At 47.2% G+C, this 121,896-nt stretch overlaps 6 protein-coding genes and 1 non-coding gene across 14 annotated transcripts in view; 4 read left to right on the forward strand and 3 right to left on the reverse strand.

Annotated features, from left to right (window-relative positions):
• Positions 1–5,455, forward strand: part of GHITM (growth hormone inducible transmembrane protein) — an 18,441-nt gene extending 12,986 nt beyond the window's left edge. For both annotated transcript variants that reach the window (XM_058696873.1, XM_058696872.1), the window contains exons 7-9: positions 1,837–2,025; positions 2,659–2,830; positions 4,024–5,455. In XM_058696873.1, coding sequence (XP_058552856.1) covers positions 1,837–2,025; positions 2,659–2,830; positions 4,024–4,108 — 446 coding nt within the window. In that variant the 3' untranslated portion in view covers positions 4,109–5,455. The remainder of the gene's footprint in view (positions 1–1,836; positions 2,026–2,658; positions 2,831–4,023) is intronic.
• Positions 5,456–14,920: 9,465 nt separating this feature from the next.
• On the forward strand, positions 14,921–22,756 carry GPR15LG (G protein-coupled receptor 15 ligand). The gene is made up of 3 exons (XM_058696874.1): positions 14,921–15,238; positions 17,078–17,167; positions 22,445–22,756. Exons 1-3 carry the CDS (start codon positions 15,169–15,171, stop codon positions 22,528–22,530), a joined length of 246 nt encoding a protein of 81 aa, XP_058552857.1. The 5' UTR covers positions 14,921–15,168; the 3' UTR covers positions 22,531–22,756.
• An 8,425-nt stretch (positions 22,757–31,181) lies between these two features.
• Positions 31,182–53,743, forward strand: CDHR1 (cadherin related family member 1). Its single transcript, XM_058696875.1, has 17 exons — positions 31,182–31,343; positions 31,945–32,040; positions 32,993–33,138; positions 34,110–34,160; positions 35,344–35,433; positions 36,643–36,729; positions 37,949–38,065; positions 39,159–39,302; positions 41,138–41,216; positions 42,553–42,653; positions 45,483–45,686; positions 46,184–46,336; positions 47,854–48,018; positions 48,512–48,579; positions 49,044–49,272; positions 50,385–50,642; positions 51,328–53,743. Exons 1-17 carry the CDS (start codon positions 31,289–31,291, stop codon positions 51,862–51,864), a joined length of 2,580 nt encoding a protein of 859 aa, XP_058552858.1. The 5' UTR covers positions 31,182–31,288; the 3' UTR covers positions 51,865–53,743.
• A 4,689-nt stretch (positions 53,744–58,432) lies between these two features.
• On the reverse strand, positions 58,433–66,358 carry LRIT2 (leucine rich repeat, Ig-like and transmembrane domains 2). Of its 4 annotated transcripts, none has more exons than XM_058696880.1 (3): positions 66,254–66,358; positions 61,080–61,861; positions 58,433–59,349 (listed from the first exon to the last, which is right to left on the reverse strand). In XM_058696880.1, exons 1-3 carry the CDS (start codon positions 66,268–66,270, stop codon positions 58,589–58,591), a joined length of 1,560 nt encoding a protein of 519 aa, XP_058552863.1. In that variant the 5' UTR covers positions 66,271–66,358; the 3' UTR covers positions 58,433–58,588. The 4 variants fall into 4 exon arrangements, with proteins under 4 accessions (XP_058552863.1, XP_058552864.1, XP_058552862.1 ...); XM_058696881.1 differs by lacking the exon at positions 66,254–66,358 and adding an exon at positions 66,097–66,210; XM_058696879.1 differs by lacking the exon at positions 66,254–66,358 and adding an exon at positions 62,138–62,538.
• On the reverse strand, positions 65,397–121,505 carry LRIT1 (leucine rich repeat, Ig-like and transmembrane domains 1). Of its 3 annotated transcripts, XM_058696877.1 has the most exons (5): positions 121,402–121,505; positions 87,300–87,440; positions 75,420–75,886; positions 70,318–70,623; positions 65,397–69,091 (listed from the first exon to the last, which is right to left on the reverse strand). In XM_058696877.1, exons 3-5 carry the CDS (start codon positions 75,859–75,861, stop codon positions 68,127–68,129), a joined length of 1,713 nt encoding a protein of 570 aa, XP_058552860.1. In that variant the 5' UTR covers positions 75,862–75,886; positions 87,300–87,440; positions 121,402–121,505; the 3' UTR covers positions 65,397–68,126. The 3 variants fall into 3 exon arrangements, with proteins under 3 accessions (XP_058552860.1, XP_058552859.1, XP_058552861.1); XM_058696876.1 differs by lacking the exons at positions 87,300–87,440; positions 121,402–121,505 and adding an exon at positions 79,597–79,795; XM_058696878.1 differs by lacking the exons at positions 70,318–70,623; positions 87,300–87,440; positions 121,402–121,505 and adding an exon at positions 79,597–79,795.
• Positions 82,593–93,280, forward strand: RGR (retinal G protein coupled receptor). 2 transcript variants are annotated; one of them, XM_058696883.1, is made up of 7 exons: positions 82,593–82,723; positions 84,313–84,469; positions 85,589–85,722; positions 88,394–88,547; positions 89,963–90,080; positions 92,070–92,183; positions 92,633–93,280. In XM_058696883.1, the coding sequence occupies exons 1-7, from the start codon at positions 82,645–82,647 to the stop codon at positions 92,762–92,764; spliced, it is 888 nt and encodes a 295-aa protein (XP_058552866.1). In that variant the 5' UTR covers positions 82,593–82,644; the 3' UTR covers positions 92,765–93,280. The 2 variants fall into 2 exon arrangements, with proteins under 2 accessions (XP_058552866.1, XP_058552867.1); XM_058696884.1 differs by having other exon boundaries at positions 85,601–85,722.
• LOC131494205 (U6 spliceosomal RNA) lies at positions 117,430–117,536 on the reverse strand. Its single transcript, XR_009253252.1, has one exon. It is a non-coding gene; the product is annotated as a U6 spliceosomal RNA (small nuclear RNA).
• Positions 121,506–121,896: the final 391 nt, after the last annotated feature.

A 121,896-nucleotide genomic window follows, 5' to 3' on the forward strand; every position in this document is an offset into this window, starting at 1 on the left:
AGCCTAAACGTCCATCAGCTGACAAATGGGTAAAGAAATTGTGGTTTATATACACAATGGAATACTACGTGGCAATGAGAAAGAACGAAATATGGCCCTTGGTAGCAACGTGGATGGAACTGGAGAGTGTGATGCTAAGTGAAATAAGCCATACAGAGAAAGACAGATACCGTATGTTTTCACTCTTAGGTGGATCCTGAGAAACTTAACAGAAGTCTATTGGGGAGGGGAAGAAAAAAAAAGAAAAGAGGTTGGAGAGGGAGAGAGCCAAACCATAAGAGACTGTTAAAAACTGAGAACAAACTGAGGGTTGATGGGGGGTGGGAGGGAGGGCAGGGTGGGTGATGGGTATTGAGGAGGGCACCTTTTGGGATGAGCACTGGGTGTTGTATGGAAACCAATTTGACAATAAATTTCGTATTAAAAAAAAAAAAAAAGAAAAGAACCTCCAATGAACCTAACCATGCAGAATGACAAAACCAAAGAAGTGTATCATTGCCGTTGAGGCCACTCGAGAAACTGTCTTTGACAGGGTCAGCCCACACAGGAGAGGACCATTTGAGGGGCAGGCCATGGAAAACAGGACCACCAGGCTAGACCCTGGGGAGCCAGGGGAGGATTGGGCTCCACAAGGGGGTGCTGTGAAAGCGTGATGAGGGAGGCAGGGCCTCATTCTTGCTCCCTGGTACCAGCTCTACCTCCTGCTCCTGGCCCCCTCCTATTCCTGGCCATTGGTGGCTAATGGGGTCAAGAGAACCTGGAGCAGAGAGCTGGCACCAGTATAGGGAGGGGGGTGGGGGGAAGGACACTTTTTCATCCTCTGCCTGTGGCTTAATCCAAATTTTGGGACAGGGAGTTAGTTACCTGGGGCAAGTAAAGTGGGGAGCATGATGGAGAATAAAGGTTTTTTTGTGGATTCTGCACAAAATTTGCTAAAAATTTTGCTGTCAGTTGCAAAACTGATGGGAATCCTAATAGAAATGTCATAGAGGAATTTTTATTCAGTATTTTTCTTACAGCAAAAGGTATTTTTAATTGTTCATTATCATGTGATAATATCTTATTACTTGATCTAGAAATGTTACTTTCACAAAAGAGACACACTGTTAAAATTATAGGATGAAGATAGCTCCTCCTATTCTGAGTTAAACTCTGCACATTTAATGTGTAAGAAGAGGGCAGCTTGTTCTACTGAGCACTGAAATAATGCCTTATCTGAGATTTATTTTTTTTAATTAAGGTGTTCTTTTAAACTTTGCTGATTAAATTATTGGTGCCTTTCACTAATTTTCCTGAACTTGTTGATAAATATCTGACAACTAAAATTACTGTTTACAAACTGAGCTGACATTCCCTTCTACCCAAGGAAACAACGGTGTCTGTCCTTGAAGTTCCTGCATCTTAAGATTAGCATCATATATGCGTTCTCTCATTTTACTTTGTTCCCTTTTGGCAGCAGCAGGTTTGACCTTGTGTTAGTCATTTTAAGCCTTTTTGTCTCAATTCTTACATATATATGAATTTTATGAAGAATACCAGTAGGCTCACACACAGATAATGAGCCACGTAGAATTTGATAAAGTTACTAAAACGCCAAATTAATGTTTGTGTTTTTGAGTTGAGACTGTTTAACTAGGTATAGTGTTGTGATTTTGAATTTGGATAGCCACAAGTTTGGGGTGTGGAATTTGGGGGTAGTATCACCTAAATAAGGGAGAGATGTTGTAGTCCTGTTGTTTAACCATAAGGTACGTGATGTTCAGATGGTGTGTTAGTTACAAGTGGTGTTTTCTTTCTGGTTCTTAGTCAATACTTAACTACTTGCTCTTTCTCCAGGTGTAATGGGTGCAGTGGTGGCTCCACTGACAATATTAGGAGGGCCTCTTCTCATCAGAGCTGCATGGTACACAGCAGGCATCGTGGGAGGCCTCTCCACTGTGGCCATGTGCGCACCTAGTGAGAAGTTTCTGAACATGGGAGCGCCCCTGGGAGTGGGCCTGGGTGTCGTCTTTGTGTCATCACTGGGTGAGCTACTGCGCTTTGACATTCACTTCTTGGTATCCGAAAACCTTTGATGTGCTCAGCTATCCTAATGGAGGGAACTTATTAAGAGTTATTAAAAAAAAATTTTTAATGTTTATTTATTTTTGAGAGAGAGAGAGCATGAACAAGGGAGGGGCAGAGAGAGAGAGGGAAACACAGGATCTGAAGCAGGCTCCAGGCTCTGAGCTATCATCACAGAACCTGACATGGGGCTTGAACTTGTCAACTGTGAGATCATGACCTGAGCCAAAGTCAGATGCTCAATTGACTGAGCCACAGAGGTGCCCCAAGAGTTATTTTAAAAAGTTTAAAAAACAAACACTAATTAGACTGCATTTTATTATTTGGCATCCTGGTAAACTATTTTGGGTTTTACACAATACATCTAAAATGGGAAAGTTGGTCTGGAGAACGTGAAAGAGTCTTTCTGTAATGTGGGCAGGTGACCCATAACAGGAATAAGTATCATGGGTTTGGACTGAATGTGCATAAAATTACACGGTGCATATAGTCAGTCTTTTTCCTATCTGTGCAGTACACTAAAAGGTTTTTTTAAAGAAATGTTAATCATAAATCCAGTTAGAGAAGAGTCCTTTTTTCTTTTTTTCCTCCCAGGATCTATGTTTCTTCCACCCACCACTGTGGCTGGTGCCACTCTGTACTCAGTGGCAATTTATGGTGGATTAGTTCTTTTCAGCATGTTTCTTCTGTATGATACACAGAAAGTAATCAAGCGTGCAGAAATAGTGCCACCATATGGAGTCCAAAAATATGATCCCATCAATTCGTAAGTAGTCTTCAGTGTCTTGTCTCTGTTACACAGGACATTTGTGTTATTATGGTCTGTTTTGTTTTATGGTCGTATTAGTTTCCTAGGGCTACCGTAACAAATATTACAAACCGATTGGTTCAAACCATGGAAATTTACAAGAAGCTTCTTGTTTTGGCCAGGAATCCTTGACATTCCTTATCTTATAGGTACATCACTCCAATCTCTCCCTCTGTCTTCACATGGCATTCTTCCCGTATGTCTGTCTCTGTCACCTCTTATAAGGACACCAGTCATTTTGGGTGGAGGCCCACCCCATTCCAGTATTAACCTCATCTTCCCTCCTATCTTGATTATATTGGCAAAGACCCTCTTCCCAAATAAGGCCACATTTACAGGTACAGGGATTAGGATGTCAACATATCTTGAATTCAACCCACAGTAATGGGTTTGTCAAATTTTACGATCTCTGTTGTTGTTTGGTCTATTTTATCTTTTTAGTAAGCTATGTATCCACAGAACATTTGATTATATCGTAACTAAGTTTAATTTAGATATTCAGTTAAGTCCAAATATTTACCTACTTTTGTTAATTAGCTTTGTGGTGCAGTTGTTATATAACAACACTTTTTTTCTCTTTTCTTGGCCTCTCCACCAAAGTAGGTTATTTTATTTAAACAATTTTGTTGGGTTTCATGTTTTCTATCACATTTTTACAAGTAATTTGTTTTTTGTTTCTTTGAAGCTAAAATTTAATGTTTTTTTTTAAAAATGCTGCTGTAACACAGATATATAACAGGTTTTGGTTGGTGGTGGGGGGGTTTCCTTGAGGGGGCATATTATATTTAAAAATGCCAGACTTGTGTCTAACACATTTTTATGAAGGTGCTACTTTAGTTTTGTTTTAATTATTTCTTGGCCTATCTGACAGGGTGTTTCTGCAAGATACTACACTCATAAGAGAGGGTCAGAGGGTAGAATAATGATTTTTAAAACTGCCCTTTAACATTTCAAAGATTAATCTGCCAAGGAAAATCTTGACTGTTTTCAGAGCCTTCCTTAGTTGTCATCTTTTCTTTTTCTGATTTCCATTTCATATGCTCTACCTATGACAAATAGTATTGCTTTTCTTTTCTAGATTAAGAAATAGTTCTTTTAGAGTTATTATTAGAATTACATCATCTATAATAGGCCGTAATTTTCTTTTCCAGGATGCTGGGAATCTACATGGATACGTTAAATATATTTATGCGAGTTGCCAGTATTCTAGCAACTGGAAGCAACAGAAAGAAGTGAAGCAACTCAGCTTCTGACCTCTCCAGTACCTCGGATATCTTGTTTGTTTAATAGGGGCAGGTGTTCACGGAATAGTTTGTATAAGCAGCTTTCACTGATGTGTAGAAGATAAGACTTGTCAGCAGGTTTCAGATGTTTGGTGATTTGATGCTTCAGGTCTGCTTTCTCTTCTAAAGAATAAATTCAGTTGTTCTCTTCCAAATAAGCACACACATTTCCAGTTTCTCAAGTGTGAGTAATTCTAAAACGTTTTAATGAATGTGAAAACTAAGGTTTGTGTTAACTGTTCTGTTTTAAAATTTATTTAAGTGAAAATTAGCAAATTTTGTTTTGCTGCACATTTTTTGAAATGCAGAAATATTAAGTAATGTCATAAGTGACGTAGAAGTTTGGTAAAGGGACCAGAGAAAAGCAAAGGATCACCTTCAGTCTTTCTTTGAATACTTAGCACTTGTGTCAGTGGTGAGCCAGTGAGAGGGGTCTGGCTCTTTGGAGACAAATTAATCATTGCTGTTTTCACATTCATCTGTTGAACTTAATCAAAAGCATTGAGCATAAACAAAGATCTAGGTGATTCATTCTCCCAATGTTCCTTTCTTTCTCAGTGCTATCTTCACAATGTAGAAGTGATCGTGTTTGGGTTTTCATTGTTTGACGTTGTTAGGACAGTTGAGAATGTTAATCATCTGGAGAATTCCTGACATGTAGTTAAATATGTTTAAGTTTTACTTTTAAACCTTATGGAGCAAAATATCCTTAAAACTCTTCTCAGGATGAAACATTCAAAGCATGAAATCTGTTGCATTTTCAAATTACAAACACAGTATTCCTAATTGCTGAATTTTTTTTGCATATTTATTGAAATGTTTAAGAGAATATATGCTTGCCTTTCTTCATCTCTTCAGGCTTTGAAGCTTTTATTAGAAAAGCCTGTTTGTGGCTTACACTTAAGATTATGAAAGCAGTTTTTCTCTCAGGACTTGGTTTCTTGCATTCCTCTCAGACTAAGCACTAAAAACACAGGAGAGCATAGCTAGTCTTTCTTCATGAACTATATCAATCAAAACTATAATGGGCAAAGTGCTTTGTTAGAGTTTCCCCCAGCAGACTTTTCCTTCTCTTCTGCATGGGCGATTACTTGACTGTTGTGATATTGGTAAGTTTTTTTGATACAGAAGAGTTATTTTTGGAAGTTCTTAATGAATGAAATAAGTGTGTATGATTATTGAGATGATTGGTGTTTTTGACAAATATTTATTACAGTAATCCAGAAGTAACTATTCTAACCACCTCAAATTACATAGAATGCTTATTTCTGAATTAATAAATGTTCCAGCCAGGTGGTGATTGGTCTGTAATTTTTCCAGCTGAACCATACACATACTATTTGGATAGAGGATTTGTTTCATGTGCTGTCTTACCCTAGTATGTAGAGTACAGTGTGATTATGACCACAACACGTACAGCCAGACTGCCTTTAATTGAACCCCACTTCTTCCACTCATTTCTTATGTGACCTTGGGCAAATTACTTAATCTCTCTGTGCCCATTTTTGAAGATGGTAACAGAACCTCCCTCCTAGGATTGAGGTTCTGAAATGTGTGGGCATTTAGCTCTATAAATGCTTCAGCTGCGGGTTAGGGGGTCAGGATGAGTGTTGTCTTGAGAAAAATCTTAAGTGCCAAATTCTGTTTTTTCCCTTCTCTACTTTAGTTCCTATACAATGTCAGTGTGGTCTTAAAGGTCTTGTCTTCAGTCACATTTTAGAATCCAAAGTTTATATCCCTGTGTTAGGGTGGTATCACATAAAACAAGATGCTATAATTTCAACAATGGGTATCAGGCAGAAGTTTATTTAGAAAAATAAGGTATGTCTTTTTTTTGTTTTTAGTTTATTTTTCAGTTTAGTTTATCACAGCACTTTTTCTGACTTTGCTAAGACAAGGAAGACTGCAGTATAAAAAGTGAGTTATATAAAATGTGAATACTTACAAAATAAAATACTATAATAGATCTAAAGTGATTTAAAAAAAAAAAAAATCACTAGTTCCTGGACTCCGTTAACATGCCATCAAGGTCTTTACTTCACATTCCTAACAGGGAAGAGTGAAGACCTGCACATGGATAGGCTTTAGGCAAAAAAGAAAAATATCTGTTCTTTATGTTCTAAAACATCCCCTGAAGCGTTACAGGATAACCGAGATATATATTTAAAAATAATCACACAGGTGGCACCTGGGTGTCTCAGTTAAGCATCTGACTCTTGATTTTGACTTAGATGATGATTTCACAGTGCGGGAGATAGCATGGAGCCTGCCTGGGATTCTCTCTGCCCCTCCCTGCTCCAAATAAATAAACATTAAAAATAGTAATCACCGTGGATGGAACTGGAGAGTGTGATGCTAAGTGAAATAAGCCATACAGAGAAAGACAGATACCATATGGTTTCACTCTTATGTGGATCCTGAGAAACTTAACAGAAACCCATGGGGGAGGGGAAGGAAAAAAAAAAAAGGTTAGAGTGGGAGAGAGCCAAAGCATAAGAGACTGTTAAAAACTGAGAACAAACTGAGGGTTGATGGGGGGTGGGAGGGAGGGGAGGGTGGGTGATGGGTATTGTAGTGGGGATCTTGTGGGATGAGCACTGGGTATTGTATGGAAACCAATTTGACAATAAATTTCATATATTAAAAATAAAATAAAAAAATAATAATCACAAGGCACTTGGGTGACTCAAGTATGTTAGGCATCTGACTTCAGCTCTGGTCGTGATCTCACAGTTTGTGAGTTCGAGTCCCGCATCAGGTGGACTTGAGCCCTGCTTCAGATGAGCCCTGCTTCTGTGTCTCTCTGTCTCTCTCTGTCCGTTGTCACTTGTGCCCTCTCTAAAAAATCAAAAAATAAAGGCCATTTTGGTTTTAGAATGGTATCCTAAACATTCAGTCAGAAAACAGGAGTGTGGTGGGGTACCTGGTTAGCTCAGTTGGTTGAGCATCCGACTCTTGATTTCAGTTCAGGTCACGATCTCACGGTTCATGGGCTTTCTACTGACAGCACGGAGCCTGCTTGGAATTCTCTGTCTGCCTCTCTCCCACTTGCGCGTACACTCTCTCTCTTTCAAAATAAATTTTAAGTAAACACTTAAAAAAAAAGAAAAATCATGTGTGTCAGGTACCATGGTGCCTGAACCCAGGGGAAACATGGTCCACTAGTGAACAAAGCTTTTTGTTTCTAAGGTGTGCCAGGAGGAAGTCTTCCAAGAGAAAACAATTGTTTCAGCACATAGTAAAGAGAGGGTGTTTGACACAGCCTGAGTATGATGGAGGAAGAGTAGGAAAGCAGGGAAGGATGCCAAGAAATGGCAGTTCCCTGGAAGCCTGATTTCCTGCTCACAACAGGTGTGTGTGTTCTGTGCCAGGACCTCGAACCCTTGAATGTTTTCTACATACTTGAAAATATTAGAACGTGGGAAGAAAGGCAGGCATGTTTCCTTTAAAATTGTTCATCTGGACAGAGGGTGTGTGTCCATGTTAAAGTTCTTGAAACAGTGATACCCAAGATTTGTATCATTCCAGTATGGCAGGAGGGAACAGCTACGCTGTTAATTGCCAATGATTCAGTTGTATTATTTACTTATTGTATGCTAAGTCCTTTGCATAAATCATAAGATTACTTTGGGCTAGGTACTTGATATCCCCATTTTCCAAGGAGTAAGCTGAAGCCCACAAAAGTTCGATATTTGCACAAGGTCATATGGCTGACAAGAAAGGGTAGAGTCGAACATCTTAGTCAATCAAGCTGGAAAGTTCAATGGATGCCACAGGGCTGAAATCCTGTTTGAGAATCAAAAGCGCTGTACAAATTAAATAGGTTGAGATTTTGCTAAAAATGCTTAGAGTGTTAGAATGTTAGTGTTTATCCAAAAAAAAAAAAAAATTAAAAGAAAAAGGGGGCACCTGGGTGGCTCAGTCGGTTAGGCGTCCGACTTCAGCTCAGGTCATGATCTCACAGTTCGTGGGCTCTGTGCTGACATATTAGAGCCTGGAGCCTGTTTCAGATTCTGTGTCTCCCTCTCTCTCTGACCCTCCCCCGTTCATGCTCTATCTCTGTCTCAAAAATAAACAAACATTTTTAAAAAATGAAAAAAAAGTGTTTATCAAAAGGGATTGATTCCAGTATCTGAAGAATAAATGGTAATCATGTTTTACTTCCCCAGATCCTATTTGTTATATCTAGTACCATAAACTCCTTTACTCAATTGCTTGGTCAAACAATTTTTTTAAGGTCAATGTAATCAGTAAGATGGAGTTCTCCCTAAATACACTCAATTTAGCTAGCAGTCAGAATGGAAGCCATTTTTCAGGAAAAGATGAAAGCTATCACCTTGAAGACTTGGCCTTTTGTAAAGGAGTTCAGGAAACTGGAGAAAGTTCCCCCAGTATAACACTTGAAAATTGCAAAAGGTGCAGCATATTGTGCCAGAAGCAAAGATGAAATCAATTAGGGAAGAGGGATTGTATGGGCCATTCTAGCCAGTTAGCCTGAGGGCAGGTGTGCACAGTCTGTCCCCCTCTGCCTCAGCATTTCATTCTGCCTCACTCCTAGCTTGTATTTGTATTGCTTCCTCACTGGTGGGGTGTTCTCCTAAGGGGCCACCGAGTCTCATAGGTGGTGGGGGTATTGCAGCCTCACTGGATCTAGAAATAGAGAATTGATATTTTCTAGCAGGACCAAATTGACATTCATGCTCACACATGAGCACACAAGTTTAGGAACAATTTTTGAAAATTTAAGACAGATGCGGGGCGCCTGGGTGGCGCAGTCGGTTAAGCGTCCGACTTCAGCCAGGTCACGATCTCGCGCTCCGTGAGTTCGAGCCCCGCGTCAGGCTCTGGGCTGATGGCTCGGAGCCTGGAGCCTGTTTCCGATTCTGTGTCTCCCTCTCTCTCTCTGCCCCTCCCCCGTTCATGCTCTGTCTCTCTCTGTCCCAAAAATAAATTTAAAAACTTTGAAAAAAAAAAAAAAAAAAAAAGACAGATGCTTTCCACTGAGTACTTTGTAAAAGTTCCCTAATCACCTGTATATGTCAGCTAGCCACCATCATACGTCTTTCCTTGTGTGTGAACCACCAGGGCTGCTCACCTGTATGCCCCAGAGTGGTTTTACATAGCATCACTGAGCTTCGTGAAACAAGATTTATGTGATGATTTCATAGGAAGGGTGTTTGTTCTAGGTCTTAATTTTTATTTGCTCATTAGTCATGTTGCCTCAATACCAAGAGCTTTGTTTTTTATACTTCATTTCTGAATTAATATGGATTTTTTGCAAAACTAAACGATCTTAAAATCAGTGGCATTTTAGAATTAAAAAACATTCCAGTAGTTGATTTTCCCATTTCTAATAATTCATTGTCCTATAAGAACGGGGAACTGAAGGATTACCTTTCCATAATTGTAGCGACTTTTACTGATGATTTAGAGGAAATCTTCCACAAGAGGATACAAATTAGCCCCACCCAGTTACGTAAGTCATGCAGGTTGAATGGACTGATTTCCCAGCAATGCAAAAATGCTTCCAAAGCAGGACTAGTGGGAGTTGAGAAAGCGTTAGTGGTTTGATGTGATCTAACTTCATAAAGGAGAGTGAGGGATTTGATAGGTTCAGTTTGCTATTCTGAAGGAATTAACTCTACCAACTGTGGGGGGGAACAAAGATGAATGAGAAACTTTCTGCCCTGGCGTCATAGCTGGGCTTGAAAAATCTGTAAAACAGCATCTGATGGACAGAAGCAGTGGTTAGTAGCCAGGAGAAATCTGCGAGTGAAAGAAGGCCACTGGCCCTGCTGACCTTTGAGCAGTGAATGTTGGAGACAGAAGGTCTCCAGTGGGAAATTTAGGGCCCAAACACAAGTCACTCTTCTAGGAGCTTAAGTCAACAGAGCCCTCTATTAGGTACCATATAGGTCAAAAGTGAGAAATAGCGACAAATGACCCAAGGTAATTGTAAAGTCATCTAGAAACTACAAAAACGTTATCCAGACTAATTGCTACAGGAGTTCAGAGAAAGGGGGCAGTTGAGTGCGTGCCCACAGGAATGTAGGTGTCCACACCCACCAGCACAGAGCTTGGTGCCTGGAGGAGGCTCCTTGCTTGAGGGAAGGGGGATGTTTGGGCAGCCCCGACATGCAGCATCATGGGAGGTATCCTGCCCTACTTGCTGGGAGCCCAGCCTTCTCTGCTTGCAAACCAAACGTGTTTGTGACTCTGCTGGTGTGCTCACAAATTGTCACCCTTACCATACTGGGTGCCTCAGGAAAGATGGGAGTATTGTCACCTACTTCACTGAAGTAGAAGAGTCATGTACAAAGAAGTTGGAGAAATCATGACAAGATTTTCACAGTTGTTAATTCTGAGTAGGAAAAAAATGGCATTTGGTAGGAAAATGGGGTGTTGTGTATCTTTGCCAATATATTATAGCTGCCCCTAAGCAATTTTTTTTCAAAAGGAAAGTACTTCTGGAAAGAAAGTACATTGGAAAACCCTAAAAGAAGCTTCTCAGATTTTAGGAACTTAGTGGAAAGACCCAGAAAGCAGAACATGTCTCCACACTGCGGCCTTTGGCACGTCTCCTTTCAGACAAGCTGGACCCAGAGCCTTCGAGGTCCCTGTAGCCCTGACACGCTGCGTCCACAACAACAGGCTTGAAGCTGACGCCAGGATGACAGCTCCGGCTGCACCTCGAACACCCGCCCTGTCCCGGTGATGCTAGATGGGGGGGTGAGAATACAGAAAGGTGACACCTCTCTTCTGGGAAGCCTGCTGCCAAACCTGCAAGGCGCAGAACAGACGCTGACAAACAGGATTCATCCCAACTCTGTGGTTCTCTCGGCTTTAAGCACTGGCAAAAGTGGACAACCCTGGCATTGCCCTCCCTCCTGCCGCCCAATTCTCTCACAATTGTTTTCCCGGTCCTCACCCTCTTGGTGAAATTTCACGTTTGTAATGGGCCTGCTCTCAGTCATTTAGACCTGAATTTCAGTGTCTTTTTTTTTTTTTTTTTACCCGAATCGAGGCAAGAAAAGACAACCATTGTTCCGCGTTAAAAAAGCGTCATACATCCTTGAACACAAGTGGGAGGCTGGTATTGTTTTGGACACCAGATGCTGTTGACAAAGGGAAGGAAAGCTATGTACCTGTCTTCTGGTAATGGTCCACCTAATCTAACAATTATTTTCATGTAGAACGACACTTTAGCATTACCTTCTCATCCAAAGAATCTGTTTCTCTCCAGCTTCAGCTACTCTTTTACTGAGAAACAGAGAAGTTGAGCAATTTGTCCAGGTTCGCACAGGCTAAGACATGGCAGAGCTCTGGTTAGAGCTTGGACCCCGAGGCTCTAGAGTATAGAGGAGGTAGGAAGACAGAAATTGTGGACAGGGGTTCTGAGTCCCCGGCTCCAGGCTGAAACCATGGGGCAGGTGTGAGGTGATGGGGGCAAAGCGCCCGGAACTCCAGACAAACAGAGACAGAGACAGGAAAGCAGCCAAGGGATTATTCCTATCAGGTAATGGCCTCACAGTTATTTCTGTACCCACATGAGTGGCCACAGGATAAAAAAGACCTTGCCTTCTAGTCTCCCCAAGGTGCCTTTGTGGTGTGGAAAAGGTGACATTCCAGCATGACTCCCACGGAAGAGCCCGAGGCCTGCTGACAGCCACCGTGGTGAGGTAGGGTAGCCCACAGTCCTGGCTACAGGGAGATAGCCCACCCCCACAGAAAGGACGGTGGGAGGATGCACAGCATTGGTGAGAACCCAGGGGACCAGTGAGGGCAGAGGTAGAAGGAACACTGCCTGCATTTACCAGTCTTATTCCAGTAGCAAGAGGCAGTGAGCTGGAGGCTTATGAGGAAGTTCGGGTTAATTGTAAAAAATAGAGGGAGCTATTGGTTTCTTGTACAATTTGGGGGCGGCAGGTAAGCTAAATAGCAACGTGGGTTATTTTCGACTACTTGTGAGCTCTCACGGAACCAACGTTAGGAAAAAAACCTCAGCTTTGGAGTCAGGCCGAGCTGGTTCCAGGTGAGAAGTTGCCATGGGTGTTTTTGTGAGGGGAAAGAAAACCTCACTTTCCCTTGTTGCAAGATGAAAATTCAGTGCCTGCCTCCCTGAGGTTGGTGGGTGGGAGGATTAAATAAGACAGCTGAGGATCACAACAGTGTCTGGCTCCTTCCTCTATTGTAAACTGATCTGCAATTTGCTAAGCAAATAAAGGAGGGAGAGTCATTTCTGATCAATTACAGGATTCATAAAACACGTTTGGAAAAAAAAGTGTGGCAACCAAGAGTAAAGTGTGGGACACAGGCCAAAAATGTTCTACCTGTAAAGGGTGGGAACGCGTCAGGCATTTTCCTAATTGACCTTAGAAATCACAAATTTGACTTGAAAATTTTTTCTTCCTTGTGAATTTCCCTGAGTGTCGGATATGTCTCCGGAGACTTCTCAGGAAGGCTTCCAAGTGTTTCAAAATCATCTTTAGGTAATTTATTCAAAGCCTCAAATATTATTTTTTGTACCCAAACCGCATATGCTTAAAACTAACAGGTGTTCCTGTTAAAATGCTTCTCATTTTCACTTCTCACAACCCAACATGAGATTTCAAATATTCTAAAGAGCCAGAGGTGTTTCTTCCTTTTTTAAAGTAAGAAGTTGACAACTATCCTTGAAATGTTAAAAAAACAAAACAAACAAACAAAAAAAAACCAGCAGCTGAAAATTTGCGTACAGTGATGGTCTCTAGGGAGTGGGGTTTGGGGGGAAACTGATACTTTATACCCGGTGTTATCTAAATTAGTGCGGGCATAGATAGATTGCTTCGGCAATTTTTCATAAGCATTCAAAAATCAGGGTGGAATTCTGACATCTGAATCTATTCTTCCCGTTTAAACATATGTTCCCAGGAATAGCTGCAAATCTCTGAATCCTATGTGTGAGTGGCTAAGGAACAGAGCCCTGGAGACAGCCAGTTTTGCTGGCCCTTAGCTGTGTGGTAGGTACCCTTACAGCTCTGATCTGTGGTGAGAAAAAAGCTGTGTTGAGAACCTAACGTCTTTCTCTGACTCCGCGGCCGAGTGGCAGAGGGTCCTGAGAAATCCAAACAAACCTCCCTCTTCACTAGCCTGAGAGTCTGATTTCTGCACCACTGCTAAGCACTTAGAGTTCAGATTTGGCCTAATCCCTGTCCCCTTTGGCAGATAGGTTGCTCTTTTCTCCTCTGATGACACTTTGCCAAAAGCAAACAGGAACCATGCCAATGCAGAGACTACCTATTACAACAGGTAACGGGTGAGTGGTAGCCAAACGTAAGCTGTTGACCAACTTGGTGGTGACCCCCCAAATGACCTCACATAAAAATAAAACAGTGGCATTAGTCCTTGATGTAGACCATGGACACAATCCTGATTACAGGAAGCATCGTTGGGAAACTGCTGACTTTATGGACCTGTACCATGGCCTTTGAGAACAGTGTGCTGGCTGTCAAATGCAGGCTGAGGACAAGTCCCACCCTCTTCCTGGCCCTTTCCAAAAGTGGCTGCTCCAAAGGCTCTCCTAAGGCACCTGGAGTTGTCCCTGGTAGGCCCCACGGGGTCTCCCTGACCGTACCCTCTGCTATGGCCACTGCATGCTCAGCACAGCCTTCAGGATTCAGAGCACAGCTTGGAAAGGGAATCAGGCAGGGGCTGGGCAGGTGCCTAACATGATATGACATGTGGTTCTTAAGCCCAGCAGCCCAACCAGTTTCTTTGTGTGGATGTGAATGCATAAAAGCTGACTTTAAAAAGATATCCCCAACTACTGATTTGCTCACCAAACTGTCCCAACACATGGTCTAAATTGTATCTCCAATCTCTAGCAAGAGAGGAGGGCCAGTGGAGCGCAACTGTTAGCCAGTCTCAGGCAGCAGGGAATGTCTCGATTGGCTGCCAGGAACCAGCAAGATCCTGGGGGAGCTGAACCAGACACTGGCATCTTCCCATGTGCCCTTCAAAGCTGGAAACCAGACAGCCAGTTGTCTAGAAGGGCACACTCATTAAGGCAAAGGACAGATGGCCATGATACCACAAGGGCAAACACAAATTCTGAGTATCTGCATGGCTTGCCTCCACCAACAGAAGGTGACCTCCCTGAGGTCAGGCCCAGCATCTTCCATGTCTCCCGGGCCAAGTGCATGGCCTAGCCCACAGAATACGTTCAGTGAATAGGTGACAAGCAGCCTTCTGCACCCACTGGCAGACTCTTCCCTATGGCCACCCTTGTAAGATGTTTGCTTCTCCACACATTTCCTCAGGCTGATCTTCTACCTGAAGTGCCCTTTCACTTCATCATAAACATACATCAAGGTCCAGCTGCAGCCCCACCCCCTTAACAGCTATATCTATATCCACCACGTCGCACATGGCCTCTCACACATGTCCTCGCTCATGCTTGTGCCCATTTCATGGATGGGAAGCAGACTCAGAAGCATTCAGTGGCAAGTTCCAGGGTCACACCGCTGATAAATCCTGTGCAAAGCAAGAGCTCAAACCCACGTCATCTGATTCCAGGGTCTCTGCTCCCTACATTTCACCAATTGCTTAGAAGTCCTCCCTGAGGTTTGCAGAGTTTTATGGTCCTCCTGCCCCATCTTAGGAATGAGCAGGAAGATCTGTGTGTGATGGAATTATTACTGACACTAAAAGTTAACGTTCAACACTGGGAAGTGGCCCTTCCCTGGCAGGGGTTTGCCACTCTGACCACTGAAGGCAGCTCTGGGAGCTCCCGTGGCCGGGCATTTATAGCTCTGTGTGTTACAGTTCACTAAATACTCTCAACTTCTCGAAAAGCTGGTTTTTTCCTCTTGGGAGCGGCTGACTCTACCCTTTATGAGAATTGCAAGCCTGCTGGTGCCCTGCCCATTGGGAAACACCTCACTCTGTCACTCTATAAATGTCTGAGGTGGCCCCAAGGGAGGACTTGTGCAGCACCGCTGTCTCCCCAGGACGTGAAGTTCCCACCACCCCACCATGAGGTTTCTAGTCCTCTCCAGATTGCTCTGCATCTTGCTCCTCTGCTTCTCCATCTTCTCCGTGGAAGGTAGGGCTGTCCCCCCAAAATGCTGGTTCCCAAGCAGGGAATGCAGGGCCTGGGAAGGTTGGAATCAGAAAATGTTGGGGGGCAGGCCCCCAGCAGGCAGTCCTGGGCCTGGGAAGACAGGCTCTCACTCCTGAATCTGTAGCACCTCTGTATACAGTGGCAGCACCAAGGGGTGGCCTGGGAACTTTAGACCCCACGATCTCCATCCGTAGCTCCAGTTCCCCCAAACCCACACACCAGCTATGTGAAGGTGATGTTTACCATGCAAACATGCAAACTCCTGGCAAGATTCTTGCACCTAAATCCTACCTAGCTAGAAATTCTAGAGCCACTCTCTTGTACTCGTACCATGCCTGTAGTATGGTGAATTTTGTGGAGACTGTGTGAGTCTGAGCATCCCAGCAAACAGCTGCAACAGATGATATGAGTACAGTGTGGTGGTGGTTGGGGGGGTGGGGGAGGCATGTTTGTATGTGTTTAGAAGTGGGGGAGATGTTCCCTGTACCTCAGTGGATATGAATGTTTAGCACTCCTGCCTTTGTTTCATTCAGGTTAGCTATTTTGAGCTTTTTCTCTTGCCTAACTCTCTAGACACTGCCTACTTTTATTATTTTTTTAAAGCAATTATGGTTAAGAGACTCTTAAGTACTGAGAACAAACTGAGGGTTGATGGGGGGTGGGGGAGAGGGGAAAGTGGGTGATGGGAATTGAGGAGGGCACCCCTTGGGATGAGCACGGGGTGTTGTATGGAAACCAATTTGACAATAAATTATATGTTAAAAAAAATAAAAAAATTAAAAAGTACCATCCCTATCAAAAAAAAAAAAAGCAATTATGGTTATTTTAACATTTATTGGAATTGGGAGCATAGACAAATAAATAGGGTTGAAAAACACCCATATCTTCATGACTCAGGAATATAGCCATGTTTAACATTTTATTTCTTTTCAATATTGCAGACAAGCATTTTTGGTAATTGATATATCTCTATATATTAAACATTATATCTTTTTAAAATCACTATATTATTATACAATCACCAAAAATATTTACTGTTAAAATTATTCTGGAAGCATTTACACCAAAATGTCAACAGTAGTCATCTCTGAGCAGTAGGATGATAGGAAGTATTTGTTTTCTGAACTTTCTGCAGTGAACATTGCTGCATATGTAATACAGAAAACAGTGATTAGAATTCCTCATAAACACAGTCCAAAGCAATGCAGTTTATCAGACCTCTATTTGGGGGCATGCTAGACGTTGCCACTGTTACCTTAATGACAATTCAGTGAATATGAATACCTTTCCCCATAAAGTTTCTAAAACATTTAGGAGTATTTCTGGCATATTCTCCAAGTAGTATTATTTAAGTAATATTTTTAGGTATAACTTGCCATCAAGTGTGCTATGATGAATTTCATGCTTAGACATGTAGATGGTTCATAATTTTGCACTATTTTAAGTATGTGGTAAGAGCATATGTGTATGTAAAACATTCCTTGTATTTAAGATTATTTTCTTAGGCTAGATTGCCAAAGGGAGAATATCAGGTCAAAGGGCATAGATACTTTGAGTGAGGATGCTGTGTTTTGGACAGGGACATGAGGAAGAGAGTATCTGCCCACAATGACTTTGTTATTTCTGAAAAATAAATCACCTCCAGGCCCACCCTTTCCCCAGGCCCTCCCACAGCCTGGCTCTTCCTGAGTTTCCTTCAATAAATATCCCTGACCTTTGTACCTTGGGAGCGGAGGCTGACTCAAGTCATTTGTACACAGATCCAACCTCATGGTGTCCCCAACACACTAAGGAAGGGTCTCTGCCTGTGTCTACCCTCAGGGAGAAGGCATTCTAGGCATCTTGCCAAGCCCCGGAAAGGCAAGCTTTGCTGTTCCCGAGTTCCTAGTCCTGTCCCGACGGCCCAGAAAGGTAAGCACCCTGTCCAGATGGTAAGAGGCTCTGGGGAGGCCATGGGACAGGCCGTATATGTGGATCAGCCCTCACCTGTGCCTGGCACAGAGGGGCCACAGCAGATGCGATCTTGGCCTCATGGAGCTTCCGCTCTAGTGTGGAAAAATGCAAAATTAATCATTTTGAACTGAATACGTTCTGTCAAGAGAAGAACAACATGCAATTAGAAAACGGTACTGGGAACACCCCCGGCCTGGGTGGGAGGCATCAGAGGAGGCCGCATTTGAGACCTGAAGAAAGGCAGGGAGACAGAGGGGAGGGTTCAAGCAGGGGAAGCAGCAGGCATGGAGGCCTGAGATGGGCAGAAGGGAGCCATGGAAGACAGAGAGGCTGGTGAGTTGCAAGGTGTTCATGGAAGCTACTACCCAAGGTAGGGCTGGCCTCGTGAGCTGCCACATGAGGAAAGGTGACCAGTGGGTGGATGGGACTCCCAGGCTCAGAACATCCCAGAGATGAGGGCAGGCAGCATGCGTCCCAGGAACCAGGCTGGAGGTGCAGAGCCAGGGTGAGGCCTGGAGGAACAAGACTGCCCTCTCCCACGAGGCCCCCGGGGGCCCCGGCTGATGAGGGAGACAGCCCCGAAGGAGGCTGCAGGTACCCAGCTCCCAGCACCGGCCCAGGCTGAGGGCCAGCTGGTGCATGGGAGTGGCCTGGGTGTGAAGTTAGTACTAGGAGACTTCTGCTGGCCTTGGGTAGGAGGGCCCCACAGCCTGGTGCAGGCAGCCCCCCAGGGAAAGCTGCAGAGCCTAGAGCCAGCCAGGCCTGACACTAATCCAAGGGTCCTGCCCCCAATTCTCCGCAGCTAAGGTCTGAGAAGGCCCCAGTCCTGCTGGCACCTCTGAGACCATGGCCCAGGGAGCCCATGACCAGAGCCAGGTCCTCCCACCCATCCCCCAATCCCACCAACTACCAAGAGTCCTGTGCACAAAGCGGGAGCTTGGGTATGAAGGACAGGGAGAGAGAGAGAGACAGCACTCCTTAGCCTCTGGCCACCTCTCCAGAGAGGCTGACAGCCCCTCCCTCCAGACTGGCATCACATCCAGCTGCGGTAAAAATAACCCGTTCTCACACCCTGCACCCAAGTGTGAAGCACCCGCCCAGGAAAGGTGAGAGGAAGTGCACTGACAGGCTGACTGCAGCTCTGCTCTCCTCTGAGGCCCCAGCCTGGTGAAGGAGGAGGAGTGTTTCCATGAAAGAAATAAGGCAAAGCCAAGGGAAGGGAGAGGTAAGAGTCCCTCCCTACTGAATAAGTCCATCCCCAAACCCTTCCCCAGGATGGATGCACTCACAGGAAGTAAAACGACGTTAGGGATGTGCGTGCACATACACACACATGCACACACGCATACACAGATCCTAGGAAACACAGCCAGTTAACTCCTTGTGCCCAGTACAGGGCAGCTGTTTTGTTACTCACTCAACACTTTAGAATAATCGAGGTGCACGGATTCCATGTTGACTCTGGATTTCTTTCAGTGTACGTACATATTTTTAATTCCGTTGCAGAAATTTGCAAACAACTTAGAACAAAAAGAGAAAAACAAACATTTTTATCAGGTCCTTATTGTACAATCTCATTTAAATCTTTGGAACCACATCAGGGAAACATTGTCACCATTTTACAGTTTGGGAAACTGAGGCTCAGAAAGAATCTGAGGCAGAGCCAGGAGCCCGGATGTGTCTACCTCTTTCCACTACAACAAACTGCCTCCTCCATAGAGAGCAGGTCCTGCAGCATGCTTGTGAAGACAAGCGCATTCCCAAGACCTTAGACTTCCCCAAAGCAAAGCGCCATCTGGGTTGGAATCCCAGCTCCACCACCTGCTAGCTGTGTGCCCTTGAGCAGGTCGCCCCGCTCTGCTAAGCCTCAATCTCCTCACCTGTGAAAGGGTACGATCCCAGACTCTACCTTGCCAGGCTATGGTAAGAAGACAGTGAAGTCATGACTATAGCCAGGCATTACCCCCATAAACATGCCTGCTGGGGAAGTCAGAGCCCTGCCAGGGCGCCTGAAGCAGGAGGCCAGAAATTTCAACACTGAAAACCAAGGTCCGTGCCTTCTTGCCCAGGCTTGGTGGTTCCACCCACCATTTTCTGGGCCTGATCCTGGGGCCGGGTCATCAACAACAGAGCTGCTGAGCGTGCCAAACTCTGGGAATGTGGCCTCTGTACTCTGGGCCCCCGGTGTATAAGAGTGTCTGCCTACCTGTCCAAAGAGAAAATAACCAACGGTGTCTGGAGGATGTCCCTGGGCTGACAATACCAGTTAGACGTACACATGCCAGTGTGGGACTCTTCAATGTAAAGTGTCTTTCCTGAGCCTTGGTTCGCACATAAGTGCAGTGCCAAGCCTGTGGGGATGACAGGACGTGGCAGGTACAGGATCTTGGGTCGGTTTGACAAAACCATCACCAAAAGTCAGTGGGCTGAATTTACCACATTTACTGATTTGCTAAACAAAGCTTTCTCCAAAGTATTTGGAAAGTTTGTGTCAATCTGTGTAGCAGTGTGTCATAGCAACATTTTTTTCGTGGAGTGTTCAGTTCGTTAACTCTTAGTGCTGGACAGGCATCAAGCTTAGGCGGGGGGCAGAATGACAGACCCCACCTAGGACCTCTGTCAGGCCATCCTCCTTCCAGGTGTCCTGAGGTTGTCGGTGAGGAAGCTCCTAGGCAAGACTGGGGAGGTCTTGTTTGAAGACCCCTGGAGCCTGAGAGTGTGCCCGCCCCTCCCACAGACTACCTGGGACCTGAGAGCTCTGTCCCACCCTCCCTGTTTTGAAGACAAGCAAAATTACTTGACCCACAGTGGGAGGTGGGGGAGAAGGGGCCCAGAGAGATTCCTCCCCCACCATGGGGTTATCCTTGTCTTCAGAAAGGGGCCCAGACTACAGAGACAAAGACTACCCATTGAGGACCACCAGCATGATTACTTGAGGGTTTTGGCAACTTTGCATGACAGCTGGGTTGAGACAAGAGCCAGTACAATGGACCCTGGAAGGGAAGAGGTGAAGAGGGTGCCCCACCCATCCTATCCAGTGGACCAATCAGAGGGTCTCATATCTGTAGCCTTTCTCCTCCAGGGTTATATCCATTAGCCGTAGCTGCGTAACTAAATACTCCCAACTTCAGTGGCCCAAACTACATGTATTCTCATTTTCCATGAATCTGCAGGTCAGCTGAACAGGCTCATTTATTCTTCCAAGGGTTGGATACACCATTCTGCTGACCTTGGCTGGGCTCTCTCACATGTTTGGGGGCCAGTGGTCTGTAAGTCTTGGAGGGTCTCAGTTAGGCAACCGGACCTTCTTCCACACGGTCTGTCATCCTCCAACAGGCCAGCCCAAACTTCTTCACAGAAGCTGCAGGGTTCCACCTATGTGAGTGAAAGCACCTAAGTACCTCAGAACTGACCCACCTTTACCTCCGCTGCATTCAGCTGGCCTAAGGAACTCACCAGGGCAGCTCAGATTGAAGGAAAGGAGAAGCAGACCCCATATTTTGGTGGGAGGAGCTACAAAGTCACATTGCAAAAACAGGGTGGAGAATTGTGACTATGTGTGCAATAAGTCAACCACAGTATTTATTGTAGGAGCCAGAGAAGAGAGTCCTGGGGATCTGAGGAGGGTGGACAGAAGTTGCAAGCAGTGTTCAGGAAACCATGGTCCCCCATCAGAAATTCTAGTGGAAAATTCTCATGACATTATATTACTAGAAAAAAGTACTTTACACTGTACCATGATAGTACCATGACTATCACTGTTGGAAGATGAAAGCACTTTCAAATAGGAAGACAAAATACAAGGACAACTATACCAATGTTAGCACTTATTTATGATTGAGACATGAGGCTATGGATAAATTATAATTGAATTTATTTTTATAGCTGGTGGTTATATAGCAATTATTGTCTAACACTTACATCTGGTAACTCATTTAATCCTCACAATCTTAAGAGTTAGATAACATTACTACCCCCATTTTTACAGATGAGGAGCCAAAGCACAGAGAGGTTAAGTAACTTGTTGAAGGGCACACAGCTAGTAAGTAAGTGGTAGAGCTGGGGCTTTGAATCCGAACACTCTGGCTCCAGATTCTATGTTCTTTTTTTATTTTATTTTATTTTATTTTATTTTATTTTATTTTTTTAATGCTTATTTATTTCTGAGAGAGAAAGACAGAGTACGAGTGGGAGAGGGGCAGAGAGAGAGAGAGAGAGGGATACACAGAATCGGAAGCAGGATCCAGGGGATCCAGTGCTGACAGCACAAAGTGGGACTCGAACCCACGAACCGTGAGATCATGACCTGAGCCAGTTGGACACTTATCCAACTGAGCCAGCCAGGCGCCCCCAGATTCTATGTTCTTAACTATCATACCACCTTGCATATAGTAATAATCTGGAAACAGAAGGGGGAAAAAAAAGAATAGTCTCATCACAACAATTTAGTAATCTTCACATTCATTTGTGTTTCTTTTATTTTTTTTTCAAGCAACCATGTTTATCCAGTTTTATTTTTATTGTACCTCATTTTGTTACTTTTAAAATTAATGTTACATTGTGAGTATTTTCTTTCCTCTTGCTACAGTCTTCATAATCACAGAATTTTCTCATGTTAAACATTTCCATCATGATGAGATACCATAAGATACCATACCTAACTTACCATTTCTCTACCAGAGAATATTCAGATTGTTTCCAGAAATTGTTTTTCTGGTATTAAAAACAAAACTATGAAGAACAGTTTAATGCATGCCGGTTCTTTTTTCTTGTGGATTATTCCTCCCATAAGTGGGACTGGTTTGTCAAGATGCAAACATAGCTTTGAGACACACATTGCCTGCAACTCGCAGTCCAGAAGGAAATAGCCCGAGGAGTCTGAGGGCCTGCAAGTGACGTGGGCAGACCCTCCTACTGTGGCCATCAGAAACCAGACCCTTCAACTTTAGTGGACTCTTGTTGACAAAGCCAGTTTGGCTCATAAGCCTCCTTCTCTCCATCTGATGCCAGTAAATCAGATTTCTCCCTGACAGGACTGAAATAACCTGAGCTGGTCATGTTTGCCATGAAAGGCCTTCCTTCTGGGTCTCCAGGAAGGAGATAAGATCTGATTCTTGCCTTGATTTTTGAAAACACTTTGCGTCTGGAAATGAATGTTAATTGTGTTCTCCCCTTTCTCCTCCCCCACTCTGCTTGGCTCTTGTCTTGTCTTACCTGCCCATTGCTCCTTCCCAGGGCGCCATGTGAGGATCTGCAGACAGTGCAAAGTCAAGCCAGGGTCCCGCACTTGGGTAGTACCTGGGGCTCTCCCGCAAGTGTAATGCTGCCCAAACAAGTCTGCACGCAAGTTGAGACCCTCATGCCCAGTGCCTGAGGCACCCAGAAGTCTCAGGTTCTCTCAGGATGCTCCTCTTGAAGCTGGGGCTGAGGGCAGAGATGCCAAGAGCCTTGGCCCAGGGAAGCTTCTGCCCATGAACCATAAGCCTCTTCTCTTAAAGACACAACATTTATTCCCTGCTATGTTGGAATGTGCTCACGCTGCCTTTTTAGAAAAGCCTGAACCAGAATTTTCTGAAAACCACAACCTGGATACAAGGGTCAAAACGCTGGAATGCCTGTCTTGCTGTGTGGCCTTGGACAAGTAACTTAGCCTCTCTGGGTGCATGTTGGCTTCAGAGATGTAAAGTTCAGAGACCGAAAAACCCTCTAAGGAAGACCATCAGTCACTGGCACCAATGGGTTTCACTATGCTTTTCAACCTTCCCGGCAGTGAGCTGGGATGTTGTGGGGCTTCACCTTGGTCAGCAAGGGCCTTGAGAAAGTTCCGGAATTCTAGATGCTAGTCCCACTCATGCCCCCCACTTTCCGAGTTATTCAGGCTCAGCCCACCTGGTCTCAGTCCCCTCCTGGCCTCTACAGTGTTGACAGTCAAGATTCCACTGTGACTTTTGACAGCTACAAACTCAGACAATTCTGATCCTGCTAGGGAGCAGGTAACAGGTCCCCAAGAGCAGTGACCAAGACTGCATCCTGAGGTACACACAGCCCCTAACCGTCCCACATCCGATGGCCTCTGAAGGAACCCCTTCCTAACTTCCTGATGTGAATCTGCTGGAAAGAACATTGAAACAAAACAAACAAAAAACCCTAAATAAATAAATAAATAAATAAATAAATAAATAAATAAATACACAAAATGCACATGCAACATCCATGTTTAAGAAAGTTAGTAATTGGGAGGCACTGGGTGGCTCAGTCGGTTAAGCGTCCGACTTGGGCTCAGGTCATGATCTCAGTGTTTGTGAGTTGGAGCCCCGCATTGAGCTCTCTGCTATCAGCACCGGGGCCTGCTTCGGATCTTCTGTCTCCCTCTCTTCTGCCCCTCTCCCTCTCTCTCTTTCTCTCTCTCAAAAATAAACAAACATTTAAAGCAACAACAACGACAAAAAGAAAAGTCAGTGATTGGTGTCCCCATGTGGCTCAGTTGGTTAAGCATCCACTCTTGGTTTCAGCTCATATCATGATCTCATGGTTCATGAGATTGAGCCCAGAATCAGGCTCTGCTCTGTCAGTGTGCAGCCTGCTTGGGATTCTCTCTCTCTCTGCCCCTCCCCTGCTCACATGCACTCTCTTTCTCAAAATAAATAAATAAACGTTAAAAAAAAAAAAAAAAAAAAAAGAAGTCAGTGATTGGGCCTGAGCCACAGCTTTCTGCTAGAGGAAACCCGTGCCCCAAAGCCTCTCCTGAAGGCCACTCCTTCATCATGAGAAAATCTAACTAGAAGAAGAGGGGTGAGGACTACTGACAATAACAACGCTCTTGGTCTGAAACACCAGGACTCAAACCCCAGGCCTACCCAGAACTGTCTGTGTGACCTGGGCAAGTTGGTTCCCTTTTCTGTAAAATGGAGACCCCAGCACCCATCCAGAGGACTGAAAGGGCACGGTGGGTGATGGAAAGTACCCACAGAGGGCATGGCACACAGAGGAAAATGGTTCAGGGAAGTCCCTGCCTTCCCTGTCCTCACTGGGGGCTATGCTTCTACCCACAATGAACCGGGTTTGTGACTCAGAAGGAACAGATGGCCAGGTCTAAGAGGCTCATCTCTCCGGTAAAGCTCCCTTCTAATCTGATTCTCCCAGGAAGGTGAGAAGCCCTCCCCATGCCACCCCACAGTCTGTGTCTGAAAGCGCCAGGCCCACAGCTTCTAGGATCGATGGGTAGGAGTTCTCTGGCACAGGGCTCTGGGGACAGTGGTCCCAGGGCAAGCCAGAGTCCTTACCTTGTCCTAGGCCAGACCTTTCAATTCCATACAGAGGCTGCATTCATGGGCTGGTCCCTTCACTCACTCACCCGTTCCCAGGGTAGGCAGTCGTCCCATCACGCCAGCTTCTGAGGCTCAGACATGAACAAATGCAGTCCTTGAGGGCTGAGAAGCAGCAGGGTGTGAGCCCCGGGGCATAAACAGAGGTCCGGGCACAGGAGGGAAAAGATGAGCTGATGCCTGGGCTGAATTATGGGAGCATTCCAGCTGGAGAAGGGATATGTGTGTGAGCGTGCAAGCATATGTGTGCATGCGTGCATGCATGTGTGTGTGTGTCTGGATGAAGAAGAGGAGCAGCGAAGGCCAGGCAGAAGACTTGAGGGTTTCCCCTGCAGGGAATGCAGGGAGGAAGGGCTATTAGGAGGAGGTGGAATGAGCCGGAACTAAGGCAGGGCCGAGGGCAAGGCACAGAAGAGGAATTTGAGGGGTTTCTGAGCAGCAGTGGTGTGGCCTTATAGACTCGGTAGCTGGGGCTATGGAGACAAGTCCACGGTGAACATTCCTGTGCTGTGTCAGACCCTCACTGGGAACGCCCTTGGCGAGGTGAACCACTCAGCTACTAGCACTGTGACAGCTGACCATTCAACATCCTTGTTCCCAATCCTACCCCTCTCCATCACCACCAAACTCCTGCCCCCTAACACACACACACACACACACACACACACACACACACACGGTAAAGAAAACACTGACATATAACTAAACACATGTACTTGAAAGTCAACAGCAAAAACAATTCAGAGGCCATGTGTCTGGCCACTGAACCAAGTCTAGCCTTCTGCTCAGGAAAGCACAAATGCCAGGAGCCTCAGCTTCTTTTTCAGGTAGGAAAGACCAGTCACTTAATGTACACAATTAAAAGGACACAGCAGAATGTTGGGGGAAAGAGGAGGCTGTCTCTGTGGGGCAGGAATGCAGTGCCCATGGCTCTGAGCCACTGGCGTGCAGGAGACCAGCCTTGGGTAGGTAGGGCAGTGACCCCATGGGACCTTCCAGGGATGCCAGCCCCTCAGAGCAGCCCAGACCAAAGGTGGGAGGCACAAAAGGGAGCTGAGGACTCTGTTCCCACCCTCCCTGACTCTGGAAAGTAAGGGGAAGTAAGGGAAAGCCTGAGACTGGTTCCCAGAGATTCCTGTGCAGAGCTAGAGGCTGGCCAAAGGCCAAACTCTTTCCTTCCCACTCACCTGTGGGATGTCACCTCCAGAAGTTGCAACATGAGATTTTAAATTTGGTGGAAGAACTTCACTCTCAAAGGGTAGACTGAGCCTTCAGGGAAAGTCTGACAAATAAGGTGATTCAAGGCTACTGGGGATCCCATGAGGATTCCAAACATCCACAAGGGACTTCAATTTATAAAACTTTAATTCTTATTTTGCCCTTACTTGACTCCTTAAGAACCTAGACTGATTGACAGTTTACACTAGTGTCAGTAGAGAAAGTGTGCAGTCCCCATGGCAACTAAAGGGGCTCACACTCTGACTAGGTGGGACAAGTGGTATCGTTGACAGTGCACAAGCTTCACAGATTTGGGTTCAAATGAGGGTTCTGTCATATGCCTGTTGTGTGACATTAGGGAGGTCAGGTGACCTCTCAGAGCCCCAGATTCCCCACCTGTAAAATGAGGCTGTCACAGAGGGCTATTAGGGAGACTAAATGAGACAATGAGAAGCGCCTGGCTCTGAAATAGAAGCCAAATGGTGGTCACAGGTCTGTTTCCAGCACATTAGACAGATCCAAGTGTCTCCCCGCTCCCCAACCCCACTCAAGATTAGGTCCCCCTGGACCCATTTCATCTCCAGCTATCATCGAACCTCCAGTTGGGCACCACAAGCACTTTACAGCCTTGTGGACTCACCCATTCTGCTGATTCGTCTCTGAGCTTATTTTTGGGTAAACTGTCCAGAGTAGACCACTTTCTGGAGCCTTACAGGGCCATGCCCTAACTGGTTAGTTCACACAGGATCCCACACATGACTCCCCTGACTGGCTCCGCAGCCATTTTCCCTGCCTTGGACGCGTCATAAAACTTCTAGGGTGTGAATGTGTCCAGGGCTCTGACCTGGTCTCCCAAGCAGTGGCTGCACCTTGTCTGTTTACTAGCAGCCGTGTAACAGGCGGACAGGTCCAGAGGCAACCGGCAGACTTGTTATCAACAGCCCCATCTCTGGAAATAGTCTTTGACTCGTCTGCTGTTTAATCTGTCAAACTGCACTGCCCCTCAGGATTTGCAAAGTGTGAACCAAAAGGTGGGAAGTGTCAAATTACAAGATATCGAAACAGAAAAAAAAGTTCTCTTTCACATCAAAATGCAGCCATTTTGTTTGTTCAAGTCAGCCTGCCACCTGGCTCAGCGGGCATTTCAGCTTATACCCCCGGGCTACTCCAGTCTATCAACTTAAGGATGGATGGAGTGGGGAAGCACATGTCAAGGCATGAAGAGGATTAGTTGTTGACCATGACCAGGAACCAAGACTTATGTCATCATCAGGTACCTCTTCATTCATTCATCCATTCAGCTGGTCAACAACTACCCATTGAGGACCTTCTATGTGACTGGTCCTGTGTAAATACTGAAGAAACCTATGCATGAAATGGTCTCTTCCTTAAGTGGTTCACAGCACTCTGGGGGAGACACCAAAGCAGACAGATTATAGTACTAAAGTCTTTTAAGGATCCTGTCAAGGTCTCAAGTAGGGACCAATTCTGCCTGGGGGCAGAAGATGCCAGAAAAAAAAAAAGGAAAACATTCCGGAGGAGAAGATATTATTGCTGTGTCATCTACCTAGACTCAACCATGAGGCAGGCTGGATAGCAAAGGAGAGCACTGCAGGGTGAAAAACAGGCAACATCAGGGTTAGAGCTTCTGCCCACTTGTGTGGGTGCCGCAGTGACCAAGAGCCAGCATTGCAACCCAGGAGGTTGATTCAGTGGGTACTAGTACCAACTAGATGGGTACTGGGGAACAGATGACAGCCCCAGACTCCTGCATAGTACCTCAGTTAGGGGGACAGGCAGGGCCTTAGACAGACAGGGGAGGAATCCCAGCTCCATGTCAGAGGAGACAGAGACAGCCATCTTACACATGGCCTGGACACAGCAAGGGGACAAGTGAAGGGGACACATTTCAGAGTAGGTGGTGTCCCGGGCTCCCCAAGCCTGCTAACCCCAGAGCCCGCTGCTGTGGGAACGGACTCCCGACTTCCAGCCAGGTGGGAACGGACTCCCGACTTCCAGCCAGGTGGGTCCACCCTGGCCCACAACCACAGAGGACAGTCATCAGGACCTCCCCTGGGCTGGGATAAATAGGGCCTCACAGTCATGTCCAGAGAGAGTACATCCAGGCCTACTAGGATCCCTGGGCCCTATGCCTTCATGCTCAGTACCAAATTCTGCCCTGGACAAGGGCTTCCCTATCATGAACAGTCATTGTTCTGGAATTCAGCAATAGGACCGAACAGCTCAGGATGCCCAATAGGTGGGCAGAGGTCAGTCTGCAAGATGGTCTTATCACAGACAGCTAGGGTGGAAGCAGGGTGCTAGGACCAGTCCTTTCCCCCCTCCTAGGTCAGGGTCCTTAGGAAGGTAAACCCGAATAGCAGATAACTGCTCTTCACTGCACCCTCAGCCCTGGGAGGAGCCTGGAGAGCTGCTTGCCCAACCTCTCTCGGTGTAGGTGTGCATGTGCTGGGCATGTGTGTTTATACAAGGAGATGGGAATAGATTCACACATACAGGGTACACATGCATGTGTATGCAAATGGGAACAGAACTTGGTTGGGGGGGCATCTGTGTAAACATGTGTGCATGGAAACAAGGCACCATGGGTTAGCCCATTCAGGTATATCAGATGGGGGCAAAGAGGTTACAAAAGCCTGGGCTGGTGTGCTGGCAGAGAGCTAGAACATACTTGCATGCCCAGGAAGGCAGCTAACACCTGAATCCGCATTTACTGACAGCTGGACCAGCTGCTGTACATCTACCTGAGGAAATGCTGTCAGGACTTAACCTTGAGATGAAATGGATTTGGTATTTCACAGCAGGTGCCATGATGAGGAGGCTCTAGAAGAGAGGGAGCTCGTCACCCTGCAGGGGTGATAGACATGTGGAAGACAAGGTGACGTGTGTCCGGGGCTGCCCAGGGTCTGCAGGTGAGGGTCAACCCCTCTGTCTCACAGCAGGCAAGCCCTTCCCAGCTATGATAAACTGAGCCTTTCACATAGCCTCCCATTCCTCCGTACTAAAGGTCAAGATCAGGGTCCATGGTGAGAACCTCCATGAGGAACTGTTCTTTTCCCAAGTTCTCAAATGCTTTGAGGACAAGGGCAGATCTAATGTGACCAGCTTGTCCCAGTTCATCCCAGACCTTCTTAGTTTTACCACTGAATGTCCCACATCCCTGGAAACCCCCTCAGTCCCAGGCAAACCAGGACAGCTAGTCATTCTAGCAGATCTGAGACTGTATAACTGAAGAGGGGGGGTGGCCTCTTTAAGGAAAAAAATATATATGTAAACTACAAACACAAAATTAAGGCTACAGAAGGGACATGTGAGCAAGGGGCCCGGAGCTGAAGCATCAGTAGCTTCAAGGTCATCTTCCTCTGTTACAGAATGTTTCAGCTTTTTTTGGAGCCAGCCGAAACTGGATGTGACTCTAAGCCCTGTCCTTCCCTGGCTGTGTGAGGTTGGGCAAGTGACTTGCCCTCTCTGTGCTTTACTTCTTCCTTTCTAAAGCAGGGACAATCACACCAGAAGTTGTGTTGGTTACACAAGATAATATGGGTGACCACACACACACACACACACACACACACTACAGCATAGGAGGGGATTCCTTCACTATCCCTCTCCGGTGCAAGTCTGTTGACTGAGTGAACTGAGGAGAAAGAAGTCAAGGCACCAGAACCACGTGATGAGGAGATAGGCAGACAGGACACAGAAAGCTGGTTTTTCTCAGCACACTGGCAAGATGTTTGCCCCAGGAAACCCTGGCTCTGCCTCCAGCACACTAGGTGATCTACAAAAAGCCCCAGTCCCCTCATCTGTATGTAGGATTTGTAGAATGGCCTACCTTGGCCTTGTCCTAGCATTTTGAGACAGAAAGATGCAGAAATACCTGTGAAATTTAACGTGCATTTTCCAGCCAAGGGCCAAGCCTGAGGGAATTCAACAAGAGGAGTTCTGGTTAACTGGGCCTGAAAATAGCCCAATACTCTGGGACTACTGATTTATCTTCTTGTCCTGAATCCCTAACTCTTGCTACCTGTGGATCAAGGAGGTCTGGCCTTGGGGGTGGGGGATGTTCTGCTCCTATGAAGGTCCCTGGGGAGAAATATTGAGACCCCAGCCATGGAGGCCTCTCCAGGAAGCACACAAAGGGGTCTCCTATTTCTGTAGATATACCCCTCCAAGGCCATCCTGGGGAGTGATGAAGCTTGGGCCTAACGTGACCTCCCTGTACCCCCCATGAATAGAAGGGGGACAGGCACCTTCTCTAACTGAAGTCCAATGTCAGAGCAAGAGAATGAGGGTCCAGCCTAGGGAAATCTCCCAACAAGAAAGCTCCTGAGTTTCCCTGCTTTTCCTACTTATCAGCATCCAGGGCCCTCATAGCAGTGCCCCGCTTTGCCTAAATGTCTTTCAGGGATACGGGGCTTGCTACTCCTGGGGCCGTCCATACCTGTGCTGGCCAGCTGTGTTAGCAAGTCTGTCCAGGATGGGGCTTGATTCTGTCTTCAAGCTGTTCACCCTTCCTTACAAGGCTTGAATGGGTCTGCTGTTTCTCCATGGTCACCCATGGGGACAGGGAGTGAGGCCAGCCTGCTATCTGGTAACTTCTGCCTCCCACCTTAGTGGAGACTTGTATGCCTCCGTGCTGCTTACCACATATACGGACCCCCACTAGTGTTCACACTAGTGACCCCACCCGCTGGGACAGCTGGCCTGGCCTGGCCTGGGGGAGAGGGCAGGAAAGATTTGAGATCCCAGAGAGGTGGGGCTGATAACCCCTCCGCATCTGCCTCCCCTCCCTACCACAACCCTCCTCTTTGTTTTTCATCTCACCCCACCCCAAGTCTTCAGGGGCACCATCCTAGGAATACGTTTGCCCCTGGAGGGCAAACCTGCCCCCTAGCCGATACACCACCTTTTCTTCCCTGCTCCTTCCTCCTCTTGGGAGGGAACCCTCTGGTCTCAGGCTGGGCTGTTCCTTGCCCGCCGCTGTTCTACAGCCTGGAACGCTCAGGTTCAGAGAGTGGCAAACCCCCTCAAAGTCACAGTGCAAGTTCAGGAAAAGGGATAACTCCAACAGAGCCCAGGCCCTCCAGAACTTGAGGACCGCGAGAAGCCCCAGCTTCCAGTGCCGTGCTCAGGGCAAAGACCTGGCCCCTTCCCCAGTACTCCTAGCTACAGAGCTGGGGACCCCTTGGCGCCTGCGCTCCAGACCTGGGCGAGGGGGGCGTGGTAGGAAGAGGAGTTGGCAGTAACCCCTCCCGGCCCGCCGGCGGCTGGAAACCGGTACCCTGAGCTTAGCGCGCACTAATTGGTCTCTTCTGGCGGCGGCGGGAGCGCTCCAGATACGCGGGGCCGAGCGGTGTCATCCGCTTAGCGCCCTCGCGCCACCCAGCGCGCCCGCCCCGCGCCCCTCCCGCCGCCGCCCCCACCGTCGTCTCTGCACTCCGCGCGGCCCGGGGAATGCTCCGCGCTCCCGCGCCCGGCCCGGCTGCGGCTCGCGACACTCTCTGCCCGCGGAGACATGAGGCGCGGCCCGCGGGCCGCCCTGGCGCTGGGGCTGCTGCGCCTCTGGCTGGGTGAGTGGGCGCGGGGCCCCGCGCCCGGGGTGGGGGGCGAGGCGTGGGTACTGGCACTGCCCGGGTGGGCGCCGAGACCGAGCTCCGGGCCGCTCACTTCCACAGTGGGACTCGGGCTAGGGGACCCGGTGGGGTGGGATGATCCTTCCAGCTGCCCGGGCTCGGCAGGTCGTCTGGAGAACGCAGACTTGGGGCCAGGACCCCCGCTGCCCTCGGCTTTTTCAGAGCAGGGTAGGAGGCTTGGCGGCTTCTCTGAAGGCTTCTGGGGCAGGGGAAGGTGTCCCAGCTCCCAGTGTGACCTTGGCCAGGGCACCGTTCCTCTCTGGGCGCGGGTTCCCCGTATGTCCCTTGATGGGTTGAGATTGGCCGCTGCCTGGGTTCTAAGTGCCCGCGATGGTGCGCGTCCCTGACAAGCCAGAGCAAACCCTGGGCGTGAGGGAGGTGGCGGTGGCGCTCTCCGGAGCTCCCCAGCCCCAGTCTGTAGGCGTGCTGCCATTGGGGAAAAGACTACCAGCCTGCCCAGACTGGGACCAGACGGGTGACCACACTGGTGCGAACCCTCCCTTCCGTGTGTCTGTTCTCCTGTCTGTTGTCTTCCTAGCCCAGGCCAATTTTGCCCCGCACTTCTTCGACAACGGGGTGGGCAGCACCAACGGAAACATGGCCCTGTTCAGCCTCCCGGAGGACACCCCTGTAGGTGAGGAGCCCTGGCGCCAGCCCCCTGTTGGTCTCCCGGAGGGTGGCCCGCGTTCCCCTGGACACAAGGACTGAACCCATGATTCCTCTGTGCCTGTGGAGACACCCAGTGCCAGGCTGTGGGCCCTCCTGGGGCACCCTGTTTGTGCTCCGAACTCCCCAGGGCAGTTGCGGGAAAGGAGGTCACGGCTGTCATGGAGACCTAAGCCAGTCCAGTCCTAGAGGCCCGGCTGCAGGCCCAGAGACAGGGCTGCCCCAGACAGCAGGCAGTAGTTGGTGGCATGATGATAACCCCTGGGGTTGGCCACAGCACTGCCCCTGACTCACTGCGTGACCTTGAGCAAATATACTTACCTCCCCGAGCCTCAGATCTTTAGGCTTTAAAGAGGCCTAAGAACATCCAACTTGCTGGGATACTCATGGGAAAGGGGGAAAAGCGGAAAGAGGAGATTCTCCCTTCTCTCTCTCTCTCTCTGTCAGGGCCGAGAGCAAAAGGATAGCAGTGTGAAAGAGGCACCTATTCAGAAATCCCCGAAGAGCTAATCCAGGCGTGGGGGCACAGTGCTGCACAGTCCTGCCTTAATGGCTTCTCCCTTTTCTCCCGTTCGCCATACCCAGGGAACCCCAATCTTGGCTACTGGCCCAGTCATCACTACCAGGCAGAGGCCCTGGAGTTAGGTACAGCAGACCTGAAGCTCCTGTGTCATCTGTATTATAGATTACAACCTGCACAGTGGCTGGTACTCACCGACAGTTATAAAGAATTATCATAAAGAGTGGGAAGCAGCCAGCAAGGGTGAGGCCTGCAGCAAATGCTCACTTCAGGGCAGTACCTTTGGCACTGAATTGAATATCCACTTTATAAACAGTTGAATCCTTGGTCCTGAATAGATGCCGCTTTTAGCAAGAATTGGGTCCCAGATTCTAGTCTCCTCTTCTGTGTCTCTTTCCAGGTTCTCATGTATACACCCTAAACGGGACAGACCCTGAGGGAGACCCCATCTCCTACCACATCAGCTTTGACCCCAGTGCTAGAAGCGTCTTTTCTGTTGACCCCAATTTTGGAAATATCACCTTGGTTGAAGAGCTGGACAGAGAGGTATGGGGAGGTGTGAGAAGTGATGCCTGCCAGGTGTGCAGACAAACCTCTGTGGGCTAGAAGGTTCCCTTGAGCTCATTCCTGGAGCGGTCTTGTAAGCCGCAGAAAACTGACAGCACATCAGGACTGGAAAGAGTGTTTTGGTTTGGTTTTTAGTGTAAACTTTATGCCCAACATGGGCATGACTCTGAAATCAAGAGTCGCATGCACTACTGACTGAACCAGCCTGGAAAGAGTGGTTTAGAGAGTGGGTCTGAGTTGGGTAAAACTCTACCCCTCCACCCCTCTGCATCGTTCTGAACCTACAGGTGCCAGGGCATGGGCTCCCTTTCTCTTTTGAGACCCCTCACCTGGCTGGTGGGCCTAGCTGACCACATAACTGGACCTCCACTGTGGGGTTACTGCCAGCTGCGGTCCAATGGCAGACTCCACCAGCCACAGGCCAGGGTAGAGAACAGAAAGGTTGGTCTCAGAGACTTCTGCAGGGACACAGAGATGGAGGTATGACAGTGCACCCCTCCCTTGCATCCCTGGGGACCTAGTGACCTCAACATTCTTCCTCACTCAGGTCCCACCATGGACTCAGGAGTGCTTGAGACACTGCAGACCTGGGCTGTAGAATATGGAGAGGTGTAGAAGATAAGGGGAAGAAAGAAAAGAAAATGGAAACATCAGCTCCCTGGAACTTCCAGCACACTAGCATCTGTTCTCAGTCTAGCAGGGGAGCATTCTCTCTTGGTGCCTCAATAATACTGAGGGTTTAGGAGAACCCCTGATGTGCCAAGACCTGAAACAAGGTCTCAAGCATGGCCAGAGGCAGCTTTTGGCCACCCTGCCTTGCACCAGGACTCCCTTGAAATGCCCAGGTCTGCTCTGGTTGGCTCAGTGGGGGCAGGGAGAGCTCCCCCCAGCCTCAGGGTCCCCAGATACATCAGATTCCCATACACTCACTTAGTCTCTATGCTTTACAGAGAGAGGATGAGATTGAAGCCATCATCAGCATTTCTGACGGTCTGAATCTGGTAGGTGCCCCCGAGCTGCCCCCCCCACCCCCATCAGCACTAGCACCCTGGGCTTGACCACAGTTCCCCCCTCCAGTCTCCTAAGGGCTCTCTGGCACTCCCAAGCCCACAAGACAGGGCTTCACCGAGTGAGGCCAGTGGGGAGGCTTTCCCATCTGCTTCTTCCAACCAGCTCCTGCCCATTCACCCAGGATTAACACCTGGGTACCCAGACTCTAGCTTCTCACTCACCTCCTTCCCCTCAGCCGTCACTTTTGCCCAGCCCTCACCAGTGCCTGCCAAGATGATCACAGGGGTTTCTCAGCTTCCAGGCTCCCTGACCCCAGTCCATGTCTGAATTTCAGCCAGAGCTATCACTGTGAAATGTTAGACCTGGCCACAGCCCCACTTGGGAAGCACTAACAGTAGGCCACTACCCTCAGGATGAAATCCAAGCCCCAGTCTCGCATGCAGGGTCTCTCCATCAGGCACTGTCTGCCTCGCCCACCTTCTCTACCACATCACCCTCCCAACCATCTAGCCATAAATCTGCTTATATTCTCTGAACTCTTTGCCTTTGTATGTGTTGTTCCTTCTTCCTGACATACTTTTCCACCTCTTTCCCTCTCACCTGACAAACTGTTGCAGAGTTTAAATCTCACTCCTGCTGACGTGAAGTGAAGCCTCCCTGCTGTCCCCTACCACAGGCTGAGCTAGATGCCCTCTTTTCAGGGCCTCTGGGGACACCCTCCTATACCATGCACCCACAACCCCACACAAAGGGGGGGGCATTTACCTAGGCCGTGGTGTACATGTTGCCTCCAGAGTCACATAATGCATGGGTCCTGCCTACAGTACCTGGCATGCCACTGTTATCACCCTGAACAAGATCACCACCTTTCTTTTTAATATGAATTTTGCCCTGCCATCGCATCCTGCAAAACACACACCATCAGACTGTGTCTTCTCCCTCTGGGATGGAACACAGTGCTTGGGACCACGTGGTTGCTTAATAATATTTGTTACAAGAATGAATAAAAGCAGGAAGGAAGGAGGGGAGGAAGAAGGGGAGGAAGGGAGAGAGGGGGAGGTGAAGGAGAGACAACGGGCAGAGACATACACCTGGGGCATTAGAGGCCACTGTCCCTTTATTGCCCAGAAAGTCTCAACTGCCCCAGTTCCTGTCCCTTTTGTCTCTTCTCAGGTGGCAGAAAAAGTCACCATCCTGGTGACTGATGCCAATGACGAGGCCCCCAGTTTCATCCAGGAGCCCTATGTTGTCCAGGTTCCTGAGGTAAGCAAGGGGCCCTGAGGCAAGGCCAATGCACTCCCACCCCAGATCCGTGGCCTGCCCTTTGGGCTGCCCTGTGACCTGACCAGGGGGACCTGGCCCCCGAGTGAAGAGCACCCATTGCTCCCTACCTTCTGGAGAATGCTTCCTCTACATGTCCCCCCACCTCTGTTGCCATCCCTCCCACATTTATTTTTATCCCAAGGAATGTCCATTAACCATTTTCCATTATAATCATAACGTACATTTATTGTAGGAATGTGAAATATGTAGAAAAGTAGAAAACAAAGTCTCAGAAATCACCCTCAATCCCTCTAGCTTGAGACAACATTGTTAAATTTTGGTGTAGTTCTTCCTAGTCATTTTGTGCTTATTGGATTTATTTTGTTTGCTTTATTTACATCGCTGTGACTCTATTAAACATACGCTTTCTGTATACTGTTTCTCACTTAATTTACAACATAAGCCTTTCCTCAGTAATTGTAAAGTGTAGGTAACTATCATTTTAATAGTTTCCATCTAGTGCACATTCCATTGTTTACCAAAGTATTCCTTTATGTTTGGATATTTAAGATGCTTTAAAGTTTTGTTGTCATAAGAAACATCAAATTCTGAACATAAAACGTCCATATAGATAATTAGAATGATTTCCTTAAGAAATGGCCCAAGATTTGAAATGCCTAGGTTGAAAGCAGGAGAACCTGGGAAGTTCTGGCTGCCAGATTGCCTTTCCAGAATGGCATGTATTTGCTCTCTCTCCCCTAGGCTGTGGGAGAGGGTTTGTCTCCCCATCCCTCACCAACACTGGGGATTCTCCAATTTTTTTAATGTTTGCTAATTCAGTAGGAGGAAGATATTTCATTTTGACTCTAAATGATATATATGTGATCCCTGGTAATGCTGAATGTCTCTATTAACCATTTCCCCATTTTGTATTTAAGCCCTTTGTCTGTTTGGAGTCTTAGTTTTGGACGATGTTTGTTTGCTTGTCTTCTCCCCTTCCTTCTTTCCTGCGCTCACTTGGACTTTGGCCTGTCTTCTCCATGGGTGCTCTCTGGTTAATCATCACCTTTTCACCTCTTTTTAGCCCTTCATGCCCTAATTGCACCTTTCCATGGCTCCTTTACCCTCAGTCCCCTGAGCATTCTGTAACTGCCTCGGGACTGACCCTCCCCCCCCCCCCCCCCCCCCCCCGTCACTGTGACCCCTCAGGACATACCTACTGGGAGCAGTATCATTAAGGTCCATGCGGTAGACAAGGACACAGGTTCTGGAGGGAGTGTCACCTACTTCTTGCAGGTAAGGAGGGGCATACTGGTCATAACCAGAGGCCTGGACTAGAGGGGGACACCTGGATGGCCACTGCCTCCCTCACCAAAGCACTTAGGTCCGGGTCTCCACTATTCCCCAAAGATTGTCAGAGAAGTCACATCAGACTCACAAGGACATGAGAGGGGCCTGAGTGGGAGCCATCTTCCCCTGACCGGCCCACGCTGGCTCCCTCTGAGTTCCCCTGCCACCCTGTCCCTGAGGGACCTCCGGGACCCTCAGCTCTCCACCCTCAACCTCTTCCCCAGGAGAGGCACTGGGCACACTGCACCCACACGGGGTGGAAGAACCCTGCCTGGGCCTAGAACTGTGGAAATCTGAGCTGTGACCGCCCCCCCATCCCACCTCTATCCATCACCCCTCCACCCCACCAAAGGCAGAGACCCCTTCCTGAACCTCCTCCTTCTCCCTGGGTTCCACAGGAACCAGCTGTCCTCCACACAGCCGCTCCTTCTGTAACTGTTCCTCTTCTTTCCACATTTAGTCACTTGCTCTCACAATTGTCAAGGCAGTACACCTTGGTGGCTAACAACACGGGTACTTGAGAAATCCCCTGGGCTCCACATGTACTGGAGAGATCCCACTGCCTCCTCATGGGCTCTTCAGCCTGTTATCTAACCCTCCAAGCTCACTTTCCTCATGTGTAGAATTCGAAAGACGAAAGCACATCTTTGTGGATTCTTGTGAGGACTAAATACGTGCACAGCTCTGATAAATAGCCTGTGACACACAGTAACCCTTTTCCAGATTGAGGATCATCTCTTGTCCCCACCCACCTTCAACCCCCACCCCACCCCCACCCCAAGCTTCCTGGAACCGGCCCATTGTCACTTATTTGCTGGGGTTGAAAGATCCTGAAGGCCCTCTCCATCACGGTGGCTTCTGAGCCCCACTTCCTCTAGGTTACAGCACTCTGCTGGCCATTTCTACCTGCTGGAACCTCCAGGCCAGAGCCTAGCTGGAAGCTGAGCAGCAAGAAGTGCTAAGGTGCTGCTGGAAGCATGCTGAGGGGCAGGAGGGGGACCCTAGGGGCCAGAAAGGCTGAGTACCCTGGAGGTTAACCTCAGCCCCAAGGCCAGAGTTCCTGTGACGAAGGCCAGTGAAGACACCCTTTCGGTAAAGCAAAACAGGCACTTCTGGGGCGGCCTGGGTCCCTCTCCGAGGACCAGCCTTCCCTTCACTCTTACAGAATATGCACGCCACCAAATTTGCCATGGACCGCCACAGCGGTGTGCTGCGCCTCCGGGCTGGGGCCACCCTGGACTACGAGAAGGCCCAGGCCCATTTTGTCACAGTGGTTGCCAAGGTAACAGGGCAGACTAGGGAGCATCTGGTTTTTCTTCAACCTTTGTCAGAGGAAGCTGCCCTTGGATTGGAAGAGTTGGGTCCTATGAGGGAGTGGGGGAGGTTTGGAGGGCTGAAGGTAGGATGGGGATGGGGTAGGGGTGCGGCTGCTCAAAGCCTCTGTTGAGTGGACCCTGCCCAGACAGGGACATAGTCTCCAGGGAGGCTGGAGTCTTTGGGTTGCAGAGGGCATATTCCCTCCTGGAAGAGGGTGTATGCCCCATCAGGACTGACGAGCCAGGGTCCCCTCTGGAGGACTAGGTGGCCATGGCCTGGACACCCATGCTCCCTCACATCTCCCATGACCTGGCCTCTAGGCACTTCCCTCTCTCTGCCTGGGCTTGCTCACCTCACCTGTTCCTCTTTGTGTGATCAGTGACCCTTCATGAGCCTCAGTTTCCTCATCTGCCCACCCATGAGGCTTAACTGAGTTTCTCATACTTCTAAAGTGCATGGTGTGGGACCTGCAAGTCGGCAGGTGCTCAGCCAAAGTGGCTGCTCTGTCCCCTGAGAGCAGGAAACCCTAGCTGTCCCTCTAGACCCAGCATTTTCTTTTCCAGGAAAGGAAAGGCCCCTGCTGGTCACATATTTATTGGCTACAGGCCATCCCACTGCAGCCTGCACCACCTGCCCAATACTCCACCGAGGGCTGGGCTCACTGGGCACACACCTTCATCATGTAGACTCAGGCACGGGCCCAAATCGTGTCTTAGTAGGTCCTTAGGTGTTGGAGGCTTGGTTCCTGGTGGGAGGGGGAATTTGGCTCTGACCCCCCTCCTCTTCTGCCATTTGTCGGACATGATTTCCCTGGAGAAAGAACTCTCTTTTCCAAAGGAACACTTTTGAGTGCCTAGTGCATACCAGGCACTGACTAAAGACCTCCATGCATCATCTGATTTAAATGATCCCCTTATGAGGGGGAATTGTCTCCAGGTGATACAGGAGCAAACAGAAATCAGAGAGGGCAGCTGGTCCGGAGGCCAGTAAGAGACAGAAACCAGATTGTACCGGGAGTCCAGAGCCCAACCTCTCTTCACTCTCTGCTTCTTTCCCAGGATGGTGGAGGGAGGCTTCGAGGGGCTGATGTGGTGTTCTCAGCCACCACCACAGTCACAGTCAATGTGGAGGACGTGCAGGACATGGCCCCTGTCTTCGTGGGCACACCCTACTACGGCTATGTGTATGAGGACACCCTTCCGGTGGGTGGCTGTCCCCTCATCCCAGTGTCCCCTCCAGATGCCACTACCCGTGGATCCCCTGTGGCTTGGCCCTGGGTCACCCTCTTCACATGGATGGCTCTGGACTGACTCAAGCTCAGCCCATGAACATGTCCTTTTGCCTGTGGGAGTGTAGGGGGGAAGAAGCAGGGGCAGTGTGTAGAGCACCTGCCAGGAGCCAAAACTGTGCCACGCCATTTCCTCACTCATTCAAACTTACTCAAACCTGGCTGCAAGGGTTCAGCCCCTCAAAAAGGCTGAGAAGAGAGGCTGACAGGTGGCCCATGGCTGTGGTTTGGGTGGAGCCTTTTCTACACCTTGTAGGGGCAGTGGGGGGGGGGGGTGGTGAGATTCCTTTGTGCCTCCCCAACTCAAAGCCCATAGCTTCGGGTCCCTCAGACCAGTAGTTCTCCCACAGTTTGATGCCGAGCTCCCACAACCCTTGTCAAATGTCATCCACAGGTGTGGCTTGTCCCGCAAGCCAGGCTCCAAGGCCGGCCTCAGCTTCCTCCCCCTCAGTGCAGTCTTTGTCCCTGGTGTTTGGGCTACTGTGCTTGTCTTTGGGTCTCTTAGGAATGGCACTCCCCCTGGGCCTGGCACCTGATGCCCGGCATCCCCTCCACCCCTGAGCCCTCACCAGCCCCCCAGCACCCAGCCCATCTCCCCACTGTGCCCTTAGCCCTCTGCCTGAAATGTGCCTGCAGACCCAATACACCCCGCCTTTCTCAGGTCAGCCCAGGCGCTGCTTTCCCTGACATCTTTGGTCGAGATGGGAGCTCCCCTTCTCTGGGGGATGCACACCCCTCCTTGGGGTACCTGCATGTATTTACATGCCCCCTCAGCTCAGCCAGACCATGAGCTACCTGTAGGCAGAGACCAGGTTGGGGCCAAACCCCATACAACCGCAGCTCAAGGACTCTGGAACTGAATTGCAGTCTGAATTTTTCCTCCCCAGGCTCTGAGTATTCTAGGATCTATGAGACAATGCAGATGCTCACTGAGGACCCCTCACGCGCTGGGCCCAATCTAGGATACCACTGCTCCCGAAGCTGGCAGCCGAGTAGTAGAGATGAGCACAGAGTGGAGGGAGAAATGCCGGGCTCCTCTAGGGGGGCGCCGAAGACAGGCCAGGGGGAGGCCAGCTGTCCTGCTGGAATCTAAGGGCGGACAGCGTTGCTCAGGGAGAGCAGGCGGCATGTGGCAGTCAGGAAGCAGCCATGAGTGTGGACAGGCCGAGGAGAAGTGCCTGAGGAGGAGGCTTAGAAGGGGGCGGCTGGCTGAGATGGAATAGGCTTGCTGGCTGTGGCATCGCTGCCCAAATCTGTCAAATGGCACCCCAGCCAGGGCCACAGGAGAGCATCCTGGTTTCTGGGGGCTTTGCATTGGACCCCTCTGTGCCCGGCTCCTCTCTCACCTGTCTCTGACCTCTCCCCACCATGTACCTCTGCAGGCAAAAAGTGAAGGAGGCAGGGAGGGTGAGGCTCGAAGGTAGGACAGTAGAAACCAGACTTGAGTGTGGCATGTAGGAAAGAAAGGGTATGAGGAGGAGGCCCACTCAGGAGGCCTGAGTATCCCTGGGCAGCCGTGTGCTACCCTATGTGGAGGGGAGAAACAGGGCTTGGGCTGTCTCTCCCTCCAGCCTGGGGAGGTCAGTGGGTGCTATGATCTCTCTGCAGAGCAGATGTGGGGCCACACAGAGGCCTGGCCCTTTTCTTGGGTGGCAGTGGGGCCTCTTCTCTTATGGGGGCAAGTATCTGGGGAGGGGGGAGCCCTATCATCACCCAGCGACCTCAGGCAGCTGCTTCTGTTCCCTCAAGGGCTCGGAGGTACTGATGGTGGTTGCCATGGATGGAGATCGGGGCAAACCCAACCAAATTCTTTACAGCCTCTTGAATGGTGAGTCTGGGGAAGCTTTGGGGACAGGCCCATCACTGGGCTGTGGCTTCTACTCCCTGGGCGACCAGAGTGAGCTTTCCAGACCTCTCTGGTCCCTGTTTCCTCATCTATAGAACCAGAAGTTCAAGATGCATGAGACGGGCTGGGTCCATCTAGGAGGTGATGAGTCTCCTTGGGCATGTGCTCCAGACCCTGCCTTATCACTCTGTCCAGCAACAAGGAGAAACATGGGGTTGGATTGGGGGACTGAGAGCAACACTGTGAGGTACCAACTCATGTCCCTTCATCCTAAGCACATGCTGATTAACAAGAGGGAGTGGCAACATTTCTTACACTTTTAAGTTACTGTGTTTTTTATTGTCATACTTTAAAACTTCTGGCCTAGAGCATATAGTTGAATTAAAAGAATTAAATGCAACGATGATATGGTATTTCCTACTAACTAGCTCTGTATATGGATGAGCAGATTGAGGCTCAGAGAAGCTAAAGGGCCATCCCACATTCCCACTGGACTTGAACCTAAGTCTTCTGGCTCCAAGTCTGTGCTCTTTGCACAACTGAGCAGCAACGGAACAGGTCAAGCCGGCCCAGGTGGGCTCTATAGCCCCTGGTAGCTGGTCCCTGCAGCACCAGGCCCCTTGGTGGGATCATCATGCCTGGTGCCTGATTGCATACATGCATATGTCTCTCTGTTCTCACTCAGACACCATTGCCTTCCCAACCCTTTCCCTTAGGATATGCCTGGTGCACACACTCCCTCCAGCATGCCTGAACATGCCACCATCATACACAGTCTCCTTTCCCCAGGCACGTGGACCCTTGACTGCCTTCTGTCCCCTCCCCTCCACTTCTGCAGCCTTTACACTATTACCAAGCACCCCCCACCCCCACCCCCATCTCTTCTCTTCTCTCCCTCTTCTGCTCTTTATCCTGTAGCCTCTGGCCTCTTTCTTCCATCCCTCCCTTTCTCTCCTCTCTCTCCCCTTCCTTATTTCCCTTACTCTGTATCCGTTTCTCCCTTTCTCTTTCTATCACATACACACACATGTGCATACACACAGCACAGAAGAGAAGGAAAGTTCTATGGAACCTGAAACCAGACTCAGAAGTGAGTTTAAGTCCCAGATCTACACTCGCTGTGTAATCTTAGACAAGTTACTTAGCCCTTCTGAGATTCAGTTTCCTCATTGGCAAAATACAGATGATAGAATTACGTCCTATAGAGACTTCAGTGAGGTAATGCCCGAGGAGCACAGGGCCGGCTGCCTGGCATGGCTCCCCTGTGCCTTCCCTGGCCATGTGTGGAACTGCAGGACACATCTTTCCTCCTTGACAGGGAGTGACGGAGCCTTTGAAATTAATGAGATGTCTGGAGTGATCTCCGTCATGCAGAGTCCTGCCCAGCTCAGGAGGGAGGTGTATGAGCTGCATGTACAGGTACCCACCCTCTAGCTTGGCCTTTCCTCCTGCCCTCCGGCCATGGTGATGCGAACCAGTATCCCCACCACCAGCCCACCCTCCACCCAGGGAGGGAGCTAGATGTTGCTCCAAAGAGCACCCACGTCACATAGCCTGCGTGAAGGCTGCAGCGGACACACACGAAGTCTCTGGAAAGGGGAGACATTAATTCACAAGGAAGTAGGACTGAAGCAGCAATGCCTTGAGTATGGGTAAGACCCAGCAGGTGGACACTGGAGGAGGGCATCGCTGGTGGGAATGGGGGCAGAGTGCAGGCACTGTGGACTAGGAAGCCCTGTGAGATGAGGCTGAAGGTGATGTGCACATGATGTACTGGGGAAGCAGCAAGGAGTCATGGGATGGCAGCAAAGTGTTTAGACTACATGTAGACAGAGAAAATGGTTGGATCCCAGGCTGGGACTGGAGGAGCAAAGGCCCTAGATACGAAATATAGGTTTCTCCCCAGAACAGAGCCAGCTTTGTGGGCATGTGGCCTGTGCAGTTACACAGGGACCACCGTTAGAAGAGTCCCATGCTGGGTGTAAGGCTCTCCTCTTGCTGTCTTGAAATTCGTAATAATTTTTTTTTTTTTTTTTTTTTTTAACATTTTTTATTTATTTTTGGGACAGAGAGAGACAGAGCATGAACGGGGGAGGGGCAGAGAGAGAGGGAGACACAGAATCGGAAACAGGCTCCAGGCTCCGAGCCATCAGCCCAGAGCCTGACGCGGGGCTCGAACTCACGGACCGCGAGATCGTGACCTGGCTGAAGTCGGACGCTTAACCGACTGCGCCACCCAGGCGCCCCGTAATAATTTTTTAACAAGGGGCCCCATATTTTCATTTTTCACTGCACGTTATGTAGCTGGTCCTGCCCAAGAGCAGTAAAGAGCCATTGAAGGGTTTTGAGCAGGATCGGAGAAAAGCTCACTCTGGCTTCTTTAGACCAGGATGATTCTCAGATTTAGAGAGTTTGGCAAACAAAGATTTCCAGGACCTAGTCCTGGCAATGGGAAATTGGTGTGTCCTGGAGAAATGCAAGACACTGCATGTTGTGAGCCCCCAGGTGATTCTGGTACAGTCCCAGGAGAGGGTTTGAGAACAGTGCTCCCAACTTGAGTTTGGAGGGAACTGGGTGAGAGGCAGGGAGGCAGAGCCATTCGTCAAGGTGATAAATGGGGGGACCTGTGCAGATGAGGGGAGGTGAAGTGGCATAAGGAGACAAACTGCAAAATATGGAGGAGGCAGACTCCACAGAATGTGACTGTAAGGAAAAGGAGTGACTGTAATGACTGTCAGGAAAGGAGAAGGATGAGGGATCTGGGGTGGTACCGTGCTATCAGGGGTGCAGGAAAGGAGGCAAGTTGGGTCGGACAGACATGGGGCATTCTGCTGTCTCTGGGATGCTCAGATTGAAACACACAAACTTGTGTATACAGGTGTGGAACCTGGGGAGACAGTGTCTGCATACAGGTAGCTGTGGAAGAATGGGTTTGGGGAATGGAACCACCTAGGGGGAATTGGGGAATGGATGGCTGTGGGGACAGAGGAATCACTGGCCAAGAACATAGCTGTGGGAGCATCAGAGGCTGAGTGAGGCAGGAGCAGGTGAAAGAAACCTAGGAGAGATCAGAGAGGTGGAGGAGAGCCTGCAGAAAGCAGAGTCCCATTAGCAGAGGGCTAGAACACTCAGGAAGGCAAAAGAAAGTGACAGTGCTACACGCAGCATGGAAATTAGTGTGAAGTGTCTCAGTTAGGGATGGGCTGAGAGCTGAGTGGGAATTAGGAAATGGAGACAGCAGGTGTAGGCTTCTGAGAAGGGAGTCATGGTAGCAGCTGGGGTGTGATGAGTGGTGTCCGGGGAGCATAGTGAGACCAGAGCATGCTTCTAGAACAAGGGAAGGGAGGTTCTTGATTGTCTCTGTCACATGGAGTGGTTCACACAGAGCCTGTGGATTCTCAGCCCTGGCTTTGCAGCCTGTATTAGTTATCTGTTGCTACATCTCCAAACCTCCCCTCTTTGCAGCCTCCACCCCTGGCCAAATGGACACCAGGACAGAATGTGGCAGAACTGGGGTTTGAACCCAGATCTGTCTGGCTATAAAGAAGGGCCACTATGGTGAGATGGAGAGACTGCTGATTAAGAAATCAGACACACCTGAGTTCTTCCTAGTCCAGTTCTGCCACTCACTAGTGTGTGGCCCCAGGTGACTGCTTCACCCCTCTGTGCCTCATCTGCGAAATGGGATTAGTAACAGCACTATATTGTTGCCTATGGCTGTTGTAACATTACCACAAGCTTAGTGTCTTAAAACAACACACATTCATATCTCACAATTGCTGTGGGTCAGGATTCCAGGCTCGGCGTAGTTGGGTCCTCAGATTCAAGGTCTCTCGTTGTAGCTGCCATCAAACTGTCAGCTGGGACTGGATTCTCATCTGAAGGCTTGACTGGGGTAGGATTGTCTTCCAGGCTTACATGGTTATTGGCAGGATGGAGTTCCTAGTGGGCTGTTGGCTAGAGGTGACGATTAGCTCCTTGAAACATGAGCCTCTACAACATAGCTGCTTGTTTAATCAGAGCCAGCAAGGGAGAGAGTCTGCTAGAAAACAGAAGTTACAGTCTTTGTGGTCTAATCACCAAGTATATCTCATCACCTTTGCCATGTGATATCAGAAGCAAGTTGCTAGGGCAGGCCATACTTAATGAGAGGGAATTACACAAAGGCATGAATACCTCAAGCTGCGAATCCATGGGGCCATTTGGAGTTGCCTGCCACACAGCAATAGCCACCTGTCCCTACCCCAGGTGACTGAGGTCAGCTCTGCAGGGATCCCAGCTGCCCAGGCCATGGTCCCAGTCACCATCAGGATCGTGGACCTCAACAACCATCCGCCTACGTTCTATGGAGAGAGTGGACCCCAGAACAGATTTGAGCTGTCTATGTATGAACACCCACCTCAGGGAGAGATCCTGCGGGGCCTTAAGATCACTGTCAACGACTCAGACCAGGTGTGTGGTCCTGCCCTCCACCCTGTCTTCCAAGAAGCCAAAGCTGAGAGAGTGCACCAGTCTTCACCGCTTATGTCCCAGGGGCCTTGCAGGTGTTAAAATGAATGAAATGATGGTGTAACCAAGAAAGAGATGTGGGAGAGTAGCTAACCAAAGACCTTTAGGTTAGCCTAAAGACATTTATAATCAATTAAAAAGTAAAACCAGTCAAATAAAAGCCCCTCTATATCTGATCTTGTAGAAAGGCATTTGTGAATGCATCCTGTCACCTCCTATGCCCAGCAGAGGGCCAGGCTGTCCGTGTTTGGGACCTTACTTAGTTCTCATAGTCTGCTAAATCCTTCTGATCCTTAATGGCCTGACCTATAGAAAGAAATAATAATACTCACCTCCCAGGGCTAAGGGCATATGAAGGTTTCTTGCTTAACATGACTATCTAATGAGTTTCTATTCTCATTCATCTTCCCTGTTTCCTCTCTCCAAACACTATTGCCCAGGGAGCCAATGCCAAATTCAACCTGCGGCTGGTGGGACCTGGGGGCATCTTCCGAGTGGTCCCACTGACAGTCCTGAATGAAGCCCAAGTCACTATCATTGTGGAGAACTCAGCTGCCATTGACTATGAAAAGTTCAAAGTGCTAACCTTCAAGGTAGGTGATACTTTGTACTGTCCTGAATGGGGGGCAGGGGGTGGTCCTAGGAGCTCATAGCAGCTCCTGGATTCATTCCTGAGAGGTCTCTGTCACCCCCTGCCCTTCCTGGCCCTCCAGTTTCCCTCAGCCCCTCTGCCCTTCTTGCTGACTGAGGGAGCAGGAGTGTGGGAGAAGAAGGTGCAAGACACTGCTCCCACTGCTCACACAGACTCACCGCATTCCTGGTTCTAAATTACGACTGTCCAAAGGAATGCAAAGGTGTTCAATGTGTCCTGTTCATAGATTGAGAGAGAAAAACTATTTGATTATCAAAATAAACATATTCCTCATATGCATTTAACATCTGTCACCAACTCTGATAAAAATTTTAGCAGAAGATGAAAAAAAGCCTCCTTTGTATCTGTGATTATTTAAAATTATACACATATATAACTAATGCATATTATATATAACTATATAAATAATATATATTAATAAAAATGAAAAACAGATACCTCTTTGATATCTAAACTGTTATAATTACTTATAATTATACACACATAACTCTATAGCCAACATCATGCTTTATGTTCTAAAACCAGTGTGTGAAGTCAGAAACAAAACATGGATGCCTGCTACCACCACCATTATTTAGTACTATTCCTGGAGTAATATTATTCCTGAATAAAGAAAGGAAATAAAAGGTATGAGTATTAGAAAGGAAGGGACAAAATTATCATTATTTGTAGGTGGTGTTATTGTTTGCTTAAACAAATCTAAGAAATGTTTGAAAAACAGAAAACATCAAAGCTGCTAATGTGATTGATTACAAACTTAATACACAAAATTGAAGAGTGTTCCTACATATGAATAATAGCAAACAGAATAATGGAATAAAAGTTTCTCCTTTATAATAACAACTAAAAGATAAAATTCCTAGGAATTAGGCAAACAAGAAATACACAGCACCTAAATGATAATGAACACAAGAATTAAACAAAGGGATATAAAGAAGGCAAGATATGTAAAGGTGCACCCTGTTTAAAAAATGCAAATTCTCATCAAGTGAATAAAGAATCCAATGTCGTTCCAACTAAGTCTTACCCGGAATTTCCTTTCAGGTGGCGAGAAGGTTTGATATAATTACATGGGTTTTTATCTGGAGGAATAAATTTCTAAGAATAATCAGGAAAACAGAAAGAAAGAATATGAGGCAGGAACTTCCCTAACAAATATTAAATTATATTATAAAACAAAGTAATTTTTGAACTTGAAACTAAAAAGGAATATGCAAATCAATGGGACAAAAGAAATTGGCCCAAATACAACTATAAGAACTTCAAAAAAGCAGGCTTTTCAAGACAGTGGTCCTTAGAGGCGCCCCTACAGGTGATGTCAGGCGTCGCAGGCTGGCGGCTGAGAGTAAGGCAGGGCCAGGCAGGTGGGTGCAGGACCAGTGCTGAGACAGGAAGTGGGAAGGCTTTCTGCCCACTGACTGCCACCCAGACAGGTCCTTGTTTTCCTTCCTTTCCCAGCTCCTGGCCATTGAAGTGAACACTCCGGAGAAATTCAGCTCTACAGCAGATGTTGTGATCCAGCTCCTGGACACCAACGACAATGTCCCCAAGTTTACCTCCCACTACTACATTGCCAGGATCCCTGAGAATGCCCCAGGGGGCTCCAACGTGGTGGCTGTCACAGTGGGTTGGGGACTGGCCCAGGGATTGGGTCTGGGGTGGGGAGTCCCCACTGAAGGGGGCCTGATGAAATCAGACAAACCTGGGTTCCAGTTTGAATCGCAAAGCCCAACCTCATTAACTGTGTCCTTGGACAAGCTACCTGAACTCTCTGAGGCTCAGTTTCCACTCCTGTACAATGGGGACAACAATACCCAGGATTATAAGGAGGACATAGGCATAAACCCCCAGCTCAGGGCACAGGATTCATCTCCTTCTCTATCCTCATTTACAAAGAAGGGATACATGTCTTCCAGATCTAAACCTTTTGTTTCCTTTAATAGTTGATTTCCTGGGCAGATAACTAGGGCTCCAGAGCAGACCTCCAGATCAGTTTCTCCCCAGCTGGATAAACCCCAGTTCCCTTGTGTTGCCATTGAAAGCAACCCTCAGGCATATGAGCTGCCAATATGCCCTGACAAAGAGCAGGTGCCACTTGGAGCTCTCTCTCTTCCAGGCTGTAGATCCAGACACAGGTCCGTGGGGTGAAGTCAAATACTCCATTTATGGGTCCGGGGCAGACCCGTAAGTACATCCAGAATGCTGAACAGGGCCTCGGGCAAGGGATTTGGGAGGCAGGGGGGCAGAGGGGATCTGTGTGGAAGGCAGGAAAGGACAGGACCTGGGTTGGAGAAATGAGCAGGAGGGCCATGGGTGAAGGGAAGCAGTGGAGAGCCTGGGGCAGAAGTTCTGGGATCTGAGAGAAAAAGGTTCATCATGATGGCCTGGAGCTAGGGAGGGCAGGCCCTGGGAGGAGAGGGAAGGGCTGTGAGTCGGGTTAAGTTCAGGGTTAATAGGTGGATGAGTAGATGGGTGGGTCAGCACCCTCAGTCAGAAGGCAAGGTGGAGGAGAGGAACAGGTGGGCCACCTTGGAGAAGCTGCATAGTGCATCGAAGGCAGCTCATTCCTGCAGTCCACTCTGTGTGTGTGTGTGTGTGTGTGTGTGTGTGCTTATGCACACTCACGCCGAGCTCCCTATGCCCTGCAGCTTCCTGATCCACCCATCCACCGGGATCATCTACACCCAGCCCTGGGCCAGCCTGGATGCTGAGGCCACTGCCAGGTACAACTTTTATGTGAAGGCAGAGGACATGGAGGGCAAATACAGTCTGGCCGAGGTGTTTGTCACTCTGCTGGATGTCAATGACCACTACCCTCAGTTTGGAAAGAGTTTCCAGGAGAAGACCATGGTGCTGGGGACCCCAGTGAAAATTGAGGTGAGCTTTGAAGGCAACTAAGCTTCCCTAAAAGCCTTGTTCTAGCTGTTGCAAGAGACACTGTGGTGTAAGAATTTATTTTAATTTATTTAATTTAAATAAACTTTAGGGGCACCTGGGTAGCTCAGTTGGTTAAGTGTCCGACTTTGGCTCAGGTCATGATCTCATGGTTCATGAGTTCAAGCTCTGCATTGGGCTCTGCACTGACAGCTGAGAGTCTGGAACCTGCTTCGGATTCTGTGTCTCCCTCTGTCTCTGCCCCTCCCTTGCTCTCTCTCTCTCTCTCTCTGTCTCAAGAGTAAAGTTTAAAAAGTAAAATAAACTTAATTGGCTTCCCTCTGTGAGCAGGGGATATTAAGGTACCTTATATATCCCCATCCCCACCTCAATCCAGAAATAACCTCTAAGAAAAAAGATATTATTGCCACTTTACAAAAGAAATAATTGAGGCTCAGGCAGGTTTTTTTTTAAGTTTATTTATTTATTTTGAAAGAGAGAGAGCATGTGAGCATGATCAGGGGAGAGGCAGAGAGAGAGAGAGAGAGAGAGAGAGAATCCCAAGCAGGCTCCATACTGTCAGCTCAGAGCCAGACACGGGGCTTGCACTCATATACAGTGAGATCATGACCTGAGCCAAAATCCATAGTCAGGCACTTAACTTACTGAGCCACCCAGGTGCCCCAAGGCTCAGGCAGCTTAACTGTTTGGCTTGCCTTTGTTCACACAGCTGGTCAGCCTGCTTTCAAAGCAGTGCTATGCTGCACTGTCTTCCCAGTATGGAAAAAACTTGAACTCTGAAACCCAACATACTTGACTTTGAGTTTCCCCTCCTTTGATGTATCCATCCTTAGACAGGTCACCTATCATTCAAGCTTTTGTTTTAACAATACCTACTGCCCAGGCTTGATCTGAGAGTGGAATGTACTAATGCATGTAGAGGGCCCGGCACAGACCCTGGGTCATTCAGTACTTCCCCCAACTCCAGTCCACTCACAGTAGGGTTAGGACGATTTCCCGTCAACCTAGCAAGCCAAATAAGACACACTGGGTTAACCATAGCACACAAGTATCATTCTCGAGTCCCAACTCTGTCTGTCTCTCCTCACATGCAGGCCACGGACCAGGATGCAGATGAGCCCAACAACCTGGTGGACTATTCCATCACCCATGCGGAGCCAACCAACGTGTTCGACATTGACACGCACACAGGGGAGATCCGTCTGAAGAACTCCATCCATTCCCTTGATGCCCTGCACAACATTACACCTGGTGGGGACTTCACGTGGTCCCTAGAGGTGCAGGCCAAGGACCGTGGCTCCCCATCCTTCAGCACCACGGCCTTACTCAAGATTGACATCACAGACACAGAGGTGAGTACCAAGTCTGGGTCAGAAGAGGGTCAGAAGACCAGCTCAGGCCTTGCTGAAACATGGTTAGAGGAAGAAGGGACCATCTGCAGCCTTCCTCCAAAACGCACTCAACGCTAGCAAAGGCTGCCTGTGCCATCAGGCACATAAGCTTTGGAATCAAGTTGAAAGCCTAGTTTCAACACTTATTAACAGTGTGACTTTGGGCTTTGCCAAGCCTCCACTTCCTTTCCTACAAAATGGGAAGAGTGATGGTTCCTTCACATAGGGGTTAAAAGGCATAAGTAAAATCATTATGTGTAGTTCTCAGCTCAGTATCTGACAGAAAGTCATCATTAAGGGGTTCCTGATATATTTGGGCAGATGAAGCCCTCCATAACTAAAGGTAAGCCATACCCTAATCTCTCAAGTAGAGAGTCCAGCTAATGTAGGAGTTTTAAATCTGAAAGAGGTTGTTTGCATTATGCTCTCTCTCTCTGCATTTTTCTGGAGAGCTGTATGCATCGCATTTTCTCTGGGTGCATTTTTTCTGGAATGAAACCCATGGTGTTCATCAGATTCTCAAGAGATGCTTGACCCCAGAAAGTTTACACACCATCAGGCTTAAGGGAGCTCATGACCCTTGCTCTGTCCTCCAGGGACCAGGAAGGAACAGCAGAATGCAGTTAGGGGGGCTTCTCTCTTCCAGATGCTGTCCCGGAGCCCCATGGCCGCCTTCCTGATGCAGACCAAAGACAACCCCATGAAGGCTGTGGGTGTCCTGGCTGGCATCATGGCCATCATTGTGGCCATAACTGTTCTCATCTCCACCGCCACCTTCTGGCGCAATAAGAAGTCTAACAAGGTCCTGCCAGTGCGGCGCGTGCTCCGTAAGCGGCCCAGCCCAGCACCCCGTGCCGTCCGCATCGAATGGCTCAAGTTCAGAAGGACCAAGGCTGCTGCCAAGTTTGTGCTCAAAGAGGATCCTCCCAATGAGAACTGCAACAACAACAGCCTAGGAAACACACTGCCCCCCAAAGCCCCAGCTCCCCCTCCACCACCCACAATGGCGCCCAACATGGGCACAGCCCACTGGACTGTGCCTACAGTCTCTGGCTCACTCACCCCTCAGCAACCCCAACGGTCACCAAAACCCAAGGTGGGAAGCCCCATCCAATCAGCTCTGGTCTCTGAGCTCAGGCAAAAGTTTGAGAAGAAGAGTGTGGGTAATAAGGCTTACTTCTAGCATGTGTCTTGTGGGCCCTAATTTCCCAGCCCCAACTATCCCACTACTTGGGCCATGCTCCCCACTATCTGCTCCCTAGGGTCACCTGTGTTTTGTACAATGATGTAAGCCCCATATCCACGGCTCTGGACATGCTTTGGACAAGGGATTTCTCTGTTCATGGGATGCAACTGGCAAATACTTCCTCATCACCCAGATTGTTGGCACAGCTGTGATGCTCCCCGTTCCACAGAGACTGGGAATAGACAAAGAGCCAACTCTAAGGTGTCTACTACTCACCAACCTCAGACCTCACAGTCCCTCAGGTCCTCCTGGGGCATTAGCATCCTCAGTTGAGGAAGAGGGCCCTGGCCACATGTGACAAGGCCAACCAGAATCTGGATCCTGAAGCCTCCAGATAAGAAGAGGAGCAGGAAAAGGAGGTTCAGTTCTGGCTAAGGTTGTGATCAGTTGACCCTTGCAGGCTGTAGGAGAGCAAATGCCTCAGGGCAGAGTGGTGATGCACTGAAAACTGATGCTGACTGTGGGGCTATTCCTCAAAGTCATTGGAAAGATGTAGGAAGGTGTCTGAGTAAAGACCGTGGGCCCCTGCTATACATGTGTGGGACCAGAGACACAAAGGTATGGGATGGCCCCAGCCAGAGCTGTCCCAGGCAGGCCCAGAAATGTCCAAGCTAGCACCACGGTGGTAGTCCTAGAGGCATCTGGAAGAGCCTCAAGACCCCTCCTCAAGGTGCTGCCCCTGCCCCCCACCACCCAGGAGCCCTTGAAGAGACAGTGCAGAGCTGAGATCTGGAGAGACTTTTGTTTTTATCCAGCTCTTTTGCTCATGTGGTATAACCTTGGGAAAGCTGTTTAAATTCCCTGATCACTTCCTTCCTCATTTGTAAAATGAAGAAATTAAGTCCTGGCTGACTCACTCACAAGTCCAAGATGAGGACTGAAATGAATATGTGGTGACAAGGGCTTTAACCAAGTGCAAAGCAGCACAAATGCAGAGTATTTTTCTGCAGGCCAGTTCTCTGGGCTGCAGCTCCTCCAGAAAGTATTAGGAGCCCTTCACGCCATTCTGCCAAGCACCCCCAGGAGGTCCTGTGCAGGGTTTGAGTACAGCCCCTGACCTGTGGCAGCCAGAGCTGGATGATGTCATTGCCCTTGACTCAGGCTCCTCCCGTCCAGTTATGCCCCACCACACCCCATGCAGCCCTGGCCAGCCAGTCAGAAAGGACCAAAGCCGGGCGGTACATCCACTTTGCCAAAATGACAAAAATGAGCTTCCACGACAGGAGCAGTGCTGGAGGCCACACAGCTGGTTAGTAGCAGAGACCTGGTCTGAGGGCTCCTGACTCCTTGACATTTTCCTTTGGCCGGGCACACCTCGTCAACTTGTGACAACCTCCCCCAGGAGAGAAGACATGCAAGCCTCTATGTTTAATGCAGAGAAGTTCCGCCCAACTTTAAGGAAAGCTGCTCTATGAGGAATCTAGACATGTGCAGGGAGAGGGAAGTAGACGATTCTTTGCATCTTGCTCCCCTCACTAACAACCGCTCTAGAGTATCGTCAGTGATTTTATTTAAACAGACTATATGCACATGTGGTTTTCTTGATTTCTGAGTCTGTGTTTTGAGGTGTTACTCAGTTACGCTGGTGTGTAAGCTCCTTGCTGGGCTTTCTGCAGTCCCCAACCCAGAGTGTATTAAGAGGTGATTTCTAACAAGCTGGGAGCCCAGACTGAACCAACAAGCATTTTGCAGCCTATATTTCAGGAGAGGGCTGTGCTGGCTTATGTTTTCTCTCCACAGGGAATACACCATCTTTACATTTTGCATGCAATCAACCTCTTTTGTAAATGGTGAATAAAGTCTGTTAAGCAAGGGCCCAGCTGACCTCCTGTTCCCTGCTTACATGGACATTAGCTGACTCATAGAGACCAGTCTCCCTGGCAGCCAAGCTCGGCCTGCCTCCTGGCTCCTTCAGTGGATGAATCCATCCAGCCTCTAACCCCCAGATCTGACTCTCTGGGGGGCTGCAAAAGTTTGTCCAAATGGCCATGCATATACCTCTAGTGGTAATACATTTACAGGGTTTGTCTATCTAATCATGCCCCATCATGGGCCTGGAATGGGCTTTTCTCCTGAGCAGCAAAAGCCCCAGCAGGGCTGCTTGGAAAGGAATGGGCTCTGGAGCTAGAACTAATTTATCCCTCAATCCAGCCCAGAGAAGGCAGGGATTGGGCCTGGTGTGGATGTGAAGGCCTGGGAAGAAGTATAGTCTCTGGGACAGCAGTCAGGAAAGCCTCTGGGCTAGAAGGTCAGGCCAGCATTCAGGCTCTGGGAGGCCATGGGCTCCTGGACAAATCCAAAGCTTGAACCAAGGTAGAGGCACTCTTGGAAACTGCACCTGTGGGCAACCTCCTGCACTGGGAAGTATGGGGAAAGTACCTAGTTGCTGGCAAGAGCCATACTGAGAATGAATAGGAAGGTGTGGCTAAACCTAAGGTTCCAGCAAATGTGGAGATACTGGAAGTGACCCCCAGCCAGTGGGAGTGAGCTGGGCCAAGTTCTACTGCATTAGGGAGTGATGGGGGCCAAGGGATTGCCTGCCCAGCCACAGGGGACAGACCTGGACTACAAGTAGGCACAATTTTAAGCCTCCAGCTAATGAACTGGGAGGCAAGGGGTGACAGATTAGGCAGGCCTTCCCACTTCTGGGTCCTAAAACACGGAGTGGACGTTCAGCAGATGTGTCTCCAAGGAATCTTCAGAACAGTGTGTGTTTTTCCTATGGTTGAGGTCAGACTTTTTAATTGTACGAAATAACATGGTGCTTTACAATCTGACAGCCCTGAGTCTGAATCCTGGCTCTGCCACTTAAGTGTGACTTTGGGCAAGAGACCAAGCCTCCCTGGGCCTCACTTCCCTCATCAATACATGGTGTGAAAAATGATTGCTATGAAGTTGACAAGGGCTAATCTATGTAAAGCACCTCGCACCAGCTTTGTATGCACTGATACGAGCTCAGAAGATAGACTCTGTCCTAGAGGTACTAGAGGACGTTGGAGGATGTCCACATGCTAGAACACCATATCCTGGAGGCGAGGACTCCTGCGCATGCTTACCCCCAGGTTGCTTCTGCCCACTGCTAGGCGTGGGAGCCTCTCCTCCACACTAGGAGAGGAGAGGAGAGTGGACTGGGAGAGAAGTGGAGGATGGCAGGGCAGACGCAATAGCTCTGTGACCTGTGCAGCTGAGCATCTGCGTTCTGAAGGCGTTAGGAACTGATAAGACTGTCCCTAAGAGAACCCGGGGGACTCTGTACTGAACAGCTGTCCCTCCGAACCCAGCTGGTAAAATGTGGCAAGAGCTGGGGCACAGCCAGAGTCTCCTGCTTCTATAAGGATTTCTGCAATTCTGCTGCCCTGAAGCCTGGAAGCTTTGAAAGAAGCCGGGGTCAGCCCACCTAGCACGGATGTTGGCATCTGTTGGCAATGGTAATGCTTCTCTGATAGTCTTCAAGGGCCCTGGCCATGGGAGGATGGATGGGGAGCATGGGGAAGATGCCATCGAGGAGTAAAGCTGCCAGGCTGCCATGTGGACACAGGGAGGGTCCCTTAGGAGATTCACAGAAATAACTGGGCGGGGGGGGGGGGGGGGTGCTGTGAAGGGCCTAGTTTCCAGAATAAAGTGGTTATGACTTCAACCATAAATTGATTAATAAAGTAAGCGACTTTATTTTGTAGCAACAGGCTGGTGATGTTGGGGTCATCTGTGTGACATTATGAAATTGTGCAAATGCATGTTTTTAGCTGAACGAGGTCCAGCCATTTATTTATTTACCAATAATTTACTCAATCATTCTTTTAATAACACATATTCTGAGCATACTGTCAGTGCCAGGCCGGGTATTAGGTGTACAGGCTCCAACATACCAGAAGAAAGGAAGAAAAAAGAAAAAGGACAAAATCCCTTCCTCAGATTGACAATAGCAGATGCCTGGGGCCAGCAAAGGCTTCATTCTAAAAGTAAGTCACCCTGCTGGGGCGCCTGGGTGGCGCAGTCGGTTAAGCGTCCGACTTCAGCCAGGTCACGATCTCACGGTCCGTGAGTTCGAGCCCCGCGTCAGGCTCTGGGCTGATGGCTCAGAGCCTGGAGCCTGTTTCCGATTCTGTGTCTCCCTCTCTCTCTGTCCCTCCCCCGTTCATGCTCTGTCTCTCTCTGTCCCAAAAATAAATAAACGTTGAAAAAAAAAAATTTAAAAGTAAGTCACCCTGCTTACAAATGACTTCTGATCCAAAAGCACTCACCTTAAAATTACTTGGCCTAAGCTCTAAATAGATAATATTCCCAAGAGCATAACAAATGAATCTGAAACGATAGCATCTTTTAAACATTAAACAGAAAAGAACACTAGTTAAACATTAATTGAACAGAATGTGAAGGATATTAGCATATATATCGTATTATTACATATATATTTATACATATACACACACACATAATCCTAGTAAGATCTGATGTCCCAAATGGCCCAGTCTGTATATTGAGTCACGTTGAAAGAGAACACAGACGGACACGGATGCTTTCAGTGGTGTTCATGTTTATTGTGATGACATTTATTGTGTGCCAGACATTGTTCTGAGAGCTTTCCATGTGAAAAGTCATTAATCATTGGGAAATACTACCCCTATGAGGTAGGTAGTATTATTATTCCCAATTTACAAATGAGGATAGTAACGCACAGAAAAAGAGAGTAACTTGCGTAACATCACAAAGCCGGTAAGAATTTAAGCCCAGGAAACTGAGTTCCATGGTCTGTGCCTTAACGTGTCCCCCTTCCGCTGTCACATAGCCTGATCGATCTGAATAATACGCATCTTTACCCTAGGAATTTTTAAAAGGTCTCTCTAAGGGTGTTAAACTAATCAGATTCCCAGAAATCCTCTCTAGACCTTGTTCCCTCTGCCTAAATTTCCATGTTCATAGGAGTGGCTGAATGAACACTGGCCCTGCTCGCTGAGGTACTCCTGATTCTCACTGCTGTATTATACTTGTCCTCCATGGCCCCTTCCCCCTTCCTGTCCCTTCTGTCCCGTGCCTGCCATGAAGATTTCTTTGCTAGGAGTGGAGGCCAGAACACCTACTGCTGCCTTCATGGTAGCCCCAGGCTCCTTCATAATTGCTGTACCCTCCAAGACCTGTGGACAGCCTCTGATGCTGTTGGAAGAAAACACACAGAGGCCAACAGAAGTACAAGCTCTTGCCTTTTGCTCTGACCACTTTTCTTCAAAATTTGTCACGGGAAATTTCTCAAGAACAAATTCTCTTCTGCATTACATGCATGAATGTGTTGTTTATATACATATGTATATATAACTATATATGCACATATATAATTTTAAAATACATGTTCTTAGGTGTGATAATGTCTTTGTAGTTATGTTTTTTGAAGGCTTGGAGCAAGTGATACTCGAAATGGACCTGGAAGAAAGAGTAAGAATTGGTGGGGAAGGTGGGAAGGAGGGAGGAAATATTTCTAGGGATGTCACAGGGAGGCCAGTTTATACTCAACAGGCTCCAGGGGATTTTCCTGTGGCTAGCGGAAAAGCTGCAAAAGACAGATGTGGGTTCAAACCCTGGGAAAGATTAGCAACAGCAGGGCTGCCCGGAGGGACAATGAGCTATCTCTGGGGTTCACGGGGAACCCTCTACCCCACGTACACCCAGATAAGAGGAGACAATCAGCTCGCAGGGCTTTAACAGGAGAGCTTGAAACAATAGGGGAAGGGAGTGGGGGTTATGTCATCACTCATGTAGCAAACATTTGTTGTGCTCAGCGCTGAGATGCTAGGGACACGGGGCTAAAAAAAACAAGCCTGAAACTCAGGATGTCACAGACTAGGTACAAATCGGGATTCTGTAGCCTCCCTTTGTAAATGATGACAATAATAATAATTATATAGTCATATGATTTTTACATAGGTTCTATTCCTTCTGGGAATACAACTCTACTTTCTAACAATCACTGGAGCATGAGCCCTGGGCTACAGCCAGTTTCCTGTTCCTCAGTGCTGATGGCCCCAGGCTCTCACGAACACCAAAGGACTGGTCACAGGAGCACAGGCACCCACAAATAGAGAGTCACATCACCCACCGGGCTCTCACTGCCCCAAAGGGCAGATCTTTGGAATATCAAACCTATGTGATCTCATTGGGAGTTTTCCAGTAAGAGGAAGAATAATACTTTTTGAACAATGGAAGACACAAGAATATTGCAAAATAGACATTTAGAGGAAACAATGGCATTCGAGCTCCCGTCAGGGGGTGCCTCCACCAGCAGCTAGATGTGTGATGGTACACAAGTAACTTTCTGGGCTTCAGCTTCTTCACTTGTGAAAAAAAAGGGGGGGTAGAATTCTACCTTTCTCCAGTAGGATAACACATGTGAAATGTTATGTGTAAATGTTACGGAGCTATATATATGGAAAGAGTAACATTTATTGATTTCCAGTCACCATGTATAATAAGATAACTATTTGGACAGGACAAAGCTCCATTGCCATCCCTTCTGTGAAGAATTGTGTCAAGTTTGGTGCCTGGAACAGAGTAGGTGCTCAATAAATACTATTGAATGAATGGGTCAAGCCAAGTAGAGTTGCCACAGAGGGTGGGTTTAGGGATTAAAGGACCATGCTTCCCCCCACCCCCTGCCCCCAGCCTGAGCTGTTCAGCCCCTGTCTTCCTCTTCATCTTTCTCTTCATCCCCTTCATCGTCTCTGTGCCCCAGGCGGTCCTCACAGACAGCTATGTGCTCTCTATAGGAGCAGTCCCTGTGCTGTGGCACAGCACGGGGGCACCTGGGAGCCTTCCTGCGGTGAGGACAGCAGTGCAGCCCCCACTCCCTGCAGCTGCAGGGGGCCTGGGCTGCCCAGACGTAGGCGCCCACAGGCACCGCCAGCAACACAGCGCACAGGACCACTGTAATGTGCAGGAGGCGCTCCCGTCCCTCCAGCTCGCCATGGTCTCTGCCCGTCACAAAGACCACACACCGGCCCCTGCGTGGGGGCTGGCCCCCCAGGCTGAGGCATGCCTCATACTTTGTGCTGGGAAGGAGGTCATCCACGGCGTACGTGTTGATCCCGGGGCCGATGTGGACCACCTCCTTCTTGAGTGTTTCATCTGATGCAATGTAGAGGGTGAACCATTTCTCCTCAGGGGTGTCAGCCACCGCAAACCACTCCAGCAGAATCCCATGCACTGTCTGCTTGACGACCCTCAGGTCAACATAGGCATTGCCATCCGAGTGGAAAAAGGCAGAATGGGGCACAGACAGGGTCTGGGCAGGCTGGACTTGGAGGGAGATGACAAGGGTGCTCCTGCCGATGGAGTTGGAGGCCACACAGGTGTAATTACCCCTGTCCACCAGGTGGGCAGCAGGTATGACCAGCTCCGACAGAGCAGTATCTTCTGCAGTAGATGAGGTCAACACTGGGTGGGGAGAGAGCAAAACAGTTCCAATAGATATTTCTCTGATAGAAAGCTGGACAGCGTTCAGCAATGCTAATTATTATTATTTTTCTGAGCTGAAGGTGACGATTTATTAAGCATATGTTTGGTGCCAGGTGTTTGCCTCTCAGCACCCCTGTAAGGTAAGTACCCCATTTTTACACATAAGAAGTTGAGGATTGGAGTGATTAAGCAACTTGCCCCTTGTGAGAAATGATCAGAGGTAGTGACTGATCTGGAACCTTGCTCTTCTGCCTACGGAAACCACATTGTCAACTTCACTAGCTGCTCCCACCAAACTACCAGAAGCCTCACTGAGCCAACAGCATGGTTTCTGGGAGATCTCTTGCCACCGTGTGATACTGTGAGCTTCAAGAAGGGTCTTTTTTGCCTGCCAGGTATAGAGAGGCTCAGAGTCTGGAGCCAAATGCCTGGGTTCTATCCCTTAATAAGTATATGGTCTTGGACAAGTTGCTAAGATTCTCTTGGCTTCAATTTTCTCATCAGTAAAACGGGATGATAATAGTATCCTTTATGTAGGTTTGATACTAAGTGCTTAGTGCTAGCTGTTGTTATTACTGAGAGGATACATATAATATGGTACTAAAGAAACTGACTTCAAAGCATTAAAAACGACATGCATGCATCTCACGGCTCTTAAAAAGGCTACAACAATAAACCCTACATTTCTCCTTCACTGGTATTTAACCTCAAGCCAATAAGATGTGATCAAAATGATGGGAAAAAATCAACCGTTCAGTTAGTTAGGTATTTTTTAATCTTCCAGTGGTTTTTCACTATGCATAACAAATATCTGGATAACTGACTATATTTCTCAAGTTTTACTCAGATATTTCTAGTTGTCTTCTAGACTTCAGGATATCCGTAGGGAAGCCACCTCTGGCCTGTGATATGTCCCAGTGATGCAGGGTAGCATTAAAGGTGATTCCATCTAATGTATGAAAGCAGACCATATAATTTCAGAAAATGAGAGGCAGGTTTGAATCCCAATTGTGAGGCCCATGGAGGTCACTTCCTCATCCAGGGTCCCAGTAGTACAACTCTAAGCCGATAAGTTCTGAACAACACAGTGGTGGGAAGTGTAAAATTCAGTCTATATGTAGGAATTTCCAACCTTGCCCAATGGTAAGAATTAGTTGGGGAAAGAAAGAGGGGAGAAGAGGGAACTCTTGTTAATTTACATTATTCTTAGGTCCTCCCCTGGACACAGTAAATCTGAATCTCCAGGGCAGGAGCCTGGAAATCTTATTTCAAACAAATACCCCAGATAAGTCTGCTCCAGCAAATTTAAGAAATAAGTAATAGTCTCTAGAATGAGTCCTAGTCAGAAATTCTATGATTTAAAAATACATAGTATCATATTTTGCATCTAGAAGACTCTCAGAGAATATATTTGTTCATGTATAATTTTATAATATTTATATAATATGTTAAGCCAGCTCCAATACATATAGTTTCATATATACATGTATATCCTATAGGGATCTGTATGCAATCACTTAAAATCATGCCAATAGTGGAACTATATCTTGGAAACTTTCCTGTTGTGGTGAGTATAATTTAAGGCTATCCCAATCTTCCCCACACCTTTATTTCATGATTGACCCAGTTTAGAACCTCTCTACTGAGGATAGGGTTGCTGTAGACCTCAGTCTTTCCCAAGACACATTGAGAGGGTCCGTGTGGCTTACCATCAAATTCTCTCCACATGCTCAGAGGATAAGTCCATACAATGGTTGGTGAGGGACTGGCCTGTGCCAGGCATCTCAGGGTCACATTCTGTCCCATCTGGATGGTGACACTGGCATTGGAGGTTGAGATCTGTGGCTTCATGCAAACACTGAGCTCAGTTTCATGAAAAAGCTGCCCTGCTTTGGAGAGAGGGTGTTGGCACACCAGGTAGGAATTCACCAGGATGACCGGAATGCTGTTGGACTTTACAAATTGGACAAGTCCCCTCAGGCGACAGTCACATAGCCAGGGGTTGTCGTGCAGTGCCAGCACCAAACCGGAGTGAATCCTGGCTCCGCAGCCAGGCTGATGGGGTTTCTGGTAGGCCAGCCAGTTCAAGAAGACGCCCTTGGATACAACTGTAAGCCTATTGGAGGATAGGTCAAGGTAGGTCAGATTGACCAAAAACTGAAGAGCCAGCTCAGGGAGCACATCAATCCTGTTGTGTTTGAGATCCAAGACCCTCAGAAGAGGGGTGGCTTGGAATGCTGTCCATGGCACTGAACGAAGTTTGTTCCCCTCCAGTCTCAGCTCTTTCAGTTCTGACAGGTGCTCCAGGGCTCCTAGGTGTATCATAGTGATGTTGTTAAAATTAAGCCAAAGGTATTCCAACGTGCTCATGTTGATGAAGGACCCTTGGGGCAGTTCGAATAAGGGTGAATTTTCAATTCTCAACCGCTTTAACTCTTCAGGAAGTTTCCTTGGGATCATTCCCAAAGAGGTAGACATGCACTGCAGAGCCCTGTACAAGAAACCACAAAATCTTTAAGATGAACATCAGGGAAGTGAGATCAGGTTTATTCTGGCATTAGATGTATGAATTAGAAGAAAAAATATATATGCCATTCACTTGAAATAAAAGAGACCCATTTTGGTAAAAGTGCACAATTCTCCAAAGTTCAGCACCAACTAGAGATTTGCTGATTTCCTGCCAAATCTAGGCCTGTTCCCACTCCACAACTTCCCCAAATAAAACCCATCCCCTACAACCTTCTGGCATCTTGTTAGCACAGCGCACCTGCCGAAACTGTCCTCTGAGCAGGTACATCCTGGTAGACAGGATGGCTGAGCTGCATGTGAATCCAGAAAGACCAGAACTAGCAGGCAATAGTGAGAAACTGAAGCCATATTCCTCTGTAAGAAACTACCTTGCAAGTTTTGAGTAAGTATAGTCCAAGCTTCCGAGTGGCAAATCCTATTATCGGTAATCCATGGTGATGTAGGTCAGCACAGCAGTGGCAAAGTCCCTGGATGCTCTGAGGTCTGTTATGGCCCAGATCACAAGCTCAATAAGAACTCATGAAGAGAGAGCTATGTGTCTTAACTAAGGTCACAAAATTTATCCTTTTTCTAGTTCTCAAGTCTAGAAAGCAAACTCTAAGCCAGTTGTCCTATTCAGCACTGATACTGTCTTTCCTCAGTTTCTTACAAAAAGATCCAAGAAACCAGCAAGTAATACTATCCTGAGCACTATGGTTCAAGTTATTTGGCCAGAATCCATCCAATACTTCATCACAATTGGCTCCTGAAAGCTAGAATTTTCAACAACTCTCTAGAAGTGAATTCATGGTGGGTAACAAAGATGTGACCACTCCATCTCTGGCTTTCTCTCCACACCTGGCGTGATGGATTCATTCCTCTACTGTATTAAGGCAGCTGTTCTTGCCACTTGGATGACCAGAGTCAGAGAAGCATCATGATGCAGAGGTTAAACCACAAGATTGTGTTTTCTGATTAAACCAAAGTGTGTTTCTTATCCTGGATCCTGAATGCTGTGTATGTCACATGATAAACGCTTACATTTTAAGGTGAGATATATGTGATTTGGGGTACTTTGTCACTCTGTAATCATTCGACAAATATTGGCCATGTGCTCTAAACCACACAATTTCTAGGTGTCAGGAATTCACTGGTGGACAAAACTTCATAGACCCTGTAGGGTCTTCTCTCTAGCTTATGCTTCCTTGTCTTGAGATCTTTGGAAAGTCACTAAGCTCCATGAATCTCAGTTTCTCCTCTGAAAAATAGGGAAATTAATAAACATGTCATAACATTTCTAGGAAAATTTGAGGTTATATAGAATAAAGTACCTAACATACAGTAGATATATTGATTCCCTTCCCACACCAACAGACTCTTGAAAAGCAGAAAAGTCTACTTCCCTATTACTTGGGGTATTTTCTGGTGAATATTGAAATTCCATGAGTTCCCTTAAGACTCATGATATACATTGTACCCTACAAAAGGCCTCAAGGAAGAAAATCCGCTTAGCAGTTAACCAGTGAGGGGGGAAATGGGTCACCAACTAAGCTGATTACACTCCAGGCTTTCTATCCAAGCCAGATATATTTGCTTGAGTTTTTTGTCTAGCTCTACAATCTGGATAGATCTCTGAAGTTCCTCTCAAGGTAGAAATCAAAACAAAGAGAGTGAAATGGGTGCAAAACTTGTGCTAGACATGGAGATGTGCTGCCTAGAGCCCCTTCAAGGAATAAGTTGATGCTCAGCTGCAAGGATTGCTTGCATGAGGTCATGCCCTTCCCAAAGAAAACCACATATAGCAACTGAGGGTGGGGTGCCCAAGGGCCCGGCCAGTTTGGCCTGATGGCAGACAATTCTGATTCTCACTCCAGAGAACTTGTACCAGGTTGGCCAAGATTTTTTCAAGCTTGTTTTTTGAAAAAAAAATGTGATTCAATTCACTGCATCACAACCCACTAGTGAATTCTTTTCTCACCTCAAAATGTAAGGGCCTAAAGAAATCTTCATCCCCCACAATTTCTTCCCTGTTCATCCCATGCTATCCTCTTCAAATGAATCCAGCTGAACCTAACTTTCCAGTGGTTTGATGAAAGCTTGAGAAGAGTATCCCCTGGCATGTCATTTCTGGACTCATGCAGGCCACTTCTGCACTGCTCCTTCTCCTCTCCTGACCCCTTCATCTCCTGGTTTCCTTATTTGGCATATGGGCACAGGGAACACCTATGTTTTCAGTTAAGGCAAGAGACTGGGGCAATTAAAGCTGGGTTATGTCATTTACCTTAAATTACTAGTGGTTAAGTGGTGTCCCTAAAACTCAAGAGAATTAACCACAAGGGGAAGGAGTTTGAGAATATGACACCCTCATCTCCCTTCCAGTAGGATGTGTTCAGGAACTTGGCTGTTAGAATTATTAGCAGAGATAGTCATGAGAGAAGAGACATTCTGTTTATGAAATAATTAGATATATATAGCCTCTGTGTGGTGGCTCCCTGGCCAGTCTTAATAGAACCTTAATAAGAGAGTTTTCTATCTATTCATTTGGAAAATGGCACCCTGATGTTAGTAGAACTTTGGGATGGCTCAGACAGAGAACTAGGTGACATATCCAGAAGCAGGCATGCTGTTTTCCCTCTTTTCAAGCTAGTGCTCTCAGTCTTCCATCTGCTGCCAACCCCATCTGAGATGTCTTCCTGGCTACCCATGCTAATGGCATGCCTGTGATGGACATACAAATGACTACATTCCCAAGCTCCCTTGAATAGGTGGGCTATCCTACTAAAATTCTGGCTAATGGAATTTTAGAGGAAATAATGTTTTAAAAGCCCCTACATGACTCTCCAGGTTCTCTTCTCCCTTGGTACAGCAAGCGTTAACATTCCAGGTGGTGGAGTCTTAATTAGCCTGGGCCCCTGAGTGAATAAATGGAGCAGAGCCTACCCTCCATCCACATTTACCACAGACTCAAGAGACTCTGTAAAGGCAGGGATAAACCTTTCTATGTTAAGCCACTGAAATTTGGGAATTGTTAGCATAGCATAAGCCTAACCTATCCTGACTACAATACCTTTGCAATCAAATAACATGTTCAAGTACTCTTAAGTTTGTTTTTGTCTCCACTGGATTATATGATAGTTAAAGCAAACATTTCCAGCTCTAGGATCTTTAAAGGCACTGGTCACTGAGTATTGTCAATACCCTACATCAACTTTCTAGGATACAATTTCTGTTACTTGCCTTTTATACCTTGCAACTTACACATGCTACTTGAGATAAGTGACATTGGACATACGCCCTGCTTAGGTTAAAAGAAATAATTATGTTGTAGTTAGAAAAAGACATGATGGAGATGCCACAATCTCATTCAACCTCCAAACAAGGCTTCCAAGGATACCATGCTGTGGGACCACCCTGGTGTAGGTTGGTCTTCATCACTGGGAGACAAGAAATTATTTTCCCTGCCCTCTAAAAGGTTTTCAGGGACCAACTTATACTAATCAGACTCATATACCAAAAGATCAATATATAAACCAGACATCAGTTTATTTTTTAGAGCGGGAATTAATTTTTTTCCAGTTACGTGAATATTTATGAACATAATCCAGGATGGTTCCCCTCTACAAGAACAAACCAGGGAAGACAGAACACACAAAGGAAGACTGACAAGATGGAAATTGGGAGGCTGACTATCTTTGGAGTCATTCCATCCAGACCCACTAAAGCAGGTCTTAATGAATTATTGATAAGTTTGAATTCTCTCTCTCTCTCTCTCTCTCTCTCTCTCTCTCTCTCTCTCTCACACACACACACACACACACACACACACACATTCACATGATGTTGAATAAATACTAACAAATTCTTGCTTTCAAGTTCCTGAATTTTCTTCAAACAAGGTTTAATAAAACTGACTGGATGTTTATTGTCTTTGGGCCAATAATTGTTCAATCTTAATTGGCTCAGCCAATCATTTAGAGAAAACATCTTAATCATTTCAGTAGATGGCTGCTTTCATCCACTTAATTTGTTCTGATTTGGGGAGTGCCTATCAGTCTCATATATCAAACAATCAGAATTGAGTCTTGGGTCTCAATAGCAGAAATGTCTTAATGAATCTACATTGGGGTTTGGAAAGCTACAGCCTGAGAGCCAAATCCAACCTGCCACTTGTTTTTGTAAATAACATTTTATTGGAACACATCCATGCCCATAACTTACATATTGTCTGTGGCTGCTTTCACACTCCATCAGAAGAGCTGAGTAGTAGTGACAGAGCCTAAAATATTTACTATCTGGCTTTCTTTACAGAATATGTTTGTTGACCCATGCTGTAGATGATGGTTTTGTCATCTTCCAACCAAATAATTTCTCTTACCAATGGCTATGGCCCATAAATTATAGTCAGATGTACCCTCCGAGTGATGGGCAGAAAATATCCACATATGGAAATTCCATACTCATGTGTACTGGTGGTCTTATGGTTCCTACAGTTTTCAATGACTTGAAAAAATCCATTCCCATAATGAACTTGCTGTAGATCACGTTGTAGAGATCAACACTGAATAGTGACCTTCAGCTTGGCCAGAAAGTTATCAAAGACTTAGATCCTCCAAGAAAATTGATCACTACCCTCTACAAATCAGTCAACTCTTTGGGCTTCAGTTTTTTTCATCTGTAAAATCAAGCAGCTCATCCTCCATAATGGGTTGTTGTAAAAATCAAATAAGAGAAAGCAAGGAAATATGTTGTAAGGTCAGATGTTGTAAGGTCTTTTGTAAATGTGAGAGGGAGTACAGTAACTTTAGGCGATACCAGCAGGATAGTTCCCTGGGATTGCTTGCTGTACCCAAATTTTCTCCGTTGTTGTCTAAAGGCCTTGGTACCAAACACCCTGAATGCTCCCCTTATGAAAGCCCGGACTTGTAGACAAGACATTGACCCTTCTGCTGGAAACATTCATCTTCACCCGTTCACAGAGGTGTCTCAGAGGCTTCCCAACTTGAGGCAAACTGAACAGGAATCCCACCTTGAAGTGGCTCACTGAGCAACTGGGAAAGCCATGAGACACCCTCAGGAATGCAGGTAATGTCAGTAACCCTAACAAAGACTGCTACGTGGGGACAGAGGTGAGCTGTGTGCCAGACAGCATTGGGTGCACTGTGTCGCCCACCACGGAGGGTCTCTCAGATTCCTCCAGCCTGACATCTGAGAGTAAATGAGCAGTGGTCTCTTGAGCATCATCCAAACCAAATTTATTGCAATTCACTGAATTTATTGAAATTGAACGATTATCTCTAGGCAGAATGGCACCCATAAAAAAAAGGTTAGAATCCCTAAGTGTACACAGTGAGGGCACAGCGTGGGTCTGTGTGTGTGTGTGTGTGTGTGACTGTACAAATTTGGCTAATGCATCAAGGGACTGCATGTGTGAGTGCCTATGAGTTAGCATAAATGTAATCAAGATGCAGAAGAGGGGCATGGTAAGGACTGTCAACCCTGGAACCAACTGCCTGATCCTGACTCCAGAACTGCCACCTTCTAGTTGTGTATACATTGTGGGCAATAGAGTGAATTAGATCACTGCTCAGCAAACTATTTCCTGCCCCCCATCACCTCCCTGGCAGAGCTGTCCTTTGATGCCACGTGAAAGTTGGGTTTGGCCATGGGTTTGGCAGAGAGAATATGGGCAGAAATGGCAATGTGCCAGCTCTAAAGCCAAGCACTTAAGAGACATTGCCTATCTTTGTTCATTCCTCTGATATCATCTGACCTCTCCTAGAAAGACTGCCCCAAGTAGCCACTGACTCTTCATCCTGGGCCCCAAATAGAACTCATGAAGCAGAGACACCCTGGTCAACCCACAGACCTGTAGGTTGGGTGAAAATAGTGCCTGTTGCTGCATACCCCTGAGATTTTGCTTTTATTTGTTACATGGGAAAAACTGACTGATACAAGCAAGTCAGTCAATCCCCGTTTCTTCTCCAGGAAAATGGGAAGGCCTTCTGCAAAGGGTTGTTATAAGAATTAAACAAGTCAGTGTATGTAAAGCACTTAGAACACTTCCTGGCACATAGTAAGTGCTTAATAAGTGTTAGCTGCTGTCACTGTGTGCACACGTATGAGTAAGCAGGAACCCAAGTGGGCAAGAGTGGGTGAGTGTGGGCTCAGGTGTCAGAGTAAGCAGGTGAGAGTGGAAGACAGAAAGTGGACGTGGCAGGTGTGTGGGCACCTGGAGGGGAGCACCCCCCTCAGCAGAAGTACTCATTGATCCGTCTGCCCCCCCTGCCCACCAAGACCTGAGAGTCCAGGCTGGAACGGGCCGAGAGGAGCCTGTCGGCCTCACTGAGGCTGTGCTGGGACAGCTCCTCAGAGCCATCCTCGCTGTGGCCCAGCCTCTCCAGGTTGACGTAGGCCTCGGCGGAGCCCCCAGAACGGCACTTCCGGCAGCGCCTTCGCAGAGCACCGCAGCAGACAAGCAGGGTGAGGGGCAGGGCGATGACAACAGCCACGCTGATCACCACCACATTGATGAGCCGCTGGGTGGCCTCGGCGTCTACCACCTCGTCCGTGGAGAAGATGACACACTGCTCCTTCTGGGGCAGCAGGTCCCGCACACAGACACATGCCACGTACTTGGTCTTGGGCACCAGCCCACGGATGGTGATGCTGGTCTTTCCAGGCGGCACAACCACCCTCCGCATGCTGCGCTGCCCAAAGACAGCATAGAGGACACTGAAGGTAGTTATGCTCCCAGCCTGGGGGGCCTTCCACACCAAGGTCACACTCTGGTAAGTGTCTCCCACCACCTTGAGAGACCTCACCATCTGGGTCTCCTGGCGTCCCGCCTGCCCGTTTGAGCGTTCTCCTGGGATCCCCATCTGGAAGTGCTGGAGGGTCAGCTCCTCCTTCATGTTGGACACAGGGGGCCCAGTGACCAGGACAGCAGGCCCAGGAATGTCAGGGACATGCCTGGCCACCATCTTGTTGTACGCGGCAGCTTCTGCCCCCTCACCTGTCCTTGCCCACAGTGCCCCTGGGCTCCCACCATGTTCTGTGGAAGCCTGGGGCTCAGTGATGGCCAGGGAGATGACAGTCTCAGAGACTCCCAGGAAGTTCTTGGCCTGGCATATGTAGTCTCCTGAGTCAAGGTGGGACACAGCAGGCAGGCCCAGCAGCGTCCAACTCGTGCCATCGCTGGCAACTTCCTGGTGCACTGAGGGGAAAGAGGCATAAAGCAGGAAAATGAGTGGGCCCATCTGCCCCAAACTTCCTCCTAGGGTCAAGTTCACGGCCCCTGGACTGTGTATGCTCTTGTATACATAGGAGACCTTTTCATCCTGAGAAACCACTGGGAGTTACTCAACTTTTCTTAGACTAGCCAAGGGGATCAAGATTACCTGGGTTCAAATTTGGGGAGACCTAGGCTCAGGCTGAGTCTCAGGATGATCTGCCTTCTAAATCTGTTCTAAATCTATTCTTCAGGGTCCTGGAATCCTATAGAATAGACTCCTTAGGGAAGCAGGCTGTGCTCTGTGGGGGAAGGTGGGTCAGGGTGAACACGAGGCAGAGGCCTAGCCGGAAGCACACTGCCACCCTGCCCAGACACACTGCCACCTCCATCAGAGCATCTTCGACTTTGTGTTTTACATAATGAAGCTCCTTATACAATGTTTGTTTGTCAATTGATTTCAAACCCACAATCCCAGAGCAACACTCGCCAGTCTAGTTGAAGGAGACCCCGAAGAGAGCTGCGAGGACATGCAGTTTTCTGGTCATGCACTAAGAAACGATCCCTCCTCAACCCCTTGTCTGCACGCAGGTAGGCTGTGACTCTGGTAAACCCCACCATCCTGTGCCAGAGATAAACCATTTCTGTCTACACAGCAAAAATAACATGGGAGGCTGTGTGCTGTAGACCAAGCTTTTAGCCTCTCAGAGTCGGTTGACTTACAAAACAAAAAGGATAATCAGGTTGTTCTTTAAAGTTCAGTGACATTATGCACATAATGCACTCAACACCTGAGGAGCTCAATAGATGGTAACTCATATTGTTAATCACTCCTAGTGAAACTGGCTTAACATTCACAACTTGGAAACTTATTATAAATATCAATACACTAAGAGTATCTTCCACCAAAATGGCAGCATTTTGTTCCTCCCAGGGTGGGCCCTGATCAGAGTGTCTTCTGGAATATGTAGGGCAAGTTGACAGCTATTGTCATCATGGAAGCCACTGTCCCATGTTCTGTCTGGGCAGAGCCTGTCTACCTCCACTCAGCCACAACAGGAGTAAACAGCCTCGCTCAGCTGACCTCCCTCTCCTTGGCAGACCTGACCTCCCACCAAAGATGCTGACATCCCCACCCTCCCCCACCCCCCACTCCCCGCCCCCGCACCCAGTCTGCAATCTCAGCACCACAGTCCCTGTAGCTCACAAACCTGTGCCGTTGAGCGCATACCCGTTGGCTCTCCTCCAGCTCATCTCCGGCCCAGGGACCCCGGTGGCCCCACAACGTAGCAATACTGCACTGCCCAGAGGGGACCTGAGGCTGGCTACCCCTGGACGGATCTCCGGACTCTGGCACTTCCTCAGTTCCAGCTGGCTGAGGGCCACTCCGGCCAGGCTGCGCGGGCTGGCACACTTCAGCCTGGCCTCTATGAAAGCCAGGTTTGGGGCCCAGCCTTCCAGGAAACGGGCTAGGTCATAGAGGCGGCAGTCACATACCCAGGGGTTGTCCTGCAGCCCTGCAGGGATGAGAGGGCAAGTAAGAGGTGAGCCCTCGATATTCATATCCCCATGCCCAGCCCCCCTGCCCCGTCAGGGAGGACAAGGCATATCCTGAGCTCAGAGTCAGCAGACCTGGCCTCCAGGTCCAGCTCCTTGCCTCTCTAGCTGTGCAATCTTAAGGCTGGTTCTTCAACTTGAATGATAGCAGTACTTTCCTTTCAGCGTTGCTATAGGCATAAATAAAAACAAATCCTGTTAAGCATTTGGGTAAGCCATACAGCATACTGACAAAATTGGCAATTACTGCTGCCATTCCTAGACTGACCCTTTCAGGCTACTGGTCAGGCAGCAAGGATTTCAGCAATACCTGCAATATGCCAAAATAAATTTCTCAAAATTCTTTGTGATCCCTGACTCTTGATCCCTGTCCTCTCAGTTCAGTGTGGAACTCTCAGCATCACCCCAGTAAGGAGGGTGGCTCTGACATTGGTCCCTTTGATACAAGCTCAAAAGGGGAGGAGTGAGGAGGCCAGGAAATCAAATCCTATGTCATATCCCCAGCCCTCTTTACTTTAAAATTGGACTTATTTATAAAGATGACAGTAGGTCACTGCACCCACCCTTCTACATCCAAGAACCTTCTACAGATACAGGCGTATCATGTGTGTTCATTCCTAAAGCACAATTCCTTTTTACATGTTTGCATTTCTGAAATATGGAATGAATTCATTTCATGTGGTGTCTTTTTACCCCCAAAGATTGTTATTAAATTTGATAGTATGTCTAATAATCAATGGCATATTATTTATTTGCATGCATATATTTGATATATTTATTTATTTGCATGCATATATTTGATATATTTGGAAGGGGAAATGTAAGGTTTGAGGAGGTTGCATATACATCTGCTTGTACACACGTGACTCTCAGGTCCTTCTGAACACCAGTTGGGAGGATACCAGTAACTTCTTCCATCCATCCTCACTCCATCCCTCTCATAACCGCTACCCTGTGTCACTGGTTAAATGCATTTAATGATACATCTGCACCCCAAGAATCATGAGCGCCCAGCTCTGGTGGTGAGCTACCTGGCTTTCACTTCTTACAATTGAGTCCCCAAAGAATGAATGCAAATAGCAAAGTTAAATGACAGGGAAACTTTTACCCCTAAGACTGGCAGAAGTTAGGGGCGCCTGGGTGGCGCAGTCGGTTAAGCGTCCGACTTCAGCCAGGTCACGATCTCGCGGTCCGTGGGTTCGAGCCCCGCGTCGGGCTCTGGGCTGATGGCTCGGAGCCTGGAGCCTGTTTCCGATTCTGTGTCTCCCTCTCTCTCTGCCCCTCCCCCGTTCGTGCTCTGTCTCTCTCTGTCCCAAAAATAAAAAAAAAAAAAAAAAAACGTTGAAAAAAAAAAAAAAAAAGAAAGACTGGCAGAAGTTAAATCTTCCAACCATTTAAATTATTAGCCTCATGAGGGAATAGATTTTCATCTATCTTCTTCCCTGCTATATCCCCAACACCTAGAACCAAGCTTCCACACTGATAGGCACTCAAATAAACTTGCAGAGTGAACACCTGCATTTGTGGTCTCACACAGCACAGGTGTGGGGTGAGAATTGGCCCAGCCACTTGGAGACTATTAGACTGATATTAAACTGTCTAATGTGCACACTCCATGACCTATTCCATTTTTCAGTTCCTATCCTAGAGAAACATTTGTCTACATGCACAAGAATGCATTGTCAAGAATGTTCTCTGTATCATCATAGCTGTTAATAAAATAATGGAAATGATCTAAGGGGCCAGTAAAGGGAGAATGGCTAAATTAACTGTAGTATAACGATACTATTAAAAATTATGCAGTAGTTTATAAATAATGAAGCTGATCCATTTGTAGCAACTTACAAAGACTTCCAAGACCTATTGTTGAGTGAAGAAGTTAGTGCTGGTTGATATAAACAATATGATATATACAATATGAAACTTTATGTAAAACACAGATAAAATTTCTATGTGTATGTATGTTTATATATGTATGTGTATGTAAATGCATTTTTTTAATTTTATTTTTTATTTTTTTATTAAAAAAATTTTTTTTAATGTATATTCATTTTTGAAAGACAGAGAGAGACAGAGCACAAGCAGGGGTGGGGTGGTGAGAAAGGGGGACACAGAATCCAAAGCAGGCTCCAGGCTCTGAGCTGTCAGCACCAGGGCCCGACGTGGGGCTTGAACTCACAAACCGCGAGATCATGACCTTGAGCCGAAGTCGGATGCTCAACAGACTGAGCCACCCAGGATCCCCATAAACGTATTATTTTTTTTTCAACGTTTTTTATTTATTTTTGGGACAGAGAGAGACAGAGCATGAACGGGGGAGGGGCAGAGAGAGAGGGAGACACAGAATCGGAAGCAGGCTCCAGGCTGAGCCATCAGCCCAGAGCCTGACGCGGGGCTCGAACTCACAGACCGCGAGATCGTGACCTGGCTGAAGTCGGACGCTTAACCGACTGCGCCACCCAGGCGCCCCTAAACGTATTATTTTTAAGGAGGCTTCACACCCAGTGCAGAGCCCGGCGCAGGGCTTGAACTCACAACCCTGAGATCAAGACCTGAGTTGAGATCAAGAGTTGGACGCGTAACTGACTGAGCCACACAGGCACCCCTGCAAATGCATTCAAAAAGAGAACATGCAAATGAACGTAACAGTGGCTACCTGTTAGAAGGGGGAGAAGGATTCGGGATCAGAAGAGGGAACAAAAGGGTCTTTAGCTTTTTCTATAATATTTTAATTTTTTGTAATGTTTTTATTTATTTTTGAGACAGAAAGAGAGCATGAGCAGAGGAGGGGCAGAGAGAGAGGGAGACACAGAATCCAAAGCAGGCTCCAAGCTCTGAGGCTCCAGGACTGTGAGATCATGACCTGAGCTGAAGTTTGACGCTTAACTGACTGAGCCACCCAGGCACCCCAGCTTTTTCTGTAATATTTTAAATGTTTACATATAATCATGTGTGAGTTATGTAATTAAAATTAATATTAATTTTCTGTAATGAATTATGCCACCTGTCACCCTCACGGCTAGGTATGAGTTTTAGGCAGGAAAAGAGATGGTTCACCTGTTAAGACATTGGTTTATTACAAACAAGAAGGAATCAAAGAGAGGGGGTCAGCTAGTATAACCATTCAACTCTGCTTTGGGAAACTGAGTCACAGGGGGCCTTTTCCTGGCTGCATGAGCTGGAAGATCGCTTGTACTTCATTTTCCTTATTTGTAATACTGGGTGAACACCCCTTGCCCTGGCTGCCTGACATGGTCATTGCAGTAAAGTTATCAGATATTTCATATATATATATGAAATTTATATAGCATACATATATTGAAAAGGGCATTCAGTTAAATGTTATTTTCAAATCAACACTTTTTTTCCCTGTGAGTACTATCCTATATATTATCCTTTATCAGATGAGAAAGTCTGCAGAGAGCTGGAATGGGGCTTGCTGTTCCCTGCCCTGTTTGCAGGCAGTGAGGCTTCTAAATATTCCCTCCTTGAGAGACTCTCCCGGGCCTTAGGGCAGGAGCTGCCCCAAACCATTCTGAGACTGCTCCAGCCCCTGGTGCTGGACCCTATATGAGCCAAGGTATGTTCTAGGCACATGCTGCTAGGAGGGCTCTCTTCTGATACTATCCACCCACTCCCCACTACCCACCCTCTGCCACAACTCCCCATCCCCTCACAGGACAGAGGAAAGAGAATCAGTCTATCTGACATGAGCCTTGGGCCCAAACCACTACTTACTAAACCTCAGGTTGTGTTTGTTCATCTGTAAAACAAAGGACATTATACTTGCACTATCTACCCCCTGGGATATGGTGAGGGTCAAGTTCTGTGAGGGAGCAAGAAATTTAGGGAAGCTTCAGTGCCACACTAATGCAGATGGCCAGTAAGGACTGACCAGTTAGCAAAGAGTTAGGACCACCTTCCATCCATGTATGTGTACCTAGTGCTTAGAGGAGACTGTCAAGGGGGTGGGGGGTGTTCACATGTTTTGAAGATTGTTGGAAGTTGGGTTTCCTGGAAGCAGACTCTGAGATGAACATGTGCAGCATGTTCATTAAGGAGGAAAGGAAGGAAGGAAGGAAGGAAGGAAGGAAGGAAGGAAGGAAGGAAGGAAGGAAGGAAGAGACACAGAGCTGAGAAGTGGGCCTGGTGAATCCCTGGGGGACTCGGGAGCTGAAATAACCCATCAGAGTCATGCCAAGCAGCTGGGTCCTTAGACTCCCACCTGACAGGTCTTTGGATAGGGGCTGTGTCCGGAAAGGATGGGTGGCTTTGGGCAAGGCTGCTCTGCAGCTAAGGCTGTCCCTGACAGGGCTGGCAGCTGAAGGCCACTGCTGACAGTGCCCTCAAAACCTGGGCAGCCAGCTCTACCTTGACAGGGACCCAGGTGGCACACCACTGTGCCTGCCACATGTACCTACTGTGTCCTAAGAACTGTCTTTTACTTGCAACTCCAACCTTTTGAGATAGATGTTATTGCCATTCTCTCTTTACAGAAGGGGAACCAAGGCACAGAGAAGCTAAGCAATTTACCCCGGGGACACACAGCTAGTAAGAAGCAGCGCTGGGATTTGAACTGGCAGCAGCTTGAGCTCCAAACCTGCCAGTGTGTGCCTCTCAGTCTTCACTCAGATCCAGAAGGCAGGCGTGATTTCTATTTTCCGGGTAAAGAATCAAGACTCAGAGAGGCTCAATAACTTGCCTAAGACCCCCAGGCTCCCCAAGCTGGCTCCAAGTGAAGGATACCGCCCCTTACCTAGCACCAGCCTGGTGTGGTGGCCGGGAAGGAAGGGCCCGGTCTGCAGGTGAGCCCAGGTGGCCAGCAGCTCCTGCGGGAGCCTCAGCAGCTGGTTGCTGGAGAGGTCGAGGAAGGTGAGGTTCCCCAGGAAGCGCGCGGCCTCGGGCGGCACGGCCGAAAGGCGGTTGGCCTGCAGGTCCAGCAGCCGCAGCTGGGGGGCGTCCCTGAGCGCCGCCCAGGGGAAGGCGGCCAAGCGGTTCCCGGGCAGGCGCAGCTCGCGCAGGCGGCGCAGGCCCCTCAGCATGAGGCCGCTGAGCTCGCTGAGGGCGTTGTAGGGCAGCCACAGCTGCTCCAGGCGGCCCAGGGGCCTGAAGGCCTCTCCGGGCACCTTGCGAATGGCCGTCCGCTCCAGGCGCAGTCTGGAGGTGTCCGGAGGGATGGACGCGGGGGGCAGGGTCATGTCGGGGTCGCTGCACACCACCGTCCTGGTCACAGAAATGGGGGACATTTGAGCGAGGGTCCTGTCGGGTCCGCGATCCTACCCCGCTCCCTCCCGGACCTTCCTTCAGGAAGCCTCCCGGTCTGCACGGGAACCGGGACCGCCAAACCCAGGCTCCAGGCTGAGGTGGGCCCTGGAGTGGCGCCGCGATCGAGCAGACCCCGGATTTCCCTTTGAGGGGTTCTTGCTTTGAGAGCCTTTCGCAGGGGTCCCAGAGGGCCATTTGGTCCTGTCCCTGGCTGAAGGACCTCTGTGTCCCCTTACAACTCACACTACCTACAGTGCATTAAGAATGATGGGGCGCCTGGGTGGCGCAGTCGGTTAAGCGTCCGACTTCAGCCAGGTCACGATCTCGCGGTCCGTGAGTTTGAGCCCCGCGTCAGGCTCTGGGCTGATGGCTCGGAGCCTGGAGCCTGTTTCCGATTCTGTGTCTCCCTCTCTCTCTGCCCCTCCCCCGTTCATGCTCTGTCTCTCTCTGTCCCAAAAATAAATAAAAAACGTTGAAAAAAAAATTAAAAAAAAAAAAAAGAATGAATGGTACTCATAAATCTTGAGATCATTTTGAGCACTGCAGCACTGCATATATGTGTTAAAAGTGTTCCTTTGTTAAATTATACCTCAGTTTTTGTGATATTACTTATATGACATATAATATATGTAATATCATATCATACAATTATATATATAACTTGGGCATCAGAAACGAAGCCATACACTCACTGGGTGCCTCAAGCCTCCCCTGACCCGGAGGGACCACGAGGTGATTAAGGTATTTAAGAGCTAGGACTTGGCCCCTGCAGTTGGATTCATATCTGGGCTCTCTGCTTGCTGGCTGTGTGTCCTTGAGTATATTATATAACTTCTATTGTCCTCAGTTTCCCACAACAGACTCCACCTCCCCGGGGTGGTTTCAGGGTTTAAGTGAGGTCCTGCTGTGTACCAGTTCTGCAGACCTGTCATCTGGAGGCGTGCAATGCTATTTATCGACCACTATCAAAAATTCCTGCATCCCAGCGCTGCAAAGCTCCTTGCAGTGATCCCTCTGCCCAGACAGTGACCTCCTAAACTTTGTTCTATTAAGTTTGGCACTAAAACAGAGGATAGAGAGATAAAAAGAAGCAGGCCTTGCCGTCCAAGAACCTACAGTTCAAGGCTGTGTTACATGCCATCTCGGAGAGAGCAGCACACTCACATAAGGTAAAAAGGGAAAGATTCTCAAGGAGATAAAACTTGGAGGCTAGACCAGAGGGACCCAGCCCTTGTGCAGCCTATTTCATCTAGAGGGCTTCTCTGCTCACACTGGAGCAGGTGGGGGCAGTGGTCACGTTTTGCTTTGCTATGGGATCTTGTTCTTTTTGTACTGCTCACATCAGGCCTTCCTGATGTAACACACACTCTGACAGCATCCATCAGTTCAGCCTGAATACTCTATTCAGAGTTGACTGGCTGAACTTGACTTGCTTTTCCTTGTCAGTGGCACAGGGGCTCCCACCCACTCACATTCTTCAGGTATACATGGACGCCCCTACTGAGGGATGGGTGCTGTGGAGATTCAGAAGAATATCAGACTCATAGCCCCTGTCCCTATACAATAGCTTACAATCCAGCTAAGGAAGATATCACTGGGGGCAGTGATATTTTCAATGATAATGGAAGTTTGACTGTTGCAAAGAGGAAGGTCTGGATGTAGGAGGGAGGAAGGCAGTTGACCGGAAACATGCCCTGAAATTCACCAAGGGAGGGATCAAAGAAACCACTAAGAAGCCAGCAGGAGCCAACAGCACATCAGGTGGGGCAAACTGGGCATAAAGAACGTGGGAACACTTCTGTCCAGGTGCCCAGACTGGGCCCCCCAAGGAAACCCCAGTATCCACAAGTACCCAAAAGTTCATGATTGTGGGAGCATGGAGCATAGGCAGGTCACCCAGGCTATCCAGATGTAAGGATGGAACCCTCTGACAGTCCCTGGTTGGAGGTGGGCTGAGGAAGGCATCTGGGATGAAGAGGAAGCCTCCGTCTGACTTTGCTATCTGCTTGTGGCCATTGGGGACCTCAGGGCCTCCTATAGCCTTTCCTGGCATCGTTGCCCTCATAGGACGCTCCATGCAGATGGGCTGGTGCCTATCAGTCATGGGACTGTCAGGCAGGTGGAACTGATGGTAAGAGCTCTGGCTTCAGAGGAAAGATGGCTACTGGCTGACATTAGAGCCCTGGAAACTGACCTTGGAATTTTATTTTCTATCTTAAGGCTAACCTGGTATCACAAGCCCTCCCCTGGTCCCTGCCCATGACAGAATTACCAGTTGAGAAGAAATCTGGAAATGGAACTAAAGCCGTGGGTTCTAGGACCAGGTCTGTCACTGATGCTGTGTGACTCTCAGCCCTGTGCTTTCTGTAAGTAGCAGGAGAGGCTCTTCATCACCCTAGTCACACTGTCCTTGGCCAGAGGCTATTTCCTGGCTGGCTCAGGGCTTAGCCCTGGCTTTTCTTGAGGAGAGAATCCTTACCTCTGATGATCCATATGAATTGGACCATCAGAGACTTGGGTCAAAAACGGAGTTCTTGTTTTTCAGACCACACAGGGTATCCTTTCGTGGGGGATGACTCTCCATTCTTTGCATCCCCTCACACCCGATCAACCCAACACCCATTGCCAGGATCATTGTAAGTGTCACACTGATAACACTGCTGCCCTGATCAGAAATCATCAGTGGCTCCCAGCACCCATCTAAGACAAGGGAGAAAGGGAGAATGGAATTCTAAAATGTTAAAAAGATGGTAGGAAAGGCCCTGAGCCAAGGACTGAAATTCCTAAGCAAGTTGGGAAATGCAATGGTCACTAGTGGATAAGTTGAAGATGTCAGAGAAAAGATAGTCTAAAGACTGCCAAAGAGAAAAGGAGAGGGGGCCATGGTGGGAGAGCAAGGGTCCACAAATCACAGTGGCTTTGGAACATCCCATGGAATGGAGGAGGAGAGGATGGAGGTGCTCTCAGAGCTCAGGTAGGGCTTGGGGAAAGTCAAAGAAAAGGCTGAGGATATAGGGGTGCTTGCTTGCAATGGAATGGGCACTCCTGGGCTTTTGGAAAACCCATAGAAATATGTTGAGGCCGAGGCTCCTGGGGGATGGGCCAGAGGTGCCCCAAAGTGGGAAAAACATGAGGAGGCAGGTGGTCACATTCTGGGTGGGGTGGTAAGAAATACCTGGGCTGTACTGGGTAACCCCAGAAGCTGAGGCAAGAGAATGGAAGAGGCCTGGGAGAAAAGGGGCTAGGGAGATATAGAGAGAATGGTGGAATAGAATGGAAGGAAGGAAGGAAGGAAGGAAGGAAGGAAGGAAGGAAGGAAAGGAAAGGAAAGGAAAAGAAAGAGGTAACAGAGAGACTTCTCATGCCCTTTGGAGGGTTTCCCTCCACCAGGATCCTGGAGGAGGACTCAGGATGGATCTCCTGGAGTGGGCACACTGTCCCACCCCTGCCCCCATGTGTAAAGAAAGGGACTTGGTACTTCTCATGCCCTGCTGGCTGGAAGACAATGCAAAGCAGACCAGCCCCCTAGGACACTTGGGCCTCAAGGGCCTGGAAGATAGAGGTCTCACCCAGCCATGTTCTGAGGGCCCTGCATACAGCCCTCCCAACCCAGCCAAGCTGCTAGAGGGAAGCGGCGGGCTACCCATCCCACACACCTGGTGACATACCTGGCCTTGCTGCCATCACCCAGGATGTGGAGGCTGCAGCTGCATTGAGAGGGGCAGGAGCCGTGGGCTGGGGGATGCCCCCAGAGGGCCAGGAGCCAGAGCATGCCCACTGCCACCCTCATGGCTCCTGGCTCCTCTGTAGCCCAGGCAGGGGCCTGTCCCTGGACTGCTCTGTCGTCCCAGCTCAGGAAGCCCAGCAGCTGCCCACTGGCTCATCAGCTCCCCCCCCCACCCCCCGCCCCCACCTGAGGCCATGGGATAAACACAGACAGACTGGGGATTAGGGAGGGGAGCCCTGGCCACAGCACTCAGCCGCTTATTACTCCTGGAATCACCCAGTCCTAAGGGAGAGGGTGGAGGATCCTCTTCCGTGGCAACAGCCCCGGACCCTGAGAGGCCAGGGTGTGGCAAGGTGAGGAAAGTGGGTAGCCACCCAGGGGCAAGTGGCTCCTGCACTGGCCAGCTTGGCTGTCCACCTGCGAAGTCACCTCATGCCAGCTAGGCTGTGGGCTACATGGACCCTGCCAGGGTGCCTGGGCTCAGAAAGGATGAAGACAGACCTGGCCTCTGATGAAGGCCATTGGAAATTGTCTCCTGTGACACTGTTTTATAGGGGAAAAGCAATGAGATGAAGGTGATAAAGACACTAGAAAGAGACCAAGCTCAAGGACCAGGCCAGCCTGGGTTCAAATCCCAGCTCTTCCATTTATAGGCTGTGACCCTGAATAAGTTACATGGTCTCTCTTGGACTATGTATCCTCCTCATTTGAAAAGGGAAGTAATATTACTGTAATCAGGGTGTTTATGAAAATTAAACCACCCAAGTTTCCCAGATGTTGATGGCCTGTGGTAATAGAAGTTCCCTCCTAAGTAGTAAGCCCACAATTTCACTGGCATTTAAAGTCACATGCTCTTAAAGGAATTGGAAAGATTCGGATACTTGATACGTTTGACCCCCAGGCTCTGCTCTCTTGTCCAGCATGCCCTACCTAGCTCCTTCAGCTTTTCTAGAAGGTTCCCTAGTGCCTGGTGCTTATAGACGTAGGCAGACCTAGACCAGTGAGGTGTGACTGTTATGCCCAAAATTCGTGATCCCCAAATACCGCCAGGGAGCCGAGTCCGATGCAAAAGCAAAAGAGCCTTTATTCGAGCTAGCTGGAGTTCAATCCCCTACCTGCACTGACGCAGCAGTGAGATACCAGGGAGAGAGAGTGAGTTTCAAAAGCACAAAGGTTTTATAGGGGTCTAGGGGCAGTTGGTGAGGTAATGGCTGTGGCCTCAGCTGATTGGCTGGGGAAGGGTCGGAGTCCTGTTACGCAGGTCGCTGGGCGTGTTTTGATCAGGAAGTTTGAACGGGTGAGTGGGAGGTTACTCAAGGGGAGGAGGCATGGTCTAGGTGAAGGACACAGAACAAGATGGAGTCGGCCGGCGTAGGCCCGCCCTTTCAGTGACCAAGGCAGATACCTAGGGCCCCAGGGCACACATGAAATGCCTAGCTCTGTGCCAGGCCAGTTTTGACAATCTTGGCTTCTAGGAAATGTTGGTTCCCATCTCTTCCTCTCTTCCAATCCATTGGTTTTCTCAACGCTTGCCACCTGTCCCTCCTCCTCCCCAAGCCAAAAAGGGCGACCATTCCCACATCTCTGCCTTTTCCTCCTTCTGTTGGAGATGCCTTCTCATCTCTGTTTGGCCTAACCGAGCTCTGGTCTTGATTCCTGGCCCTGCTTGATTCCTGCTTTCCCGTCTCCCTTGAAGTCTTCTGCAGTCTTGCAGGCATGAAAAAAACTTGACACATGTATGAACCAGTAATGCAAGGTAGAAATTAGGAAAAGGGGTAACCGTTTATCAAGAAAGTTTTCCAAGAGGATGTGGGCAAGCACTGTGAGGTGGTTAGGCTTGATTAGATGGGGGTGGGGTCCAACGGAGGAAAGGCATGGGAAATTAACATTTACGGAATAGAATGAGCTGCTTGACCGGATCCCAGGGGACAGGAGACCAGGCTTCTCTTTCAGCTGAACTCACAAATTACATGACCTCAGGTCAATTCTAAACTGCTTTGAGCCTGTTCCCTCACACGAAATGCAAAGGATGATGGTATCTAGTTCATGGAATTGCTGTAGGAGTCGTCATAAGGTCAGTTAGCATAGTGCCTGGCTCTTAGTGGGGTCTTAACATTAACTATATTGCTGATAGAGCTCTGGGCCTTGGTTTCTTTATCAGAAAAGGAGTTAAATCACTCTAGACTAGTGTTTCTAAATGTTACACCATTGGCCAGTGTAACTTGATAACAGGACCTCATTGTAGAAGCCAAAGCTCTTAGCGGGGTCCTGGGCCACAAAGACAGCAGTCCCTCTGTCCCAAGCTAATGCCTTTGGGAGATTTTTATGCTCCTATAGCTTAAATGCCCTGTGGGAGTTGGGCAGTGCAGCCTGGAGGCCATATCCATGATGTATTTTTCTGAGACTTAGAAAGGATATTTCCATTGCAAAGAAGGAAACTGAGAAGACCCCAATGGTCCCACCCCAGTCCTGATAGCTGGTTAATGTCAAGTTCTGAAACACGACCTCAGTCTCTAGTCCCAGTTGGGATTCTTTCTGTGACAACAGCTGACCTGCCAAGCATCATCCTTTTCCCAGTCGCTTGTGAGCACACGCATGGAAGGACGTGGCTTCTGACCCAGTCTCAAGCACAGCTGCCACTCAAATCCCTTTTTCTGCTCCCCACCCTTCCCTTGGTTATGCAACTCTTTTCTAATTTGGCTCTCAGCCACACACCATTTGGATTCCAGGACTTTAATCCTGCCTGATTGGGCTGAAATGAATGAGACAGGCTTCCATTCCTGCTTCACAAAGGCTGCACTGTCCAACTGGTGAATGGGTTCCTTCTTTTGGGGCCAAAAGCACAGTTTAGGGCAGGGGGCAGCAAGAAGGAGACCAAGGTCTAGCATAATCACCTGCTTGTGCCAGCACGTGAAATGGCCCTTTAAAAGGTGGAGCTTGGTTTTGGTGGACCAGAGAAGAGCCAGGCTGGCAGGGAGAAGGGCCGAGCATGGCAGAATCTGGGTCCTTGCCCACCGGCTTCGGGGAGCTGGAGGTGCTGGCTGTGGGGATGGTGCTGCTGGTAGAAGGTGAGCCAGGAAGGACCTGGGGTGGAGCGGGCACCCAGTGGGCTCCCAGAACTCAGGTCACAGCCATGGAGCTGACAAGGAGAGGTCCCCAAACCCTGCTCCTCTGTGCCTCCACCCATGGGGCTTCTGATGGGTGCACCTGTAGGATGCAGGCCGCGGTCTGGGAGACGAGAGAGAGCAAGGCCCAGGGAGTGAGGGACATCTGCCCAGAACATGACCAAGAACCAGAATTCAGGCCTTTTCATGTCCCACCGGCCGGGAAAAAATTTAATCCACTCCCCAGAAATCCTGCTAAGAATCTCATATAAGCTCAGGCCTCTGGTAGGCTCTGGAGACAGACAGCTCTGTCACCTCCTCTTTGTGTGACTATAACCTAGTTCAGCTGGGTTCTCTGACCCCAAGTGGGTGGTGGTGAAGGTTAGATGGGGTCATGGGTGTGAAGCGCTGGCCTAGATAGACACTCAGGATTTAAGTTCATTTGCCCCCATCCTCTCCAGCTCCACAGTACTCCCGCCATCTCTGTTCCCAGCCCTACACATTTCCATTCCAGGGGCCACAAGGTGCCTGCCTCAGCCCAGAATCCCTGAGATGCTCCCTGAGGCCAGAGTTAGGACTGGAGACCATGGTACTGGGTCAGTCCACGACTAAGTTATTAGGGAATGCGGCCCTTTTCACAGCAGATCCAGAGAAATAATCAGCCCATTTCCTCACCCAATGAGAGCTGATGATGGAGAGGGAGGGGCAGCCACCAGGCTGGTCCTGGAAGTTTGGGACACCATTGGCTGGGGACCCTGCCCCTTTTCCTCTCTTCTGGGAACCCTACAATCTAGCATGCCTCTCAGTCCTTAAATGGACCTGGAAATTTTACCACATTAAATCTTTGCACATGCTGTTCCCTTTTTCTAGAATGTTCTTCCACACCCTACTCTCCTAGTAAACACTTGCAATTTTGAAGACAGGATTCTCCCAACTCCTCCCTTTCAGTGGGGAGGCAGGGTTCAGAGAGCAGCAAGTGGGTGACCAGGCTAAAACTAGAGATCTGGTCTGCCTGAGGTCACCCTCTCGGACTCACCTCATTGCCTGCTCCCCCAGGAAGCTCCCAGATCTCCCCTCAACCCACCTCTCCCAGGCTCTCCCTGACATTGCTGAACAGCCTCAGAGTGGCATTTTGGAATTAAACAGACCTGAGTCTGAGTCCGGCTCTGCCACTCCAGCTGTGTGCTTAGGGCAGGTTAGTTAGTGTCCCTAAGCTTGCTTCCCAGCTGTACACGGGGAGGACAGCATCCAGGTGAAGACTGAATGGGAGGATCCACAGAAAGTGCTCGGTCTCATGCCCAGCCTACAAGTGTCAGCAGCTGTTGGTAACTGTGACTGTTCCAGCATGAATCATGCTGTACCTTATTGGTTTCTTCCTTATCTTTGAGTTGGGGTGGGGCAGGATGTACATCTTATGGCCTTTAGGGTCCGAGAGCCAGCGATGTCTGAAGAGCTGCACCAGTAAGGTTGCTGAGGCTCCATCTACCCCAGGCCCCCTGTTCTGACCCCAGGCAGCCTCTCCAGCCCTGACGTCAGCCATCCCTTCTTTTCAGCTCTCACCGGCCTCTGCCTCAATAGCCTCACCATCCTCTCTTTCTGCAAGACCCCGGAGCTGCGGACCCCCACCCACCTGCTGGTGCTGAGCCTGGCTCTGGCGGACAGTGGGATCAGCCTGAATGCTCTCGTGGCAGCCACATCCAGCCTCCTCCGGTACCAGCCCCCACCCCCACCCCAGTCTCTGAGCTCAGGGGCCCAGCCTGAGCTGGGTGTCGGACAGCCAGGACAGAGGCATTCTTCCCATCTATAGAACACTGTAGGGGAAAGGGTGGGCAGGCAGCACAAGGCTAAATCCGAGTTCCAGACTATCCCTGAAGAACCAGGGCTGATTTCTAGAGTTGCTCAAACCCCACCAACAGAGCTGGATGACTGTCGGGATTAAGAGCATGGGCCCTATAACCAGGCTGCTCAGATTTGAGTCCTGGCTTCAGTGTTTCTATCTCTTGGCTTCTTCTAGAAGTTGAATATTATTGCCTAACTCGTACAGCAGCTGGAAGTATTAACTTGTTATTATGTGGAAGTAACTTAAATGATGCGTGGCACCTAGGAAGCCCTACCTAAGTGTTCATAAAAGCAAACAGGATTTTGACAAGTGTCTAAAACCTTATGTGCAAACCATGATCTTTCAGTATGGTGTCAGGTGTTTCCAAGATTGTTTTCTTAAGCGAACTGAACATTCCTGCTCTGGTTTCAGGCATTCAAATAGAGGCTGGAGCACACCTGAGTGTGACACTCAGGGCTGACCAGTCTGTGGGGTCTGAATCAGTGACAATTCCTTATCCTGATCTCTGCCTGCCCCTTCCCAGGCTTAGGGAGGAGAGCAACAGAAGCTGTTTTGGTTGCTTGGCCCATGGAGCTAAGAGCTGGAGCCCTCGGGTCTACCCTCTGGCTTAGTCTTCATCTGCTGTCTGACCTTGGTTCAGTACCTTTTCCTCTCTCAGCCTCAGTTTTCCTATCTATAGAATAAAGGCATGGGCTTTCCTCCTGACTACGATGTTCCATTTCCCATGCTGGAGGCTTCTGGCCACACAGAGAGACCCTTGGGTCCTACTGAGGTGCAGCAAAAGACACCGAGCCCAGGGTATTTGCACTGGGCTCCACCCATTCACCTTGGGGACTTGACCTCTGAGGCTGCTGTTTCCTCTAGGAAAAACAGATCATGAAGCCCTCTTCTGGGGAGCTGAGCCAACATTCAGGAAGGTGCCCTCCAAGCTTCTGAGGGGCAGGTGTGGGAGAAGGGCAGGGACAGAGGGAAGGGGTCACTGGTCCCAGTGTCTCCCACAGGCGCTGGCCCTATGGCTCCAACGGCTGCCAGGCTCATGGCTTCCAGGGCTTCATGACGGCGTTGGCCAGCATCTGCAGCAGCGCAGCCATCGCCTGGGGGCGCTATCACCACTACTGCTCGCGTACGTCTTTGGGTTCCTGGACTGAAGGGACATCTACACAGAGAGGGTGGTCAGGACAAAGGTCTACACTGTGTTACCCAGTCCAGGGGAGTGTGGGTGGGTGTCTGTCTGTGAGTGTGTGGCGTGAGCATTCAGGAAAGGAGGGAGGCTGGGAGAGTGGACTTGAAAGGAGCTGAGGCACCTGCCGGAAAAGCTGCCTGTGCCCTCAATGCAGCCTCAGGCAAGTCAGGAGTCCTCTCTGAACCTTAGTCTCCTCTAAGAGCAGATTTTTGTAACCAACCTCCCAGTTTTTGGACATCAGATGAGATCATGGATACAGAAAATGCTCTTGCAGAGAGGCAGTGTGTGTGTGTGTGTGTGTGTGTGTGTGTGTGTGTAGCTGGGCATGTGTCCCTGCACCTCACACTTCCCTAGGGCCTCTGCCATGCCAGGGCATCATGAAGCCTAGTCTGGCTCTGGATTTCCCAAGCTGTATTGTCAAATATCACCTTCATAATTGGCCACATCCATGTACTACCTGCTCTGTTATTAACTCAATTTTTTTTTCTTAAAAGTGATTCACTTTGAAAAATTTAAACACCTGCTTTAGTTTCATCCTCAACAATATCTGTGAAATGACAACTTTGATGTTCTTATAATTTTAGCACACAAAAAACATGTTCACCCACAGACCATCTAGAATCCCACTCACCTCCAGGGATATGTGAACATACTTTGGGGAGCTGTGACTCAGCTAACCCTCATTGTAAACCCCCAACTTGCAGACTGGGAAGCGGAGGCTCAGGGAAGTTAAGTAGCTTTCCCAAAGTCACACAGCTAGTAGAGGCCGAGCTGGGATTGGGTATGGCCTGGATGCCTCCCAGGGGGGGTCACACCCTTTGTCTCCTGGGCCCCAAGTTCTGAGCTGTAGCTCTGCCTGGCATGGGTGCTACTGTGGTGTCCATGGCCAGCATGGCCCGAAGCATGGGGCATGGCCCCTTTGGAATCTGCAGATCTGCTCTCGCCACACACACATAGCCCCCTGCCCTTGGCAAAGTCACACACCTCTCTCCAGGCCAAAAAACTGCCTTTGTTCTTATCATTTCTAGTGGCAGGTTAGCCCCACCTGCCCCAGCTGACCATGGAGCTCCTCCAGGGCCACTCCTATCCCAGCCCAGCCCCCAAAGCTCCCTCGGGCCATCGTGTGTGCACATGCATACACATACATGCACTCACACATGTGCACATACACAATGCGTACCTTCTCAGACAGCAACAGGCTTCTCCACCCCAACATAGAGCAGTTAGTCCCTATCCAGGGGTCCCTAGAGAAAAGCCTTTCCTGTGGTGGAGGGCACCCTGGAGCACTATGGAAACAGGGAAGGGGAAAGGAGGGTGTTGGAACTTACCTACTCCATACTGGGTGACCCTGGGCATGTCACCTTGGTCATCTGTTTCCAAAGCCAAAAAAGTGACACATGGGTCATGGTAGATATTAATTATTATGTCCACAGTTAGGGGGAGTGGCGTTTTAGCTCAGGCTGCCATGACAAAATACCATATACTGGATGCTTAAACAACAGAAGTATATTTCTCACCATTTCTGGATGCTGGGAATCAGAGATCAGGGCGCCAGCACAGTTGGGTTCCAGTGAGAGCCATCTTCCCGGCTTGCAGACAGTTGCCTTCTTGGTGAGTCATCACATGGAGAAGAGAGATCATCTCTCTTTGTCTTCTCTCTTAAGGGAAATAATCCCATCATGGGGGCTCCACCCTCATGACCTAATTACCTTCCAAAGGCTCCACCTCCAAATACCATCTCCCGGGGATGAGGGCTTCCCCATATGAATTTGGTGGGAACATTCAGTCCACAGCAGGGGATGACACTCAAGCAAATTGCATCTGGGGCTGTATCAATGGAAGTGAAGTGTCAAGATGAGGGTGGTTATAGATCTGTTCTCTGCTGATCAAACCCCACCTGGAGTCCTGCCTTCTGCCCTGGGGTCTTGTCTACAAAAGAACATGACAAATAAGCCATTTAAGGAGGCACCTGGGGAAGGCATTCTGAAGCTAGGTCCAGGAGGAAGCACTGGATGGGAAGGGCTGGATCAGGCTGCCACAGAGAAGGGACATGGAGGAGGTCAGGTCAGTGGGACTGGTCATGGCAAAATATGCTGCCAGGACCAAGTGCAGTTATTGGCACTGAGATAGGACCCTAAGGCCCAGGTCAAGAGCCCTCTTAGTGTATCTTGGAAGCAGAGACAGTAGCCTGCTTCTGAGTAACAGCTAAGCACGGTGATACATCCAGCCTTCTGCCTCCCTCCCTCATAACCCTCATCTGAACCACTACCTATGCTTCTTTACTAAGTTGGTTTTGGAAAACACACCTACTTCTTTGCTACTCCCTCCTTTTCTGTCCCCAGAAAAGATGGAAAAGAGAGTCTGCCAGGAGATCTTCACCACCCATTATCTCTTTTATTCTCCATAACAATCCTCTGAGGTAGGGGATTATCATTCCCATTTTGTGGAGGAGCAAATGGAGGCTCAGAGAAACTTTTAACTTGCCCGAGGCACTAAGCTATCGACCTTCAGAGCCAGGATTTAGGAATATTCTGTGTGATCATGAAGTCCATTGTTTTTCATTTTGCCTAGCTATTACCTCCTCTCAACCCTCCTCCTCTCTCCCATTCAGGCAGCCAACTGGCCTGGAATACGGCCATCTCCTTGGTGACCTGTGTGTGGCTGTCTTCTGCCTTCTGGGCAGCACTGCCCCTCCTGGGCTGGGGCCACTATGACTATGAGCCGCTGGGGACGTGCTGCACCCTGGACTACTCCAGGGGGGACAGGTGAGGTGGGAGGAGCAGCTACAAATCTCCCTTCCTTGGGAAACTTTCTGTGAATCCTTTCAACAACAGTGTCACAGCTGAAAATCCAAGTGGGGAAATGTCAACATTTGCCAGTCAATCTCAACTCCTTAGTTATGACATCCACTTGCAAGTGGACAATGGGACTGGGGAAAGTGCATTCTGAAGACTGACCAAGTGATGGGCATGTTATACAAGCTGGGGTGTAGAGTTGTCCCAAGAAGGGGCATTACCCAGTGAGCTGTTGACCTGTGTCAGTTACAACAGCAACTGAGCCCGTGACCCCTTTGCCATCTTCTTCATGGTTAGTTGTCCCAGCTCTGACCTGATCAGTTTCTAGGGTGAGCCATGTCCTTTGTTCAATAGATTCAAAAATGTCTTTGCATTGGGAGGGACCTCCTTGGCATAGAGTTCAGTTCTTGGAATTTCCTGAGCATCTACTGTGAACCAACCCTTGGACCTAGTCCTAGGAGACAAAATTGATGCACGATGGCCTCCACCATCGTACTAGCACGATGGGGCTAGTACTGCCCCATCCACAAGGCTCTGGGGACACCAGGGCTTACACCCTTTAGGGGACACCTTGGGGAAGGGTCCAGTGGGCGCTAGCCCCCCTCTTGCTTCTACTAGGGTCATGTCGCATTCATCTGCTTTCCACGTTTACTATGTTTACTCATGAAGCATCTGCCCCTGATGACAGTCTTTCCAGGTGAAATGTACTTGAGGACCCTAGGTCTGGCCCAAGTGTCTCTCCAGGGTGCTCCCTACAGATATCTCCCCAGCCAGTGTCCAGTCCTCTGGCAGCCTTTCCTCCTACCCCTCCTTAGTGGGCAGCACCCAGAATGGGTAACATTTCTCCCCTTCACAGAATGGGAATCTACCTCCTTGTGACTCCCACCTGTTCCTGGTCAGCCCTCCCACCTCCCCATGACCCTACCTAGGACACCAGGCTCTCCTGGCAATCCTTCAATGTTTTCTTCAATGACACAGCATCCAGTCTCTTTCTTATTTGTAGACCCCTTTCAAATCCCTCTGCCAGGAACACTCTTTGAATGATCCTTCCTCTTGGTCCATTGACGTATCTTCCATTTGGTAAACACATTTTCCATTTTCCATGCTTGGGGCACATAATGTGAACAAGACTGAGCACTTGAACTGCCCAACAGCAAGTTGAAGGAGGACTCTCCCTCATTTCAGCTCTCTGGCTCCTAGAGGCAAGTTCAAGGAGGGCCCAGTGGCTCCCTGTCTCTAAGAGGAGTCAACCTGGGACCCGGGAACAACCATACTCTGAGCACTTGTCTGATGAGAGCAGTTCCCTACCTGTGACTGTCTAGCACAAACACTGATGAGCCTTCCCTGAGAGATGGTCCTGACTCCTCTACCTACTCTGCCTGCAGAAACTTCACCAGCTTCCTCTTTACCATGGCCTTTTTCAACTTCTTCGTGCCTCTCTTCATCACATTCATATCCTATCGGCTCATGGAACAGAAACTCAGGAAGACTGGCCACCTCCAGGTAAGGACCAATTCCCAGAGCAAAAGAAATCTCTTTGTCTCTCTCAGGGAACATGAGTGATGTGAGAGACAGTAGTGAGGGGTTTTCTGTGTTTTCAGTGATCAGGAGAAAATTCAGCTTTCTCAGAGCTTTGCGGGGGTTAGAGCAGGAATGTACCCTCCCCATTGCTGGGCATCGTCAAAACCTGGGAGGAAGGGTCAGGACTGCTTGGACTCACCAGACCCCATAACCTTGAACCGGGTCACCCTGTTGGACACCATCCATGCTGTCACCTTTCGTTCTTTCCAAGGATTTGAGGGTTGGCACAAAGTTACATGTTTTTCAAAAGCTTCTTTTAAATTGCTCCCAAGATGTCTAATTTACCCACAACATAAAATCACACCCGCAAGCACATTTTTCCAAGAAAAATAATTCTTCAAAATAAGCTCTCCTGGCCATTTCTGAATCTCTGCATTAATATTCCCTTTCCACAATTTTCTTTTGTCACCTGGACAACCTCTAGCAGATGAGCCTTAACAAGCACTGAAATTTCAGAAAAAAAATCAGATACTAATACTATTTTTCTGTGCATTCTGCCATTCCATCTTTGCAACCACTCTCAAAGGAAGGTTTTGTTATCACTATGTCACAGGGTGGAAAATTGAGGCTGTGAGAGTCTGTTAAGTAAGTAGCCACAAGCTCCATAACTAGTAATAACAGAGTTGGATCAAACCCGGGTCTGGGACTCCATGACCCAAGTGGTCATAGAGTGCACAAGAAACACTCAATCTTTGTTGAGACACTCAATCTGCCCTGATTTTTTTTTCCCCTGTGAATTGGAAAAGGACCGTACAAATCGATTTTAGCCAGAGATCTAAGTTGCCCCCAGTCAGCAGGAGGAGGAGGAGGACTGAGGGGGGACCAGGATTCTGGCTCTGGGCTGTTGCTCCCCTGCCCTCACCTCCTCCAGGCTATCCTTCACACTGCCCGCCCAAGCCTTGCCTGGGTGCTCAAAGTTGCCACGTTTATCCGAGGTTCAATGGGCCAAGAGACAGGGCTGCCACACCGATTTTCTTTTTTCTGGCTTGACTTGAAACCATCAGTTCAGGAAGCATCAGCAGAGGTCTCTGTGCATGGGCCCAGGGACTTCAGCCAAGAGCAGAGCGGTTTCCAAGTGACACTGTCTCCGCCTCGGCCCCGCCCCAGGAGGACTGTTTCTCTTTTCTTTTTTCCTTTCCTTTCGTTCCTTTCCTTTCGTTTCCTTTCCTTCCCTTCCCCCCCCCCCTTTTTTTAATGGGGGGCAATTCAAGAGAAAAAATGTCTCCCAACTAACATATTTTTATTCCATGAAAAAAAGTGTCCTCTTTCAACTTAAGTCACCTCCTTTCTTAAAGGGAGACACGGTCAAAGAGAAAATAGGCACTGATTTTGAGCTTCAGCTTTTTAACACCTGAGTGTATGTGGGAAGTAGGCAACTTTCCTCCTGAAGTTCGATCGCAAGTCGTGCGCCTCCCTGTGGCCAGAGGTGGCAACACAGGCCCTGCTCCCTGGTTGTGTCTCACACCTTGGAAAGCCGCTTTGAACCCAGGACAGGTTGGCACACCAGGTGGCTGCAGCTGCTGATGGCTGATGGGAGCTGGTTCTGGGACTGAGGTATGGGGGCAGCTCATATGGGGAGCCTCCTTCACACATCCACACTCCCAGAGCCCGGGGTTCCTCAGAAGGAGTGCAGACCAGAAAGGAAACTCATTATCTGTACCCTAGTCCCCTGCCTCCAGGTAAGTCAAGCATGATCAAGCCATTTTACAGAAAAGGCAAATGAGGTCAAAGCTTACTTGCTTAGATGACAGGCTTAGGGTCCCACAGCTTGCACGCCAGAGAGGTCCATGTGGCCCCACAGCCTGATCACACGGCCCCGCCCTGCTGAGTGCCCGCCTGGTCCCTAGGCGTGTGGGGCTGCAGTCGCCTGAAGCAAGTCAATGCCTCCCTCCCATGACACTCTCTCCCCAGGTGAACACCACTCTGCCAGCCAGGACACTGCTGTTTGGTTGGGGCCCCTATGCCCTCCTGTACCTATATGCCACCACCGCGGATGTGAGCTCCATCTCCCCCAAGCTGCAAATGGTACAGACACCTCCCACACCCCAAGTTAGAACTCTCTCCATGTCTGTGTCTCTGTCATGCCCCATCTCTCCCTCCTGCTTTATGGCCTCCCGCTAGTCTCTTTCTCTCTTCCTTTGAACACTCATAATGCATCAGGAATTTGCTTGTCTCCTGGGTCACACGGGGCTGCTGCTTGACATTGCTTAGGCCTCATGTGAGATGACGGGGGCAGCCAGACTCTGGGACCAAGGCTGAGACCGGTGCTCGGGAAGGAGGGCGTTTGCATGCACCACCCGCCCTCTGGTCAAGGAAGCCTTAGGAGTTGCAGAATCAAGCCATGGACAGAGGACCGGTGGCTGCAGTGGAGTGGGGGTGGGGGGAAGGGCGGGGCAGGGCCAGGGTCGCCACGTGGGACCAGGGAGAGGAGCCGAGGCTGTGAAGCTTCTTCCCTGAACTTTTCTGTCACGCAGGTGCCGGCCCTTGTTGCCAAAACGGTGCCCACGATCAATGCTATCAACTATGCCCTGGGCGGTGAGATGGTCCACAGGGGGATTTGGCAGTGCCTCTCACCTCAGGGAAGTGGGCTGGACCGAGCCCGGTGAGGTTCTCCGTGGAGCTGCTCAGACCCAGGCCCACCCCTGACACCCCGGACTGAGCCCGGTGTGACAAGGCTGCCCTGGGATCCTGCCCGGTAGCCTCAGAAGCTAAGCTCCACACACTTGCCCGCTGACTGCCCCGACGGCTCTGTTGGGCCTGGCCCTAGGTCGGACACGAGGGATTCAGAGAGCAACCAGGCTGCGTGGGAGGAGCTGGGACTTCGGAGCCAGCCAGACCCGAGTTTCCGCCACAGCCCTTGAGACAGAGGCCGAGAGACCTTGGGAAAGTCACTCCCTCTGAACCGAGCTTCCTGACCTAGAACATAAGGCCTCCATGGGGCTGCTGTGAGGCTTAAGCAAGATAATGTGTACTCACCATGCACACAGAAGCTCATCGAAACAGCTGTCGGGGCTCAGAGTCTTACATAGAAAGGGGTGAGAGCGCCAAGTCGCTTGTGGGAGGGCAACCCAGGCTGTCTGCGTTCAAACGCCGCTTATTAAATTGAGATCTGGTGCCAGTGACTGAGTCTGTCTGTGCATCTGCTTCCCAACTTGTAAGATGTGATGACAGAAATGGTGACTTCACCATGCAGAAAGCACCGGAACGTTACCTGGCACATTCAGGGCTTGCTGAGAGTTAGCCACCAGCACCTGCCAGTCAGAGACAGCTAGCTGCAGGTTACTTAGTTGCCAACATTACAATTCAAGACAATTCATTTAAAAGTCCAGATGTCCGAAGATGAGGCCCCACCAACCTGGAGGAGGCTCCATGGTGACAGTTTGTAGAGCTCAGGGCAGCTCTGTCCCGGTGCCCAGGGTTCGTTCCCTTCCACCAACTGTAGCTTTATATTCCCTGCAGAGCCTGCAGGCATCTGGGCCTGTGACAGTGATGCCGGGGTCCCCTCCGTGGATGTACATCTGCACCTCCAGCAGAGTCAGCATTTCAGGGACAAGGTGTGGCAGGTGCGCAGACCCGGGTGGAACCCGTTGTCTTAGAAGGAAGTGGAGAAGGTTGGCAGGGCGACGGTGGGCTCTACAGAAGGTCTGATGATGGAGAGCCAGCTGCCCCAGGCGCCTCGGATGCAGGAAGGACGAAAGCTCCACCTCTGGACGCTGAGCAGGGAAGGGACAGGTTCCCGGGGTGGGGGTGGAGGGGTGGGGGATAGAGTGGTCATGAGAACAACGTCTGGGGTCCCTGTGCACCAGGACGTGCCTCTCAGCTCTGCAGATGCAGGAGTTCAGACCACATAAACATAACTCACAAGAAGTCTGCTCCAAACGGAGGCCAGTTCGGTCTGTTGTGAAACCAGGTGGAGTGGGGAGGGAAGCAGCCTGCCCACAGCACTGTTTCCTAGACCACGCCCTGTGCCCAGTGCTGTAGAGACAAGATGACACTCAGCCTCATTCCAGCGACCAGTCGGGGTCCCTGTCATCAGCCCCGGAGTGGGGACTGACAGGGGAAATCCTGGGGCCTGAGCTGTGCTCACACACAGGCTGAGCGGGTGGCTGCAAAAGTGATCGTGTCCAGAGCCCAGAGATTCTGACCCTGCCCCCACAGCTCATGGATCCTTAAATTGTCTTTACTGGGTACCCGCTCTTCACTCCACACCTTGTAAGGTGGGACAAGGGAACACAGAAGAGAAGGGAGGTGACTCCCAGATTCAGAGAGAGAAGGAAGACAAAGAGGCTGAGGGTGCCCAGCAAGACTGGCCAGTGTCCCCAAACAGATCCTGTCCCACCTGTGTTCAAAGAGCAGGGGAGGAATGCAGGTTGGATGGGCACAGTCAAGGACACCTGTAGCTCAAACCCTGCATCCCGAGCCTGTGTAGAGGGGGAAAGGTGGGCTCAGGGCCTCTCCACCCTGCACTGGGCTGGCGGGAGATGGCAGGGCTGAAGCAGCACCCCATGGGGAATGACCAAAGCCCCAAGTCCACCCACACCCGAGCCTCTCACTCACGGAATGGGTTTAGGGAGCTTTGTCACCTTTGAGCTTTTTTGCCCATGTCCCAGAGCACTTTCAGGGTCTCGAGTCCTGGTGGACCCTGCGTGCAGAGCCTGTCCTCTGCCCTCCTTGCCACCACCCTCCAGCATCCTGCCCTCAGGGACCAGAAGGACAAGGGAGGTGGGTCCTGCCTCACGCCCATTTCCCTGCAAGCCCCTGGCACCGTCACTGGGAGAGGAATCAGAGCCAGTCCCAGAAGGCGGTCAGCGCCTTAAAAATGTTAGAGCACAGCCCCTAACGCCCTGGAACCTCCCGAGGCTCCTTTCACTCTGCCTGGCCCCCACCCAGGCCCATTCACAGCCCCCAAACTGTCTGCTAATTTTCTAGGGTGACCATGTGTCACTTTTACTATCAGGAAAACATACGAAGAAAGCAGTTACTTTTTTTTATTTTTTTTAATTTTTTTATTTTTTTCAACGTTTTTTATTTATTTTTGGGACAGAGAGAGACAGAGCATGAATGGGGGAGGGGCAGAGAGAGAGGGAGACACAGAATCGGAAACAGGCTCCAGGCTCTGAGCCATCAGCCCAGAGCCTGACGCGGGGCTCGAACTCACGGACCGCGAGATCGTGACCTGGCTGAAGTCGGACGCTTAACCGACTGTGCCACCCAGGCGCCCCGAAAGCAGTTACTTTTGTCTCCTTGAAGTGTTTGTTTCCTGGCCCCTTCTGGTCGTTGATTTTGGTGAGAGTCCTTCCCCACCCCCTTCGCTCTCCTGCCCCCTCAGGCTCCGTTGAGCAGTGTATACCCCAGGTCTCTTTCCTCTGTTCACTTATGTGGCCCCTGTTGCCACTAGTAGGGACAGTGCCCTGCTCCCCCCACACAGACACCATGGGCTTTGCGGGACATGCCAGCATGGTCCCCCAACCCACATCATCCACCACTGGTGCCATCATGCTGTCCCCAAGTTCCTACATGCCAGGGGAACCGGACCCCATGGTGGCAAGGGAAACAAGGGCAAGGAGACATTGTGTCTGAGTCAGACACTGTGCTGATGGAGTGATTTGGGCCTGAGATCCTTTCCAGTCACCTCAGCCCTCATATCTCTTCCTGGCCTTTGTGAGTAAAACCTGTGCTAATGTGGCTAAGATGTCAAAGTAGAGATTAGGGCCCCGCTGTGTCCAAGTAAGTGGAATCAGACACAGTAATAAGCATTCCCAACATCACCCAGAAGTTTTTCTCAGAATCTCTGCAAGTCTCTATGTCAAAACTAAACTCTTTTCCCTCATTCTAGACAAATTAAACATGTCCTCTGAGTGTCACTGTACACGTGGTTTAATCATGTGTTTCAACAGAATTGAAATGGGGAGCATTTCAGCCCCATTCCGTATTTTCTAAGTTTCTGTGGCTTGACTTGGTAACCCACGTGCCACCATTATTTTTAAAATGTAACCTACAGGGGAGGAGAGCCACATGCGTGCCCTCGTGTGTGGTGACGAGGCTTCAGCCCTGCCATCCCCTCCCTGGGTGGCCCTGGGTCAATCATGAGCCCTCTCTGGACTATCCGTTCCAATCTTCTCAATTTGAGCAGGCTCTGACAAGGGCAGAATATTTTCAGACACTATCCAAAGTCTCTTTTTCAAACAAGATCGTGTTAAGGATCCTATGTTTTTGGTCCTCCCTAAAATTCATATGTTGAAGCCGCCCCTAGCCCCCAACGTGACTATATCTGGAGATAGTCTTCACAGACATGATTAACTGAGGTCATAAGGGTGGGGCCCTGATCTAACAGGACTAGTGTCTTTGTAAGAAGAGATACCAGAGATTTTTCTCTCTCCTCTCTCCTCTGAGCACATGCATCAAGGAGAGGCCGTGTGAGGACACAGTGAGAAGATGGATGTCCGCATGGCTAGTGGGGAGCTCTCACCAGACACCAGCCCTGATGACACTTTGACCTTGGACTTCTACCTCCAGAACTATGAGACAATAAATTGCTGTTGCTTAAGCCTCTCGGCCAGTGGTATTTTGTTACAGCAGCTATAGCAGACTAATACAATGTTGCAAGAAAGCTCATTGTTGGAAACAGATGACAGCAGAGGGGATGGAGTGCCTGGCTGGTGCCACTGCTCCCCAACACCCAGAGTACTCACCCAGTCTCACTTCTGCAGAACCTGGAATTGTATGAAACTCAATTTATAAGGCACAAAATTTGTTTTCTAAGATCATCTCCATTCTCAGATCCATTTATTTGAGTTTATTTTTGCAAAGGAATATAAGTACAGTAGAATAATATCCCCCAACCCACCCCATCTGGGAAAGATGGCTCTGCCTCCTGACAAATGGACTTACATTAAAGTCACAAACAAAATAGCAAGTTATCTCTGAGGTATAGGAATGTACAGTCTCTGGTCTCCTCCCTCAAAGTCCTCACTGGGACCATTTTTTTTTTCTGGGGAGGAAAGCGACTGTGTGCCTGATTTGATTAGTAAAAAAGGAAATATGATTATAGCCTAAACTATGGTCTATATTTTTGCTCAAAAGTAAGGGGATTTTTGCAAATTTTCTACAAAGAGAAATAAATTCAATAGCAAGGTAACAGGCCTAATTTATGTATATCTTTCTCCTTGCCATGGAATCGATAGGATTTCTGTTGTTTTCCCTGTTAGAGACACTCCTGGTTCAATTTGCTCAAATACAAGCTTACTCTCCCTCCCACCAAACTGCCTCCAGTATTATTTTCCCTATCTCTATAAATATCATTACTATCTGTCCTGTCATATAAGCTAAATGAAAGGAAAAGGAGGGCGGGGAAAAAAAGCAAAGATCTGATATGCATAAATCCTGGGCAGGTTAGGACAGCGCAGTGCTTAGCTTCTACCACAAGGTGGCAGTGCTAACTCAATGATAAATTGATCCTGCCCGGCAGCCCTGGAGGTGCCTTTCTGAAGAGCCTGGGAGTTTCCTGGTGAGGCCACGTGGGTGAATTCTTGATTCCTGCAGGATCTCAGGCAAGCTTCCTTTTCTGCTCTTGGTACAGAAGCCTGATGTGTAGCTGTTTTCTACCTCAAATGATGATATGATTCCACATCTCTCCTTGAAGGAAAAGAAATTTCATGCCCGTTGGCCAGAGCGCGCCCAGATGGCCCTAGCAGAATTCCCCTTTTCTTTGCTTACAGAACAGTGACTGGGAGTCTAGCAAATGTAGACCTCCAAAGTCTTCCTGCACATAGGATTTGGTTAAGAGGTCTCGCTCGAGGTTTTGCCTCTGTCTTATCATAATTTCTCACAATAACTCACAATTTCTATGCCCAGAGAAGCAGCTCAGGCCTCAGCAAATGTGCTGTAAATGGCAATTGGTGATGGTAATGTTTCTAAGGTAACGAGTGCTGGAAAAGCCTTGCGTGAAGGCCAAAACCACAATCCCTAAATGTTCTCTCTCCTCTGGGTTGAGGTAATTTGCTGTTTCCCCCTTAAGCTGTTCCCTGGCCCCGACACTGTCCACCTGTTCTTTCCTCCATCCATCCAGCTGCTCCTACAATGGCCTCCATTGTCTCCCTGCAAGGGCTCCTCAGCCCAGCTGCCCTTCCCTCTGCAGCTGTTGAAACACATGCAAGTCCTTTGCTCTTCTAGGTGCGAGGCAGCAAGGCAGCTTGAAAAGCAGTAAAGTTTGAGTATTGGAGAGACCTAGGCATGAATCCAGGATTTGCCTTTTATTCAGTGTGTGACCAAATTGGAGCAAGGTTCTTATCGCTAAATTGTTCCACTTCCACCAAAATGGACTCACCAGGGTGGCATAATTTAAAGCACATGGCACGCAGTGGATGGTCAACAAATATTAGATTCCCTCTGTCGGGGACCTTTCAGCTATTCCCTGCTATCCCCTGATTTTTCTTATTAGTCACTCAACAAAGGGGTACACTCAGGAAAATTATGATGATTGTGTGACGATTATATGCAACATGAATCAAACCTACTACCTCATTTAATTTCCCACACATCCTCAGAAACATAGGTCTCACACTTGTCTGCACATTTGAATCATCTGGGGCTTGGTGATTCATCAAAGTGTGGTCCCTGGAACAGAGACATCGGTTTTACCCAAGTGCTTGTTAGAAATGTAGACTCTCAGGCCCCACCCCAGACCTCCTGAATCCAAATATGCTTTTCAACAACCCCCCCACCAAGTGTAATTTGTGTGCACTTAGAGCTTGGGAAGCATGGTGGAGCTTTACAGACTGCGGATGTCTGGGTCTCTCCCACAGAGACAATGATGTAATCGGTCTGAAGAACTGGCTGGTCTTGAGACTTTTAAAAGCTCCCAGGTGATCCTAATGCACAACCAGGATTAAGAACCACTGATGGGGGAGGGTGTTATGGATATCCCATTTTACAAAGAGTGATTTAGCTGAGATTTACTCTGAGTCATCTCTGAGGCCATTCTCTCCTGTTATATGTGCACACATAACATACTACACACATAGGCATATTAGTATATACACACACGTAATTTTTATACAAATATGCATGTAATATATACACACATGTACATGACATATGCATATTACCATACACACATGTGCATATGTAATGTATACACATGCATATTGATATATGTGCACATATGTATATTAATACATACACACATTCACACACATTTTTTTCCTTCACCTCTATCTTGTCCTATAGCTTGCTCTCATCTTTCTGTTACTAATTCCCCAAATGCCAAAGATCACAGACCTCAGCAGGAGATCCTCAGCCCAAGGCTTTTTGTTTTATTACCATGATATCGTTTATAAGATAATAGGGTCAGGTCTTATAAGTAATTGAGAAACTAAGGCATAAAAAGGTTAAACAAACTGCTTAAATTCATACAGTGCATGAGGAAGCTTCCTGGATCAGAGACTTTCAGATTTCAGTGCTGGCAGTGCATGTCAAGGTGGTAGAGAGCCTGGTTTCTGAAACCATAAGGTGCAAACCACCACCTGGGATCTTGTTAAGTGCAGACTGGTTGAGGAGGTCTGGGGTGGGGCCAAGATTCTGCATTTCTAACAAGCTCTCAAGTGAAGCTGTTGCTACTGAAGCTGTGCTGTGTTTGGCCAGAGCAGAGCACGATAACGTGATCCCAACTGCCTGGCCTTCCCTTCCCAGCAGCTGACTGGGGTGGATGATTGAGACCCATGTTGAAAGGCATGCCAGTGACTGTGGAGATCCACTGACCTCCATGCCAGACCTCAGCCCACCACTGGGTGGCGCTCTGGCAATACGTCCCTAAGGGTTTCAGGTTGCTGAGCAGCTCTTGGGTGTTGATTGAACAAATGTTTATTGAGCCTAATTATGAGCCGGGACACAGTTTAAACAAGACAGGGTCCTCATGAGCAGCTTACATTCTAGCAACAATAAACAAGTAAGTGTGTAAGATAGATCATTACAAATTGTGATAGGCACTCTGTAGGAAATAAACAAGGGATAAGATAGGAAGGTACTGGGAGAGTGGTCAGGAAAGACACCTCTGAGGAAGGATATTTGAACAAAGACTTAAAGGATGAGAATAAGGCACTCAGGTGGGGGGGGGGGGGGGGCGGGGAGCATTCCAGGCAAAGGGAACAGCAAGTGGGATAGGGCTTGGCTGTTCAAGAAACAGAAAGATTTGTGAGGCTAAAGCAGATGGAATCAAGGAGAAGCAGTAGGAATGCAGGGACCATGTCTAGCAGGGAGGGGCCCAAGGTAGGATGGGTGGAAGGTGGTTGATAGAAAGGATGGCTTAGGGTTTTGTTTAAGAACAACTTAAAGTCTTTGAAAGGTTTTAATCCTTGAAAGTAGGAAAGTGATGGTGGTAATGTTAAGAAGTGAACAGATACGATGTATGGTTTTGGAAGCAAATATAACAATTTGCTAGTGGCTTGAATAAGTCTATTAGTTTGAATTCTTTTGATTTTAGGTAACAATCAAACCCAATCTTAATTTTCTTCAGAAAATAGGACCAATTTACAGACTTATAAAAATGAAAACTATGATGCAGGTGGGCTTAAGGCAAGCTTTGATCAGGGCTCTAGCCCTATTTTTCTGATTCTCAGTCCTGTTTCATCTGTCCCCCACCCTTTGTGTGTCCATTTATCTTTATGCTGACTCCATACATGTTTGCAAGAGCAAGACACATACATGGTTGTAAGATGGTTTTATTTGCATGGAGCAGAGGCAGGCATCATTTCCAACAACTGTAAAACAAAAATCTTGATCTTGGGATTGACTGATTGGGAGATCAGAGAGTCGGCTTAATACCCCCACTGTACCTCCACTGCCAGTGGACTGATTAGCTTAGATGGGAGTTACTGGAAACAATCAGCATGGATAAGGGATGAAATTATCTTTGTTGTCTTGGACCAATGAAGGTATGGGTGTGATCAATCCTACCCAAATGGCGTAGGTGCTACATAGTAAGGAAGAACCACATGGATTTTGAGGAGCAATTTATAACTTCTGTTATTGTAAACCATATTGGGTTTGAAGGCATGGAAGAACATGTGGATGACAACTAAGTTTTTGGAGGTGTCATGCTAAGATGGGGAAAACCAACAGACTTGGAGGGGAAAAAAACCCAGATGCCTCTTAGATACTCAAGTATCTGAGTCCGGTGAACATTTGTAAACATGAGCAGGAACTAAAGGGAGTTGTCCTGGGTGGAGTCACTCACATCACATGACATCCCTTAGGTGTGGGACAGAGTGACAAACTTCAAGTCAGTGTTACAGTCTCTCCCTAACTCCTAGCCCAAAGATTAGCATGAAGAGATGGGTGGCCTACGATTCTGATGAGAGGTTTAGGGTTAGTGATTCTCCAAACCAAATAAAGCCATGGAACACCAGTATTCTGCTACTAAGGGGATAGATGGAGGACCTCAGTGAACAGGTGAATGAAAAAATTTAGAATGAAAAATCTTGTTCACATCTTTTATTTCTGTAATACTTCGAACAACCAGAGGAGGGAGATAGGAAGGGGATTGGAGCCCCAATTTTTAGATGAAAACAATGACATTCACACAGGTTAACTGATGACACCAGATCTTATGTTTGAATCCCACCCTCTTGATTCTAAATTTAGCCTCTAAACTCTATAGATCCAAGTATCTATGATCAGGTAAATTATTCTTAGAGATAAGAGATGTACATGACTTCAGACAGCACATGCTTAGGTGTCTTTTTCAATGAGTTCTCTGTAAGGTGACTTAACAGGGTCACAGCAGATAAGATGGAAAGAACCCTGGGCTCCCAGTCAGACCAACATTCACCTTGGAGCTCTGCTGCTCCCTCTTGTCTGACCTTGGGTGAGTCATTGAATTTTACTGGTCTGCATTTTTATCTGTCTAATAACTGGTTTGAGTTATGTTAGTTGTTTTCAAACTTTAAAAATAGTGTCTTTTTTATTCTTTTTAAAGAAAAGCCATACTAGGAAGTGTAAGTAAATTAGAGAGATCCTAGCATAACTCGTCCCCTAACCGCTTCCCCCAGGACCATCATCCTGGAAGTTCTAGCGACCGCTCTGTTTTGGTTTTCAGGAATCTGTGGGTTGCCTCCCTTTCTAAGTAAGTCCTGGGTTTTCCTACCTTCCCCAGCTTTAAAACCTCCAGTCCTCCAAGAAAGCTGCGTCACAGTCTGTCTCCACAACTGGCCAGCGCTATAAGCAGCAGATGTTTTCTGTTCATAGCTCTGTTAGTGCTTGAGCTCCATGGAAGAAGTGCCCTGGTTGTTCTGCCTGCCTGTGTTTCAAAAGAGGCTTTTGTGGAAGCTCTGGCATGAGGGAGCTGAAGAAAGCATTGTTCATTAGTTGTTGATAGCAGGTGGATTTGCCAAACCCTTGCTCAAGTTAAACAGGAAATGATTAAAGTTTCCTGGAGTTGGGACAGGCAAGAATCATAAACACTCATAATCATGAGCAGCACTGCCTGATACTATACGATACTATACTATACTATGGGCTTTACGTGTGTCATCCCATCTAATCCCCTGAACCATACTAGGATCACAATATTATGATCTTAAGTATTATTATCCTCATTGCATATATGAAAACTAAGGCTCTAAATGATTATGAAAACTGCTTCAGGGCACTATTAAAATGTGACACAATTTGGATAGAAATTCCCAGAACTGTCTAAATACAAACGCAAAATGGTTTTTCCAGGATACTCTAGGATTAAGAAATAAAGCCATAGCATTGCAAGTCAACATAAAGTTTTTCTCAGTGGTTACCTTCTTTGGGGGTTCAATCACTCATCCTTCAACAATAGCCTGCTATTTATCAAGCATCCAGATTTACTCTGGAAGGGAAAGATAAGGAGGTGAATAAGACACAGTCCTTTCCCTCTAGATGCTCATAGCCTAGCAAAGAAACAAAGTAGTTCATACACACCACTTGTTACAAGTGCTACAATAGAGGTTAATTCAAAATGCCATGGTGTGTCAGCAGGAATGATGGAATTAAGGGCCACTGAAAATCTTCTCCTCCACAAAAGCAATGAGAACACCGGCAAAAAATTAGAAAATCAGTGTTTTCATAACCCTGGATTAACTAAAATCGTCCAACAATCCATGAAGTGTTTATTAAGGAAACTTCCCTGAATCTCATTTTCAATGGGAAATTATAAGGCATGCAAAGAAACAAGAAAGTATGTCCCATACCTAGGCAAGCAAGTGATCAATAGAAACTGAGAAAGCTCACATGTTGGATTTACTAGACAGACTTTATTTATTTATTTTTTTTTGTTTTATTTTTTTTGAGAGAGAGAGAAACAGAGCACAAGCAGGGGAGCAGCGGAGCAGGGGAGCAGGGGAGGGGCAGACAGAGAGGGACACACAGAATCCGAAGCAGGCTCCAGGCTCTGAGCTGTCAGCATAGAGCCTGACACGGGGCTTGAACTCATGAACTGCGAGATCATGACCCCAGCCGAAGTCAGATGCTCAACTGACTGAGCCACCCAGGCACCCCACTAGACAAAGACTTTAAGTCATATATTTCAAACATGTTCAAAGAACTAAAGGAAACTATGAGATTAATGTCTTGCCATGTATAGAATATCAATAAAGAAAAATTTATTGGGGCGCCTGGGTGGCTCGGTCGGTTAAGCGTCCGACTTCGGCTCAGGTCATGATCTCACAGTCCGTGAGTTTGAGCCCCGCGTGGGGCTCTGTGCTGACTGCTCAGAGCCTGGAGCCTGTTTCAGATTCTGTGTCTCCCTCTCTCTCTCTGCCCCTCCCCTGTTCATGCTCTGTGTCTCTCTGTCTCAAAAATAAATAAACGTTAAAAAAAAAGAAAAAAATTATTTAAAAAGTTAAATAAAAAATTCTAATGTTGAAAAATACAGTAACTGACATGTTACTAGAGGGGCTCAACAACAAATTTGAGCAGGCAAAAAAAAAAATCAGTGAACTTGAAGATAGACCACTGGACATTTTGTACTGTAAACAATAGAAAGACAAAAGAATTAAGAAAATGAACAGAGCTTTAGAGACCTGTGGAACACCATCAAGAATATCAACATGTTCATAATGGGAGTTCCAGAAAGAGAGAGAGAGCGAGAGTGGGGGGGGGGGGGGGCAGGAAGAATATTTGAAGAAAATGATGGCCAAAATTTTCACAACTTTGATGAATAACATTAATCTACATATGATAATCTTTTAAAATTTTTTTAATGTTTATTTTTAGAGAGAGAGAGGGGAAGAGTGTGAGTGGGAGAGAGGCAGAGAGAGAGACAGAGAATCCAAACCAGGCTCCATGCTATCAGTGCAAAGCCTAACATGGGGCTTGATCTCACTAACAGTGAGATCATGACCTGAACCAAAGTCAGACACTCAGCCAACTGAGCCACCCAGGAGCCCCCATATCATCATCTTAATAGACATAGAATAAACATTTAACAAAAAGCCAAGATCTTCTTATGATAAAAACACTCAATGAACTAGTAATAGAAGGGAACTTCCTCAAACTGATAAAGTATATCTATGAAAACCCACAGTTAACATCTTAGTTAGTGGTGAAAGGATGAAATCTTTCCACCTAGGATCAGGAACAAAGCAAGGATGTTCACTCTCCCAACTTCTCTTCAACATTGTACTGGAAGGCAATTAGGCAGTTTAAAAGAAATAAAGTGCATCCAGATTAGAAAGGCAAAAGTAAAACTATCCTATTTGCAAATGACCTGATCTCATATATAAAAGTTCTAAGGATGTCACACACATACACATACACACATACACACAAATAAAAACTATCAGAGGTAGTAAACAAATACAGAAAGTTTGCAGAATACAAGATCAAAATAAAATTAGCAGTTGATTTTCTATATACTAACAGAAAATAATACGAAAATTAACTTAGGAAAATAACTCCAGTTATAATAGTATCAGAAAATTTAAAAAAATGCTTAAGAATAAATTCATTAAAGGAAGTATGAAATGTATACACTGAAAACTATAAAATATTGTTGAAAGAAATTAAAGAGGTCCCCTTCTCTCTGCCTCTCCCCACTCATTCTCTCTCAAATAAATAAATAAACAAATAAATAAACAAATAAATAAATAAATAACTTTAGAAAGAAATTAAAGAGGACACAAGTAGATGGAAAGACAGGCAATAATCATGGATTAGAAAACTTAACATTGTTGAAGTGTCAATACTTTCCAAATTAGTCTACAGATTTGCTGCAATCCTTATCAAAATCCTGGCTGACTTTTTTTGCAGAAACTTATAATCTGATCCTAAAATTCATATGTAAATGCAAAAGACCCAGAACAACCAAAATGATCTTTAAAAAGAACAATGTTCGGAGCACCGGGGGGGCTCATTCGGTTAAGTGACTGACTCTTGGTTTGGTCTCAGGTCATGATCTCAGGGTTTGTGAGGCTGAGCCCTGCATCAAGCTCTGCTCTGACAGCACAGAGCCTGCTTGGGATTCTCTCTTTCCCTCTTTCTGCCCCTCTGCCACTCTCTCTGTCTTTCAAAGTAAATAAGTAAACTTAAAAAAAAAAAAAAAACACACAATGTTGGAGGACTCACATTACCCGACTTCAAAACTTACTCTAGGGTGCCTGGGTGACTCAGGTCATGATCTCATGGCTCATGAATTTGAGCCCCTCATCAGGCTTGCTTCTGTCAGCACTAAGTCCCCATTTGGATCCCCTGTCCCCCTTCCCCCCTCTGCCCCTCTCCCACTCAAGCTCTCTCTCTCTTTCTCTCTCTCTCTCAAAAACAAGGGGCGCCTGGGTGGCACAGTCGGTTAAGCGTCCGACTTCAGCCAGGTCACGATCTCGCGGTCCGTGAGTTCGAGCCCCGCGTCAGGCTCTGGGCTGATGGCTCGGAGCCTGGAGCCTGTTTCCGATTCTGTGTCTCCCTCTCTCTCTGCCCCTCCCCCGTTCATGCTCTGTCTCTCTCTGTCCCAAAAATAAATAAAAAAAAAAAAAAAAAAAAAAAAAAAAAAAAAAAAACAAAACGTCGAAAAAAAAACTTACTCTAAAGTGACAGCAATCAAAACAGTGTGCTACTATCATAAGGGCAGACATATAGATCAATAAATACAATCAAGTCCAGAAAGAGATTTTTACATTTATGTATGATCAACTAGCTTTTATTTATTTATATTTTTACATCTGGGAAGTGTCGAACTTAGGTCATGTGATTGAAGTATGCTGTCCTGTTTAGTGATAGGTCGACCTCAGCTTAGAAAACCTCTAGGTTGAAAAACCTGAGCAGATTAAGGTGTTCATTTGGTCATGCGGCCACCACAGGTAGTCCTGGGTGCTGAGTCTGAAGCCAAGTGAGCATGGTCATGGGCCCTTGGGCAAAGGTTGGTGCACCTAATGACTTCTGCAAAGGTCATGAATTCCGCTGTCAGTGTCAAGTGGCCATTTGAATCTCCATTTATGATCAACTAATTTTCAATAATGATGTCAGAGTAATTCAAAAAGGAAAGAATAGTCAATAAATGGTGCTGGGACAACAGGATGGGCAAAAGAATGAAGATGGACTTCTACCATACTCCATGTACAAAAATCAACTCAAAAGAGGCCATTGACCTAATGTAATAGCTAAAACTATTAAAATCCTAGAAGAAAACATAGACATAAATCTTTGTGACCTTGGATTAAGTACTGTTTTTTTAGATAGGATACCAAAAGCATAAGCAAAAACAACAAAAAATTGACAAATTGGACTTCATAATTAAGAACTTTTGTGCTTCAAAGTATACTCTCAAGAAAGTAAAGTCATCTCGCAGACTAGGATAAACATCTGCAAACCATATATCTTATAAGAGATTGGTATCCAGAATATATATAGAACTCTCAGAATCAACAATAGAAGGACAAAAAAAACCCAATTTTTTAAAACAGCAAAGCATTTTTATAGACATTTCTCCAAAGAAGATATACAAGTGGCAAATTATTCCATGAAAAAATGCTCAACCTCTTTATTTATTAGATAAATTAAAACCAAAACCATAATGAAATATCATTCCACACCTACTAGGATGACTATAATAAAAAAAGACTGACTACAGCAAGTGTTGACAGAGATGTGCAGAAATTGGAACTTTCATACATTCCTGGTGAGAATGCTAAATGGTGCAGCATGTTGACAAATAGTTTAGAAGTTCCTTAAAATATTAAACATATAGTTATCATGTGACCCAGCAATTCTACTCCTAAGTATATACCCAAGAGAATTTAGACATATTTCTACATAAAATCTTGTATGTTAATGTTCACAGCAACATTATTCATAATAGCCAAAATGTGAAAACAACCCAAATGTCAATCAATTGATGAATGAATAATGTAGTATATTCATACAATGAAATATGCTTCAGCCATAAAAAGGAATGAAATACTGATATATGCTACAACGTGGATGAATCTTGAGAACTTTATGCTAAGTAGAAAAAGCCAGACACAAAAGACCATGTTATGTATTACTTCACATATAGGAAATGTCCCGAATAGGCGAACACAGAGACACAGAAAGTAGATTAGTGGTTGCCTGACCTGGGGGGAAGCATGGAATGGTGGGTGACTGCTAATGGATACAGGGCTCTTCTGGGGATATTGTAACTGCTCTGGAATTAGATAGTGTTATTGATTGCACAGCTGTGTGAATATGCTAAAACCCACTGACTCCTACACTTTAAAAGGGTGAATTTTATGGCGTGTGAATTATATCTCAATATATATCTTACCATACATCCTAGTTTTATGGTATGTGAATTGAAAGTGGTATGGGAGCTTAGAGGAGAGTTACAAGTTAAAGGGGGGATCCAGGAAGGCTTCCCTGGGGAAGGGACACAAGTTGTCCTTTTCCTAGCTCTCCAGTCCCTGAACATAACTGGTTCACAATCATGTCCCAAAGCAATGCCTCTCCAGAGCAGTGACGTGCCACTTTATACTCTTATACTCCTTCCTAGTGTCTTCCTTTCCTCTACAAAGGCTTCACATCATGTTCACACAATCCAAGCCCCATTCGTCCATCCATTTTTCAGTGCAAGTTTGTTCTACAAGTGAACACATTTTTTTCACAGTCATTTTTATTTTCTGACCTTTCAGTGTCTTTTTTTTTAGTTGAAGTATAGTTGACATACAATATTATGTTGGTTTCAGGTGTACAACACAGTGATTTGACATTTACATACGTTATGAAATGATCACCATTGTAAGTCTAGTTGCCAAAATTATTGCAATATTTTCTAGCCAAATTTATAGGAAAGGCATAGCCTAGCAAAACAGAAAACGTTTAGACAAACTGCACCCCTTCAGTCAAGCACCATGGAAAAAATTATGGGCCCCTTCCCCACCCACACCAGGAAAAACTGAGAAGTGAGGCTATACTTTCACTCTTGTGAGGCTGCAACAATGTACTTTATTACCCCCCGCCAAGATGGTGTCAGGGAAGATCGGGTAGGGAACGAGGACTTCCTTCCTCAAATAAATCAACCCCAGAGTATCAGTGGAGAACATGTTAGGAGACTAAACGCCAATCTCTACACAGCAGCAATGTAGAGCCTTCTCCTCACTTTGGACATCAACAGAGGCCAGAAAGAAAACCTGTACTCCCACCTATAAATAATGAGGAGGTGTCACCATCCTCTGCTAAAGATAGCCAGATAAAACAGATTTAAGTAAGATCCAGAGACTCCTAACATAATATAAAAATGTCCAAGTTTCAGTTGAAAATTGCTCATCATACAAAGAACTGGGAAGATCTCGAATTTAAAAAGAGAATCAATAGATGCTGATACCAAGACAAGAAGGAAGTTGGGATTATTAGACAAAGATTTTAAAGCACCAATGATAAAAATGTTTCAAGAAGCAATGACGAACATGCTTGAAACAATAAAAAAATCAGGAAACTTCATCAAAGAAACAGAAGATATAAAGAAAAACCAAATGGAAATTTTAGAACTGAAAAATACAATAACTAAAATGAAAAGTTCAGTGGATCGGCTCAACAGCAGAGTGGAGGGAACAGAGGAAAAATTAATCAAAGGAGTTCAGGAGTGGCTACGTTAATGTCAGATGATATAGATTTCAGAGCAAAGAAAATTACCAGAGTTAAAAGAATTTTACTTCATAAGAAAAGTATAAATTCCCCAAGAAGACACAGCATTCCTACACTTGTACACCAAACAACAGAGCTATAAAATATGGCAAGCATAAACTGATTAAACTGACAAGAAAACTAGAAAATACACAATTACAGCTGGAAACGTCAATGCCTCCCTGTCAATAATTGAGAAAACAATGAAATAGAGTATTAGCCAGGATATAGAAGAACTCAACACCGCCGTCAAACAACGTATCTGGTCAACACGTGTAGAATATCCCATCCACCGATGGCAGAATACATATTCTATTCAAGTGGCCACAGAACATATACCAAAGTAGACCATATCTTGGGCCATAAAGGAAGCCTTAACAAATTTAAAGTAATTAAAATCATATACAGTGTGTTCTCTGACTACAATTGAATCAAATTAAAAATCAGTAACAGAAAGATAACAGGAAAATCTCCAAACACTTCGAAACTAAACAGAACACTTCTAAATGATCCATGAACCAAAAAGGAAGTCTTTTTTAATTTTTTAATTTTTAATTTTTAATTTATTTATTTTTTAAATATGAAATTTATTGTCAAATTGGTTTCCATACAACACCCAGTCTTACGGGAAATTTTAAAAAGGCATGTAGGGGCGCCTGGGTGGCGCAGTCGGTTAAGTGTCCGACTTCAGCCAGGTCACGATCTCGTGGTCCGTGAGTTCGAGCCCCGCGTCAGGCTCTGGGCTGATGGCTCGGAGCCTGTTTCCGATTCTGTGTCTCCCTCTCTCTCTGTCCCTCCCCCGTTCATGCTTTGTCTCTCTCTGTCCCAAAAATAAATAAAAAACGTTGAAAAAAAAATTTTTTTTAAATAAAAAGGCATGTAACCCAATACAACATATGAAAATGTGTGAGACACAGCTAAAGCAGTGCTGAGAGGGGAATTGAGAATATTAAATGCATTTATTAGAAAAGAAGAAGTATGGAGGTCCCTCAAAAAATTAAAAATAGAACTAGCATATCATCCAGAAATTCTGCTTCTGGGTATTTATTTAAAGGACACTAAAACACTAACTCAAAAACATATCTGCACCCCTATGTTCATTGTAGCATTATTTACAATAGCCAAAGCATGGAAACAATCTAAATGTCCATCATGGATGCATGAAGAAAATGTGGTATATGTACAATGGAATATTACCTAACCACAAAAAGAAGGAAATCTTGCCATTTGCAACTCCATGGAGAAATCCTGAGGGTGTTATGCTAAGCAAAACAAGTCAGACATAAAGACAAGTACCAAACAATCTCAATCTCATTTATATGTGGAATCTTAACTTTTTTTTTTTTTTTTTTTTTTTAGAGAGAGACAGAGAGAGAGAGAGCGAGCGAGAGAGCATACCATTGGAGGAGGGGAGCAGAGGGAGAGATAGAGAATCTTAAAGAGGCTCCAAGCTCAGTGTGGAGTCCCATGCAGGGCTCTATCCCACAACCCTGGGATCATGACCTGAGCCAAAATCAAGAGACAAATGCTCAACTAACTGAGCCACTCAGATGCCTCCCCTTATATGTGGAATCTTAAAAAACAAATTCTAAAAGAAAACAAACCAAGCTTGCAGATACTGAGAACAGACTGGGATGTACCAGAGGCAGGGAGAGGGGTGGGCAAAATGAGTGAAGGTGGTCAAAAGGTACAAACTTCCAGTTATAAAATGAGTAAGTTATAGGAAATTAATGTACAGCATGGTGACTATAGTTAAAAGTATTGTATTGTATATTTGAAAGTTGCTAAGAGAATAGATTTTAAAAGTTCTAGGCAGAAGAAAAAAGTCTGTAATTGTGTGTGGTGATGGATGTTAACTAGATTTATTGTGGTGATCATTTCATTGTATATACATATATCAAGTCATTATGTTGTATATCTGAAATGAGTGTAATATTACATGTCAATTATATCTCAATTTAAAGAGAGAGGAAAGGTGTTAGCTCACTTATCTAAGCTCTCACTTCAAGAATCTACAAATAGAAGAGCAAAATAATCCCCAAGTAAGCAGAAGGAAGGAAATAATAAAGATAACCAAATCAATGAACTGAAACAGAAAAATAATATAAAAAATCAATAGAACAGTTTAAAAAAATTTTAATGTTTAATTTTGAGAGAGAGACAGAGCATGAGTGTGGGAGGGGCAGAGAGAGAGGGAGACACAGAATCTGAAGCAGACTCCAGACTCTGAGCAGTCAGCACAGAGCCCAACACAGGGCTCAAACTCATGAACAGTGAGATCATGACCTGAGCCGAAGTCAGTCGCTTAACCGACTGTGCCACCCAGGTACCCCCTAAAACAGACTTTTTATATCAATAAAATTAACAAAACTCTAATAAGAGTGACAAGAATAAAAAAAAAATAAGGCACAAATTATCAATATCAGGAATGAAACAAGGATATCACTACAGACTCTGCAGATAGCAGCAGTAATATGTGAACACTACACACAACTCTATATAAACTCTATATAAACATAAATTTCACAACATAGATGGACTGGACCAATTCCTTAAAAAGCATGCCAACTACCACAACTCATCAAATATGAGACAGATAATAGCCCTACAACTATTAAGGGAATTGAATTTAGAATTTAAAATCTCCCAGAAACAACATCTTCGGACCCAGAGAATTCTACCAAATGTTTAAAGAAGAATTAACACCAATTCTATGCAATCTCTTTTAGACAATAGAAGGGAAGGGAAGACTTCTCTGTTCATTTTATGAAACTATCATTACCGTGATACCAAAACCAGACAAAGAAAAAACAAGAAAACTGTAGACCAATATATCTCATTAATGCAGATGTGAAAGCCCTTAGAATATCAGCAAATAGAAATCAACTACACATGAAAACAATTTTACATCATGATCCAAGAGGGATCCAGAGATACAAGGCTTGTTCAGTATGGGGAAATCTGTCATTGTAATCCACCAGATTAGACTATTAAAGGATAAATATCATACAATCTTATCAGATGTAGACAAAAAAACATTTGATAAAATTCAGCCCCCATTCATAATAAAAAGTCTCAGAAAAATAAGAATAAAGGAGATCTTCCTTAACTTGATAAAGAGCATCTAAAAAACTTAGAGCTAATGTACTTCAAGGCAAAAACACAAATGCTTTCTCCTCAAGATCATGAGCCAAGCAAGGATGTCTGCTTTCATAACCCTATTCAACATAATGCTAGAAGTTCTAGCCAGGAAAAAAAAAAAAAGTTCTAGCCAGTATAATAAGGGCAAGAGAAGGAAATAAACAGCATACAGGTTGGAAAGGAAGAAGTAAAACGGCCTCTATTTTCAGATGATAAATTTTCTACATAGAAAATTCCAGCAAATGTACGAATACACTCTTAGAACTAACAAGTAAGTTCAAGCAAGACTGTAGGATAAAAGGAAAACATACAAAAATAAATTTTATTTCTATACATCAACAACTAGCATGTGAAATTAAAGTACAATACCATTTACAATTGCTCAAAGACAATGAAATACCTAGGTGTAAATCTAACAAAACATATATAGGACTTACATGCTGAAAATTGTGCAATGATGATGAAAGAAATGGAAAAAAAAAAGATCTAAATGGAGAAACACATCTTGTTCATGAATTGGAAGACTCAACACAGTAAAGATGTTCATTCTCCCCAAACTGATACATAGGTATAATGCAATTCTTATTAAAATCCTAGCAAAATTGCTTCTAGATACAGATTTTTAAAAATTTTATGTGGAAAGGCCTTAACATTTTTGAAAGGAAAGAATTAACTGGAAGAAATCCATTTACCCAATTTCAAGGCTTATTATAGAGCTACAGAAATCAAGTCTGTGTAGTATTGGCTGAAGTATAGTCACATAGATCAGTGGAACGGAACAGAGAACCCAAGAAAATACCCACACTGATATGCCGAACTGACTTTTATTTTAAATGTTTATTTTTGAGAGACAGTGAGAAAGAAAGCAGAGGAGAGGCAGACAGAGAGGGGGACGGAGGATCTGAAGCAGGCTAGGCGCTGACAGCAGAGAGCTTGAACTCAAGAACTGTGAGAGCATGACCTGAGCCAAAGTCGGATGCTAACCCACGGAGCCACCCAGGCGTCCCTGCCCAGCAGATTTTTGATGAGGATGCAGAAGCATAAATTAATGGTGCAATCAGATGCCCTAGGCACAAACAATAAATAAAAATAACGCTTGACCTAAGTGTCACTTTCATACAAAAATTAGCCTAAAATGGATCATGGACATGAAGATAAAATGTAAAACTGTAAATATCTTAGGGAAAAAAAAACAACGTAGGAAAAAGTCTATAGGATGTAGAGCCAGGCAAAATGTTCTTAGACTCGACATAAAAAGGGCAATTTATAAAAGGAAAATCTTATAAGTTTGACTACATCAAAATAAAAGCATTTGCTCTGCAAAAGCCCCTGTTAAAAGGGATTTTGACAAGAACATATTTAACAGTTTCTACGAAGCGAAAGGGAGCTTCACTTTCAAGTCAATAGAGATTGTCATTTGGGACCCTTTCAAAACAACCAATTATGACTATCTCTATGACATTGCCATCCAACCCCCATCCCTCACTTCTGTCTTCGTGGTAATTAGGAGGTATTCACCTCATGCCTTGCTGAAGTCCAGACAAAGCAGTTCTTTAATCTGCCTATCTAGTGATCCCATCACAAATGGCTCAATGGAGTCTGGCACATCTTGTGGATGGTGTGATTTTCTACACAGTACACTCATTATAGGTGGATAGGACAAATGATCTAATTAACAAAGACAGCTACTTTCAACGCATTCTGTCCCAGACCCAGCTATATCTCTATTAGGAAGAAAACACATCACATTTTCTATTTGAGAATCTTGGGATCTAAGTCTTCAATTTGGGTGTTGGAGGGAATAAGGAGAGGAATCGTGGCACCTGCTTTATCCAAATCTTTCTACAAGGTGAAGATTTGTTAAACACATATTGTTTTGAGCTCTTCATATTAAAGTTTTGAGTGAAAAGCACAGATGTGATGTGAAGGGTACAATACCTTCTTACCTTTGGAACTCATTTATGCCATTTATACTATAAAGGAATCAAATGTTAATAATCACAGATACTTTGCTATAGAAAATACCTCTCCTGCCTTCCTTGTACACTGCCCTGAAAATGTTTCCAATACTTCCAAAGACAACTGTCTAGGGATCAGTCACAGAACATTTTCCTTCAACCTGGATATTAACCGAGCAAGCAGCAGCTTTGGAATTATACACCTGTGATCAGGCCAAATGTGGCAGAAGCATTTACCCTTGTCTCCTCAGAGGCAAAGAAACTCTGTTTTGCACATCAGCCTTTTTTTTTTCCTTTGCTCTCTGTTCAGAGATCCAGCCCCACCCCATGAAAAGGCTGTCTATTTGATCAGAGAGACACAAAGTTGGCTTGTGCAAACCAAGTGTAAAAGACAGAAGAGCAATTTATTCTGGTTAATAAGCTAAGAGAAAACATGCAGAGGCCAATTGTATGGTGGGCACAAGAAGGGTTTCTTGTCTGGAGAGTGTATAGTGTAGCAGACACTGTCATTTGTTTGCCCATCCAACGGCCCTCGCCCTTTTTTATTGTGCAGAATAAAACCCTATTTGCTGCAGATATCAGGCAGGTGGCTGTGAGATTTAGGAGAAAATTATGTGCTATCAGTCCTCCTGCATGAGAAAATTACAATTTCTCTATACAAATTTTGGGAGGCAGCCTTCAAGATCCTTAAATGATTCTTGCCTACTGATATTTACACCCAAAAGAGTGTACTCCTCTTTTGCACTGAATAGGGCTGCGGTGTGACCAACAGGATATTGTGGAAATGCAGAATTTGAATCTTTCAAAGCTAAGTTATTAAAACACATCGTAGCTTTTATCTTGCCTTCTTGGATTCATTCAGAAGGAATCCAGCTCTCATACAGTGAAAACATTCAAGCAATCCTATGATAAAGTCCATGGGACCAGGAACTGAGGCCTCCCGCCAATCGCCAGAATGAAATTGCTGGCCATGTGAGTGAATAAACTTTGCCCAGATCCTCCAGCTCTGGCTGCAGACAACTGGAAGTCCAGCTGACGTCTTGCCTGCACTTTTATTAGAGACCCCAAGCCAGCACCATGCAGCCAAGTCTCTCCCAAATTGCTGGCCCAAAGAAACTATGAGAGATACTATTGCATTAAGCCAATAAATTTCAGGGCAATTGGTTATGCAGTCATAGATAACTGACATACCAATCATGTTAATTCCCATTTCCCCTGGATGGTATAGAGGTAGCCAGAGAACCACAGACTAAAAACCAGACACGTAAATGAGAGCCTTTGACATTGCCTATGTCTTGTTCTGACAGCCTGGGCAGGTGGTGTGCTCATAAGCCTTATTTCTAGAACAATTTTGAAAGCCCTGATTTTTAGTATTTACCTAGTTTTATGGGGTAAATATTCCCTTCATGGTTAAGCTCATGCTACCACCACAGTTGGGAAAGGTTGTACACAGTTGGCTCTCTCAAACCCCTGTGAGTCAGCTCCAGCAGTAGAGAAAGAATTTATTTCCAGGTCTCTTTCAGTCCAAAGCTCCAGCTCCTTATGGTCTGGATGCTGCTATTCCAAAAATTCAATAGTGCTGCAGACCCTTGGTCTACCTGTGAAGAACTAAAGAGTATTTGATTAGATCATAGTTTTGATTATTTATTATTATAGTGCTCTGATTGAAGCCAGGGGATGCTGGTCCCCCCCATACGCACTTCCTCAGCCTTCAGGGGAGCTCCTCTTCATGCTAGAGAGAGTCAGCAAGTAGCTACATGCCTATTCAGTGGGAGAAACGTCATCCCTGAAGATGTGGATTGACAATGTCCTAGGACAGTGACCTAAACATCTTTTTTTTAATTTTTATTTTTTATTTTATTTATTTATTTTTTCAACATATGAAGTTTATTGTCAAATTGGTTTCCATATAACACCCAGTGCTCATCCCAAAAGGTGCCCTCCTCACTACCCATCACCCACCCTCCCCACCCTCCCACCCCCCATCAACCCTCAGTTTGTTCTCAGTTTTTAAGAGTCTCTTATGCTTTGGCTCTCTTCCACTCTAACCTCTTTTTTTTTTTTTTCCTTCCCCTCCCCCATGGGTTTCTGTTAAGTTTCTCAGGATCCACATAAGAGTGAAACCATACGGTATCTGTCTTTCTCTGTATGGTTTATTTCACTTAGCATAACACTCTCCAGTTCCATCCATGTTGCTACAAAGGGCCATATTTCATTCTTTCTCATTGCCACATAGTACTCCATTGTGTATATAAACCACAATTTCTTTATCCATTCATCAGTTGATGGACATTTAGGCTCTTTCCATAATTTGGCTATTGTTGAGAGTGCTGCTATAAACATTGGGGTACATTGGGGTACAAGTGCCCTATGCATCAGTACTCCTGTATCCCTTGGGTAAATTCCTAGCAGTGCTATTGCTGGGTCATAGGGTAGGTCTATTTTTAATTTTTTGAGGAACCTCCACACTGTTTTCCAGAGTGGCTGCACCAATTTGCATTCCCACCAACAGTGCAAGAGGGTTCCCGTTTCTCCATATCCTCTCCAGCATCTATAGTCTCCTGATCTGTTCATTTTGGCCACTCTGACTGGCGTGAGGTGATATCTGAGTGTGGTTTTGATTTGTATTTCCCTGATGAGGAGTGACATTGAGCATCTTTTCATGTGCCTGTTGGCCATCCGGATGTCTTCTTTAGAGAAGTGTCTATTCATGTTTTCTGCCCATTTCTTCACTGGGTTATTTGTTTTTCGGGTGTGGAGTTTGGTGAGCTCTTTATAGATTTTGGATACTAGCCCTTTGTCCGATATGTCATTTGCAAATATCTTTTCCCATTCCGTTGGTTGCCTTTGAGTTTTGTTGGTTGTTTCCTTTGCTGTGCAGAAGCTTTTTATCTTCATAAGGTCCCAGTAGTTCATTTTTGCTTTTAATTCCCTTGCCTTTGAGGATGTGTCAAGTAAGAAATTGCTACGGCTGAGGTCAGAGAGGTCTTTTCCTGCTTTCCCCTCTAGGGTTTTGATGGTTTCCCGTCTCACATTCAGGTCCTTTATCCATTAAAAATATGGAACGCTTCACGAATTTGCGTGTCATCCTTGCGCAGGGGCCATGCTAATCTTCTCTGTATCGTTCCAATTTTAGTATATGTGCTGCCGAAGGGAGCACAGCATCTTTTTTTTTAAATGTTTATTATTTTTTGAGAGAGAGATAGAGAGAGGGAGAGAGGGGGGGAGGAGTAGAGAGAGAGGGAGACACAGAATTGGAAGCAGGCTTCAGGCTCTGAGCTGTCAGCACAGAGCCCAACGCGGGGCTCGAACCCACGACCCATGAGATCATGATCTGAGCCAAGTTGAACGCATAACTGACGTAGGCACCCCAAGGACAGTGACTTAAGAGTGCCAGTGCTTAACAGCAATCTAGCGATCTTCTGGCATGTGGTTAGGTCCCTAGTGAATAGAATGGGCTTCACAAACTAAGAATAGGAGCTCACCTTGAAGCCTGAGATATGGTCGTTCAGCAATACACAGACTTAGAGAAGATCCTTTTGTGATAAGATAATAGCATGGTGGTTAAGTGTCAACTTAGATTGTTTGCATTCACATTGTTTCCACTAGCTGCGTAATTTGGGGGCTTTTAGTTAATTTTATAAGCCTCACCTTTCCCATCTGTAAAATGGGAATAATAGGGCTGATTGTATACAATCATGAATGTTATGTGCTTGGCCTATGGAAAGTATTCAATAAAATCTGGCTATTAGTAGCATTATTATTATCATTACTGTGCAGTGATGCAGGTCACTGAAGGCAAAGTTGCAAAGTTTTGATAATAAAAAGGAGACACTCCCTAGCATGTCTCCATATTCCCCAAAGTAGAGCTGGAAAGACAGGATGGATTGGGCTTCCCTGCCCCACATCCTCCCCGTTGAAGTGTCAGTGACACTCCTCTGCAGAGGCAGCCCCACCCACATCCTGAAATATTTCCAACTAGCACAGAAGGACATCATGTCCTCAACCACCAGCTGTGCCACAGTTGAGCCTCTTGTCAGGTGCCCACCGAATCCCGGGCCACCCCTCCTCTTGTCCTTGTCTATCTGACCTGGTTCCCAACTCACTTTTTCTGCTGGCACTTGTCTGGGGCTGGATCCCCACCTGGATCTTGTGGTCTTTATCTATCGGTTAGGGGAAGAGGCTCTTATACCCTGAGATGACAGCTGAGCTCACTCCTATGTGGGTACCGACTGTCAGAAGGATGGCATTATCTGTTTAATGTGTCAGCTGTCAATGTGCCTCTCTCACCCAGACGAGCACTTGCTACCCACCACTGTGGATCAGCAGCTGCTTTCTAGAGAGGCTCTCCAGTCTTGTGATAACCTAATCTGGCATCCTAATCTTCCTCACAATTTGATATTGCTGAAGTCCCTGTGGGTCTTGTATATGTCCTCACAAAGGACATCTAGACACAAAAGAAGCTTGTTGTAAGTAGACAGTACTGCTCTTCAGTTCCTGGGCCCTACCTCACACCAGATCACAGCCAGCTGTCTGATTTACCCACATGAGCCAGAAGGACTCAGAAGTGTTCCCATCTGTTAGAGCTACCACCTTCCATTCTGTACCACACCGGAGTGGAGGCAGTAAAACGTAGTCTCTCCCCTCCCCCTGCTTGCTGCACCTCAGGCAAGCCTATGTGCTGTTCTTGATTTTAGCACTTCCGACTGCTGTAGGAACACAGGAAGTAGCAGCCATATGAGAAACTAAGTTTGATTTTCCAAAATTATAAAATTTCTATAACCAGCATTAGATTTGGGGGTCTGTACTATTACAGAGAAATTACTCAGTGGATGCTTGTTAAAAATGACCATGCAGAGGAGAGCCTGGGTGGCTCACCTGGTTAAGTGCCTGACTCTTAGTTTTGGCTCAGGTCATGATCTCACAGTTTGTGAGTTTAAGTCCTGCCTTGGGCTCTGCACTGGCAACACAGAACCTGCTTGAGATTCTCTCTCTCCCTCTCTGTCTCTGCCTTTTCCCCACTTGTTCTTTCTGTCTCTCTCTCAATAAATAAATAAATAAATAAATAAATAAATAAATAAATTTTAATGAAAGACAGAGTTTGTTCAAGACTATGGGAACAGGAGAGAGACCATTGCAATACAAGAGACTAAACTCAATTCCAAATACAAACAGGAGCAAGTGAGGATTTACTAAGAAACTTACTAAGAGAAACTTGGTTAGGTATCAAGAGTGGAGGAAGAGGAGTTTGATTAGATATCAAGGGTGGAGGAAGAAGAATGTAATTGGATATGGGGGTGGTGGGTGGATTCTTTGGCAAAACTGGGCTCAGCAGGTAAAGGATGAGAGCTAGTCAAGGAGAGGACTCAAAGAAGCCTGACTACAGTTGGTGAAGGAGGGAGTCTTTGCCAGTATCAGAACTCTCCAGAGAAACAGACCAATAGGATGTATGTATGTGGAGAGAGAGAAAGGAGGATGGATGTGGAGGGGGTAGAAAGAGAAAGGAAAAGTGGGAAGGAAGAAGGAAAGAAAGAGAGAGAAAGATTTATTTTAAGGAATCAACTCATTTAATTGTGAAGTCTGGCCAGTCAGAAATCCATAGGGCAGACCAGCTGGCTGGAAACGCAGGCTGAATTTCTATGTTACAGTCCCAAGGCAGAAAGTCTTCTCTGGAAACCTCAGATATTTGATATCTTAAGGCCTTCAATGGATGGGATGAGGCCTACTCACATTTTGGAGGGTAATCTACTTTACTTGAAGTCAACTGTCTGTAAATGTCAATCACACCGACCAAATACCTTCACATCTAGACTAACATTCAACCAGACAACTGGAACCATTGCTTAGCCATGTTGACATAAAATTAACCATCACAGGGCCCCAAGAAAGTATGTGGAAGCCCAGCTGACATGTTCAGTCCACTTTGACTTCTGAGGGGTGCTCACCAGTCTCCTGATCCCATTTTAAAAAATGTTTAATGTTCATTTTTTTTTCAACGTTTTTTATTTATTTTTGGGACAGAGAGAGACAGAGCATGAACGGGGGAGGGGCAGAGAGAGAGGGAGACACAGAATCGGAAACAGGCTCCAGGCTCTGAGCCATCAGCCCAGAGCCTGACATGGGGCTCGAACTCACGGAGCGCGAGATCGTGACCTGGCTGAAGTCGGACGCTTAACCGACTGCGCCACCCAGGCGCCCCTTAATGTTCATTTTTGAGAGAGAGACAGAGTATGAACGGGGGAGGGACAGAGAGAGAGGGAGACACAGAACCCAAAGCAAGCTCCAGGTTCTGAGCTGTCATCACAGAGCCCAACGTGGGGCTTGAACTCAAGAAGTGGGAGATCATGACCTGAGCTGAAGTCAGACACTTTACTGACCGAGCCACCCAGGTGCCCCCTCCTGATCCCATTTTTAAGAGAAAACAATTCAGAGGACTCCTTCCCTCTATAACACCTCTCTTTATAACCTAGAGATAAAAATGAGGTAGAAAGTATTTTCTTCTTGACCTCAAATGAACATCTTATATCCAGAGACCCACTGGTCCAGGAACATCTGCAGCCATCACACTGACTATTGAGAAATGATGTTTGGCAAAAATGATAAGAATACCTGTAGAGGTATCACGAAGCTATTTGGCGGTAAGAACAAGGACAAATTAGGCCACATACCTAATAATCAGGGATGCCTGAAGTGGGAAATTCCACTTATCATTATGTTTGTGTCTTCTGACCCTCAAGAATGCACTATTAGACTCGGCAAGGTGGGGAAAACACAGATAAAAACTGCCACTATCCTGCCCCCACATAGGAAATTTTAAGAGAGCATCCTGTTATTCTGCTGAATTTGAATAACAGTATCCCATGCAGTGAAAGCTATGCAGCTCAGAATCATTCATACCACTGGCTGCTTCACCAAGCACCCAGCTCCACTGGCAAGGGCTTTGCCTGGGTTTCACAAGGAACTCCCTCTTGCCAGAGATTGTGTGTGGTCTTTGAAGAAGCAGGGGAGGAATATCCTTTTCCTACCTTCTGTAATGCATTTTCTTGGTGGAGTCTTAAGGCAAGGTGTTTGTCTCTAGAAGTCTCTTAGTTTTACTTACAACATCCTGTTCTCCTGGCCCTTGGACATGAAAAACTAGGCTGAGAGACAAAGCTGAGAGATGCCCAGTTTGGCCTCCTCCCTGATGACCAAGTTCCTGATTGGATCAGCCTCCACCTGTGGGAATCCCTCCCCTCTCATTCACTCACCAGTGCATTTTGAAAACATATTTTGAGTGCCCATTAGGCACCAGGCACTGCTTTAGGTGCTGGGGGTTCTACAGTAACCACACTATCTGCCATCCTGGAGTGCTCATTCTTTTTTTTTTTTTTTTTTTTTAATGTTTATTTACTTTTGAGAGAGAGAGAGAGAGAGAGCACGAGCAGGGGAAGGGGAGAGAGACAGGGAGACACAGAATCCGAATCAGACTCCTGGCTCTGAGCTCTCAGCATAGAGCCCAATGCAGGGGCTCGAACCGTGAG

Source organism: Neofelis nebulosa, chromosome 13, assembly GCF_028018385.1.
Source record: "Neofelis nebulosa isolate mNeoNeb1 chromosome 13, mNeoNeb1.pri, whole genome shotgun sequence".
Classification (NCBI taxonomy): Eukaryota; Metazoa; Chordata; class Mammalia; order Carnivora; family Felidae; genus Neofelis; species Neofelis nebulosa.

Excerpts from the sequence above, each read along its gene's own strand:
- GPR15LG (XM_058696874.1), top strand. The coding sequence starts at position 15,169 with ATGAGGTTTCTAGTCCTCTCCAGATTGCTCTGCATCTTGCTCCTCTGC. Across the intron at positions 15,239-17,077 it reads CTCCATCTTCTCCGTGGAAG|GGAGAAGGCATTCTAGGCAT; the intron begins GTAGGGCTGTCC and ends GTCTACCCTCAG. Across the intron at positions 17,168-22,444 it reads TGTCCCGACGGCCCAGAAAG|GGCGCCATGTGAGGATCTGC; the intron begins GTAAGCACCCTG and ends GCTCCTTCCCAG.
- CDHR1 (XM_058696875.1), top strand. The coding sequence starts at position 31,289 with ATGAGGCGCGGCCCGCGGGCCGCCCTGGCGCTGGGGCTGCTGCGCCTC. Across the intron at positions 41,217-42,552 it reads TCTTTACAGCCTCTTGAATG|GGAGTGACGGAGCCTTTGAA; the intron begins GTGAGTCTGGGG and ends CCTCCTTGACAG. Across the intron at positions 42,654-45,482 it reads TGTATGAGCTGCATGTACAG|GTGACTGAGGTCAGCTCTGC; the intron begins GTACCCACCCTC and ends TCCCTACCCCAG.
- LRIT2 (XM_058696879.1), bottom strand. The coding sequence starts at position 62,247 with ATGGCTTCAGTTTCTCACTATTGCCTGCTAGTTCTGGTCTTTCTGGAT. Across the intron at positions 61,862-62,137 it reads TCAGAGGACAGTTTCGGCAG|GGCTCTGCAGTGCATGTCTA; the intron begins GTGCGCTGTGCT and ends TTTCTTGTACAG. Across the intron at positions 59,350-61,079 it reads CATGTGGAGAGAATTTGATG|TGTTGACCTCATCTACTGCA; the intron begins GTAAGCCACACG and ends CTCCCCACCCAG.
- LRIT1 (XM_058696876.1), bottom strand. The coding sequence starts at position 79,718 with ATGAGGGTGGCAGTGGGCATGCTCTGGCTCCTGGCCCTCTGGGGGCAT. Across the intron at positions 75,887-79,596 it reads GGTGATGGCAGCAAGGCCAG|GACGGTGGTGTGCAGCGACC; the intron begins GTATGTCACCAG and ends TTCTGTGACCAG. Across the intron at positions 70,624-75,419 it reads CCACACCAGGCTGGTGCTAG|GGCTGCAGGACAACCCCTGG; the intron begins GTAAGGGGCGGT and ends TCATCCCTGCAG.
- RGR (XM_058696883.1), top strand. The coding sequence starts at position 82,645 with ATGGCAGAATCTGGGTCCTTGCCCACCGGCTTCGGGGAGCTGGAGGTG. Across the intron at positions 85,723-88,393 it reads CTATCACCACTACTGCTCGC|GCAGCCAACTGGCCTGGAAT; the intron begins GTACGTCTTTGG and ends TCTCCCATTCAG. Across the intron at positions 90,081-92,069 it reads GGAAGACTGGCCACCTCCAG|GTGAACACCACTCTGCCAGC; the intron begins GTAAGGACCAAT and ends CTCTCTCCCCAG.